The 144179-nt window shown below is 52.7% G+C and overlaps 1 protein-coding gene and 1 long non-coding RNA gene across 3 annotated transcripts in view; both read left to right on the forward strand.

Moving 5' to 3' along the window:
• LOC147109992 (uncharacterized) overlaps positions 1 to 1332 on the forward strand; it is a 7546-nt gene extending 6214 nt beyond the window's left edge. Inside the window, exon 3 of the long non-coding RNA XR_015080447.1 lies at positions 1022 to 1332. This is a non-coding gene — a long non-coding RNA (uncharacterized LOC147109992). The remainder of the gene's footprint in view (positions 1 to 1021) is intronic.
• Positions 1333 to 22150: 20818 nt separating this feature from the next.
• On the forward strand, positions 22151 to 72144 carry LOC147109993 (uncharacterized). Of its 2 annotated transcripts, none has more exons than XM_086004231.1 (4): positions 22151 to 22349; positions 36458 to 36564; positions 51805 to 51988; positions 71083 to 72144. In XM_086004231.1, the coding sequence occupies exon 4, from the start codon at positions 71137 to 71139 to the stop codon at positions 72073 to 72075; it is 939 nt and encodes a 312-aa protein (XP_085860357.1). In that variant the 5' UTR covers positions 22151 to 22349; positions 36458 to 36564; positions 51805 to 51988; positions 71083 to 71136; the 3' UTR covers positions 72076 to 72144. The 2 variants fall into 2 exon arrangements, with proteins under 2 accessions (XP_085860357.1, XP_085860358.1); XM_086004232.1 differs by having other exon boundaries at positions 22168 to 22349.
• The last annotated feature ends 72035 nt before the right edge of the window (positions 72145 to 144179 follow it).

Below are 144179 nucleotides of genomic sequence, written 5' to 3' on the forward strand. Positions count from 1 at the left end.
TGGCGGAGCAGGCTCGAGGGGCCGTATGGCGGAGAAGGCTCGAGGGGCCGTATGGCGGAGCAGGCTCGAGGGGCCGTATGGCGGAGAAGGCTCGAGGGGCCGTATGGCGGAGCAGGCTCGAGGGGCCGTATGGCGGAGAAGGCTCGAGGGGCCGTATGGCGGAGCAGGCTCGAGGGGCCGTATGGCGGAGCAGGCTCGAGGGGCCGTATGGCGGAGAAGGCTCGAGGGGCCGTATGGCGGAGCAGGCTCGAGGGGCCGTATGGCGGAGAAGGCTCGAGGGGCCGTATGGCGGAGAAGGCTCGAGGGGCCAAATGGCCGACTCCTGCTCCTAACTCATGTTCTTATTTTCTAGGAGCAGAGGGATCTGCAGATACAGACACACAAATCATTAAAAGTAGCATCGCAGGTTAATAAGGCCATAAAAAAGCAAACAAAGTACTGGGGTTAATTTCTAGAGGAATAGAATTGAAAAACAGAGAAGTTATGTTAAACTTGTATAGAACCTTGATTGGACCACACTTGGAGCACGGTGCACAGTTCTTGCCATGCACTGTGACATTCCCCATGGTCGAATACTCTGCACGTCGCGGCGCTCCCCATTGGTTGGCTGACCAAGCGGTTGCCATGCACTGTGACATTCCCCATGGTCGAATAGTCTGCCCGTCGCGGTGCTCCCCATTGGTTGGCTGACCAAGCGGTTGCCATGCACTGTGACACTCGCCATGGTCGAATAGTCCGCCCGTCGCGGCGCTCCCCATTGATTGGTTGACCCTGGCTGTGACGCCTCCCCTCCCCGCCCTCCCATGGCTGAATTCCTTTGCCCTCGGCCGCCGCTCCGCCCTCGTTCAGCGCTGGCCCTCACGCTGGCCCTCACGCTCCGCCCTCGTTCAGCGCTGGCCCTCACGCTCCGCCCTCGTTCAGCGCTGGCCCTCACGCTCCGCCCTCGTTCAGCGCTGGCCCTCACGCTCCGCCCTCGTTCAGCGCTGGCCCTCACGCTGGCCTCTGTTGCAATGTGTTGCAGGCGATTCAATGAGCAGACTAGAGAGGCCTGGAGGGACCTGATCTTCTCGTGAGGACGGTGATCTGGAGCGTTCGCTGTGACCAGACTGCTTCATGAGTGTTCAGCAAGCCGCTCGACCGCCCTGCTTTTACTAACCCTTGTATAACCCGATCCTTGGCTGTTTCCCCACTGCTGTATCTATAACATGCGGCACGATGTATATTGGTAATGTGAGAACGACAGATTCCACCTGTGACTACGACAGCACCAAGCGATTTCTGTGCTGCTTGTGACAAGAGCCAATGAAAATTAAACCCGATTAAATCCTGGAATTTGCGTTGATTTATTTAACGTGCTGTACATTACATGTTTCAATGACTTAATGCTCTCCAGAAACAACTGTAGGACCAGCACACACACATCCTTCATTAATAAAAAAAAACTTGCATTTCTCCAGCGCCTTTCACGACCACCGGACGTCCCAAAACACTTTACAGCCAGTGAAGTACTTTTGAAATGTATTCACTGTTGTAATATGGGAAATGCGGCAGTCAGTTTGCACACAGCAAGCTCCCACAAACAGCAATGTGATAATGACCAGATCATCTGTAAATCAGATAAATATTGGCCAGGACACCGGGGATAACTCCCATAGAAACATAGAAGATAGGAGCAGGAGTCGGCCATTCAGCTCCTTGAGCCTGCTCCGCCATTTAATGAGATCATGGCTGATCATCCAAATTCAGTACCCTGTCCCTGCTTTCTCCCCATACCCCTTGATCCCTTTAGCCTTAACAAATATATCCAACTCTTTCTTGAATATATTTAATGAATTGGCCTCCACCGCCCTCTGTGACAGAGAATTCCACAGGTTCACCACTCTCTGGGTGAAGAAATTCCTCCTCATTTCAGTCCTAAATGTCCTACCCCTTATCCTTAGACTATGACCCCTGGTTCTGGACTCCCCGGCCATCGGGAACATCCTTCCTGCATCTAGTCTGTCCAGGCCTGACAGAATTTTATAGGTTTCGATGAGATCCCCTCTCATTCTTCTAAACTCCAGTGAGTATAAGCCCAATCAACACAATCTCTCCTCGTACGTCATTCCTGCCATCCCAGGTATCAGCCTGGTGAATCTTCGCTGCACTCCCTCCATGGCAAGAACATCCTTCCTCAGATAAGGCGACCAAAACTGTACACAATACTCAAGGTGCGGTCTCACCAAGGCCCTGTACAACGGCAGCAAGACATCCTTGTTCCTGTACTCGAACCCTCTCGCTACGAAGGCCAACATAACATTTGCCTTCTTAACCGCCTGCTGCAACTACATGCTTATCTTCAGCGACTGGTACACAAGAACACCCAGGTCTCTTTGCACTTCCCCGTGCTCTTCTTCGAAATAAGATGGGAAATAGCCCACCTGAGAGAGAGCAGACGGGGCATCGGTTTAACGTCTCCTCCGCCAATGCAGCGCTCCCTCAGTAACGCCCCTCTGACAGTGCGGTGCTCCCCCAGTACTGCCCCTCTGACAGTGCGGCGCTCCCTCAGTACTGCCCCTCCGACAGTGCGGCGCTCCCTCAGTACTGCCCCTCTGACAGTGCGGCGCTCCCTCAGTACTGCCCCTCCCACAGTACGGCACTCCCTCAGTACTGCCCCTCCGACAGTGTGGCGCTCCCTCAGTACTGCCCCTCTGACAGTGCAGCGCTCCCTCAGTACTGCCCCTCTGACAGTGCGGCGCTCCCCCAGTACTGCCCCTCCGACAGTGCGGCGCTCCCTTAGTACTGCCCCTCCGACAGTGCGGCGCTCCCTCAGTACTGCCCCTCTGACAGTGCGGCGCTCCCTCAGTAACGCCCCTCTGACAGTGCGGTGCTCCCCCAGTACTGCCCCTCTGACAGTGTGGCGCTCCCTCAGTACTGCCCCTCCGACAGTGCGGCGCTCCCTCAGTACTGCCCCTCTGACAGTGCGGCGCTCCCTCAGTACTGCCCCTCCCACAGTACGGCACTCCCTCAGTACTGCCCCTCCGACAGTGTGGCGCTCCCTCAGTACTGCCCCTCTGACAGTGCAGCGCTCCCTCAGTACTGCCCCTCTGACAGTGCGGCGCTCCCCCAGTACTGCCCCTCCGACAGTGCGGCGCTCCCTTAGTACTGCCCCTCCGACAGTGCGGCGCTCCCTCAGTACTGCCCCTCCGACAGTGTGGCGCTCCCTCAGTACTGCCCCTCTGACAGTGCAGCGCTCTCTCTGTACTGCCCCTCTGACAGTGCGGCGCTCCCTCAGCACTGCCCCTCCGACAGTGCGGCGCTCCCTCAGTACTGCCCCTCTGACAGTGCAGCGCTCTCTCTGTACTGCCCCTCTGACAGTGTGGCGCTCCCTCAGTACTGCCCCTCCGACAGTGCAGCGCTCTCTCTGTACTGCCCCTCTGACAGTGTGGCGCTCCCTCAGTACTGCCCCTCCGACAGTGCAGCGCTCTCTCTGTACTGCCCCTCCGACAGTGTGGCGCTCCCTCAGTACTGCCCCTCCGACAGTGCAGCGCTCTCTCTGTACTGCCCCTCCGACAGTGCGGCGCTCCCTCAGTACTGCCCCTCCGACAGTGCGGCGCTCCCTCAGTACTGACCCTCCGACAGTGCGGCGCTCCCTCAGTACTGCCCCGCCGACAGTGTGGCGCTCCCTCAGTACTGCCCCTCCGACAGTGCGGTGCTCCCTCAGTACTGCCCCTCCGACAGTGCGGCGCTCCCTCAGCACTGCCCCTCCGACAGTGCGGCGCTCCCTTAGTACTGCCCCTCCGACAGTGCGGCGCTCCCTCAGTACTGCCCCTCCGACAGTGCGGCGCTCCCTCAGTACTGCCCCTCCGACAGTGTGGCGCTCCCTCAGTACTGCCCCTCCGACAGTGTGGCGCTCCCTCAGTACTGCCCCTCCGACAGTGCGGCGCTCCCTCAGTACTGCCCCTCCGACAGTGCGGCGCTCTCTCTGTACTGCCCCTCCGACAGTGCTGCGCTCCCTCAGTACTGCCCCTCCGACAGTGTGGCGCTCCCTCAGTACTGCCCCTCCGACAGTGCGGCGCTCCCTTAGTACTGCCCCTCCGACAGTGCGGCGCTCCCTCAGTACTGCCCCTCCGACAGTGTGGCGCTCCCTCAGTACTGCCCCTCCGACAGTGTGGCGCTCCCTCAGTACTGCCCCTCCGACAGTGTGGCGCTCCCTCAGTACTGCCCCTCCGACAGTGCAGCGCTCTCTCTGTACTGCCCCTCCGACAGTGCGGCGCTCCCTCAGTACTGACCCTCTGACAGTGTGGCGCTCCCTCAGTACTGCCCCTCCGACAGTGCGGCGCTCCCTCAGTACTGCCCCTCCGACAGTGCAGCGCTCTCTCTGTACTGCCCCTCCGACAGTGCGGCGCTCCCTCAGTACTGCCCCTCCGACAGTGCGGCGCTCCCTCAGTACTGCCCCTCCGACAGTGTGGCGCTCCCTTAGTACTGCCCCTCCGACAGTGTGGCGCTCCCTTAGTACTGCCCCTCCGACAGTGCGGCGCTCCCTCAGTACTGCACTGGAGTGTCAGTGTAGCTTGACTGTGCTCAAGTCCCTGGAGTGGGAGTTGAACCCACAACCTTCCTACTCAGAGGCGAGGGCGCTCCCCACTGAGCCACGGCTGACACTACAATAGATCAAAACTGGTTAAATACTTGAAGGGGTAAAATGTATGGGGAAACGGTAGTGTAGTGGTAATGTCACTGGGCTGGTAATCCAGAGGCCTGGACTAGTGATTTCAGAGATGTGAGTTTAAATCCCACCACAGCCGCTGGGAATTTAAATTCAGTTAATTAAGTTAATCTGGAATATAAAGCTAGTATCAGTAATGGTGACCTTGTGGGCGAAGCTACTAGATTGATGTAAAAACCCATCTGGTTCACTAATGTATTTTGGGAAGGAAATCTACTGCCCTTACCCGGTCTGGCCTATATGTGGCTCCAGACCCGCAGCAATGTGGTTGACTCTTAACTGGCCCTCTGAAGCTCAGTTGTAACAAACTGCTAGGTAAACCCTTCACCACACGGACTGCAGCAGTTCAAGAGGGTGGCTCGCTCACCGCCTTCTGAAGGCTCAATTAGGGATGGGCAGTAAATTCTGGCCCCCGCCAGCCAATAGGCTGATTGTGGACGGCACTGCCAATAAGCTGGCACAGGTGCGACGGGCCGAATGGCTTCCTGCTGTGCCGTATCATTCCGTGGAAGGTAACCAGGACAAAAAAAAACAGGAAATGCTGGGAACGCTCAGCAGGTCTGGGGAGAAACAGAGGCTTGGATTCTCCCATTAAAAAAAAAGGGCGTGTTTTTAAAAATTGGTTTATGGGATGTGGGTGTCGCTGGCAAGGCCAGCATTTGTTGCCCATCCCTAGTTGCCCCTTGAGAAGGTGGTGGTGAACCGCTGCAGTCCGTGTGGTGAAGGTGCTCCCACAGTGCTGTTAGGGAGGGAGTTCCAGGATTTTGACCCAGCGACGATGAAGGAACGGCCGATATATTTCCAAGTCGGGATGGTGTGTGTGACTTGGAGGGGAACTTGGAGGCAGTGGTGGTCCCATGCGCCTGCTGCCCTTGTCCTTCTAGGTGGAAGAGGTGGCGGGTTTGGGAGGTGCTGCCGAAGAAGCCTTGGCGAGTTGCTGCAGTGCGTCTTGTAGATGGTACACACTGCAGCCACGGTACGCCGGTGGTGGAGGGAGTGAATGTTTAAGGTGGTGGATGGGGTGCCAATCAAGCGGGCTGCTTTGTCCTGGATGGTGTCGAGCTTCTTGGGTACACTTCTAAGCCAGAATGGTGTGTGTAATTTGGAGGTGGCGGTGTTCCCGTGCGCCTGCTGCCCTTGTCCTTCTAGGTGGAAAAGGTCACGGGCTGTGCGAATCTTGTGAACCCAGCAGTTAAACCGAGGCAGGGACTGCTGGATCCAGGAGGTGAGTGGCTTTATACCCACCTCCTGGATCCAGGGTCCCAACCGTACCCACCCCACCACGAGGCCTCCGATCGCCACTTCACCTGGCCTCCCGACTTTCGAGGGCAACCCGCCTCCCCGAAGAAAATTCCCGCCTGGGGCTCACGGTTCAGGCCGATGACCTTTCCACCGGAACGGGGAAAAAGTTAGACAGGGCGGGGAATTCGGCGCTCGATTTCTCGGCCGCGGCGCTGCCGTTTCCGTCGTCACCACCAGAGCTAGCGCCCTCTCTTAACCTGGCACCGCTGAACCTGCCCTTCAGCAGCAGCAAGGATCCCCTCGACCAGCGAAATTTCAAGGGATCGTCAGCAATCTCGGGTTGGGCGCTGATTAATTCGACCGGCTGGGTTTAAGTTTGTAGAAGGGTTTTGGATCTTTCCAGGGTTGTTTGGGGTCGGTTCATGGCGCTGCAAGCAGAGAAGGCCTTGCTTCTGAATTCAAGGGTTCCGGTCATGACCACTTGCTCCAATCAGAGAATCATCGTCGAATCATAGAATGGTTACAGCACAAAAGGAGGCCATTCGGCCTGTCGAGCCCGAGCCAGCTCTCTGCAAGAACACTTCAGCTAGTCCCACTCCCCCGCCCTTTCCCCGTAGCCCTGCAATTTTTTTTCCTTCAGCTACTTATCCAATTCCCTTTAGAAAGCAATGATTGAGTCTGCCTCCACCACCCTCTCAGGCAGAGCATTCCAGATCCTAACCACTCGCTTGTAAAAAAGTTTTTCCTCATGTCGCCTATAGCTCTTTTGCCAATCACCTTCAATCTGTGTCCTCTGGTTCTCGACCCTTCCGCCAATGGGAACAGTTTCTCTCTCTCTGCTCTGTCCAGACCCCCTCATGATTTTGAACACCTCGATCAAATCTCCCCTCAACCTTCTCTGCTCTAAGGAGAACAACCCCAGCTTCTCCAGTCTCTCCACATCACTGAAGTCCCTCATCCCGGGAACCATCCTGGTCAATCTCCCCTTAACCTTCTCTGCTCCAAGGAGAACAATCCCAGCTTCTCCAGTCTCTCCACGTCACTGAAGTCCCTCATCCCGGGAACCATTCTCGTAAATCTTTTCTGCACCCTCTCTAAGGCCTTCACATCCTTCCTAAAGTGCGGTGCCCAGAATTGGACACAATACTCCAGTTGAGGTCGGACCAGTGTTTTATAAAGGTTCACCATAACTTCCTTGCTTTTGTACCCGGTGCCTCTATCCATGAAGCCCAGGATCCTGTGTGCTTTTGTAACCTCTCCTGGGTGCTCCAGCTGTCTTCTTCCTTGGCCTGCAGCATAGGAGAGAGATGGAGTAGAGGCAGCAAGGAAGAGGACAAGATGCTCACAGAGGAGGAGGAACAAGTGCCTCTTGCCAGGCTGTCCGTGATCACCTCATTCGACCACGGTTCTGCTGAACCCAACCCCAAATCCCTATTGTCCAGCAGTCACACACCTCACCATCCCTCTGTAACTGACCGTCGCAGCACTCTCTTGACCGCAATGCTGGAATGAAAGGCACCACAAAGCAGGCTTTCCAATCCGAACTTCATACATCAATCCATCCAAAGGTACATAACAAAGTAAACTAACCACCCTTGTGCATTCCCTTAGCGCCTGTCTTCTGTGTGGCTTTGCCTGTCGGAGTGCTGGTGGAGAATTGAGGAAGGGGATTGCGATTTTCAAAAGAGGATGTTTGATGTATATTAATGACCCGGACTTGGGTGTACGGTGCATGATTTCAAAGTTTGCAGATGACACGAAACTCGGAAATGTAGTAAACAGTGAGGAGGATAGTAACAGATTTCAGGGGGACAGAGACAGACTGGCGAAATGGGCAGACACATGGCAGATGCAGTTTAACACAGAGAAGTGTGAAGCGCTGCTATTTGGTAGGAAGAATGAGGAGAGGCAATATAAACTAAAGGGTGCAATTCTAAAGGGGGTGCAGGAACAGAGAGACCCGGGGGTATATGGGCACAAATCGTTGAAGGTGGCAGGGCAGGTTGAGAAAGCGGTTAAAAAAGCACACGGGATCCTGGGCTTCATAAATAGAGTATAAAAGCAAGGAAGTTATGATGACCCTTTATAAAACACTGGTTCGGCCTTAACTGGAGTATTGTGTCCAATTCTGGGCAACGCACTTTAGTAAGGATGTGAAGGCCTTAGAGAGGGTGCAGAGGAGATTTACCAGAATGGTTCCAGGGATGTGGGACTTCAGTTGCATAGAGAGATTGGAGAAGCTGGGGTTGTTCTCCTTAGAGCAGAGAAGGTTAAGAGGAGATTTAATTGAGGCGTTCAAAGTCATAAGGGGTTTTGATAGAGTAAATGAGGAGAGACTGTTCCCATTGGCGGAGGGGTCGAGAACCAGGGGACACAGATTTAAGGTGATTGGCAGAAGATCCAAAGGCGACATGATTTTTTACTCAGCGAGTTGTTGTGATCTGGAACGCGCTGCCTGAAAGGGCGGTGGGAGCAGATTCAATAGTAACTTTCAAAAGGGGAATTGGATAAATACATGAAGAGGAAAAACATTTCCAGGGCTGTGGGGAAAGAGCGAGGGGGGAGTGGAGCTAATTGGGGAGCTCTGTTAAAGAGCTGGCACAGGCACGATGGGCCGAATGGCCTCCTTCTGTGCTGTGTGATTCTCCGATTCTGTGGTTCCTCCAGCACTGGTAATTCCGGCCTGAGCCCAGCAGAGGGAGACCTTGCACTGGGATGGCAGTGTCGGCCCAGCTCTTTCTCGCTCTGCCTCCAGCCCCACCTTTATTCTCTTTCGCTTTCTCTGTCCTGACTTAAATGCAGTATAATGTGGATAAATGTGAAGTTATCCACTTCGGTGGGAAAAAGAAGGCAGAGTATTATTTAAATGGTGCTAGATTGGGAAATGTTGATGTACAGAGGGACCTGGGTGTCCTTGTACACCAGTCACTCAAAGCAAACATGCAGGTGCAGCAAGCAGTTAGGAAGGCAAACGGTATGTTGGCCTTCATTGCAAGAGGATTTGAGTACAGGAGCAAGGATCTCTTACTACAGTTATACAGGGCCTTGGTGAGACCACACCTGGAGTACTGTGTGCAGTTTTGGTCTCCTTACCTAAGGAAGGATATACTTGCCATAGAGGGAGTGCAGCGAAGGTTCACCAGACTGATTCCTGGGATGGCAGGACTGTCGTATGAGGAGAGATTGGGTCGATCAGGCCTGTATTCACTAGAGTTTAGAAGAATGAGAGGGGATCTCGTGGAAACGTATAAAATTCTGACCGGGCTAGACAGACTGGATGCAGGGAGGATGTTTCCCCTGGCTGGGGGGTCGAGAAGGAGGGGTCACAGACTCAGGATACGGGGTAGGACATTTAGGACTGAGATGAGGAGGGTGGTGAACCTGTGGAATTTTCTACCATAGAAGGCTGTGGAGGCCAAGTCACTGAATATATTTAAGAAGGAGATCGATAGATTTCTAGACATAAAAGGCATCAAGGGGTATGGGGAGAGAGCAGGAATATGGTATTGAGATAGAGGATCAGCCACGATCCTATTGAATGGTGGAGCAGGCTCCAAGGGCCGAATGGCCGACTCCTGCTCCTATTTCTCTATGTTTCTATGTTTATGTTAGACGGTGGGCCTCCCCCAATCTTTGATCCAGAGATTACGGGATTTGGGAAGACACGAGACTCTTCCATTGGAGCAAGACTGTGAACGGAAGACTGCCATGCAATCGCTGGGATGAGAAACCCTCTCTCAACCTTTCCCCGCACTGTGGGACTGACTCTACAAGAAGAAAGGAGGGACATGAATTTATACAGGGTCTTCCACCAGCAGCGCTTCACAGCCAAAGAAGTACAGTTTTGGAATTGTAGTCAGTGTTAGATAAGAACATAAAAAATAGGAGCAGGAGTCAGCCTTTCGACCCCTCGAGCCTGCTCCGCCACTCAATGAGACCATGGCTGATCATCGACCTCAACTCCACTTTCTCGCCTGATCCCCAATGTGATGAAATATGTCATTCATCAGACTCTGTAGTTAACTACATATATTGTATTGCCTGCTCCGGTGCTTTACCTTGTATTGTGTATAGTGGACCGCCCCCTTTGTGTGTCGGCTCCGCCCATACCTGGCCCTACTTAAGACAAGCCCAGGCTTGTCTTGCAGCAGAACAGCAGCATGCTAGGTGAAGCCACAGGCATCTTTTCTTTGCTAATAAAAGCCTTGTTTTATTCAGTTAACTTTGAGTCTTGAAGTCATTGAGGCGCATCAATTTTATTAGCAAACTTTAACGATGGATCAACTTTTGAAACCGGGACGCTTGGATTTGGACCCGCATGCTTCGGATGCATCGGCACGGTTTGGACACTGGTTCCAGTGCTTGGAATTCCTTATGGCCAACTCCGAAGCCGTCACAGCCCCTACAGCCACCGGAGATGTGAAACTCGGGATCCTGCAGAATCGGGTAAGCCACCGGGTTTTTCCACTCATCCAAGGCGCAGCCACCTACCTGGATGCCTGCAACATTCTAAAGGCCAACTATCAGCGGCCTACCAACGAGGTGTACGCCAGGCACCTGCTTGCTACCTGCACACAGCGACCCGGAGAGTCGCTAGAGGACTTTCTAGTCACCCTAAAAGTGCTTGGCAAAGACTGCAAATGCAAAGACGCGAAAGCCACGGTATACACAGACGAGCTTATTCGGGATGCCTTTATCGCAGGCCTTAGCTCTAATTACATCCGGCAGAGACTGCTAGAGAAAACGGGCCTAGATCTGACACAGGCTGTGGACACAGCGCGATCGCTGGATGTGGCTCAGAAGAACTCTGACTCCTACTCGTCAGGCCGCGCGGCCCACGCCGCCTCTGCTTCCCCGCCCGGTAGCCCAACACCGTCGGGGCCCTGCTCTCCCCCCAGAAACCCTACGACCGCCGCGACGCATCGGGGCCCCAAATGCTACTTCTGCGGGCAGCCGAAGCACACCAGGAACCTGTGCCCGGCGAAAGGCACCACCTGCTGTAAGTGCGGTAAGAAGGGGCACTTTGGGAAGGTGTGCAGAGGGAACCCCACAGGCAAAACCGCCACCGCCGCGTGCGCGCCGTGGGAGCGGCCATCTTGGACGCCATCTTGTCCGACCTCGTGGGGTCCGCCATCTCGCGAGCAGACATCGTGGACGCCATCTTACCCGGCCTCGTGTGGCCCACCATCTTGTCCCGATCAGGGCCCTACAGTGGCGTCGATCACAGTGGACCAGTCCAGACCGCACCCACTATCCAAATCGATGGTGGACATCGAGGTAAACGGGTGCAAGGTTAAATGTTTAATTGACAGCGGGAGCACGGAGAGCTTCATTCACCCTGATCTGGTACAACAACTCTCTCTAACTATAGTCCCTACTCAGGGCAGGATCTCTATGGCCGACAAAACCCAGATATCGACTATTGCGGGTTACTGCGCGGTACGATTGTCCGTTAAAGGCACTGTATATAATAATTTTAAACTGTTAATTATGAAGGATTTATGTGAGAGCGTGATCTTGGGCCTGAATTTTCAGTGCCACCACCAAAGCATCACGCTCAATTTCGGTGGGACCCAGCCACCCCTCACAGTGTGCGGTCTGGCTACCCTGAAGGTAAAGCCGCCTTCGCTATTCGCGAACCTTACCCCTAACTGCCGGCCAATAGCGACCAAAAGCAGGAGGTACAGCTGGGAGGACAGGCGGTTTATCACGACCGAGGTAGACAGGCTCCTGAGGGAGCGCATTATTGAACGCAGCAACAGCCCGTGGCGCGCCCAAGTGGTGGTGGTGAGGGGTAGCGAGAAGAAGCGGATGGTGATTGACTATAGTCAAACAGTCAACATCTATACCCAACTAGACGCCTACCCGCTACCCCGCATATCCGAGATGGTGAACCAAATCGCCCAATACCGGGTGTTCTCCACCATCGACCTCAAGTCAGCGTATCACCAGCTCCCTATCAGACCAGAGGGCCATTCGTACACCGCCTTCGAGGCAAACGGATGCCTCTACCAGTTCCTCAGAGTCCCCTTTGGGGTGAAGAATGGGGTCTCGGTCTTTCAGAGGGAGATGGACCGCATGGTCGATGACCACCACTTGCAGGCAACCTTCCCCTATCTCGACAACGTCACCATCTGCGGCCACAACCAACAGGACCACGACTCAAACCTCGCGAGGTTTCTGAAAACCGCACGAAAACTCAACCTCAACTACAACGAGGACAAGTGCGTTTTCAACACCACGCGCCTCTGCATACTAGGCAGCGTGGTGGAGAATGGGGAAATCGGACCAGACCCCAACCGATTGCGCCTCCTACGGGAGCTGCCCCTGCCCAACACTCCCAAAGCCCTGAAAAGGTGCCTGGGGTTATTCTCGTATTATGCCCAATGGGTCCCCAACTACTCCGATAAAGCCCGCCCCCTCTTGAAAGCATCCTCTTTCCCACTCTCTGCTGAGGCCCATGCTGCCTTCAAAAGCATTAAGCAGGATATTGAGCGGGCCACGCTACAGGCAGTGGACGAGAACACTCCCTTTCAAGTGGAAAGTGATGCGTCTGACTTTGCCCTGGCGGCCACCCTCAACCAGGCGGGGCGGCCCGTAGCTTTCTTCTCGAGGACCCTCCAGGGGCCCGAGATCAGACACTCCTCCGTGGAAAAGGAGGCCCAAGCCATCGTGGAGGCAGTGCGCCACTGGTGGCACTACCTAGCCGGCAAACGCTTCACCCTACTTACCGACCAGCGGTCGGTAGCGTTTATGTTCAATAATAAACAGAGGGGGAAGATTAAAAATGATAAGATTCTTAGGTGGCGGATCGAGCTCTCCACCTTCGAGTACGACATCATATACCGGCCGGGGGCCCTTAACGAATTCCCCGACGCCCTCTCACGAGGGATGTGTGCCAACGCCACCGGGGATCGGCTACAGACCCTCCACAACGACCTCTGCCACCCAGGGGTCACACGGTTGTTCCACTTCATAAAGTCCCGCAACTTACCCTACTCGATTGAGGAAGTTCGATCCCTGACCAGGAACTGCCGCACTTGCGCTGAGTGCAAGCCTCGGTTCTACCGCCCTGATAGAGCCCACCTAATCAAAGCAACACGGCCCTTCGAGCGGCTTAGCTTAGATTTCAAGGGCCCCCTCCCGTCCGTCGACCGCAATGTTTACTTCCCGAACATTGTGGACGAATACTCCCGTTTCCCATTCGCCTTCCCCTGCCCAGACATGACCAGCGCCACGGTCATTAAATGCCTCAACAGCCTGTTCTGCCTGTTCGGGATGCCAAGCTATATCCACACGGATAGGGGGGCGTCCTTCATGAGTGAAGAGCTACGCCAGTACATGCTGTCCAAGGGGATTGCCACGAGCCGTACCACCAGCTACATCCCCCGAGGTAACGGTCAGGTGGAGCGAGAGAACGGGACAGTATGGAGGGCAGTCACCCTAACTCTAAGGACCAAGGGCCTCCCTATCTCCCGCTGGCAGGAAGTCCTCCCAGATGTGCTCCACTCAATACGGTCACTATTGTGTACTGCCACTAATGCCACGCCTCATGAGCTAATGTTTGTGTTTCCCCGGAAATCCACCTCAGGCGTATCCATACCGTCATGGCTCTCCACCCCAGGTCCGGTACTTTTGCGGAAGCATGTGAGGGGCCACAAGACGGACCCTCTCGTGGAGCCAGTGCACCTGCTCCACGCCAACCCACAATATGCGTATGTCCGGCACGTCGACGGACGGGAGGACACTGTGTCCATAAAAGACCTCGCCCCAGCCGGTAACAACAGCAACAACGACAACGACTACAACAACAACAACAACAACCACAACAACCACAACAACTATTACCCACCCACTCCACCCACTATTCTTTCATCACCCCCGGAAGAACACCAGCCAACGGTACCCCCACCACCTACTCCTTCAACAACCCCGGTGGCGCCCCCGGCAGAGACCCAGGAGACCACCCGGGACACCCAGCCGGCACCCGCGGCACCGCAACCATTACGTCGGTCACAGAGGACTATCACACCCCCGGACAGACTAAATCTGTAGAAGGGGTGAATGTGATGAAATATGTCATTCATCAGACTCTGTAGTTAACTACATATATTGTATTGCCTGCTCCGGTGCTTTACCTTGTATTGTGTATAGTGGACCGCCCCCTTTGTGTGTCGGCTCCGCCCATACCTGGCCCTACTTAAGACAAGCCCAGGCTTGTCTTGCAGCAGAACAGCAGCATGCTAGGTGAAGCCACAGGCATCTTTTCTTTGCTAATAAAAGCCTTGTTTTATTCAGTTAACTTTGAGTCTTGAAGTCATTGAGGCGCATCACCCATATTGCTCGATTCTCCTAGAGTCCCCGAGAAACTCCAGTATGATTTGGACAGGCTGGGTGATTGGGCAGAAGCATGGCAGATGCAATATAACGTGGATAAATGCGAGGTTATCCACTTTGGTGTCAAAAACAGGAAGGCAGATTATTATCTGAATGGCAGTGGATTGGGAGAAGGGGGAGTGCAACGAGACCTGGGCATCCTTGTGCACCAGTCACTGAAGGTAAGCATGCAGGTGCAGCAGGCGGTTAAGAAGGCAAATGGTATGTTGGCCTTCGTAGCGAGAGGGTTTGAGTACAGGAACAAGGATGTCTTGCTGCAGTTGTACAGGGCCTTGGTGAGACCACACCTTGAGTATTGTGTGCAGTTTTGGTCGCCTTATCTGAGGAAGGATGTTCTTGCCATGGAGCGAGTGCAGCGAAGATTCACCAGGCTGATACCTGGGATGGCAGGAATGATGTATGAGGAGAGATTGGATCGATTGGGCTTATACTCGCTAGAGTTTAGAAGAATGAGAAGGGATCTCATTGAAATTTATAAAATTCTAACAGGACTAGACAGACTAGATGCAGGAAGGATGTTCCCGATGGCAGGGGAGTCCAGAACCAGGGGTCACAGTCTAAGGATAAGAGGTAAGCCATTTAGGACTGAGATGAGGAGGAATTTCTTCACCCAGAGAGCGGTGAACCTGTGGAATTCTCTACCACAGAAGGCAGTAGAGGCCAATTCATTAAATATATTCAAGAAGGAGTTGGATATATTTCTTAAGGCTAAAGGGATCAAGGGATATGGGGAGAAAGCAGGGACCGGGTACTGAGTTTGGATGATCAGCCATGATCTCATTGAATGGCGGAGCAGGCTCGAGGGGCTGAATGGCCGACTCCTGCTCCTATCTTCGATGTTTCTATGTAAGTTCTGGGGCCCGCACCTCAGGAAGGATATATTGGCCTCGGAGGGAGAGCAGTGCAGGTTCTCCAGAATGATATCCGGGGCTAAAGGGGTTAAATTATGAGGACAGGTTTGCACAGTCTAGGCTTGTATTCGCTTGAGTTTAGAAGATTAAGTGGCGATCTAATCGAGGTGTTTAAGATGATTAAAGGAGTCAACAGGGTAGAGAGAGAGAAACTATTTCCTCTGGTGGGGGGAGTCCAGAACAAGGGGGCAGAACCTTAAAATTAGAGCCAGGCCGTTCAGGGGTGATGTCAGGAAGCACTTCTTACATAGAAACATAGAAGATAGGAGCAGGAGTAGGCCATTCGGCCCTTCGAGCCTGCTCCGCCATTTAACGAGATCATGGCTGATCAGCCAAACCCTAGCACCCGGTCCCTACACCGACAGCCATCCCACCCAAGCCCTATCCCTGTAACACCCACGTATTTAATCCCCCCTAACACTAAGGGTCAATTTTTATCATGGCCAATCAACCTAACCTGCACATCTTTGGACTGTGGGAGGAAACCAGAGCACCCGGAGAAAACCCACGCAAACACGGGGAGAATGTGCAAACTCCACACAGATAGTCACCCGAGGCCGGATTCGAACCCGGGTCCCTAGCGCTGTGAGGCAACAGTGCTAACCACTATGCCACCGTGCTGCCGTCTGCACACAAAGGGTGCTGGAAACCTGGAACTGGCCAGAATTGGAGGAGCGCAGAGATCTCGGAGGGTTGCGGGGCTGGAGGAGGTTACACAGATAGAGAGGAGGGGATGGGGAGCGAGGAGGCCGTGGAGGCATTTGAAAACAAGGATGAGAAGCTTAAAACGAGGTCGGGGGGGGGGTGGGTGGGGGCGTTGCCAGACCGGGGGCGCAGTGCAGGTCAGTGAACGGGGAGGATAAGGCAGAGAATTGCTGAGCTCAGGGGGCCTAGGCAGTTCGAGTTACCTCCCTGCTCCCCCTCACCACTCCCTGGAAGGCCAAGATCAGCCGGGGCCGAGAGCTGCCTTCATTCTGAAAGAGATTATAATACTTAGAGAAACTATTTGCAGATATCTACTTCAAGTCACGCGATGCGACTAAACAAGTAGGTGGGTCCCAGTCCCACACTATGTCCTGCAATCAGCCTTGCGCCAACAGTATTTAAGGTTGCCCATTTAGTGGGCTGGGCAGGTTAAGGCCCAATGAGGCCAAATGGAGCCTGTTTTTATTTGCTAAATATAAGTGCAGTCTGTGTCACTCTGCCCCGTACGTCGGCTAGCAATTAGCAAAGCACTGGAGAGGTACCACCAACGCTGCCTCCGCAAGATCCTGCAAATCCATTGGCAGGATAGGCGCACCAACGTCAGTTAGGAAGGCAAATGGTATGTTGGCCTTCATTGTAAGAGGATTTGAGTACAGGAGTAAGGATGTCTTGCTACAGTTATACAGGGCCTTGGTGAGACCACACCTGGAGTACTGTGTGCAGTTTTGGTCTCCTTACCTAAGGAAGGATAAACTTGCAATAGAGGGAGTTCAGTGAAGGTTCACCAGACTGATTCCTGGGATGGCAGGGCTTTCATATGAGGAGAGATTGGGTCGGCTAGGCCTGTATTCGCTAGAGTTTAGGAGAATGAGAGGGGATCTCATTGAAACGTATAAAATTCTGACAGCGCTAGACAGACTGGATGCAGGGAGGGTGTTTCCCCTGGCTGGGGGGGTCGAGAACGAGGGGTCACAGTCTCAGGATACGGGGTAGGACATTTAGGACTGAGATGAGGAGAAATTTCTTCACTCAGAGGGTGGTGAACCTGTGGAATTCTCTACCACAGAAGGCTGTGGAGGCCAAGTCACTGAATACTGTATATTTAAGAAGGAGATCGATAGATTTCTAGACACTAAAGGCATCAAGGGGTATGGGGAGAGAGTGGGAATATGGTATTGAGATAGAGGATCAGCCATGGTTATATTGAATGGTGGAGCAGGCTCAAAGGGCCGAATGGCCGACTCCTGCTCCTATTTTTCTATGTTTCGATGTTTCTCTGTTCTTGCTCAGGCCAACATCCCCAGCATCGAAGCTTTGACCGCGCTCGATCAGCTACGATGGACGGGTCACATTGTCCGCATGCCCGATATGAGACTCCCAAAACAAGCGCTCTACTCGGAGCTCCGGCACAGCAAGAGAGCCTCAGGTGGGCAGAGGAAACGCTTCAAGGACACCCTCAAAGCCTCCTTGAAAAAGTGCAACATCCCCACCGACACCTGGGAATCCCTGGCCCCAAGACCGCACAAAGTGGAGGAGAAACATCTGGGAAGGCGCTGAACACCTGGAGTCTCTTCGCCGGGAGCAAGCGGAAGCCAAGCGCAGGCAGCGCAAGGAGCGCACGTCAACCTAAGCACCCCACCCACCCGCCCCTTCAACCACCGTCTGCCCCACCTGTGACAGAGACTGTAGGTCCCGCACTGGACTCATCAGTCACCTGAGAACTCATTTTTAGTGTGGAGGCAAGTCATCCTCGGTTCCGAGGGGCTGCCTAAGAGAGAGAGAGCGTCTGGTCGATGGGCAGTGATTGGACACTGCTCTTGTGTCTCCAGACTTGGTTTTAACCATATCAAGAGCAAACTGGATGAGTTTTCCCACTTCAAGCATCACTCCCATAGGCCGGGAACACATGCTGGGAAATCCGTCACTGTCCTCTCGTGGTTTGAAAATCGCACGATTGGGGGAGAATTTCTCGAGCGATAGAATTGAAAAGTAGGGAAGTTATGCTAAACCTGTATCGAACCTTGGTTAGACCACACTTGGAGCACTGTGTACAGTTCTGGTCACCATATTATAAAAAGGATATAGAGGCACTGGAGAGGGTGCAGAGAAGATTTACAAGGATGATACCAGAAATGCAAGGGTACACCTATCAGGAAAGGATGAACAGGCTGGGTCTCTTTCCTCTTGAAAAGAGAAGGCTGAGGGGTGACCTAATAGAGGTCTTTAAAATGATGAAAGGTTTTGATAGAGTGGATACAGAGAGAATGTTTCCACTTGTGGGGAAGAGCATAACTAGAGGCCATCAATAGAAGATAGTCACCAAGAAATCCAATAGGGAATTCAGGAGAAACTTCTTTACCCAGAGAGTGGTGAGAATGTGGAACTCGCTACCACAGGGAGAGGTCGAGGCGAATAGTATCGATGCATTTAAGGGGAGGCTGGACAAGTATATGAGGGAGAAGGGAATAGAGGGTTACGCTGATAGAGTTAGATGAGGAAAGACGGGAGGAGGCTCGAGTGGAGCATAAACACCGGCATGGACTGGTTGGGCCGAATGGCCTGTTTCTGTGCGGTATATCCGATGCAATCCTGGGTAATTTGAACCTGAGATGAGCTTCCAACCCCAATATCCGCACCATCATTGAGACCACCCACTTCCACCTCCGTAACATCGCCCGTCTCCGCCCCTGCCTCAGCTCATCCGCTGCTGAAACCCTCATCCATACCCTTGTCACCTCCAGACTCCGACTATTCCAAACCACTCCTGGCTGGCCTCCCATCATCCACCCTATGAAATCTTGAGCTTCTCCAAACCTCCCCGTATTCCTAACTCGCACCAAGTCCCGTTCACCCAACACCCCTGTGCTCGCTCACCTACAGTGGCTCCAGGCCTGGCAACGCCTCGATTTGAAAATTCTCATCCTTGTGTTCAAATCCTTCCTCGCCCCTTCCTATCTCTGTAACCTCCTCCAGCCCCTACAACCCTCCCGATCTCTGTAACCTCCTCCAGGCCCTACAACCCTCCCTATCTCTGTAACTTCCTCCAGCCCCAACAACCCTCCCTATCTCTGTAACCTCCTCCAGCACCTACAACCCTCCCTATCTCTGTAACCGCCTCCAGCCCCCTACAACCCTCCCTATCTCTGTAACCTCCTCCAGCCCCTACAACCCTCCCTATCTCTGTAACCTCCTCCAGCCCCTACAACTCTCCCTATCTCTGTAACCTCCTCCAGCACCTACAACCCTCCCTATCTCTGTAACCTCCTCCAGCCCCCTACAACCCTCCCTATCTCTGTAACCTCCTCCAGCCTCTACAACCCTCCCTTTCTCTGTAGCCACCTCCAGCCCCTACAACCCTCCATATCTCTGTAACCTCCTCCAGCCCATCAACCCTCCCTATCTCTGTAACCTCCTCCAGCCCCTACAAGCCTCCCTATCACTGTAACCTCCTCCAGCCCTACAACCCTCCCTATCTCTGTAACCTCCTCCAGCCACTACAACCCTCCCTATCTCTGTAACCTCCTCCAGCCCCTACAACCCTCCCTATGTCTGTAACCTCCTCCAGCCCCTACAACCCTCCCTATCTCTGTAACCTCCTCCAGCCCCTACAACCCTCCCTATCTCTGTAACCTCCTCCAGCCCCTACAATCCTCCCTATCTCTGTAACCTCCTCCATCCCTTACACCCTCCCTATCTCTGTAACCTCCTCCAGCCCCTACAACCCTCCCTATCTCTGTAACCTCCTCCAGACCCTACAACCCTCCCTATCTCTGTAACCTCCTCCAGCCCCTACAACCCTCCCTATCTCTGTAACCTCCTCCAGCCCCTACAACCCTCTCTATCTCTGTAACCTCCTCCAGCCCCCTACAACCCTCCCTATCCCTGTAACCTCCTCCAGCCCCTACAGCCCTCCCTATCTCTGTAACCTCCTCCAGCCCCTACAACCCTCCCTATCTCTGTAACCTCCTCCAGCCCCTACAACCCTCCCAATCTCTGTAACCTCCTCCAGCCCCTACAACCCTCCCTATCTCTGTAACCTCCTCCAGCCCCTACAACACTTCCTATCTCTGTAACCACCTCCAGCCCCTACAACCCTCCCTATCTCTGTAACTCCCTCCAGCCCCCTACAACCCTCCCTATCTCTGTAACCTCCTCCAGCCCCTACAACCCTCCCTATCTCTGTAACCTCCTCCAAACCCTACAACTCTCCCGATCTCTGTAACCTCCTCCAACCCCTACAACCCTCCCGATCTCTGGAACCCCCTCCAGCCCCCTACAACCCTCCCTATGTCTGTAACCCCCTCCAGCCCTACAATCCTCCCTATCTATGTAACCGCCTCCAGCCCCTACAACCCTCCCTGTCTCTGTAACCTCCTCCAGCCCCTGCAACCCTCCCTATCTCTGTAACCTCCTCCAGCCCCCTACAACCCTCCCTCTCTCTGTAACCTCCTCCAGCCCCTACAACCCTCCCTATCTCTGTAACCTCCTCCAGCCCCTACAACCCTCCCAATCTCTGTAACCTCCTCCAGCCCCTACAACCCTCCCTATCTCTGTAACCTCCTCCAGCCCCTACAACCCTTCCTATCTCTGTAACCACCTCCAGCCCCTACAACCCTCCCTATCTCTGTAACTCCCTCCAGCCCCCTACAACCCTCCCTATCTCTTTAACCTCCTCCAGCCCCTACAACCCTCCCTGTCTCTGTAACCTCCTCCAAACCCTACAACTTTCCTGATCTCTGTAACCTCCTCCAACCCCTACAGCCCTCCCGATCTCTGGAACCCCCTCCAGCCCCCTACAACCCTCCCTATCTCTGTAACCCCCTCCAGCCCTACAATCCTCCCTATCTATGTAACCGCCTCCAGCCCCTACAACCCTCCCTGTCTCTGTAAACTCCTCCAGCCCCTGCAACCCTCCCTATCTCTGTAACCTCCTCCAGCCCCCTACAACCCTCCCTCTCTCTGTAACCACCTCCAGCCCCTACAACCCTCCCTATCTCTGTAACCTCCTCCAGCCCCTACAACCCTCCCTATCTCTGTAACCTCCTCCAGCCCCTACAACCCTCCCTATCTCTGTAACCTCCTCCAGCCCTACAACCCTTCCTATCTCTGTAACCCCCTCCAGCCCCTACAACCCTCCCTATCTCTGTAACCCCCTCCAGCCCCTACAACCCTCCCTATCTCTGTAACCACCTCCAGCCCCTACACCCCTCCCTATCTCTGTAACCCCCTCCAGCCCCAACAACCCTCCCTATCTCTGTAACCTCCTCCAGCCCTACCTATCTCTGTAACCCCCTCCAGCCCCTACAACCCTCCCTATCTCTGTAACCACCTCCAGCCCCTACACCCCTCCCTATCTCTGTAACCCCCTCCAGTCCCTACAACCCTCCCTATCTCTGTAACCTCCTCCAGCCCCTACAACCCTTCCTATGTCTGTAACCTCCTCCAGCCCCTAAAACCCTCCCTATCTCTGTAACCTCCTCCAGCCCCTACAACCCTCCCTATCTCTGTAACCTCCTCCAGCCCCCTACAACCCTCCCTCTCTCTGTAACCTCCTCCATCCCCTACAACCCTCCCTATCTCTGTAACCTCCTCCAGCCCCTGCAACCCTCCGTGATCTCTACGCTCCTCCAATTCCGGCCTCTTGAACATCCCCCGATTTCCATCGCTCCACCATTGGCGGCCGTGCCTTCAGCCGCCTGGGCCCCGAGCTCTGGAATTCCCTCCCTAAACCTCTCCGCCTCTCTCTCCTCCTTTAGGACCCTCCTTAAAAACCGACCTCTTTGACCAAGCTTTTGGTCGCCTGTCCTAATATCCCCTTATGTGGGTCAAATTTTGTTTGATATTCGCTCCTGTGAAGCGACCTTGGGCCATTTTACTCGGTTAAAGGCGCTATATCAATGCCTTGTTGTTGCTGCTGCACTGTTTGCAGCCCCGTGCAGAGACGCGCTGATCCGCGCCTATAAGCAGCACCCGTGGACCCAAGCTTCGACTAGTCACAGAAGAAACGGTTATCCCAGCGAGTCCCCGCAGGCTCGTGGATTCTCAAGGGCAAGGGTATAATTCAACTTCAAACAGAGAGATTGGAAATTATCTCTCATCACATCAGCATTAAGGTCGAGACAGACTGAGGGGTGGTGGGGGTGGGGGGCGGGTGGGGTTCTAAGGGACTGTGCCAAATAAGGCAAGGGCATTAATTTCTTAGCCTGCAATTACTCGTGAGACACACTGCAGGCCATGTGATCAGCAGCCATTCAGTAACCTGCTGCCTGTTATTTAGCATTTATGTGATTGAAATAATTGCTACTGGGGATGAGGCGAGTGAAGAATATAAAGCGGGTAAGAACAGCCGGAATCAGACAGTGACTGGGAGCCAGGACGGGAATAACGTGAGTTAAATCTCCTCTCTGTATCTGCCTCCTGAATCGCGCCAATGTTTTCTCCTTCGCTAGCCTATCGCCACACGTCTTTGCTTTCCTATCACTCTGCATCTGCTGTTTGTCTTTCCAAACGGTCGAGGGACTCCAGTTAGACCTGGGGAGACGGGAGAAGACTGGGGTTGTTCTCCTGAAGGCAGAAAGGAAAATAAATTGCTCCCGCGCCCTTCACGACCACCGGACGTCTCAAAGCGCTTCACAGCCAATGAGGTACTTTTTTGAAGTGTGGTCACTGTTGTAATGTGGGAAACGTGGCAGCCGATTTGCACACAGCAAGCTCCCACAGACAGCAAAGTGATAGTGACCCAGATCATCTGTTTTTGTTATATTGGTTGAGGGAGAAATATTGGCCCCAGGACACCGGGGAGAACTTCCCCTGCTCTTCTTCCAAATAGTGGCCATGAGAGCAGACGGGGGCCTCGGTTTAACATCTCATCCGAAAGACGGCACCTCCGACAGTGCAGCACTCCCTCAGTACTGCCCCTCCGACAGTGCGGCGCTCCCTCAGTACTACCCCTCTGACAGTGCGGCGCTCCCTCAGTACTACCCCTCTGACAGTGCGGCGCTCCCTCAGTAATGCCCTTCCGACAGTGCGGCGCTCCCTCAGTACTGACCCTCCGACATTGCGGCGCTCCCTCAGTACTGACCCTCCGACAGTGCGGCACTCCCTCAGTACTGCCCCTCCGACAGTGCGATGCTCCCTCAGTACTGCCCCTCTGACAGTGCGGCGCTCCCTCAGTACTGCCCCTCCGACAGTGCGGCGCTCCCTCAGTACTGACCCTCCCACAGTGCGGCGCTCCCTCAGTACTGACCCTCTGACAGTGCGGCGCTCCCTCAGTACTGCCCCTCCGACAGTGCGGCGCTCCCTCAGTACTACCCCTCTGACAGTGCGGCGCTCCCTCAGTAATGCCCTTCCGACAGTGCGGCGCTCCCTCAGTACTGACACTCCGACAGTGCGGCGCTCCCTCAGTACTGACCCTCCGACAGTGCGGCGCTCCCTCAGTACTGCCCCTCTGACAGTGCGGCGCTCCCTCAGTACTGCCCCTCTGACAGCGCGGTGCTCCCTCAGTACTGACCCTCTGACAGTGCGGCGCTCCCTCAGTAATGCCCTTCCGACAGTGCGGCGCTCCCTCAGTACTGCCCCTCCGACAGTGCGGCGCTCCCTCCGTACTGACCCTCCGACAGTGCGGCGCTCCCTCAGTACTGCCCCTCCGACAGTGCGGCGCTCCCTCAGTACTGCCCCTCCGACAGTGCGGCGCTCCCTCAGTACTACCCCTCCGACAGTGCGGCGTTCCCTCAGTACTGCCCCTCCGACAGTGCGGCGCTCCCTCAGCACTGCCCCTCCGACAGTGCGGTGCTCCCTCAGTACTGACCCTCCGACAGTGCGGTGCTCCCTCAGTACTGACCCTCCGACAGTGCGGCGCTCCCTCCGTACTGACCCTCCGACAGTGCGGTGCTCCCTCAGTACTGACCCTCCGACAGTGCAGCGCTCCCTCAGTACTGCCCCTCCGACAGTGCGGCGCTCCCTCAGTACTGCCCCTCCGACAGTGCGGTGCTCCCTCAGTACTGACCCTCCGACAGTGCAGCGCTCCCTCAGTACTGCCCCTCCGACAGTGCGGCGCTCCCTCAGTACTCCCCCTCTGACAGTACGGCGCTCCCTCAGTACTGCCCCTCCGACAGTGCGGCGCTCCCTCAGTACTGACCCTCCGACAGTGCGGCGCTCCCTCAGTACTCCCCCTCTGACAGTACGGCGCTCCCTCAGTACTGTCCCTCCGACATTGCGGCGCTTCCTCAGTACTGCCCCTCCGACAGTGCGGCGCTCCCTCAGGGGCACCGGGTTCCAGGTCATCACCACTCGCTGCGTAAAAAAGTTTTTCCTCACATCCCCCCTGTATCTCTTGCCCAAAACCTTAAATCTGTGTCCCCTAGTCCTTGTACCATCAACTAGTGGGAACAGCCTTTCCCCGTCTAGCCTATCCAAACCCGTCAAAATCGTGTACACCTCGATCAAATCACCCCTCAACCTCATTTGCTCTAATGAAAACAAATCCAGCTTCTCCAACCTGTCCTTGTAGCTAAGATCCCCCATCCCCGGAACCATTCTGGTAAATCTCCTCTGCACCCTCTCAAGGGCCTTCACATCCTTCCTAAAGTGTGGTGACTGGAACTGGACACGATACTAGATAGAGTAGATCGGGAGAAACTGTTTCCAGTGGCAGGAGGGTCGGTAACCAGTGGACACAGATAGAAGATAATCGGCAAAAGAGCCAGAGGGGGAGATGAGGAGAATTGTTTTTACGTAGCGAGTTGTTGTGATCTGGAACGCGCTGCCTGAAAGGGCGGTGGAAGCAGATTCAATAGTAACTTTCAAAAGGGCATTTGGATAAATATTTGAAGGGGAAATTCACAGGGCTGTGGGGAAAGAGCGAGGGGGGAGTGGGACTAATTGGAGAGCTCATTCAAAGGGCCGGCACAGGCACATTGGGCCAAATGGCCTCCTTCTGTGCGGTGTGATTCACACTAACCTTATTTGCTGAGCAAAGTGAAGCAGTTTATCACTGGCCACCGACAGCTCGGGCTGTGAGACTCGAGTCCTTCCTGCAACCTTCTCCGTCTGAGGGATTAGGGCTTCCCTCCTGTCTCTTCCGTGTCAGCCATGGCTCAGAGGGTTTAGCCTGCTCTCTCGCTTCTGAATCAGAAGGTCATGGGTTCGGGCCTTCTCCTCCGGAGACTTAAGCCCATAATCATGGCCAACAGTCCCAGCACCAGCACTGAAGAGGCGCTGCGCTGTCGGAGGGGCCGTCTTTCAGATGGGACGTTAAACCAAGGCCCCCCCGTCTGCCCTCTCGGGTGGACGTAAAAGGTCCCTCAGCCACTATTTGGAAGAAGAGCAGGCGAGCAGGGAGGAGAGGTGTCCCCGGGGCCGATATTTATCACTCGGCCAACATCACTAAAAAAAACAGATGATCCGGTCATTATCACGGAGCTGTTTGTGGGATCTTGCTGTGCGCAATATTGGCTGCCTCGTTTCCTACACTACAACAGTGACCACACTTCAAAAAAAGTCCTTCATTGGGTGTGCGGCGCTTTGGGACGTCCTGAGGTGGTGGAAGGCGCTATAGAAATGCAATTAAACCTCCTCCGCTCGCTCGCGATTTTGGAAGAAATCCCAGCGGAAATGTCCAGGGATGGGCTTATCGTTGGGGGTAGAATTCACCTGGGGAGGCACCGCAATACTGAGGGGTATCTATCTCACTCTCTGCCTATCCCCGTCTCTCTGTATCTCCTATCTCTCCCTGTCCCCCTCTCTCTATAACTCCTATCTCTTCCTATCTCTGGGGTAAGAGTGGGCAAGAACATGGCAAATGGAATACAATGTGGGGAAGTGTGAAGTTATCCACGTTGGTAGGAAAAACAAAACAGCAGAATATTTTTTGAATGGTGAGAGACTGGGAAATGTTTGCACTCAGAGGGACCTTGTACATGAATCAAAGGGTGTCCTTGTACACGAATCACAGAAAGTTAACATGCAGGTACAGCGGGCAATTAGGAAAGCAAATGGTATTTTAGATTTTGTTACAAATGGATTAGAGTATAAGATTAAAGAAGTCTTACTGCAATTATATAGGGCCCTGGTGAGACCACACCTGGAGTATTGTGGACAGTTTTGGTCTCCTTACCTAAGGAAGGATATACTTGCCATAGAAGGAGTGCAACGAAGGTTCACCAGACTGGTTCCTGGGATGGGGGGATTGTCCTATGAGGAGAGATTGAGTAGACTAAGCCTATATTCTCTAGAATTTAGAAGAATGAGAGGCGATCTCATTGAAACATATAAAATTCTTACAGGGCTTGACAGGGCAGATGCAGGGAGGATGTTTCCCCTGGCTGGGGAGTCTAGAACCAGGGGTCACAGCCTCAGAATAAGGGTTCGGCCATTCAGGACTGAGATGAGGAGAAATTTCTTCACTCAGAGGGTGGTGAATCTTTGGAATTCTCCACCCCAGAGGGCTCAGTCGTTGAGTATATTCAAGCCAGAGATCGATAGATTTTTGGGAAGGAAGGGAATTAAGGGATATGGGGACAGTGCGGGAAGGTGGAGATGAGGTAGAAGATCACCCATGATGTTGTTGAATGGCGGAGCAGGCTCGAAGGGAAAAATGGCCTACTCCTGCTCTTATTTCTTATATCATTATGTTCTATTCCCCTCTCTCTATATCTCCTATCTCACTATCACCCTCCCTCTATACCTCCAATCTCTCTCTCTCCCTATCCCCCTCTCTCTCTATACTTCCAATCTCTCTCTCTCCCTATCTCCCTCTCTCTATACATCCAATCTCTCTCTCTCCCTATCTCCCTCTCTCTATATCTCCAATCTCTCTCTCCCTATCTCCCTCTCTCTATATCTCCAATCTCTCTCTCCCTATCTCCCACTCTCTATATCTCCAATCTCTCTCTCCCTATCCGCATCTCTCTATATCTCCAATCTCTCTCTCTCCGTCTCTCCATATCTTCAATCTCTCTCTCTGCCTAGCCCCCTCTCTCTATATCTCCAATCTCTCTCTCCCTATCTCCCACTCTCTATATCTCCAATCTCTCTCTCCCTATCCGCATCTCTCTATATCTCCAATCTCTCTCTCTCCGTCTCTCCATATCTTCAATCTCTCTCTATCTGCCTGGCCCCCTCTCTCTATATCTCCAATCTCTCTCAACCTCTCTCTATATCTCCAATCTGTCTCTCTCCCTATTTCCCTCTCTCTATATCTCCAATTTCTCTCTCCCTATCTCCCTCTCTCTATATCTCCAATCTCTCTCTCTCTCTCCCTATCCCCCTCTCTCTCTATCTCCAATCACTCTCTCCCTTTCTCCCTCTCTCTCTATCTCCAATCTCTCTCTCCCTCTCTCCCTCTCTCCCTCTCTCTATATCTCCAATCTCTCTCTCCCTATCTCCCTCTCTCTCTATCTCCAATCTCTCTCTCCCTATCTCCCTCTCTCTATATCTCCAATCTCTCTCTCCCTATCTCCCTCTCTCTCTATCTCCAATCCCTCTCTCCCTATCCCGCTCACTCTATATCTCCAATCTCTCTCTCTCTATCCCCCTCTCTCTCTATCTCCAATCACTCTCTCCCTATTTCCCTCTCTCTCTATCTCCAATCTCTCTCTCCCTCTCTCTATATCTCCAATCTCTCCCTCTCTCCCTCTCTCGATATCTCCAATCTCTCTCTCCCTCTCTCCCTCTCTCTCTATCTCCAATCTCTCTCTCCCTATCTCCCACTCTCTATATCTCCAATCTCTCTCTCCCTATCCCCCTCTCTATATATCTCCAATCTCTCTCTCCCTATCCCCCTCTCTCTATATCTCCAATCTCTCTCTCCCTATCCCCCTCTCTCTATATCTCCAATCTCTCTCTCCCTATCTCCCTCTCTCTATATCTCCAATCTCTCTCTCCCTATCTCCCTCTCTCTCTATCTCCAATCTCTCTCTCCCTATCCCCCTCTCTCTATATCTCCAATCTCTCTCTCCCTATCTCCCTCTCTCTCTATCTCCAATCTCTCTCTCCCTATCCCCCTCTCTCTCTATCTCCAATCTCTCTCTCCCTCTCTCCCTCTCTCCCTCTCTCTATATCTCCAATCTCTCCCTCTCTCCCTCTCTCTATATCTCCAATCTCTCTCTCCCTCTCTCCCTCTCTCTCTATCTCCAATGTCTCTCTCCCTATCTCCCACTCTCTATATCTCCAATCTCTCTCTCCCTATCCCCCTCTCTCTATATCTCCAATCTCTCTCTCCCTATCCCCCTCTCTCTATATCTCCAATCTCTCTCTCCCTATCTCCCTCTCTCTCTATCTCCAATCTCTCTCTCCCTATTTCCCTCTCTCTATATCTCCAACCTCTCTCTCCCTATCTCCCTCTCTCTATATCTCCAATCTCTGTCTCCCTATCTCCCTCTCTCTATATCTCCAATCTCTCTCTCCCTATCTCCCTCTCTCTATATCTCCAATCTCTGTCTCCCTATCCCCCTCTCTCTATATCTCCAATCTCTCTCTCCCTATCTCCCTCTCTCTATATCTCCAATCTCTCTCTCCCTATCTCCCTCTCTCTATCTCCAATCTCTCTCTCCCTATCTCCCTGTCTCTATATCTCCAATCTCTCTCTCCCTATCTCCCTCTCTCTATATCTCCAATCTCTCTCTCCCTATCTCCCTCTCTCTATATCTCCAATCTCTCTCTTCCTATCCCCCTCTCTCTATATCTCCAATCTCTCTCTCCCTATCTCCCTCTCTCTATATCTCCAATCTCTCTCTCCCTATCTCCCTCTATCGATATCTCCAATCTCTCTCTCTCCCTATCTCCCTCTCTCTATATCTCCAATCTCTCTCTTCCTATCCCCCTCTCTCTATATCTCCAATCTCTCTCTCCCTCTCTCCCTCTCTCTATATCTCCAATCTCTCTCTCCCTATATCCCTCTCTCTATATCTCCAATCTCTCTCTCCCTATCTGCCTCTCTCTATATCTCCAATCTCTCTCTTCCTATCCCCCTCTCTCTATATCTCCAACCTCTCTCTCCCTATCTCCCTCTCTCTCTATCTCCAATCTCTCTCTCCCTATCTCCTTCTCTCTATATCTCCAAACTCTCTCTCCCTATCTCCCTCTCTCTCTATCTCCAATCTCTCTCTCTCCCTATCTCCCTCTCTCTCTATCTCCAATCTCTCTCTCCCTATCTCCCCCTCTCTCTATCTCCAATCTCTCTCTCCCTATCTCCCTCTCTCTATATCTCCAATCTCTCTCTCCCTATTTCCCTCTCTCTATATCTCCAATCTCTCTCTCCCTATCCCCCTCTCTCTATATCTCCAATCTCTCTCTCCCTATCTCCCTCTCTCTATCTCCAATCTCTCTCTCCCTATCTCCCTCTCTCTCTATCTCCAATCTCTCTCTCTCCCTCTCTCTATATCTCCAATCTCTCTCTCCCTATCTCCCTCTCTATATATCTCCAATCTCTCTCTCCCTATCTCCCTCTCTCTATATCTCCAATCTCTCTCTCCCTATCCCCCTCTCTCTCTATCTCCAATCTCTCTCTCCCTATCTCCCCCTCTCTCTATCTCCAATTTCTCTTCCTATCCCCCTCTCTCTATATCTCCAATCTCTCTCTCCCTATCTCCGCCTCTCTCTATCTCCAATCTCTCTCTCCCTATCTCCCTCTCTCTATACCTCCAATCTCTCTCTCCCTATCTCCCCCTCTCTCTATCTCCAATCTCTCTCTCCCTATCTCCCTCTCTCTATATCTCCAATCTCTCTCTCCCTATCTCCCTCTCTCTCTGTCTCCAATCTCTCTCTCCCTATCCCCCTCTCTCTATATCTCCAATCTCTCTCTCCCTATCTCCCTCTCTCTATATCTCCAATCTCTCTCTCCCTATCTCCCTCTCTCTATATCTCCAATCTCTCTCTCCCTATCTCCCTCTCTCTATATCTCCAATCTCTCTCTCCCTCTCTCCCTCTCTCGCTATCTCCAATCTCTCTCTCCCTATCTCCCTCTCTCTATATCTCCAATCTCTCTCTCCCTATCTCCCTCTCTCTATATCCCCAATCTCTCTCTCCCTATCTCCCTCTCTCTATATCTCCAATCTCTCTCTCCCTATCCCCCTCTCTCTATATCTCCAATCTCTCTCTCCCTATCTCCCTCTCTCTATATCTCCAATCTTCCTCTCCCTATCTCCCTCTCTCTATATCTCCAATCTCTCTCTCCCTATCTCCCTCTCTCTATATCTCCAATCTCTCTCTCCCTATCCCCCTCTCTCTATATCTCCAATCTCTCTCTCCCTATCTCCCTCTCTCTATATCTCCAATCTCCCTCTCCCTATCTCCCTCTCTCTATATCTCCAATCCCTCTCTCCCTATCCCCCTCTCTCTATATCTCCAATCTCTCTCTCCCTATCTCCCTCTCTCTATATCTCCAATCTCCCTCTCCCTATCTCCCTCTCTCTATATCTCCAATCTCTCTCTCCCTATCTCCCTCTCTCTATATCTCCAATCTCTCTCTACCTATCTCCCTCTCTCTCTATCTCCAATCTCTCTCTCCCTATCTTCCTCTGTCTATATCGCCAATCTCCCTCTCCCTATCTCCCTCTCTCTATATCTCCAATCGGTCTCTCCCTATCTCCCTCTCTCTATATCTCCAATCCCTCTCTCCCTGTCTCCCTCTCTCTCTATCTCCAATCTCTCTCTCCCTATCTCCCTCTCTCTATATCTCCAATCTCTCTCTCCCTATCCCCCTCTCTCTATATCTCCAATCTCTCTCTCTCCCTATCTCCCTCTCTCTATATCTCCAATCTCTCTCTCTCCCTATCCCCCTCTCTCTATATCTCCAATCTCTCTCTCCCTATCTCCCTCTCTCTCTATCTCCAATCTCTCTCTCCCTATCTCCCTCTGTCTATATCTCCAATCTCTCTCTCCCTATCCCCCTCTCTCTATATCTCCAATCTCTCTCTCTCCCTATCTCCCTCTCTCTATATCTCCAATCTCTCTCTCCCTATCAGTTCAGTTCAGTTCAGTTCAAATGCTTTATTGGCATGAAAGTTTACAGAGAACCATATTGCCAAAGCTTACATAGCAAAAAGGTACAGTTTTCCAACATTCTGTAGGTGTCAATCGATTTGACATTTGTTGGGTATATACAATATTACTTTTAAACAATATTAATTTTAAACAGTCTTTCTACTTCATTTGGTACGTTCAATATTAATTTTAAACAGTCTTACTTTTAAACAGTCCTCAGGTTGTGACATGTTGTTACATATTTAGCCCCAAGGTATGGTCTGTCTCCTTCTCCTAGGACTAATCTCAATTTTGACAGATCATCCAATTCCTTGAAATCTGGGGTTGTTTGGCTTAGCTTGTTGAATAATATGTTTCTTGATGTGTTGAATTTTTCGCATTTTAGGAGGAAATGCATTTCTGTTTCAACCTCGCCAGCCAGACATTGATCGCATATTCTATTCTCTCTAGGCTGCCAGGATTTCTTGTATCTGCCTTTTTCAATTTCCAGTTGGTGGTCGCTTAGTCTGTACCTGGTGAGGGTCTGTCTCTGTTTTGTGTCTCTGATGGTCGTGAGGTAGTCTGCCAGTTTATATTCTCTTTTTAGGGCCCGGTAACATTCTAATCTGCTTTGGTTTTCGGTTATTTTGTTCCAATGTTCCAGGTAGGTTTCTTTGCATTGTTTAATGATTTGGTTCACTCGGATTGGTGTTTGGACGGCTGTGTTGGTCTGGGGCTGGTCAGGGTCCGGCTGAGTACTTAGTTTCAGTAGCAGCTGACTCAGGGGACTCTTTTCTGGGTTTAGCTCTTGGGTCTGAAAGGCTTTGAAATGAAGGGTGTCTGGGGAGCTAGATTTGAGGTGATTTAGGAAGTTTAGTGCTCGTTTTTGGATGTTTATTATCAGTGGGTATCTGCCTAGTTCGGCTCTGCATGCATTTGTTGCCGTTTTTCTTTGGGTGCGAAGGATGCTTCGGCAGAATTCTGCATGTAGGGCTTCTATTGTGTGTTTTTCCCATTTAGTGTAGCTTTGGTGATTTAGCGGGCCCCATACTTCACTACCGTACAGTGCAATGGGCAGGATTATGCTGTCAAAAATTTTGAGCCAGATTTTGATTGGGATTTGGATGTTGTAGAATTTTCTTTTTATTGCATATAGGGCTCTTCGGGCTTTTTCTTTTAGTGCATTCACTGCTATGCTGAAGCTCCCTGATGCTGTAATAGTTAGACCAAGGTAGGTGTAGCTCATAGTGTGTTCTATAGTGGTATCCAGGGTAAACTATCTCCCTCTCTCTCTATCTCCAATCTCTTTCTCCCTATTCCCCTCTCTCTTTATCTCCAATCTCTCTCTCCCTATCCCCCTCTCTCTATATCTCCAATCTCTCTCTCCCTATCCCCCCCTCTATATATCTCCAATCTCTCTCTCTCCCTATCCCCCTCTCTCTATATCTCCAATCTCTCTCTCCCTATCTCCCTCTCTCTCTATCTCCAATCTCTCTCTCCCTATCTCCCTCTCTCTATATCTCCAATCTCTCTCTCCCTATCTCCCTCTCTCTCTATCTCCAATCTCTCTCTCTCCCTATCTCCCTCTCTCTATATCTCCAATCTCTCTCTCCCTATCTCCCTCTCTCCCTATCTCCAATCTCTCTCTCTCCCTATCCCCCTCTCTCTATATCTCCAATCTCTCTCTCCCTATCTCTCTCTCTCTCTATCTCCAATCTCTCTATCTCCCCCTCTCTCTATCTCCAATCTCTCTCTCCCTATCTCCCTCTCTCTATATCTTCAATCTCTCTCTCCCTATATTCCTCTCTCTCTATCTCCAATCTCTCTCTCCCTATCCCCCTCTCTCTATATCCCCAATCTCTCTCTCCCTATCTCCCCCACTCTCTATATCTCCAATCTCTCTCTCTCCCTATCTCCCCCTCTCTCTATCTCCAATCTCTCTCTCCCTATCTCCCTCTCTCTATATCTCCAGTCTCTCTCCCTATCTCCCTCTCTCTATATCCCCAATCTCTCTCTCCCTATCCCCCTCTCTCTATATCTCCAATCTCTCTCTCTCCCTATCTCCCTCTCTCTCTATCTCCAATCTCTCTCTCCCTATATCCCTCTCTCTATATCTCCAATCTCTCTCTCCCTATATCCCTCTCTCTATATCTCCAATCTCTCTCTCCCTATATCCCTCTCTCTATATCTCCAATCTCTCTCTCCCTATCTCCCTCTCTCTCTATATCTCCAATCTCTCTCTCCCTATCTCCCTCTCTCTATATATGTCCAATCTCTCTCTCCCTATCTCAATTCAATTTCAATTTTCAATTCAATTCAAATGCTTTATTGGCATGAAAGTTTACAGGGAACCATATTGCCAAAGCTTACATAACAAAAAGTACAGTTTTCCAACATTCTGTAGGTGTCAAACAATTTTGACCTTCGTTGGTTACAGACGATATTAATTTAAACAGTCGTTGACCCTCGTTGGGTACATTCAGTATTAATTTTTAAACAGTCGTTGGGTACATTCGGTATTGATTTAAACATTCTTAATGTTTATATATGCTATGGGTGTGCTCGTTAGTCCCTCACTGTTCCTCAGGTTGTGACATGTTGTTACATATCGGGCACCAAGGTATGGTCTGTCTCCTTCTCCCAGGGCTAATCTTAATTTTGACAGGTCATCCAATTCTTTGAAATCTGGGGTTGTTTGGCTGAGCTTGTCAAAATCTATGTTTCTTGTTTTGTTGAATTTTTCGCATTTTAGGAGGAAGTGCATCTCTGTCTCAACCTCGCCGGCCAGACATTGATCACATATTCTATTCTCTCTAGGCTGCCAGGATTTCTTGTATCTTCCTTTTTCAATTGCCAGTTGGTGGTCGCTTAGTCTGTACCTGGTGAGGGTCTGTCTCTGTTTTGTGTCTCTGATGGTCGAGAGATAGTCTGCCAGTTTATATTCTCTTTTTGGGGCCCGATAACATTCTAATCTGCTTTGGCTTTTGGTTATTTTGTTCCAATGTTCCAGGTAGGTTTCTTTGCATTGTTTAATGATTTGGTTTACTCGGATTGGTGTTTGGAGGGCAGTGTTGGTCTGGGACTGGTCAGGGTCCGGCTGAGTAGGAGTACTTAATTTCAGTAGCAGCTGACTCAGGGGACTCATTTCTGGGTTCAGCTCTTGGGTCTGGAGGGCTTTAAAATGAAGGGTGTCTGGGGAACTAGATTTGAGGTGATTTAGAAAGTTTAGTGCTCGTTTTTGGATGTTTATTATCAGTGGGTATCTGCCTAGTTCGGCTCTACATGCATTTGTTGGTGTTTTCCTTTGGGTGCGAAGAATGCTTTGGCAAAATTCTGCATGTAGGGCTTCTATTGTGTGTTTTTCCCATTTAGTGTAGCTATGGTGAATGAGTGGGCCCCATACTTCACTACCGTACAGCGCAATCGGCAGGATTATGCTGTCAAATATTTTGAGCCAGATTTTGATTGGAATTTGGATGCTGTAGAATTTTCTTTTTATTGCATATAGGGCTCTTCGGGCTTTTTCTTTTAGTGCACTCACTGCTATGCTGAAGCTCCCTGATGCTGTGATGGTTAGACCAAGGTAAGTGTAGCTCATAGTGTGTCCTATGATGGTATCACTGAGAGTAAACTGGTATTTGTTTTCCTGACATCTGGGCCTTTTCTCCCTATCTCCCTCTCTCTATCTCCAATCTCTCTCTCTCTATCTCCCTCTCTCTATATCTCCAAACTCTCTCTCCCTATCCCCCTCTCTCTATATCTCCAAACTCTCTCTCCCTATCCCCCTCTCTCTATATCTCCAATCTCTCTCTCCCTATCTCCCTCTCTCTATATCTCCAATCTCTCTCTCCCTATCTCCCTCTCTCTCTATCTCCAATCTCTCTCTCCCTATCTCCCTCTCTCTCTATATCTCCAAACTCTCTCTCCCTATCTCCCTCTCTCTATATCTCCAATCTCTCTCTCCCTATCTCCCTCTCTCTATATCTCCAAACTCTCTCTCCCTATCTCCCTCTCTCTATATCTCCAATCTCTCTCCCTATCTCCCTCTCTCTATATCTCCAATCTCTCTCTCCCTATCTCCCCCTCTCTCTATCTCCAATCTCTCTCTCTCCCTCTCTCTATATCTCCAATCTCTCTCTCCCTATCTCCCTCTCTCTATATCTCCAATCTCTCTCTCCCTATCTCCCTCTCTCTATATCTCCAAACTCTCTCTCCCTATCTCCCTCTCTCTCTATCTCCAATCTCTCTCCCTATCTCCCTCTCTCTATATCTCCAATCTCTCTCTCCCTATCCCCCTCTCTCTATATCTCCAACCTCTCTCTCCCTATCTCCCTCTCTCTCTATCTCCAATCTCTCTCTCCCTATCCCCCTCTCTCTATATCTCCAATCTCTCTCTCCCTATCTCCCCCTCTCTCTATCTCCAATCTCTCTCTCCCTATCTCCCTCTCTCTATATCTCCAATCTCTCTCTCCCTATCTCCCTCTCTCTATATCTCCAATCTCTCTCTCCCTATCTCCCTCACTCTATATCTCCAATCTCTCTCTCCCTATCCCCCTCTCTCTATATCTCCAATCTCTCTCTCTCTCTATCTCCCTATCTCCAATCTCTCTCTCTCCCTATCCCCCTCTCTCTATATCTCCAATCTCTCTCTCTCCCTATCTCCCTCTCTCTATATCTCCAATCTCCCTCTCTCCCTATCTCCCTCTCTCTATATCTCCAATCTCCCTCTCTCCCTATCTCCCTCTCTCTATATCTCCAATCTCTCTCTCTCCCTATCCCCCTCTCTCTATATCTCCAATCTCTCTCTCTCCCTATCTCCCTCTCTCTATATCTCCAATCTCTCTCTCTGCCCAGCCCCCTCTCTCTATATTTCCAATCTCTCTCTCTGCCTAGCCCCCTCTCTCTATATCTCCAATCTCTCTCTCTCTCTCTCCTTATCTCCCTCTCTCTATATCTCCAATCTCTCTCTCTGCCTAGCCCCCTCTCTCTATATCTCCAATCTCTCTCTCTGCCTAGCCCCCTCTCTCTATAACTCCCACTAAACGCTCCACCCGATATTCAATCCTGTTGATTTCTACGGGGCCCCGCCTGTAACGGGTGCCTGATGTAATGCTGCTCTTTTTGCGGCCGTGACGAATTTCTAGCCCGGTGCGAGTGACGCGCACGAATCCCTGGTCCCCGGTGTGCGAGGGCAGAGTTCATTATTCGCAGGGTGTGGGTCAGGGGGCAAGTTTCCCGCTGTCGCCGCCACACGTGGCTAACGGGTATCGGAACACCGGGTGCAGAGCAATGCACAGTGGGCCCAGGACTCCCTCCCTGGAGCTCCGAAACGGAACCTTTACCCGTAACGCTTGTTTTACGGAGAGGGACGTCGTACAACTGCACCGTAACTCCCTACGACACAACTGGAGAGTAAGAGCGGGCAGGACTCACTTCCGTTCTGTAGCTCGCCCCCCCCCTCCCCGACAGTTATATGGCGTATGGAGGGCTTCTCACTCGAACCAGTACTGTAACATCCCTGTCCTGCTTTCAGATACAGTTTCAGACTCATCTCAGAGCAAGCGGATCAACGTTCCAGGATCATGAAGCTCTCCCTCGTCACCGTTGCTGCTTGTGTGGTCTTGTTGGCTGCTTTTGCAGGTGAGCAGAAAGGTGGAGAGAGAGAGGGAGAAAGGGGGAGAGAGAGAGATAGACAGGAGATATGGAGAGAAGGAGAGAGGGAGATTGGAGATATAAAGAGAGGGAGATAGGGAGAGAGAGAGATTGGAGATAGAGAGAGAGGGAGATAGGGAGAGAGAGAGATTGGAGATATAGAGACAGGGAGATAGGGAGAGAGATTGGAGATATAGGGCGAGAGAGATTGGAGATAGAGAGAGAGGGAGATAGGGAGAGAGAGAGATTGGAGATAGAGAGAGAGGGAGATAGGGAGAGAGAGAGAGGGAGATAGGGAGAGAGAGAGAGGGAGATAGGGAGAGAGAGAGATTGGAGATAGAGAGAGAGGGAGATAGGGAGAGAGAGAGATTGGAGATATAGAGAGAGGGAGATAGGGAGAGAGAGATTGGAGATAGAGAGAGAGGGAGATAGGGAGAGAGAGATTGGAGATATAGAGAGAGGGAGATAGGGAGAGAGAGAGATTGGAGATAGAGAGAGAGGGAGATAGGGAGAGAGAGAGAGGGAGATAGGGAGAGAGAGAGAGGGAGATAGGGAGAGAGAGAGATTGGAGATAGAGAGAGAGGGAGATAGGGAGAGAGAGAGATTGGAGATAGAGAGAGAGGGAGATAGGGAGAGAGAGATTGGAGATATAGAGAGAGGGGGATAGGGAGAGAGAGAGATTGGAGATATAGAGAGAGGGAGATAGGGAGAGAGAGATTGGAGATGTAGAGAGAGGGAGATAGGGAGAGAGAGAGATTGGAGATATGGAGAGAGGGAAATAGGGAGAGAGAGATTGGAGATATAGAGAGAGGGAGATAGGGAGAGAGAGAGATTGGAGATATAGAGAGGGAGACAGAGGGAGAAAGAGATTGGAGATATAGAGAGAGGGAGATAGGGAGAGAGAGATTGGAGATATAGAGAGAGGGATATAGGGAGAGAGAGATTGGAGATATAGAGAGAGGGGGATTGGGAGAGGTTGGAGATATAGAGAGAGGGAGATAGGGAGAGAGATTGGAGATAGAGAGAGAGGGAGATAGGGAGAGAGAGATTGGAGATAGAGAGAGAGGGAGATAGAGAGAGAGTGATTGGAGAGAGAGTGGGGAAGGGAGAGAGAGAATGGAGATATAGAGAGGGGAAGGGAGAGAGATGGGACATATATATAGAGAGAGGGATTGAGAGAGATATAAAGAGCGAAAGGGTTAGGGAGAGAGCTAAGTAGAGTAGGTCTGGAGAGGGAGGAGAGAGGAGAGGGGGTAGGTAGATAGAAAGAGGCGATATAGAGAGAGGTAATTAGGGAATTAAAGGGCTAGGGAGAGAGAGATACGTAGAGGAAAGATGAGGAGAGATGAGATATAGAGAGAGAGAGAGAATGAAAGAGATAGGAAGAGAGAGCTAAGTGGAGGAAATATGAAGAGAGAGAAGGAGAGAAAGGTAATACAGAGAGAAGGAGATTTGGAGAGAGCGATAGGGAGAGGGAGATACAGAAAGATACATAGAGAGAAGAAGATATGGAGTGAAATAGGGAAAGTAACAGGAACAGAGGGAGAGAAAAATAAATAGGGAGAAAGAGACACAATTAGAGAGATAGAGGAAGAGAGGTAGATTAATAGATAAAGAGATGGATAGAGGGATAGATACATAGATAGATAGAGATTTATAAATAAAGAGATATAGGTAGAGAGACAGAGAGATAGAGAGAGAGATAGTTAGAGAGATAGAGAGAGAGATAGAGATAGATAGATAGAGAGATAGATAGAGAGAGAGATAGAGAGAGAGATAGAGAGAGAGAGAGATAGAGAGATAGTTAGAGAGATAGAGAGACAGATACATAGACAGATAGAGAGAGAGATAGAGAGATAGTTAGAGAGATAGAGAGACAGATACATAGACAGATAGATAGATGGGATAAGGGGATTGTCCTATAAGGAGGGATTGAGAAAACTAGGCCGATATTCCCTAGAGTTTAGAAGAATAAGAGGTGATCTAATTGAAATATATAAGTTTCTGAAGGGGATTAACAGGGTAGATGCTGAGAGGTTGTTTCCCCCTGGCTGGAGAGTCTAGAACTAGGGGTCACAGTCTCAGGATAAGGGGTCAGTCATTTAGGACTGAGATGAGGAGGAATTTCCTCACTCAGAGGGTGGTGAATCTCTGGATTCTCTGCCACAGAGGGCTGAGGAGGCTCAGTCATTGAGTATAATGAAGGCTGAGATTGATAGATTTTTGGACTCTCGGGGCATCAAGGAATATGGGGGTTGTGCGGGAAAGTGTAGATGAGATAGAAGATCAGCCATGATCTTATTGAATGGCGGAGCAGGCTCGAGGGACCGTATGGCCGATTCTGGCTCAGGCCCCAGTACTGTTACAGGGCCCCAGGGCCCAGCACTGTTACAGGGCCTCAGGTCTCAGCACTGTTACAGGGCCTCAGGCCTCAGCACTGTTACAGGGCCCCAGGCCTCAGCACTGTTACAGGGCCTCAGGCCTCAGCACTGTTACAGGGCCTCAGGCCTCGGCACTGTTACAGGGCCTCAGGCCTCAGCACTGTTACAGGGCCTCAGGCCCCAGCACTGTTACAGGGCCCCAGGGCCCAGCACTGTTACAGGGCCTCAGGCCTCAGCACTGTTACAGGGCCCCAGGCCTTAGCACTGTTACAGGGCCTCAGGCCTCAGCACTGTTACAGGGCCTCAGGCCTCAGCACTGTTACAGGGTCCAGGCCTCAGCACTGTTACAGGGCCCCAGGCCTTAGCACTGTTACAGGGCCTCAGGCCTCAGCACTGTTACAGGGCCCAGGCCCCAGCACTGTTACAGGTCCCAGGCCTCAGCACTGTTACAGGGCCCCAGGGCCCAGCACTGTTACAGGGCCTCAGGCCCCAGCACTGTTACAGGGCCCCAGGGCCCAGCACTGTTACAGGGCCTCAGGCCTCAGCACTGTTACAGGGCCCCAGGCCCCAGCACTGTTAAAGGGCCCCAGGCCCCAGCACTGTTACAGGGCCTCAGCACTGTTACAGGGCCCAGGCCCCAGCACTGTTACAGGGCCCCAGCACTGTTACAGGGCCCCAGGCCCCAGCACTGTTACAGGGCCCCAGAGCCCCAGCACTGTTACAGGGCCCAGGCCCCAGCACTGTTACAGGGCCCCAGAGCCCCAGCACTGTTACAGGGCCCCAGAGCCCCAGCACTGTTAAAGGGCCTCAGCACTGTTACAGGGCCCAGGCCCCAGCACTGTTAAAGGGCCCCAGGCCCCAGCACTGTTACAGGGCCTCAGCACTGTTACAGGGCCCAGGCCCCAGCACTGTTAAAGGGCCCCAGGCCTCAGCACTGTTACAGGGCCCCAGAGCCCCAGCACTGTTACAGGGCCCCAGAGCCCCAGCACTGTTACAGGGCCCCAGAGCCCCAGCACAGTTACAGGGCCCCAGAGCCCCAGCACTGTTACAGGGCCTCAGGCCTCAGCACTGTTACAGGCCCTAAGGACACAGGCCTCGAAGTGAAACATGGTCTCAACATCAGCAGACAGATTCGAGCCCCAAAGAATCTTGTAATCCGTAAAACGAACAGGGATCAAAGAACTTGGAAGTCCCGGGAGTGTCCAAGGTCAGGGAGTTTGAAGGAATTGAAAGGATTAAAGCTCCCACAGGAAGCAGCCAGAGGCTCTAATTACCATCAGCATTTATTGATGTTTAGAATTCCCTGCGCTGAGATCTGTCACTAATTATAGAGTGGGTGGAATTCAAACTGAAACTGTTTATACAGACTATCACAGGCCAGACCAGTGTGTGTGGTTTCCAAATGAAAAATCTTCGACCAGTTCAAACAAGTTCCTGTCAAGCAAATCATTCATCGCTCTGTGAAATTAGACTTCAGAGAGATATGAGATCCCACTGATGAGGAATGAGAGAGATTCTGACTTCAGAAACTCACAGTCCCATCAAACACTCCCAGGGCAGGTACAGCATGGGTTAGAAACAGAGTAAACCTCCCTCTGCACTGTCCCGTCAAACACTCCCAGGGCAGGTACAGCATGGGTTAGATACAGAGTAAAGTTCCCTCTACACTGTCCCATCAAACACTCCCAGGGCAGGTACAGCATGGGTTAGATACAGAGTAAAGCTCCCTCTACACTGTCCCATCAAACACTCCCAGTGCAGGTACAGCACGGGTTAGATACAAAGTAAAGCTCCCTCTACACTGTCTCATCAAACACTCCCAGGCAGGTACAGCACGGGTTAGATACAGAGTAAAGCTCCCTCTACACTGTCTCATCAAACACTCCCAGTGCAGGAACAGCACAGGGTTAGATACAGAGTAAAGCTCCCTCTACACTGTCTCATCAAACACACCCAGGGCAGGTAGAGCACGGGTTAGATACAGAGTAAAGCTCCCTCTACACTGTCCCATCAAACACACCCAGGGCAGGTACAGCATGGGTTAGATACAGAGCAAAGCTCCCTCTACACTGTCCCATCAAAAACTCCCAGGGCAGGTACAGCACGGGGTTATATACAGAGTAAAGCTCCCTCGACACTATCCCCATCAAACACTCCCAGGGCAGGTACAGCACGGTGTTAGATACAGAGTAAAGCTCCGTCTACACTGTCCCATCAAACACTCCCAGGGCAGGTACAGCACGGGTTAGATACAGAGTAAAGCTCCCTCTACACTGTCTCATCAAACGCACCCAGGGCAGGTACAGCACGGGTTAGATACAGAGTAAAGCTCCCTCTACACTGTCCCATCAAAGACACCCAGGGCAGGTACAGCATGGGTTAGATACAGAGTAAAGCTCCCTCTGCACTGTCCCATCAAACACTCCCAGGGCAGGTACAGCACGGTGTTAGATACAGAGTAAAGCTCACTCTACACTGTCCCATCAAACACTCCCAGGGCAGGTACAGCACGGGGTTAGATACAGAGTAAAGCTCACTCTACACTATCCCAATCAAACACTCCCAGGGCAGGTACAGCACGGTATTAGATACAGAGTAAAGCTCCCTCTACACTGTCCCATCAAACACTCCCAGGGCAGGTACAGCACGGGTTAGATACAGAGCAAAGCTCCCTCTACACTGTCCCATCATACACTCCCAGGGCAGGTACAGCACGGGTTAGATACAGATTAAAGATCCCTCTAAACTGTCCCATCAAACACTACCAGGGCAGGGACAGCACGGGGTTAGATACAGAGTAAAGCTCCCTCTACACTGTCCCATCAAACACTCCCAGGGCAGGTACAGCACGGGATAGATACAGGGTAAAGCTCCCTCTACACTGTCCCATCAAACACTCCCAGGGCAGGTACAGCACGGCTTAGATACAGAGTAAAGATCCCTCTACACTGTCCCATCAAACAGTCCCAGGGCAGGTACAGCATGGGGTTAGGTACAGAGTAAAGCTCCCTCTACACTGTCCCATCAAACACTCCCAGGGCAGGTACAGCACGGGTTAGATACAGAGTAAAGCTCCCTCGACACTGTCCCATCAAACACTCCCAGGGCAGGTACAGCACGGGTTAGAAACAGAGTAAAGCTCCCTCTACATGTCCCATCAAACACTCCCAGGGCAGGTACAGCACGGGATAGATACAGAGTAAAGCTCCCTCTACACTGTTCCATCAAACACTCCCAGGACAGGTACAGCACGGGGTTAGATACAGAGTAAAGCTCCCTCTACACTGTCCCATCACACACTCCCAGGGCAGGGACAGCACGGGTTAGATACAGAGTAAAGCTCCCTCTACACTGTCCCATCAAACACTCCCAGGGCAGGAACAACACGGGTTAGATACAGAGTAAAGCTCCCTCTACACTGTCCCATCAAACACTCCCAGGGCAGGTACAGCACGGGATAGATACAGAGTAAAGCTCCCTCTACACTGTCCCATCAAACACTCCCAGGGCAGATACAGCACGGGTTAGATACAGAGTAAAGCTCCCTCTAAACTGTCCCATCAAACACTCACAGGGCAGGAACAACACGGGTTAGATACAGAGTAAAGCTCCCTCTACACTCTCCCATCAAACACTCCCAGGGCAGGAACAACACGGGTTAGATACAGAGTAAAGCTCCCTCTACACTCTCCCATCAAACACTCCCAGGGCAGGTACAGCACGGGTTAGATACAGAGTAAAGCTCCCTCTACACTGTCCCATCAAACACTCCCAGGGCAGGTACAGCACGGGTTAGATACAGAGTAAAGCTCCCTCTACACTGTCCTATCAAACACTCCCAGGGGAGGTACAGCACGGGGTTAGATACAGAGTAAAGCTCACTCTACACTGTCCCATCAAACACTCCGAGGGCAGGTACAGCACGCGGTTAGATACAGAGTAAAGCTCCCTCTACACTGTCCCATCAAACACTCCCAGGGCAGGAACAACACGGGTTAGATACAGAGTAAAGCTCCCTCTACACTGTCCCATCAAACACTCCCAGGGTAGGTACAGCACGGGTTAGATACAGAGTAAAGCTCCCTCTACACTGTCCCATCAAACACTCCCAGGGCAGGAACAACACGGGTTAGATGCAGAGTAAAGCTCCCTCTACACTGTCCCATCAACACTCCCAGGGCAGGTACAGCACGGGTTAGATACAGGGTAAAGCTCCCTCTACACTGTCCCATCAAACACTCCCAGGGCAGGTACAGCACGGGTTAGATACAGAGTAAAGATCCCTCTACACTGTCCCATCAAACAGTCCCAGGGCAGGTACAGCATGGGGTTTGGTACAGAGTAAAGCTCCCTCTACACTGTCCCATCAAACACTCCCAGGGCAGGTACAGCACGGGTTAGATACAGAGTAAAGCTCCCTCGACACTGTCCCATCAAACACTCCCAGGGCAGGTACAGCACGGGTTAGAAACAGAGTAAAGCTCCCTCTGCATGTCCCATCAAACACTCCCAGGGCAGGTACAGCACGGGTTAGATACAGAGTAAAGCTCCCTCTACACTGTCCCATCAAACACTCCCAGGGCAGGTACAGCACGGGATAGATACAGAGTAAAGCTCCCTCTACACTGTTCCATCAAACACTCCCAGGACAGGTACAGCACGGGGTTAGATACAGAGTAAAGCTCCCTCTACACTGTCCCATCACACACTCCCAGGGCAGGGACAGCACGGGTTAGATACAGAGTAAAGCTCCCTCGACACTGTCCCATCAAACACTCCCAGGGCAGGAACAACACGGGTTAGATACAGAGTAAAGCTCCCTCTACACTTTCCCATCAAACACTCCCAGGGCAGGTACAGCACGGGATAGATACAGAGTAAAGCTCCCTCTACACTGTCCCATCAAACACTCCCAGGGCAGATACAGCACGGGTTAGCTACAGAGTAAAGCTCCCTCTACACTGTCTCATCAAACACTCCCAGGGCAGGAACAACACGGGTTAGATACAGAGTAAAGCTCCCTCTACACTGTCCCATCAAACACTCCCAGGGCAGGTACAGCACGGGTTAGATACAGAGTAAAGCTCCCTCTACACTGTCCCATCAAACACTCCCAGGGCAGGAACAACACGGGTTAGATACAGAGTAAAGCTCCCTCTACACTGTCCCATCAAACACTCCCAGGGCAGGTACAGCACGGGGTTAGATACAGAGTAAAGCTCCCTCTACACTGTCCCATCAAACACTCCCAGGGCAGGTACAGCACGGATTAGATACAGAGTAAAGCTCCCTCTACACTGTCCCATCAAACACTCCCAGGGCAGGTACAGCATGGGGTTAGATACAGAGTTAAGCTCCCTCTACACTGTCTCATCAAACACACCCGGGGCAGGTAGAGCACGGGTTAGATACAGAGTAAAGCTCCCTCTACACTGTCCCATCAAACACACCCAGGGCAGGTACAGCATGGGTTAGATACAGAGTAAAGCTCCCTCAACACTATCCCCATCAAACACTCCCAGGGCAGGTACAGCACGGTGTTTGATACAGAGTAAAGCTCCGTCTACACTGTCCCATCAAACACTCCCAGGGCAGGTACAGCACGGGTTAGATACAGAGTAAAGCTCCCGCTACACTGTCTCATCAAACACTCCCAGTGCAGGAACAGCACAGGGTTAGATACAGAGTAAAGCTCCCTCTACACTGTCTCATCAAACGCACCCAGGGCAGGTACAGCACGGGTTAGATACAGAGTAAAGCTCCCTCTACACTGTCCCATCAAACACACCCAGGGCAGGTACAGCATGGGTTAGATACAGAGTAAAGCTCCCTCTGCACTGTCCCATCAAACACTCCCAGGGCAAGTACAGCATGGGTTAGAAACAGAGTAAAGCTCACTCTACACTATCCCAATCAAACACTCCCAGGGCAGGTACAGCACGGTGTTAGATACAGAGTAAAGCTCCCTCTGCACTGTCCCTTCATACACTCCCAGGGCAGGTACAGCACGGGTTGGATACAGATTAAAGATCCCTCTAAACTGTCCCATCAAACACTACCAGGGCAGGTAGAGCACGGGGTTAGATACAGAGTAAAGCTCCCTCTACACTGTCCCATCAAACACTCCCAGGGCAGGTACAGCACGGGTTAGATACAGGGTAAAGCTCCCTCTACACTGTCCCATCAAACACTCCCAGGGCAGGTACAGCACGGGTTAGATACAGAGTAAAGATCCCTCTACACTGTCCCATCAAACAGTCCCAGGGCAGGTACAGCATGGGGTTAGGTACAGAGTAAAGCTCCCTCTACACTGTCCCATCAAACACTCCCAGGGCAGGTACAGCACGGGTTAGATACAGAGTAAAGCTCCCTCGACACTGTCCCATCAAACACTCCCAGGGCAGGTACAGCACGGGGTTAGATACTGAGTAAAGCTCCCTCTACACTGTCCCATCGAACACTCCCAGGGCAGGTACAGCACGGGTTAGATACAGAGTAAAGCTCCCTCTAAACTGTCCCATCAAACACTCCCAGGGCAGGTACAGCACGGGATAGATACAGAGTAAAGCTCCCTCTACACTGTTCCATCAAACACTCCCAGGACAGGTACAGCACGGGGTTAGATACAGAGTAAAGCTCCCTCTACACTGTCCCATCACACACTCCCAGGGCAGGGACAGCACGGGTTAGATACAGAGTAAAGCTCCCTCTATACTGTCCCATCACACACTCCCAGGGCAGGGACAGCACGGGTTAGATACAGAGTAAAGCTCCCTCTACACTGTCCCATCAAACACTCCCAGGGCAGGTACAGCACGGGATAGATACAGAGTAAAGCTCCCTCTACACTGTTCCATCAAACACTCCCAGGACAGGTACAGCACGGGGTTAGATACAGAGTAAAGCTCCCTCTACACTGTCCCATCACACACTCCCAGGGCAGGGACAGCACGGGTTAGATACAGAGTAAAGCTCCCTCTACACTGTCCCATCAAACACTCCTAGGGCAGGAACAACACGGGTTAGATACAGAGTAAAGCTCCCTCTACACTTTCCCATCAAACACTCCCAGGGCAGGTACAGCACGGGATAGATACAGAGTAAAGCTCCCTCTACACTGTCCCATCAAACACTCCCAGGGCAGATACAGCACGGGTTAGATACAGAGTAAAGCTCCCTCTACACTGTCTCATCAAACACTCCCAGGGCAGGAACAACACGGGTTAGAGACAGAGTAAAGCTCCCTCTACACTGTCCCATCAAACACTCCCAGGGCAGGTACAGCACGGGTTAGATACAGAGTAAAGCTCCCTCTACACTGTCCCATCAAACACTCCCAGGGCAGGAATAACACGGGTTAGATACAGAGTAAAGCTCCCTCTACACTGTCCCATCAAACACTCCCAGGGCAGGTACAGCACGGGGTTAGATACAGAGTAAAGCTCCCTCTACACTGTCCCATCAAACACTCCCAGGGCAGGTACAGCACGGATTAGATACAGAGTAAAGCTCCCTCTACACTGTCCCATCAAACACTCCCAGGGCAGGTACAGCATGGGGTTAGATACAGAGTTAAGCTCCCTCTACACTGTCTCATCAAACACACCCGGGGCAGGTAGAGCACGGGTTAGATACAGAGTAAAGCTCCCTCTACACTGTCCCATCAAACACACCCAGGGCAGGTACAGCATGGGTTAGATACAGAGTAAAGCTCCCTCTACACTATCCCCATCAAACACTCCCAGGGCAGGTACAGCACGGTGTTTGATACAGAGTAAAGCTCCGTCTACACTGTCCCATCAAACACTCCCAGGGCAGGTACAGCACGGGTTAGATACAGAGTAAAGCTCCCGCTACACTGTCTCATCAAACACTCCCAGTGCAGGAACAGCACAGGGTTAGATACAGAGTAAAGCTCCCTCTACACTGTCTCATCAAACGCACCCAGGGCAGGTACAGCACGGGTTAGATACAGAGTAAAGCTCCCTCTACACTGTCCCATCAAACACACCCAGGGCAGGTACAGCATGGGTTAGATACAGAGTAAAGCTCCCTCTGCACTGTCCCATCAAACACTCCCAGGGCAGGTACAGCATGGGTTAGATACAGAGTAAAGCTCACTCTACACTATCCCAATCAAACACTCCCAGGGCAGGTACAGCACGGTGTTAGATACAGAGTAAAGCTCCCTCTACACTGTCCCATCATACACTCCCAGGGCAGGTACAGCACGGGTTGGATACAGATTAAAGATCCCTCTAAACTGTCCCATCAAACACTACCAGGGCAGGTAGTGCACGGGGTTAGATACAGAGTAAAGCTCCCTCTACACTGTCCCATCAAACACTCCCAGGGCAGGTACAGCACGGGTTAGATACAGGGTAAAGCTCCCTCTACACTGTCCCATCAAACACTCCCAGGGCAGGTACAGCACGGGTTAGATACAGAGTAAAGATCCCTCTACACTGTCCCATCAAACAGTCCCAGGGCAGGTACAGCATGGGGTTAGGTACAGAGTAAAGCTCCCTCTACACTGTCCCATCAAACACTCCCAGGGCAGGTACAGCACGGGTTAGATACAGAGTAAAGCTCCCTCGACACTGTCCCATCAAACACTCCCAGGGCAGGTACAGCACGGGGTTTGATACTGAGTAAAGCTCCCTCTACACTGTCCCATCGAACACTCCCAGGGCAGGTACAGCACGGGTTAGATACAGAGTAAAGCTCCCTCTAAACTGTCCCATCAAACACTCCCAGGGCAGGTACAGCACGGGATAGATACAGAGTAAAGCTCCCTCTACACTGTTCCATCAAACACTCCCAGGACAGGTACAGCACGGGGTTAGACACAGAGTAAAGCTCCCTCTACACTGTCCCATCACACACTCCCAGGGCAGGGACAGCACGGGTTAGATACAGAGTAAAGCTCCCTCTATACTGTCCCATCAAACACTCCCAGGGCAGTAACAACACGGGTTAGATACAGACTAAAGCTCCCTCTACACGCTCCCATCAAACACTCCCAGGGCAGGTACAGCACGGGTTAGATACAGAGTAAAGCTCCCTCTACACTGTCCCATCAAACACTCCCAGGGCAGGAACAACACGGGTTAGATACAGAGTAAAGCCCCCTCTACAGTCTCCCATCAAACACTCCCAGGGCAGGTACAGCACGGGTTAGATACAGAGTAAAGCTCCCTCTACACTGTCGCATCAAACACTCCCAGGGGAGGTACAGCACGGGGTTAGATACAGAGTAAAGCTCACTCTACACTGTCCCATCAAACACTCCGAGGGCAGGTACAGCACGGGGTTAGATACAGAGTAAAACTCCCTCTACACTGTCCCAGCAAACACTCCCAGGGCAGGTACAGCACGGGGTTAGATACAGAGTAAAGCTCCCTCTACACTGCCCCATCAAACACTCCCAGGGCAGGTACAGCACGGGTTAGATACAGAGTAAAGCTCCCTCTACACTGTCCCATCAACCACTTCCAGGGCAGGTACAGCACGGGTTAGATACAGAGTAAAGTTCCCTCTACACTGTCCCATCAAACACTCCCAGGGCAGGAACAACACGGGTTAGATACAGAGTAAAGCTCCCTCTACACTGTCTCATCAAAGAGTCCCAGGGCAGGAACAACACGGGTTAGATACAGAGTAAATCTCCCTCTACACTGTATCATCAAACACTCCCAGGGCAGGTACAGCACGGGTTAGATACAGAGTAAAGCTCCCTCTACACTGTCCCATCAAACACTCCCAGGGCAGGAACAACACGGGTTAGATACAGAGTAAAGCTCCCTCTACACTTTCTACTCAAACACTCCCAGGGCACGAACAACACGGGTTAGATACAGAGTAAAGCTCCCGCTACACTGTACCATCAAACACTCCCAGGGCAGGAACAACACGGGTTAGATACAGAGTAAAGCTCCCTCTACACTGTCCCATCAAACACTCCCAGGGCAGGTACAGCACGGGGTTAGATACAGAGTAAAGCTCCCTCTACACTGTCCCATCAAACACTCCCAGGGCAGGTACAGCACGGATTAGATACAGAGTAAAGCTCCCTCTACACTGTCCCATCAAACACTCCCAGGGCAGGTACAGCATGGGGTTAGATACAGAGTAGAGCTCCCTCTACACTGTCCCATCAAACACTCCCAGGGCAGGCACAGCGTGGGTTAGATACAGAGTAAAGCTCCCTCTACACTGTCCCATCAAACACTCCCAGGGCAGGAACAACACGGGTTGGATACAGAGTAAAGCTCCCTCTACACTGTCCCATCAAACACTGCCAGGGTAGGTACAGCACGGGGTTAGATACTGAGTAAAGCTCCCTCTACACTGTCCCATCGAACACTCCCAGGGCAGCTACAGCACGGTGTTAGATACAGAGTAAAGCTCCCTCTACACTGTCCCATCAAACACTCCCAGAACAGGTACAGCACGGGTTAGATACAGAGTAAAGCTCCCTCTACACTGTCCCATCAAACACTCCCAGGGCAGGTACAGCACGGGTTATATACAGAGTAAAGCTCCCTGTACACTTTCCCATCAAACACTCCTAGGGCAGGTACAGCACGGGTTCGATACAGTGTAAATCTCCCTCTACACTGTCCTATCAAACACTCCCAGGGCAGGTGCAGCACGGGGTTAGATACAGAGTAAAGCTCCCTCGACACTGTCCCATCAAACACTCCCAGGGCAGGTGCAGCACGGGGTTAGATACAGAGTAAAGCTCCCTCGACACTGTCCCATCAAACACTCCCAGGGCAGGTACAGCATGGGGTTAGATACAGAGTAAAGCTCCCTCTACAGTGTCTCATCAAACACTCCCAGGGCAGGTACAGCATGGGTTAGATACAGAGTAAAGCTTCCTCTAAGCTGTCCCATCAAACACTCCCAGGGCAGGCACAGCACGGGTTAGATACAGAGTAAAGCTTCCTCTGAACTGTCCCATCAAACACTGCCAGGGCAGGTAAAGTACGGATTCGATACAGAGTTAAGCTCCCTCTGCACTGTCACCATCAAACACTCCCAGGGCAGGTACTGCATGGGTTAGATACAGAGTAAAGCTCCCTCTGCACTGTCCCATCTAACACTCCCAGGGCAGGTTCAGCACGGGGTTAGATACAGAGCAAAGCTCCCTCTACACGGTCCCCATCAAACATTCCCAGGGCAGGTAATGCACGGGGCTAGGTAAAGAGTAAAGCTCCTTCTACACTGACCCATCAAACAGTCCCAGGGCAGGTACAGCACGGGTTAGATACAGAGTAAAGCTCCCTCTACACTGTCCCATCAAGTACTCCCAGGGCAGGTACAGCACGGTTTAGATACAGAGTAAAGCTCCCTCTACACTGTCCCATCTAACACTCCCAGGGCAGGTACAGCACAGGTTAGATACAGAGTAAAGCTCCCTCTACACTGTCCCATCAATTACTCCCAGGGCAGGTACAGCACGGGGTTAGATACAGAGTAAAGCTCCCTCTGCACTGTCCCATCTAACACTCCCAGGGCAGCTACAGCACAGGTTAGATACAGAGTAAAGCTCCCTCTACACTGTCCCATCTAACACTCCCAGGGCAGGTACAGCACAGGTTAGATACAGAGTAAAGCTCCCTCTACACTGTCCCATCAAACACTCCCAGGGCAGGTACAGCACGGGTTAGATACAGAGTAAAGCTCACTCTACACTGGCCCGTCAAACACTCCCAGGGCAGGTAAAGCACAGGTTAGGTACAGAGTAAAGCTCCCTCTACACTTTCCCATCAAATACTCCCAGGGCAGGTGCAGCACGTGTTAGATACAGAGTAAAGCTCCCTCTACACTTTCCCATCAAACACTCCCAGGGCAGGTACAGCAAGGGTTAGATACAGAGTAAAGCTCCCTCTACACTGTCCCATCAAACTCTCCCAGGGCAGGTACAGCACGGTTTAGATACAGAGTAAAGCTCCCTCTACACTGTCCCTTCAAGTACTCCCAGGGCAGGTACAGCACGGTTTAGATACAGAGTAAAGCTCCCTCTACACTGTCCCATCAAACACTCCCAGGGCAGGTACAGCACGGTTTAGATACAGAGTAAAGCTCCCTCTACACTGTCCCATCAAACACTCCCAGGGCAGGTAAAGCACAGGTTAGATACAGAGTAAAGCTCCCTCTGCACTGTCCCATCAAGTACTCCCAGGGCAGGTACAGCACGGTTTAGATACAGAGTAAAGCTCCCTCTACACTGTCCCATCAAACACTCCCAGGGCAGGTACAGCACGGGTTAGATACAGAGCAAAGCTCATTTGGATGAGACATTATACCCGAGGCCCCCGTCTGCCCTCTCAGGTGGATGTAAAAGATCCCACGGTCACTACTGGAAGAAGAGCAGGGGGAGTTCTCCCCGGTGTCCTGGGGCCAATATTTATCCCTCAACCAACATCACTAAAACAGATTATCTGGTCATTATTACATGGCTGTCTGTGTGGGAGCTTGATGTGCACAAATTGTCTGCAGCGTTTCCTACATTACAACAGTGACTACACTTCAAAAAAGTACTTCATTGGCTGTGAAGTGTTTTGGGATGTCCTCAGGTTGTGAAAGGCTCGAAATAATACCTACCTCTTTAGACTAAGCATCTGGTCACCTGTCCTAATATCTCCTTTGTGTCTAATTTACGTTCCTGTGAAATTCCTTGGGGCAATTTTACTACGTTAAAGGCACAATATAAATGCAAGTATTTGCTGTTTGTTGTTTGAGATCACCCCCTGCCCTCCCCCCCGCCGCTAAGGGTGAGGACGGGTGAGGGGAGCGAGCATTCTGTGCGATGTAATGATCTCGCGCCTTTGATTCCCAGACAGCACTCCAGCACCCGGGCAGGAACTGAGGAATGCCACAGCCCCGACAGAAGCCTCAGGTTCTATGGTCGATCGGATCATGGCCTTCCAGGGCCACGTCAAGCAGTGGGCCAACCAACTTAGTGAGAAAACACGGTCAGCCTTCCAAAAACTACAGGTGCAGGAGGTCAACAGGGTCATGAGGTAAGCCTATCGCACTCTCACTCCATCTCCACACTCCCCCCATCGCACTCTCGCTCCATCTCCACACTCCCCCCATCGCACTCTCGCTCCATCTCCACACTCCCCCCCATCTCACTCTCGCTCCATCTCCACACTCCCCCCATCGCACTCTCGCTCCATCTCCACACTCCCCCCCATCTCACTCTCACTCCATCTCCACACTCCCCCCATCGCACTCTCGCTCCATCTCCACACTCCCCCCATCGCACTCTCGCTCCATCTCCACACTCCCCCCCATCGCACTCTCGCTCCATCTGCACACTCCCCCCATCGCACTCTCGCTCCATCTCCACACTCCCCCCATCGCACTCTCGCTCCATCTCCACACTCCCCCCATCGCACTCTCGCTCCATCTGCACACTCCCCCCATCGCACTCTCGCTCCATCTCCACACTCCCCCCATCGCACTCTCACTCCATCTCCACACTCCCCCCATCGCACTCTCGCTCCATCTCCACACTCCCCCCCATCGCACTCTCGCTCCATCTGCACACTCCCCCCATCGCACTCTCGCTCCATCTCCACACTCCCCCCATCGCACTCTCGCTCCATCTCCACACTCCCCCCATCGCACTCTCGCTCCATCTGCACACTCCCCCCATCGCACTCTCGCTCCATCTCCACACTCCCCCCATCGCACTCTCGCTCCATCTCCACACTCCCCCCCATCGCACTCTCGCTCCATCTCCACACTCCCCCCCATCTCACTCTCGCTCCCTCTACACACTCCCCCCATCGCACTCTCGCTCCATCTCCACACTCCCCCCCATCTCACTCTCGCTCCATCTCCACACTCCCCCCCATCTCACTCTCGCTCCATCTCCACACTCCCCCCCATCGCACTCTCGCTCCATCTCCACACTCCCCCCATCGCACTCTCGCTCCATCTCCACACTCCCCCCATCTCACTCTCGCTCCATCTCCACACTCCCCCCATCTCACTCTCACTCCATCTCCACACTCCCCCCATCGCACTCTCGCTCCATCTCCACACTCCCCCATCTCACTCTCGCTCCATCTCCACACTCCCCCCATCTCACTCTCGCTCCATCTCCACACTCCCCCCCATCGCACTCTCGCTCCATCTCCACACTCCCCCCCATCGCACTCTCGCTCCATCTCCACACTCCCCCCATCTCACTCTCGCTCCATCTCCACACTCCCCCCCATCGCACTCTCGCTCCATCTCCACACTCCCCCCATCGCACTCTCGCTCCATCTCCACACAACCCCCCATCTCACTCTCGCTCCATCTCCACACTCCCCCCATCTCACTCTCACTCCATCTCCACACTCCCCCCATCGCACTCTCGCTCCATCTCCACACTCCCCCATCTCACTCTCGCTCCATCTCCACACTCCCCCCCATCTCACTCTCACTCCATCTCCACACTCCCCCCATCGCACTCTCGCTCCATCTCCACACTCCCCCCATCTCACTCTCACTCCATCTCCACACTCCCCCATCTCACTCTCGCTCCATCTCCACACTCCCCCCATCGCACTCTCGCTCCATCTCCACACTCCCCCCATCGCACTCTCGCTCCATCTCCACACTCCCCCCATCTCACTCTCACTCCATCTCCACACTCCCCCCATCTCACTCTCGCTCCATCTCCACACTCCCCCCATCGCACTCTCGCTCCATCTCCACACTCCCCCCCATCTCACTCTCACTCCATCTCCACACTCCCCCATCTCACTCTCGCTCCATCTCCACACTCCCCCCCATCGCACTCTCGCTCCATCCTCCACACTCCCCCATCTCACTCTCGCTCCATCTCCACACTCCCCCCATCTCACTCTCACTCCATCTCCACACTCCCCCATCTCACTCTCGCTCCATCTCCACACTCCCCCCATCGCACTCTCGCTCCATCTCCACACTCCCCCCATCGCACTCTCGCTCCATCTCCACACTCCCCCCATCTCACTCTCACTCCATCTCCACACTCCCCCCATCTCACTCTCGCTCCATCTCCACACTCCCCCATCTCACTCTCGCTCCATCTCCACACTCCCCCCATCGCACTCTCGCTCCATCTCCACACTCCCCCCATCGCACTCTCGCTCCATCTCCACACTTCCCCCATCTCACTCTCACTCCATCTCCACACTCCCCCCATCGCACTCTCGCTCCATCTCCACACTCCCCCATCTCACTCTCGCTACATCTCCACACTCCTCCCATCTCACTCTCACTCCATCTCCACACTCCCCCCATCGCACTCTCGCTCCATCACACACTCCCCCCCATCTCACTCTCACTCCATCTCCACACTCCCCCATCTCACTCTCGCTCCATCTCCACACTCCCCCCATCGCACTCTCGCTCCATCTCCACACTCCCCCATCGCACTCTCGCTCCATCTCCACACTCCCCCCATCTCACTCTCACTCCATCTCCACACTCCCCCCCATCTCACTCTCGCTCCATCTCCACACTCCCCCCATCGCACTCTCGCTCCATCTCCACACTCCCCCCCCATCTCACTCTCACTCCATCTCCACACTCCCCCATCTCACTCTCGCTCCATCTCCACACTCCCCCCCATCGCACTCTCGCTCCATCTCCACACTCCCCCATCTCACTCTCGCTCCATCTCCACACTCCCCCATCTCACTCTCACTCCATCTCCACACTCCCCCATCTCACTCTCGCTCCATCTCCACACTCCCCCCATCGCACTCTCGCTCCATCTCCACACTCCCCCCATCGCACTCTCGCTCCATCTCCACACTCCCCCCATCTCACTCTCACTCCATCTCCACACTCCCCCCATCTCACTCTCGCTCCATCTCCACACTCCCCCCATCGCACTCTCGCTCCATCTCCACACTCCCCCCCATCTCACTCTCACTCCATCTCCACACTCCCCCATCTCACTCTCGCTCCATCTCCACACTCCCCCATCGCACTCTCGCTCCATCTCCACAGTACCCCCCATCTCACTCTCACTCCATCTCCACACTCCCCCCATCTCACTCTCGCTCCATCTCCACACTCCCCCATCCTCACTCTCGCTCCATCTCCACACTCCCCCCCATCTCACTCTCGCTCCATCTCCACACTCCCCCCATCGCACTCTCGCTCCATCTCCACACTCCCCCCATCTCACTCTCACTCCATCTCCACACTCCCCCCATCTCACTCTCGCTCCATCTCCACACTCCCCCCATCGCACTCTCGCTCCATCTCCACACTCCCCCCCATCTCACTCTCGCTCCATCTCCACACTCCCCCCATCGCACTCTCGCTCCATCTCCACACTCCCCCCATCGCACTCTCGCTCCATCTCCACACTCCCCCCATCGCACTCTCGCTCCATCTCCACACTCCCCCCATCTCACTCTCACTCCATCTCCACACTCCCCCCATCGCACTCTCGCTCCTCTACACACTCCCCCCATCTCACTCTCGCTCCCTCTACACACTCCCCCCATCTCACTCTCGCTCCCTCTACACACTCCCCCCATCGCACTCTCGCTCCATCTCCACACTCCCCCCATCTCACTCTCGCTCCATCTCCACACTCCCCCCATCGCACTCTCGCTCCCTCTACACACTCCCCCCATCTCACTCTCGCTCCCTCTACACACTCCCCCCATCGCACTCTCACTCCATCTCCACACTCCCCCCCCATCTCACTCTCGCTCCATCTCCACACTCCCCCCATCTCACTCTCGCTCCATCTCCACACTCCTCCCATCGCACTCTCGCTCCATCTCCACACTCCCCCATCTCACTCTCGCTCCATCTCCACACTCCCCCCATCGCACTCTCGCTCCATCTCCACACTCCCCCCATCTCACTCTCGCTCCCTCTACACACTCCCCCCATCGCACTCTCACTCCATCTCCACACTCCCCCCCCCATCTCACTCTCGCTCCATCTCCACACTCCCCCCATCTCACTCTCGCTCCATCTCCACACTCCCCCCATCTCACTCTCGCTCCATCTCCACACTCCCCCCCATCTCACTCTCGCTCCCTCTACACACTCCCCCCATCTCACTCTCGCTCCATCTCCACACTACCCACCATCTCACTCTCACTCCATCTCCACACTCCCCCCCCATCTCACTCTCGCTCCCTCTACACACTCCCCCCATCTCACTCTCACTCCATCTCCACACTCCCCCCCATCTCACTCTCGCTCCCTCTACACACTCCCCCCATCTCACTCTCGCTCCATCTCCACACTACCCACCATCTCACTCTCGCTCCCTCTACACACTCCCCCCATCTCACTCTCACTCCATCTCCACACTCCCCCCATCTCACTCTCACTCCATCTCCACACTCCCCCCATCTCACTCTCGCTCCATCTCCACACTACCCACCATCTCACTCTCGCTCCCTCTACACACTCCCCCCATCTCACTCTCGCTCCATCTCCACACTCCCCCATCTCACTCTCACTCCATCTCCACACTCCCCCATCGCACTCTCGCTCCATCTCCACACTCACCCCCATCTCACTCTCGCTCCCTCTACACACTCCCCCCATCTCACTCTCACTCCATCTCCACACTCCCCCCATCTCACTCTCGCTCCCTCTACACACTCCCCCCATCTCACTCTCACTCCATCTCCACACTCCCCCATCTCACTCTCACTCCATCTCCACACTCCCCCATCGCACTCTCGCTCCATCTCCACACTCCCCCCCCATCTCACTCTCGCTCCCTCTACACACTCCCCCCATCTCACTCTCACTCCATCTCCACACTCCCCCCATCTCACTCTCGCTCCATCTCCACACTCCCCCCATCGCACTCTCGCTCCATCTCCACACTCCCCCCCATCTCACTCTCACTCCATCTCCACACTCCCCCATCTCACTCTCGCTCCATCTCCACACTCCCCCCCATCGCACTCTCGCTCCATCTCCACACTCCCCCATCTCACTCTCGCTCCATCTCCACACTCCCCCCATCTCACTCTCACTCCATCTCCACACTCCCCCATCTCACTCTCGCTCCATCTCCACACTCCCCCCATCGCACTCTCGCTCCATCTCCACACTCCCCCCATCGCACTCTCGCTCCATCTCCACACTCCCCCCATCTCACTCTCACTCCATCTCCACACTCCCCCATCTCACTCTCGCTCCATCTCCACACTCCCCCCATCTCACTCTCGCTCCATCTCCACACTCCCCCCATCGCACTCTCGCTCCATCTCCACACTCCCCCCATCGCACTCTCGCTCCATCTCCACACTTCCCCATCTCACTCTCACTCCATCTCCACACTCCCCCCATCGCACTCTCGCTCCATCTCCACACTCCCCCATCTCACTCTCGCTACATCTCCACACTCCTCCCATCTCACTCTCACTCCATCTCCACACTCCCCCCATCGCACTCTCGCTCCATCACACACTCCCCCCCATCTCACTCTCACTCCATCTCCACACTCCCCCATCTCACTCTCGCTCCATCTCCACACTCCCCCCATCGCACTCTCGCTCCATCTCCACACTCCCCCATCGCACTCTCGCTCCATCTCCACACTCCCCCCATCCATCTCCACCACTCCCCATCTCACTCTCACTCATCTCCACACTCCCCCCACTCACTCTCCGCTCCCTTCTCCACCCCCCCCCAACCGCCTCTCTCGCTCCATCTCCACACTCCCCCCATCTCACTCTCACTCCATCTCCACACTCCCCCATCTCACTCTCGCTCCATCTCCACACTCCCCCCATCGCACTCTCGCTCCATCTCCACACACTCCCCCCATCTCCACACTCCCCATCTCACTCACTCCATCTCCACACTCCCCCATCTCACTCTCGCTCCATCTCCACACTCCCCCCATCGCACTCTCGCTCCATCTCCACACTCCCCCCATCTCACTCTCGCTCCATCTCCACACTCCCCCCATCTCACTCTCACTCCATCTCCACACTCCCCCATCTCACTCTCGCTCCATCTCCACACTCCCCCCATCGCACTCTCGCTCCATCTCCACACTCCCCCCATCTCACTCTCGCTCCATCTCCACACTCCCCCCATCTCACTCTCTCTCCATCTCCACACTCCCCCATCGCACTCTCGCTCCATCTCCACACTCCCCCCATCTCACTCTCGCTCCATCTCCACACTCCCCCCATCTCACTCTCGCTCCATCTCCACACTCCCCCATCTCACTCTCGCTCCATCTCCACACTCCCCCCATCTCACTCTCGCTCCATCTCCACACTCCCCCCATCGCACTCTCGCTCCATCTCCACACTCCCCCCATCTCACTCTCACTCCATCTCCACACTCCCCCCATCTCACTCTCGCTCCATCTCCACACTCCCCCATCGCACTCTCGCTCCATCTCCACACTCCCCCCCATCTCACTCTCGCTCCATCTCCACACTCCCCCCATCGCACTCTCGCTCCATCTCCACACTCCCCCCATCTCACTCTCGCTCCATCTCCACACTCCCCCCATCTCACTCTCGCTCCATCTCCACACTCCCCCCCATCTCACTCTCACTCCATCTCCACACTCCCCCCATCGCACTCTCGCTCCCTCTCCACACTCCCCCCATCTCACTCTCGCTCCCTCTACCACACTCCCCCCATCTCACTCTCGCTCCCTCTCCACACTCCCCCATCGCACTCTCGCTCCATCTCCACACTCCCCCCCATCTCACTCTCGCTCCATCTCCACACTCCCCCCATCGCACTCTCGCTCCTCTACACACTCCCCCCATCTCACTCTCGCTCCCTCTACACACTCCCCCCATCGCACTCTCACTCCATCTCCACACTCCCCCCCCATCTCACTCTCGCTCCATCTCCACACTCCCCCCATCTCACTCTCGCTCCATCTCCACACTCCTCCCATCGCACTCTCGCTCTCCAATTCTCCACACTCCCCCATCTCACTCTCGCTCCATCTCCACACTCCCCCCTCGCACTCATCGCTACCATCTCCACACTCCCCCCATCTCACTCTCGCTCCCTCTACACACTCCCCCCATCGCACTCTCACTCCATCTCCACACTCCCCCCCCCATCTCACTCTCGCTCCATCTCCACACTCCCCCATCTCACTCTCGCTCCATCTCCACACTCCCCCATCGCACTCTCGCTCCATCTCCACACTCCCCCCATCTCACTCTCGCTCCATCTCCACACTCCCCCCCATCTCACTCTCGCTCCCTCTACACACTCCCCCCATCTCACTCTCGCTCCATCTCCACACTACCCACCATCTCACTCTCACTCCATCTCCACACTCCCCCCCCATCTCACTCTCGCTCCCTCTACACACTCCCCCCATCTCACTCTCACTCCATCTCCACACTCCCCCCCATCTCACTCTCGCTCCCTCTACACACTCCCCCCATCTCACTCTCGCTCCATCTCCACACTACCCACCATCTCACTCTCGCTCCCTCTACACACTCCCCCCATCTCACTCTCACTCCATCTCCACACTCCCCCCATCTCACTCTCACTCCATCTCCACACTCCCCCCATCTCACTCTCGCTCCATCTCCACACTACCCCCATCTCACTCTCGCTCCCTCTACACACTCCCCCCATCTCACTCTCGCTCCATCTCCACACTCCCCCATCTCACTCTCACTCCATCTCCACACTCCCCCATCGCACTCTCGCTCCATCTCCACACTCACCCCCATCTCACTCTCGCTCCCTCTACACACTCCCCCCATCTCACTCTCACTCCATCTCCACACTCCCCCCATCTCACTCTCGCTCCCTCTACACACTCCCCCCATCTCACTCTCACTCCATCTCCACACTCCCCCATCTCACTCTCACTACCATCTCCACACTCCCCCATCGCACTCTCGCTCCATCTCCACACTCCCCCCCCATCTCACTCTCGCTCCCTCTACACACTCCCCCCATCTCACTCTCACTCCATCTCCACACTCCCCCCATCTCACTCTCGCTCCATCTCCACACTCCCCCCATCTCACTCTCGCTCCCTCTACACACTCCCCCATCGCACTCTCGCTCCATCTCCACACTCCCCCCCATCTCACTCTCGCTCCCTCTACACACTCCCCCCATCTCACTCTCACTCCATCTCCACACTCCCCCCCATCTCACTCTCGCTCCCTCTACACACTCCCCCCATCGCACTCTCGTTCCATCTCCACACTCCCCCCATCTCACTCTCGCTCCCTCTACACACTCCCCCCATCTCACTCTCACTCCATCTCCACACTCCCCCATCTCAATCTCGCTCCCTCTACACACTCCCCCCATCCCACTCTCTCTACATCTCCGCACTCCCCCCATCCCACTCTCTCTCCATCTCCACACTTCCCCCATCCCACTCTCTCTCCATCTTCACACTCCCCCATCCCACTATCTTTACATCTACACACTCCCCCATCCCACTCTCGCTCCATCTCCACACTCCCCCATCTCACTCTCGCTCCATCTCCCACTCCCCCATCCCACTCTCTCTCTATCTCCACACTCCCCCATCCCACTCTCTCTCTATCTCCACACTCCCCCATCCCACTCTCTCTACCTCCACACTCCTCCCGTCCCACTCTCTCTCCATCTCCACACTCCCCCCATCCCACTCTCTCTATCTCCACACTCCCCCCCATCCCGCTCTCTCTCCATCTCCACACTTCCCCCATCCCACTCTCTCTCCATCTCCACACTCCCCCCATCCCACTATCTTTACATCTCCACACTCCCCCATCCCACTCTCGCTCTATCTCCACACTCCCCCATCTCACTCTCGCTCCATCTCCACACTCCCCCCATCCCACTCTCTCTCTATCTCCACACTCCCCCGTTCCACTCTCTCTCTATCTCCACACTCCCCCATCCCACTCTCTCTATCTCCACACTCCTCCCGTCCCACTCTCTCTCCATCTCCACACTCCCCCCATCCCACTCTCTCTATCTCCACACTCCCCCCATCCCACTCTCTCTCCATCTCCACACTCCCCCATCCCACTCTCTCTACATATCCGCACTCCCCCATCCCACTCTCTCTACATCTCCACACTCCCCCATCCCACTCTCTCTCTATCTCCACACTCCCCCCATCTCACTCTCTCTACATCTCCACGCTCCCCCCATCCCACTCTCTCTCTATCTCCACACTCCCCCCATCCCACTCTCTCTCTATCTCCACACTCTCCCCATCCCACTCTCTCTCCATCTCCACACACCCCCCATCCCACTCTCTCTCTATCTCCACACTCCCCCATCCCACTCTCTCTCTACCTCCACACTCCCCCCATCCCACTCTCTCTCTATCTCCACACTCCCCCATCCCACTCTCTATCTCCACACTCCCCCCATCCCACTCTCTATCTCCACACTCCCCCATCCCACTCTCTCTCTATCTCCACGCTCCCCCCATCCCACTCTCTCTCCATTTCCACACTCCCCCCATCCCACTCACTCTCTATCTCCACACTCCCCCATCCCACTCTCTATCTCCACACTCCCCCCATCCCACACTCTCCATCTCCACACTCCCCCCATTCCTCTCTCTCTATCTCCACACTCCCCCCATCCCACTCTCTCTCCATCTCCACACTCCCCCCATCCCACTATCTTTACATCTACACACTCCCCCATCCCACTCTCGCTCGATCTCCACACTCCCCCATCTCACTCTCGCTCCATCTCCACACTCCCCCCATCCCACTCTCTCTCTATCTCCACACTCCTCCCGTCCCACTCTCTCTCTATCTCCACACTCCCCCATCCCACTCTCTCTCTATCTCCACACTCCTCCCGTCCCACTCTCTCTCCATCTCCACACTCCCCCCATCCCACTCTCTCTATCTCCACACTCCCCCCATCCCACTCTCTCTCCATCTCCACACTCCCCCCATCCCACTATCTTTACATCTCCACACTCCCTCATCCCACTCTCGCTCCATCTCCACACTCCCCCATCCCACTCTCTCTCCATCTCCACACACACCCCATCCCACTCTCTCTCTATCTCCACACTCCCCCATCCCACTCTCTCTCTACCTCCACACTCCCCCCATCCCACTCTCTCTCTATCTCCACACTCCCCCATCCCACTCTCTATCTCCACACTCCCCCATCCCACTCTCTCTCTATCTCCACGCTCCCCCCATCCCACTCTCTCTCCATTTCCACACTCCCCCCATCCCACTCTCTCTATCTCCACACTCCCCCCATCCCACTCTCTCTCCATCTCCACACTCCCCCCATCCCACTATCTTTACATCTCCACACTCCCTCATCCCACTCTCGCTCCATCTCCACACTCCCCCATCCCACTCTCTCTCCATCTCCACACACACCCCATCCCACTCTCTCTCTATCTCCACACTCCCCCATCCCACTCTCTCTCTACCTCCACACTCCCCCCATCCCACTCTCTCTCTATCTCCACACTCCCCCATCCCACTCTCTATCTCCACACTCCCCCATCCCACTCTCTCTCTATCTCCACGCTCCCCCCATCCCACTCTCTCTCCATTTCCACACTCCCCCCATCCCACTCACTCTTTAGCTCCACACTCCCCCATCCCACTCTCTCTCTATCCCCACACTCCCCCCATCCCACACTCTCCATCTCCACACTCCCCCCATCCCACTCTCTCTATCTCCACACTCCCCCCATCCCACTCTCTCTCCATCTCCACACTCCCCCCATCCCACTCTCTCCATCTCCGCACTCCCCCCATCCCACAATCTCTCTATGTCCACACTCCCCCATCCCACTCTCTCTCCATCTCCACACCCCCATCCCACTCTCTCTCCATCTCCACACTCCCCCATCCCACTCTCTCTCTATCTCCACACTCCCCCCATCCCACTCTCTCTATCTCCACACTCCCCCCATCCCACTCTCACTCCATCTCCACACTCCCCCCATCCCACTCTCTCTCCATCTCCCCACTCCCCCATCCCACTCTCTCCATCTCCACACTCCCCCCATCCCACTCTCTCTCCATCTCCACACTCCCCCCATCCCACTCTATCTACATCTCCGCACTCCACCCATCCCACTCTCTCTCTATCTCCACACTCCCCCCATCCCACTCTCTCTATCTCCACACTCCCCCATCCCACTCTCTCTCTATCTCCACACTCCCCCCATCCCACTCTCTCCATCTTCGCACTCCCCCCATCCCACTATCTCTCTATCTCCACACTCCCCCCATCCCACTCTCTCTCCATCTCCACACTCCCCCCATCCCACTCTCTCCATCTCCACACTCCCCCATCCCACTCTCTCTATCTCCACACTCCCCCCATCCCACTCTCACTCCATCTCCACACTCCCCCCATCCCACTCTCTCTCCATCTCCACACTCCCCCCATCCCACTCAATTCGCAATTCACAATTCAAATCGCTTTATTGGCATGATAAGTTACATCTTATGTTGCCAAAGCATCAAAATACATTTATGGTTTAGCACACAAACGCAGTTCTATTCATACAGTGAATAAACAGGTATATCCCTGAGTGTATAAATATACATTCGCATTGTTTATATTTATACTTTTCTTAGTTTACTGGTTGTCCCTCTGTTCATGGCAAGCTGTAACATAGTGTGCCGCCAGTGTTATACAGCTTCTCTCCTCTCCCAGTAGGAATGGGAGTTTTTGGTTGTCATTCAGATTTCTGAAATCAGGGCATATTTGTGACAATTTTTGGTAGAAATTCTCCCTGATGCCCTGATATTTTCCACAAGCTGTGAGGAGGTGCATCTCTGTCTCCACCACTCCCTGACTGCAGTGAGAGCATATCCTGTCCTCTCTTGGCAGCCTGGTCTGCCTGTGTCTGCCTTTTTCGATCGCGAGGCTATGTTCGCTAAGTCTGTACCTTGTCAAGGTTCTTCTCAGTTTGTTATCCTTTACCATGGTCAGGTAATCAGCTATGTTGTATTGTCTGTTTAGGGCCAAGTAGCAATTGAGTTTGCTTTGGGTTTTTGTTGTTTCTGCCCAATATGTCAGATATTTTTCCTTTTGCGTAGCGACGATTGTGTTGGGGTCGAATTCTTTGTGTTACCCTGTCACTGTCCTGGGGGCTGGTTATTGTTAGTATTGTTAGTAGTTACTTCACTGAGTCCCAGGACTAGTTGACTGAGGGTATTCTTCTTTAGGGTCAGCTCTTGGGCATTTCAGGGAGTCGGAGTGATAGCATGGGGGGATTGCTCAGTTGTAGGGTGATTCCAAATTTGGGGTGGCTCTTTTTGGGATAGGGGTGGATTATTAATGGATATTGGCCTAGTCCCATCCCACTCTCTCTCCATCTCCGCACTCCCCCCATCCCACTCTCTCTCTATCTCCACACTCCCCACATCCCACTCTCTCTCTATCTCCACACTCCCCCCATCCCACTCTCTCTCTATCTCCACACTCCCCCCATCCCACTCTCTCTCTATCTCCACACTCCCCCATCCCACTCTCTCTATCTCCACAGTCCCCCCATCCCACTCTCTCTCCATCTCCACACTCCCCCCATCCCACTCTCTCTCTATCTCCGCACTCCCCCCATCCCACTCTCTCTCTACATCTCCACACTCCCCCATCCCACTCTCTCTCTATCTCCACACTCCCCCCATCCCACTCTCTCTATCTCCACACTCCCCCATCCCACTCTCTCTCTCCATCTCCGCACTCCCCCCATCCCACTCTCTCTCCATCTCCACACTCCCCCATCCCACTCTCTCTCTATCTCCACACTCCCCCCATCCCACTCTCTCTCTATCTCCACACTCCCCCATCCCACTCTCTCTCCTTCTCCACACTCCCCCCATCCCACTCTCTCTCTCTCTATCTCCACACTACCCCATTCCACTCTCTCTCTATCTCCACACTCCCCCCATCCCACTCTCTCTCTATCTCCACACTCCCCCATCCCACTCTCTCTCTATCTCCACACTCCCCCATCCCACTCTCTCTCTATCTCCACACTCCCCCCATCCCACTCTCTCTATCTCCACACTCCCACCATCCCACTCTCTCTCTATCTCCACACTCCCCCATCCCACTCTCTCTCTATCTCCACACTCCCCCCATCCCACTCGCTCTCTATCTCCACACTCCCCCCATCCCACTCGCTCTCTATCTCCACACTCCCCCATCCCACTCTCTCTCTATCTCCACACTCCCCCCATCCCACTCTCTCTCTATCTCCACACTCCTCCCATCCCACTCTCTCTTTATCGTCACACTCCCCCATCCCGCTCTCTCTCTATCTCCACAACTCCCCCATCCAACTCTCTCTATCTCCACACTCCCCCATCCCACTCTCTCTCTATCTCCACACTCCCCCCATCCCACTCTCTCTCTATCTCCACACTCCCCCCATCCCACTCTCTCTCTATCTCCACACTCCCCCCATCCCACTCTCTCTCTATCTCCACACTCCCCCCATCCCACTCTCTCTCTATCTCCACACTCCCCCCATCCCACTCTCTCTCCATCTCCACACTCCTCCCATCCCACTCTCTCTCTATCTCCACACTCCCCCCATCCCACTCTCTCTCTATCTCCACACTCCTCCCATCCCACTCTCACTCCATCTCCACACTCCACCCATCCCACTCTCTCTCCATCTCCACACTCCCCCATCCCACTCTCTCTCTATCTCCACACTCCTCCCATCCCACTCTCACTCCATCTCCACACTCCACCCATCCCACTCTCTCTCCATCTCCACACTCCCCCCATCCCACTCTCTCTATCTCCACACTCTCCCCATCCCACCCTCTCTCTATCTCCACACTCCCCCCATCCCACTCTCTCTCTATCTCCACACTCCCCCATCCCACTCTCTCTCTATCTCCACACTCCCCCCATACCACTCTCTCTCTATCTCCACACTCCCCCATCCCACTCTCGCTCTATCTCCACACTCCCCCCATCCCACTCTCTCTCTACCTCCACACTCCCCCATCCCACTCTCTCTCTATCTCCACACTCCCCCATCCCACCCTCTCTCTATCTCCACACTCCCCCCATCCCACCCTCTCTCTATCTCCACACTCCCCCCATCACATTCTCTCTCTATCTCCACACTCCCCCATCACACTCTCTCTCTATCTCCACACTCCCCCCATCCCACTCTCTCTATCTCCACATTCCCCCATCCCACTCTCTCTCCATCTCCACACTCCTCCCATCCCACTCTCTCTATCTCCACACTCCCCCCATCCCACTCTCTCTCTATCTCCACACTCCCCCCATCCCACTCTCTCTATCTCCACACTCCCCCCATCCCACTCTTCTCTATCTCCACACTCCCCCCATCCCACTCTCTCTCTCCACACTCCCCCATCCCAATCTCTCTCTATCTCCACACTCCCCCATCCCACTCTCTCCCTATCTCCACACTCCCCCCATCCCGCTCTCTCTCTATCTCCACACTCCCCATCCCACTCTCTCTACATCTCCCCACTCCCCCATCCCACTCTCTCTACATCTCCACACTCCCCCCATCCCACTCTCTCTCTATCTCCACGCTCCCCCATCCCACTCTCTCTCTATCTCCACACTCCCCCCATCCCACTCTCTCCCTATCTCCACACTCCCCCCATCCCGCTCTCTCTCTATCTCCACACTCCCCCATCCCACTCTCTCTACATCTCCCCACTCCCCCATCCCACTCTCTCTACATCTCCACACTCCCCCATCCCACTCTCTCCATCTCCACACTCCCCCCATCCCACTCTCTCTCTATCTCCACACGCCCCCCATCCCACTCTCTCTACATCTCCGCACTCCCCCATCCCACTCTCTCTCTATCTCCACACTCCCACCATCCCACTCTCTCTCTATCTCCACACTCCCCCCATCCCACTCTCTCTCTATCTCCACACTCCCCCCATCCCACTCTCTCTCTATCTCCACACGCCCCCATCCCACTCTCTCTCTATCTCCACACTCCCCCATCCCACTCCCCACTCTATCTCTATCTCCACACTACCCATCACTCTCTCTCCATCTCCACACCACCCATCCCACTCTCTCTATCTCCACGATCCCCATCCTCACTCTCTCTATCTCCACACTTCACCATCCCAATCTCTCTATCTCACACTCCCCCAATCCACACTCATCTCTATCTCCACACTCCACCATCCCACTCCCTCTATCTCCACACTCCCCCATTCCACTCTCCTCTCTCTCCACAAACCCCCACATCCCACTCTCCTCTATTATCCACACTCCCCCCATCCAACTCTCTCCATCTCACACTCCCCCATCCCACTCTCTCCATCTCCACACTCCCCATCCCACATCTCTCCTATCACCACACTCCCCCATCCCACTCTCTCTCACTCCACACTCCCCCCATCCCACTCTCTCTCTATCACCACACTCCCATCCCACTCTCTCTCTATCTCCACACTCCCCCCATCCCACTCTCTCTCTATCTCCACACTCCCCCATCCCACTCTATCTATATCTCCACACTCCCCCCATCCCACTCTCTCTCCATCTCCACCACTCACCTCATCCCACTCTCTCCATCTCCACACCCCACTCCCCACCACTCTCTCTCTATCTCCACACTCCCCACCCACTCTCTCTCTATCTACACACTCCCCCATCCCACTCTCTCTCTATCTCCACACTCCCCCCATCCCACTCTCTCTCTATCTCCACACTCCCCCATCCCACTCTCTCTCTATCTCCACACACCCCCCATCCCACTCTCTCTCTATCTCCACACTCCCCCATCCCACTCTCTCCATCTCCACACTCCCCCCATCCCACTCTCTCTCTATCTCCACACTCCCCCCATCCCACTCGCTCTCTATCTCCACACTCCCCCATCCCACTCTCTCTCTATCTCCACACTCCCCCTATCCACTCTCTCCTATCACCACACTCCCCCCATCCCACTCTCTCTACATCTCTGCACTCCCCCCATCCCAATCCTCACTATCTCCACACTCCCCCCATCCCACTCTCTCTCCATCTCCACACTCACCCCCATCCCACTCTCTCTCTATCTCCACGCTCCACCCATCCCACTCTCTCTCTATCTCCACACTCCTCCCATCCCACTCTCTCTCTCTATACCACACTCCCCCATCCCACTCTCTCTCTATCTCCACGCTCCCCCCATCCCACTCTCTCTCTATCTCCACAATCCTCCCATCCCCTCTCTCTCTCTATCTCCACACTCCCCCATCCCACTCTCACTCTATCTCCACACTCCCCCATCCCACTCTCTCTCTATCTCCACACTCCCCCATCCCACTCTCTCTCTATCTCCACACTCCCCCATCCCACTCTCTCTTTCTCCACACTCCCCCATCCCACTCTCTCTCTATCTCCACACTCCCCCATCCCACTCTCTCTCTATCTCCACACTCCCCCCATCCCACTCTCTCTCTATCTCTACACTCCCCCCATCCCACTCTCTCTCCATGTCCACACTCCCCCCATCCCACTCTCTCCATCTCCACACTCCCCCATCCCACTCTCTCTATCTCCACACTCCCCCCATCCCACTCTCTCTCTATCTCCACACTCTCCCCATCCCACTCTCTCTCTATCTCCGCACTCCCCCCATCCCACTCTCTCTCTATCTCCAGACTCCCCCATCCCACTCTCTCTATCTCCACACTCCCCCCATTCCACTCTCTCTCCATCTCCACTCCCCCCATCCCACTCTCTCTCCATCTCCACACTCCCCCCATCCCACTCTCTCTCTATCTCCACACTCCCCCATCCACTCTCTCTCCATCTCCACACTCCCCCATCCCACTCTCTCTCTATCTCCACACTCCCCCATCCACTCTCTCTCTATCTCCACACTCCCCCATCCCACTCTCTCTATCTCCACACTCCCCCCATCCCACTCTCTCTCTCCATCTCCACACTCCCCCATCCCACTCTCTCTCTATCTCCACACTCCCCCCATCCCACTCTCTCTCTCTATCTCACACTCCCCCATCCCACTCTCTCTCTATCTCCGCACTCCCCCATCTCACTCTCTCTCTCTCTCCACACTCCCCCCATCCCACTCTCTCTCCATCTCCACACTCCCCCCATCCCACTCTCTCTCTATATCCACACTACCCCCATCCCACTCTCTCTATCTCCACACTCCCCCCATCCCACTCTCTCTCTATATCCACACTCCCCCCATCCCACTCTCTCTCTATCTCCACACTCCCCATCCCACTCTCTCTCTATCTCCACACACCCCATCCCACTCTTTCTCCATCTCCACACTCCCCCCATCCCACTCTCTCTCTCTCTATCTCCACACTCCCCCATCCCACTCTCTCTCTATCTCCACGCTCCCCCATCCCACTCTCTCTCTATCTCCACACTCCCCCATCCCACTCTCTCTCTATCTCCACACTCCCCCCCTCCCACTCTCTCTCTATCTCCACACTCCCCCCATCCCACTCTCTCTCTATCTCCACACTCCCCCCATCCCACTCTCTCTCTATCTCCACACTCCCCATCCCACTCTCTCTCCATCTCCACACTCCCCCATCCCACTCTCTCTCTCTCTATCTCCACACTCCCCCATCCCACTCTCTCTCTCTCTATCTCCACACTCCCCCCATCCCACTCTCTCTCTCTCTATCTCCACACTCCCCCATCCCACTCTCTCTCTCTCTATCTCCACACTCCCCCATCCCACTCTCTCTCTCTCTATCTCCACACTCCCCCCATCCCACTCTCTCTATCTCCACACTCCCCCCATCCCACTCTCTCTCTATCTCCACACTCCCCCATCCCACTCTCTCTGTCTCCACACTCCCCCCATCCCACTCTCTCTATATCCACACTCCCCCATCCCACTCTCTCTCTATCTCCACACTACCCCATCCCACTCTCTCTATCTCCACACTCCCCCATCCCACTCTCTCTCTATCTCCACACTCCCCCATCCCACTCTCTCTCTATCTCCACACTCCCCCCATCCCACTCTCTCTCTCTCTGTCTCCACACTCCCCCATCCCACTCTCTCTCTATCTCCACACTACCCCCATCCCACTCTCTCTCTCCATCTCCACATTCCCCCCATCACACTCTCTCTCTATCTCCACACTACCCCATCCCACTCTCTTTCTCTATCTCCACACTCCCCCCGTCCCACTCTCTCTATCTCTACCAACCTCACCCCATGCCATCTGTTGGTCTGGCGGAATCTATCCCTTCGCTCAGGATCATTCCGGGGATTGTCACGCTACATTTCTGTTGGGCTGAATGGCCTGTTTCTGTGCTGTAAACACTGTGTAAACCCATCCGCATGATTCGCCGTGATATGGAGACACACTCTCGCCCTGTAGAGACACGCCCCACTTACCTAAACCCCGAGAGTTTAGGCACAGGTTGGCGTAGCGACGGGATTGCCTCGGAGATCAACTGGCCAAACCTATGAGGTCGACCAGCATGGAGCTCAGGTTGGCTGCCATCTGCTTATCCAGATTAGGCCCACAATACCTGTTAAGGCCCTGAGGGACCTTTGGAATTCTCTCCCCCAGAGGGCTGTGGAGGCTCAATTGTTGAGTATATTCAAGACTGCGATCGATAGATTTTTGGACTCTCGGGCAATCGAGGGATATGGCGATCGGGCGAGAAAGTGGAGTCGAGTTCGAAGATCAGCCATGATCTTATTGAATGGCGGAGCATGCTCGAGGGGCCGAATGGCCGACTCCTGCTCCTATTTCTTATGTTGCAGGTTGCACAGACTAGACTTGTCCTCCCTCAAGGTTAGAAGATTAAGGGGTGATCTAATCGAGGTGTTTGAGATGATTAAAGGAGTCGATAGGGTAGAGAGAGAGAAACTATTTCCTCTGGTGGGGGGAGTCCGGAACAAGGGGGCAGAACCTTAACATTAGAGCCAGGCCGTTCAGGGGTGATGTCAGGAAGCACTTCTTCACACAAAGGGTGGTGGAAATCTGGAACTCTCCCCCCAAACAGGCTGTCGAGGCTCGGGGGGGTCAATTGGAGCTTTCAAAACTGAGATTGATCAATCACGATCTCATTGAATGGTGGAACAGGCTCGAGGAGCTGAATGGCCTCTTTCTATTTCTAATGTTCCTCTCATTGCTTCTCTGACACTGTGTTGCAGCACCTGGTTCACAGATCTCGGTAAGAAGATTGGAGGTTTCGGGAAGAAGGCGAAATGAAGGCTTGGAACCGGTCGCGCGCACCCCCGCCCCCACCCCCGTCGCACGTCCCCTTCCCCCTCCCCCGGCATCGCCAGTTCCTCCCCCTCGACCCTGTCCCACCGCGCGCGCCCGGCCATCCCCTTGTCCCCTTCCCCCGCCCCCAACCCCTCCCCCGGCATCGCCAGTTCCTCCCTCGCACCCCTACTCCGCCGTGCGCGCCCCTCTCCCTCCCCGCACCTCCGCCGTGCGCGCCCCTCTCACTCCCCGCACCTCCGCCGTGCGCGCCCCTCTCCCTCCCCGCACCTCCGCACCACGCCCCCCTCCCCCTCCCTACACCTCCGCCCTGCGCCCCCCTCCTCCTCCCTGCTCCTCCACCACGCGCCCCCCTCCCCCTCCCTACTCCTCCGCCCCGCGCTCCCCTCCTCCTCCCCACTCCTTCGGCCAGCGCTCCCCTCCTCCTCCCTACTCCTCCGCCCCGCGCTCCCCTCCTCCTCCCTGCTCCTCCACCCAGTGCTCCCTTCCTCATCCCCGCTCCTCCACCACGTGCCCCCCTCCTCCTCCCCGCTCCTCCAGCCCGCGCCCCCCTCCCCCACCCCGCTCCTCCGCCACGCGCCCCCCTCCTCTTCCCCACTCCTCCGCCGCACGCTCTCCTCCCCCTCCCCCTCCCCGCACCTCCGCCGCATGCGCCCCTTCCCCGCCCCCTCCTCCCCACCCGCCCGCCCGTCCAAGCCCGTCACCAGCGGCGCGCGGAGACCGCCTTCCCTGGCGGAGAGGGCACCCCGCGTCTGGCACCCCTCGAGAGCCCGGATCCGTCTGGACCGCAAGACCTCCTTCCACCTGGTACGCCTGCCCCCGCGCGCACAGGTAACAGCTGCGGGACATCGTCCGTATGTTTAAGTAACGCTTTGCTCACACGGAGAGGACAACCGGCGCTCCGTCACGCCCAGCTGTAGCTCTTACCGCCTCGCTCCATGAAACGTCTTGTATGTTTTTCCTGAAATATCAGACAATAAAGGATTCAAAACCCCAATACCAGCTCTCTCGTGCATTTGTGTCAAAGCTTCAATTTCTAATTCCCGCAGTTCAGCTGCGCTTGGTCCATTGACCAGAAACTTAACTGGACCAGCCACATAAATACTGTGGCCACAAGAGCAGGTCAGAGGCTGGGTATTCTGCGGCGAGTGTCTCACCTCCTGACTCCCCAAAGCCTCTCCACCATCTACAAGGCACAAGTCAGGAGTGTGATGGAATATTCTCCACTCGCCTGGATGAGTGCAGCTCACAACAACACTCAAGAAGCTCGACACCATCCAGGACAAAGCAGCCCGCTTGATCGGCACCCCATCCACCACCTTAAACATTCACTCCCTCCACCACCGGCGCACCGTGGCTGCAGTGTGTACCATCTACAAGATGCACTGCAGCAACTCGCCAAGGCTTCTTCGGCAGCACCTCCCAAACCCGCAACCTCTTCCACCTAGAAGGACAAGGGCAGCAGGCGCATTGGAACACCACCACCTCCAAGTTCCCCTCCGAGTCACACACACCATCCTGACATGGAAATATATCGGCCGTTCCTTCATCGTCGCTGGGTCAAAATCCTGGAACTCCCTCCCTAACAGCACTGTGGGAGCACCTTCACCACACGGACTGCAGCGGTTCAAGAAGGCGGCTCACCACCACCTTCTCGAGGGTGATTTGGGATGGGCAGGAACGAGTATAAAACAATGTTAATTTTTTAAGGAAGGTTGTTTGATTTTATTTTGGTTTAATTAACACTATTGTCCACAAATCTTTGGCGTTCCTGTGGTCGAGTTAATGGCAGGACTTTAACTCCCTCTGACCGCAAAGTCATTGTTAAAAACAAAATTCAAGCTCGGTATCTGCGACATCGTAAACAGGTCGAATAGGATCCATCTATTTTCGTTAGTTGGGGATTTCCGCTGGTTGGGGATTCCAGGACGAGGGGGCATGGTCTAAAAATTAGAGCCAGACCTTTCAGGAGCGAAGTTAGGAAAAACTAAAATGAAAGAAAGGCCTTCATCTACAGCCAATGAAGTACTTTTGAAGTGTAGTCACTGTTGTAAGTGGGAAATGCGGCAACCAATTTGCGCACAGCAAGCTCCCACTAACAGCAATGTGATAATGACCAGGTCATCTGTTTTTGTTATGTAGATTGAGGGATAAATATTGACCCAGGACACTGGGGATAACTCTCCTGCTGCTCATCTCCAAAATAGTGCCATGGGGTCCTTTACGTCCACCTGAGAGGGCAGACGGGGCCTTGGTTTAACGTCTCATCTGAAAGACGGCACTTCTGACAGTGTGGTTCTCCCTCAGTACTGCGCCTCCGACAGTGCGGCGCTCTCTCAGTACTGCCCCTCCGACAGTGCGGCGCTCCCTCAGTACTGCCCCTCCGACAGTGCGGCGCTCCCTCAGTACAGCCCCTCCGACAGTGCGGCGCTCCCTCAGTACTGCCCCTCCGACAGTGCGGCGCTCCCTCAGTACTGCCCCTCCAACAGTGCGGCACTCCCTCAGTACTGGCCCTCCGACAGTGCGACGCTCCCTCAGTACTGCACCTCCGACAGGGCGGCCCTCCCTCAGTACTGCCCCTCCGACAGTGCGGCGCCCCTTCAGTACTGCCCCTCCAACAGTGCGGCGCTCCCTCAGTACTGGCCCTCCGACAGTGTGGCGCTCCCTCAGTACTGCACCTCCGACAGGGCGGCCCTCCCTCAGTACTGCCCCTCCGACAGTGCGGCGCCCCTTCAGTACTGCCCCTCCGACAGTGCAGCGCTCCCTCAGTAACGCCCCTCCGACAGTGCGGCGCTCCCTCAGTACTGCCCCTCCGACAGTGCGGCGCTCCTTCAGTACTGCCCCTCCGACAGTGCGGTGCTCCCTGGGTACTGCCCCTCCAACAGTGCGGCGCTCCCTGAGTACTGCCCCTCCGACAGTGCGGTGCTCCCTCAGTGCTGCCCCTCCGACAGTGCGGTGCTCCCTCAGTATTGGCACTGGGAGTGTCGGCCTGGATTATGTCGTTAAGTCTCTGGTGTGGGACTTGAACTTACGACCTTCTGACTCAGCGGCGCGAGAGCTACCCATTGAGCGACGGTTTGGGCACATTCAACATCGGCCAGGCTAGATTTTGAATAATAATTGACTTGGATATGAAAGCGAGGTCAAGTGGGGCGGGATGCTGGGTGACTGGGCTCCTCAGGACTGGCATCTGCTGGAACTTGCGTCCCGCCCATTGCCCACATTCTCCTGTCGCATCTGCAGATCACAGGAGCAAAATGGTTGCGATGGGACAGCGCACAGCTTGATCTGCTGTTTGTCCCATCCCTGCCCTCCCTTATTGAGATGATCCTTGTGTGTTAAAGGCAACCCTAATAAAACTTGAGGTCATCCAAAGCTTGCCTGCCTTTGTCCTAAATCGCACCGAGTCCCGTTCACCCATCACCCCTGTGCTCGCCGACCTACATTGACTCCCGGTCGCCCCGTCCAATCTCTGCAACCTCCTCCAGCCCCTACAACCCTCCCTATCTCTGTAACCTCCTCCAGCCCCGACAACACTCCCTATCTCTGTAACCTCCGCCAGCCCCTACAACCCTCCCTATCTCTGTAACCTCCTCCAGCCCCTACAACCCTCCCTATCTCTGTAACCTCCTCCAGCCCCTACAACCCTCCCTATCACTGTAACCTCCTCCAGCCCCTACAACCCTCCCTATCTCTGTAACCTCCTCCAGCCTCTACACCCCTCCCTATCTCTGCAACCTCCTCCAGCCCCTACAACCGTCCCTATCTCTGTAACCTGCTCCAGCCCCTACAACACTTCCTATCTCTGTAACCTCCTCCAGCCCCTACAACCCTCCCTATCTCTGCAACCTCCTCCAGCCCCTACAACACTCCCTATCTCTGTAACCTCCTCCAGCCCCTACAACCCTCCCTATCTCTGCAACCTCCTCCAGCCCCTACAACCCTCCCTATCTCTGTAACCTCCTCCGGCCCCTACAACCCTCCCTATCTCTGTAACCTCCTCCAGCCCCTACAACACTCCCTATCTCTGTAACCTCCTCCAGCCCCTACAACCCTCCCTATCTCTGCAACCTCCTCCAGCCCCTACAACCCTCCCTATCTGTGTAACCTCCTCCAGCCCCCTACACCCCTCCCTATCTCTGTAACCTCCTCCAGCCCCTACAACTCTCCCTATCTCTGTAACCTCCTACAGCCCCTGCAACCCTGCCTAACTCTGTAACCACCTCCAGCCCCCTACAACCCTCCCTATCTCTGTAACCTCCTCCAGCCCCTACAACCCTCCCTATCTCTGTAACCTCCTCCAGCCCCTACAACCCTCCCTATCTCTGTAACCTCCTCCAGCCCCTACAACCCTCCCTATCTCTGTAACCTCCTCCAGCCCCTACAACCCTCCCTATCTCTGTAACCTCCTCCAGCCCCTACCACCCTCCGTATCTCTGTAACCTACTCCAGCGCTCTACAACCCTCCCTATCTCTGTAACCTCCTCCAGCCCCTACAACGCTCCATATCTCTGTAACCTCCTCCAGCCCCTACAGCCCTCCCTATCTCTGTAACCTCCTCCAGCCGCTACAACCCGCCCGATCTCTGCAACCTCCTCCAGCCGCTATACTCCTCCCTATCTCCGTAACCTCCTCCAGCCCCTACAACGCTTCCTATCTCTGCAACCTCCTCCAGGCCTGCAACCCTTCGAGATCTCTGCACTCCTCCAATTCTGGACTCTCGCGCACCCGCCCGATTTCCATCGCTCCACCATTGCCGGCCGTGCCTTCAGCCGCCTGGGCCCCGAGCTCTGGAATTCCCTCCCTAAACCTCTCCCGCCTCTCTCTCCTCCTTTAAGACGCTACTTAAAACCGACCTCTTTGACCCAGCTTTTGGTCACCTGCCCTAATTTCTCATTCTGTGGCTCGGTGTCAAATTTTGTTTGATAATCGCTCCTGTGAAGCCCCTTGGGACATTTTACTATATTAAGGCCTAGAAATTAAGTATTGCCATGTTTGGGGCGCTACAGCCAGGCGTTCGCTAAATTTAGCGCCCCGCGCAACTTAGCGCCACCTTCGCCGAAATTGAGTTGCATTGCCCCAAGAGGTTGCCGCTGCGCTAAAGCAGGCGATGCACGACTATCATAAGGCGCTAAGCTGGCGAGCCGAGGCGCTAACACCGAGGGCTGGTGCAGCGCAGGTGCGGCGAGTTTCTGAATGAAGGCAGACACGCTGGCGCTGGTCAGCTCTTAAAGGGGGACGGTCGACTTGTTTGGCTGCCATGCCCTGCACACTGCAGCCCTGAAGCAAGGCCTGACCATTGCTGGTTCATCAGTTCTACGCCCTGGACCATGGGGAAGCCCGCTATTCTTACAAATCCCATTGCATGCTCTTGCTGCTTGTCCAGGGTCATGGGGAAGGAGATGTACTGACATCTCCTTCTGAAAAGGGCATTGGTCACCTGGCGGATGCAGCAATGTACCGCAAACTGGGAGATGTTGGCAATGTCCCCAGTAGCGGATTGGAAGGAACCGGTGGCATAGAAGTTGAGAGCCACTGTCACCTTCACTGCCACCGACAGAGACGTCCTGCTCCTCAGCTGTGGCTGCAGATCTCTGCGAAGCAGGTGGCAGATCTCAGTGACCACCTCCCTTCTGAATCGCAGCCTCCGAACACACTGCTCCTCAGACATGTTCAGATATGAGAACTGCTGGCGGTATACCCTGGGTGGGTAAGGCCTCCATTGCCAATGCCTGTTGGCCCTTCTCCATCTGGCCATGACTGGCACTCTCTCACGGTGTCTCTGAGCCCTTTGATTGCAATGCAGAAAGCCAACGTTTCCACCCATTGCAGCCCCCATTATATGTGGCGACTCAAGGCTATGGCACTGAAAGTGAAATCCAAGTGCAAAGCTCTGGCCTGAAGCCAGAAGTACCTGTGCAAGCGCTGAGTCAAAGCAGAAAGCTCTCTGCCTTTGTCTCTCTCCAAATATCCGTCTCTCACACAGAAGGATTGGCACAAAATGGCTGCCACTTATAATGCAGGAGGAGTCCCCTTTAAATAGCGCCCCCCGCGCCCCGCAGCGACTGGGAACCATTCCCCTCTACCAGTCACTGGGGGCGCCAGGCGCACAGAAGGGCGGCGCCAATGAATTTCCGGTTCGGGGCACACCAAGGGCATTGCATCATGAAATGACGTCACGATCTGCGCGCGCAGCTGAGCGGGCGCTGCGGTTCTGCGCCGCCGCTAACTCTTGAGTGAAGTTCGCGAGAGGCGCAAATCGCGCCGCGCCCGGGCGCTAGCCACTTAGCGCCCCACTTCTCCTCCTCCTAAGGTGCTAGCGGCTGGCGCTAACAACTGAATTTCTAGGCCTAAAGGTGCAATATAAATGAAAGTTGTTGCTGTTGTTGTTATTGTGGATGGACCAGAAAACAAAGCAACTGTGGAGACAGATACATAGATCAGGTCAATAGCAAGGTCATAATGAGCGAGGGGAATAATGTTTACAACACAGGAGGAGGCCATTCAGCCCGTTGTGTTCATTCTAGCTCTTTGGCTCAACAATCAAAAACTATTCCCACTGCCCCGCTCTCTCCGCACAGCCCTGTATCAATCCCAAACTAATCCCACTGCCCCGCTCTCTCCCCACAGCCCTGTATCAATCCCAAACTAATCCCACTGCCCCGCTCTCTCCCCACAGCCCTGTATCAATCCCAAACTAATCCCACTGCCCCGCTCTCTGCCCACAGCCCTGTATCAATCCCAAACTAATCCCACTGCCCCGCTCTCTGCCCACAGCCCTGTATCAATCCCAAACTAATCCCACTGCCCCGCTCTCTGCCCACAGCCCTGTATCAATCCCAAACTAATCCCACTGCCCTGCTCTCTGCCCACAGCCCTGTATCAATCCCAAACTAATCCCACTGCCCCGCTCTCTTCCCATAGCCCTGTATCAATCCCACACTAATCTCACTGCCCCGCTCTCCCCCCATAGCCCTGTATCAATCCCACACTAATCCCACTGCCCCGCTCTCACCCCATAGCCCTGTATCAATCCCAAACTAATCCCACTGCCCCGCTCTCTCCGCACAGCCCTGTATCAATCCCACACTAATCCCACTGCCCCGCTCTCACCCCATAGCCCTGTATCAATCCCAAACTAATCCCACTGCCCCGCTCTCTGCCCACAGCCCTGTATCAATCCCAAACTAATCCCACTGCCCCGCTCTCTTCCCATAGCACTGTATCTGTAATGTATTTACCTTTAAGGGGGGAACTACTTTCTACAGCTCATGTATACTGTAGTACCGGCAGTGGCCACACCTGTATATAACGCTGAGTAGTAATCTGTTGTTTCAGTTGCCGTTTGAACCACGTTGAGTAAACACCTGTTGTAGTGTCCGCGCATCAATAATACACGGACTGCAGGAGAACAATAATAACAGGTATTTACTGAACAGAGGGTAAGCTTAAAAACTGAAGTACAGAAGCCTGCTATGGCTTTATATACAGGTGTGCTCACTGCCGGTACTGCAGTATAAAATTAGTTCTCTCTTAAAGGTACATACACAACACCTGTTGTACCGTTCTCTGCAGTCCTTTTCTTATTATTACACGGACGTAACAGTGGCAACGAGCAAGTTCGAACCTACCTGCAACACTGCATCATCTCCCAGGGATTCGCTTCTGGAGAACAGTGGAAGAAGGTCGAGTCCAGAAGCACGGGCATCGACCACGGGCCACCACCCAGTCTTCCAGCGGAGATTTGAGCATCGCAGGGGAGGCTGTCGAGAGCCAGGCTTGGCTTTCCAGTCACGGTGGTCCAGCGAAATGGGCTGGCAACAGGTACTGCGCAGACCCTTCCCGGACAGCGACGGGCTAGAGAGAGGCGAGAGAGAGCAGAGCGCAGCCGGTGTTCAAAGGCCGAGCAGCGTCGACGGGGGAGAGAGAGAGGGCAGAGCGCACAGGGCGCAGCCGGCGTTCAGGACCGAGCGGCGTCAACGGGGGAGAGAGGCGAGAGAGAGCAGAGCGCAGCCGGTGTTCAAGGGCCGAGCAGCGTCAACGGGGGAGAGAGGCGCGCAGGAAAACACGAGGTGCTGCCATTGCCATGAGGACCGCAGAGAGTGGCGTTGGCAGCAGTGCAGGAGCAGCGCACGAAACCCACAGGGCATCACCATTTGCCACGAGGACCGCCGAGAGCGGCGTTGGCAGCAGCGCAGGAGACACCATTTTAAGCCGCAGCGGGGAAGAAAGGAAAGGGCGGGAGACGCCATTTTAAGCCAGTCTAACCACACCCAAAAATGCCGAAGAGTGGCAGTATCACAGCGTTCGACAATAAAGTCGAAGATTGGACGACATATGTCGAACGCATAGAAGTATACTGCAAGGCGAATTAAGTGCAAGATGACAAGAAAGTGCTGGTATTGTTGAATTCAATGGGTGCAAAAACGTATGGCTTACTACGAAACCTAGTAACCCCAGAGAAGCCAGTAGAAAATGATTTTGAAAACATAGTGTCAATCCTACAGGACCACTTAAACCCCACACCGCTGCTGATAGCAGGAAGATTCAAGTTTCACAAACGGAACCAGCATAAGAATGAAAGCAATGCTGATTATTTAACAGAACTGCGCAAACTATCGAAACACTGCCAGTTTGGAGCGGGACTGGCAGATACCTTAAGGGACAAGTTTGTGTGTGGGCTTCAAAGTGAAGGAACCCAGAAACGGCTTTTATCTGAAAAGGACCTTACGCTGGAAAAGGCTTTCAGCATTGCGGTATCATATGAAGCAGCAGCACGGGGCGCTGCAGAGATACAACAGAGACCGCAAGAATATGGCACAAACGAAATGTCATATGGAACAGAGAAGTGCTATCGCTGCGGCAGAACAACACATGACCAGAATGATTTCTGGTTCAAAGACAAAGTGTGCAGACAGTGTGGAAAAGTAGGACACATAGCACGAGTCTGCAGGTCAGGAAAGAAAACCAGCAATAAGAAACCGACCAAAGGGAAGTACAAGAAGGTACATAAGGTAACGGAGAATAGTTCAGACGAACAAAAGAGTGATAACAACTCCGAAAGCAGGGAACTGAGTTGTCTGAAACTAAATAATGTGTTCACAATGGAGGATCACCGAACCATTTGGGTCACTCTCAAGATAGCAGGAGTCCAGGTAAAGATGGAATTGGACACAGGATCAGCTCTAACATTCATAAACCGACGGGACTACGAGCGGCTATTCTCACACATACCCTTGAGAGACACAAAAATTATTTTGAAGACATACACGGGGCAAAAAGTCTACCCCAAAGGAAAAATAAGGGTGACCGTTATATATAACGGTAAGGAAACACCAAAACTAGACCTGTATGTATTGCAAGATGGAGGGCCACCGTTACTGGGATGTGAATGGATCCGGAAAATACAACTGGATTGGTATTCCATACAGGCACTGACTGTGGCTGACAAAAAGGATGACGACGTCACACCTGGGCGACTGTCAAAGATCCTAACTGATGCGAAAGAAGTGTTCCAGCAAGGACTCGGAACACTAAAAGGCATGACAGCGACGATTAAAATTGAAGAAAACGCAAGCCCAAAATTTTTTAAGGCCAAACCGGTACTTTCTGCGATCCGCCCAGCCGTCGAAGCAGAGCTGGAGAGTCTGGAACGTTCAGGTGTACTGTCCAAGGTAGACTGGAGCGAGTGGGCTACACCCATCGTCACTGTGATGAAAAAGTCGTTGAGCAGCACGCCTGGGGAACCAAGGAAGGTTCGCATCTGTGGGGACTTTAAGGTAACAGTGAACCTGATCCTTCACACCGTACAATATCCACTTCCGTGGATTGAAGATATTTTCGCCTCGCTATCTGGAGGGAAACGCTTCACTAAGATTGATCTGGCCCAGGCGTATCTGCAAATGGAGGTAGAAGAAGCATCAAAAAAATACCTCACAATCAACACCCATAAAGGTCTCTACCAATACAACCGGCTGGTATTCGGGGTAGCATCAGCTCCGGCTATTTGGCAGAGGGCAATGGAACAAGTCCTGCAAGGGATCCCAGGGACCCAGTGTTATTTGGACGACATCCTGGTCACGGGCGAAAATGACAGTGATCACCTTGCCAACCTGGAGCAGGTGCTCACTAGATTGCAGGAATATGGGCTCCGAGCTAACCGCCCCAAATGCGAGTTTTTTAGAAAACAAATCTCGTATTGTGGCCACGTTATCGATAAAGAGGGGTTACATAAGTCCCCAGAGAAGGTTGAGGCAGTAGTCAAGGCTCCAGCACCGGAAAATGTGTCACAACTGAGGTCGTTCCTCGGGCTGGTAAACTACTACCATAAGTTCTTGCCAAATTTGTCTACAATATTACACCCACTGAACACCCTACTGCAAACTGGGGTGCCATGGAAGTGGAGTGACGAATGTAGACAAGCTTTCCAGAAGAGCAAAGCACTAATCACATCGAAAGAGGTATTGACCCATTACAACGCAGCGTTACCAATTCGGTTGGCTTGTGATGCGTCACCCTACGGCATTGGAGCGGTGCTGTCACACAAATTCTCGGACGGCTCAGAGAGGCCAGTAGCCTTTGCGTCACGATCACTAACCTCAGCTGAGCGTAACTACGCCCAGATTGACAGGGAGGCCCTCAGCCTAGTGTGGGGAGTAAAAAAGTTCAATCACTATCTGCATGGGCAGAAATTCACATTGCTGACTGCTCACTAACCTCTTGTCTCCATTTTTAATCTGAAGAAGGGCGTTCCGGTGATGACTGCGCAACGATACAAAGATGGTCACTTTTTCTAGGGGCGCACCACTATGAGATTGAAGAAAAGGGCACGAAACAGCATGGAAATGCTGATGGGCTATCACGCCTGCCACTGCCTACTGCGGAGGAAGCACCAGCAGTGGATCCTGTCGAAATATTCCATTCGACTATAGTTGAATACCTACCGGTAACTAACGCTTCTATTGAAAAGGAAACCCAAAATGACCTGACACTGTCTCAGGTATATGATTTGACGGTGAAGGGATGGCCAGTATATGGCGACTCACTGTTGCCAACATTCTCGACAAGGAGAGAACAGCTGTCAGTGTGCCGGGGGACCTTGATGTGTGGATCCCGAGTGATAATTCCACCCAAGTTAAGGGAGAGAGTGCTCAATGAGCTTCATGAGGGTCATCTGGGAGGGGTAAAAATGAAAAGCCCAGGGCTTATGTGTGGTGGCCGGGAATCGATAAACAAATCGAGGACCTGACCAATAGCTGCTCAGAATGCCAGAAAGTCCAAAATGCACCACCACAGGCCCCTCTACACCCATGGGAGTGGCCCTCATCTCCATGGCAACGGGTGCATATTGATTTTGCTGGTCCATTTTGCTGGTCCATTCATGGACTCAATGTTTTTAATAGCCGTGGATGCGCACTCGAAATGGCCTGAGGTCATCAAAATGTCCTCCACCGCCACGGAGAAAACTATTGCAGTCCTACGGACCATTTTTGCCAGGAATGGCTTGCCAGAACAGATTTGTTCCAACAACGGACCACAGTTTGTGTCCGAAGAGTTCCGGAGGTTCTTGAAAAAGAATGGGGTAAGGCATTACACATCCGCCCCGTATCATCCAGCCACAAATGGATTGGCTGAGAGGTTCGTACAAACCTTTAAGAAGGCAATAAAGGCTATGTACAATGACAACATTCCGCTGCAGCATAAGGTGGACAATTTCCTATTCGCCTACCGGAATGCGACACATGCAGTCACCAACCAGGCCCCAGCCATGATGTGCTTTAACCGAAGGTTAAGATCTCGCCTGGATTTGCTCAGACCAAACGTACGAAGAGATGTTGAGAGGAAGCAATTCCAGCACATCCATGAGAAGCCAACAAGGAGCTTCAATGTAGGGCAACCTGTCTTGGTCCGCGACTACCGAACAGAAAAATGGCAGCCAGGAACGATATGCACACGGCAGGGCCCACTAATGTACACAGTGGACGTTGGGGAGAGCATCGTGAGACACCATGCTGACCAGATCCTAGAATCACAGGAACAAGTCAACCTCATGCCTCGCCCATATGTACCTGGTGATGAACCCGACGTACAGGTAGCATCTACCCCAGAAACAGTAGTATCGGAAGCTGATGAACCAACCGACGACAGGGGGCCAGAATCGCCTCCGCACCAAGAGCAAGACACTCGGGAAAGGCGCTATCCAGAAAGGATCAGGAAGCCTCCTCGAAGGTTGAATTTATAAATAGACTATCTTCAGCTAATGTTGCATTTTAAAAGTATTAATTGTAATTAGTTTGATATTTAATTGTTAAATGTGTGTTATGGTACTGTTAATCTAAAAGGGGAGGAATTGTAATGTATGTACCTTTAAGGAGGGAACTACTTTCTACAGCTCATGTATACTGTAGTACCGGCAGTGACCACACCTGTATATAAAATTGAGTAATAATCTGTTGTTTCAGTTGCAGTTTGAACCATGTTGTACCGTTCATTGCAGTCCTTTTCTTATTATTACACAGACGTAACAGTATCAATCCCAAACTAATCCCACTGCCCCGCTCTCTACCCACAGCCCTGTATCAATCCCAAACTAATCCCACTGCCCCGATCTCTTCCCATAGCCCTGGATCAATCCCAAACTAATCCCACTGCCCTGCTCTCCCCCCATAGCCCTGTATCAATCCCAAACTAATCACACTGCCCAGCTCTTTTCCCATAGCCCTGTATCAAACCCAAACTAATCCCACTGCCCCGCTCTCTTCCCATAGCACTGTATCAATCCCAAACTAATCCCACTGCCCCGCTCTCTGCCCACAGCTCTGTATCAATCCCAAACTAATCCCACTGCCCTGCTCTCTCCCCATAGCCCTGTATCAATCCCAAACTAATCCCACTGCCCTGCTCTCTCCCCATAGCCCTGTATCAATCCCCAAACTAATCGCACTGCCCCGCTCATTCCCCATAGCCCGGTATCAATCCCAAACTAATCGCACTGCCCTGCTCTCTCCCCATAGCCCTGTATTAATCCCAAAACAATCAATAATCCCACTGCCCCACTCTCTCCCCATTGCCCTGTATCATTCCTAAACGAATCCCACTGCCCCGCTCTCTCCCCATAGCCCTGTATCAATCCCAAACTAATCCCAGTGCCCCGCTCTCTCCCCATAACTTTGTATCAATCCCAAACTAATCCCAGTGCTCCGCTCTGTCCCCCTTGCCCTGTATGAATCCCAAACTTATCCCACTGCCCCGCTCTCTCCCCATAGCCCTGTATTAATCCCAAACAAATCCCACTGCCCTGCTCTCTCCCCATAGCCCTTTATCAATCTGATGCGCTATCAATTACTCATAAAAGACTGAGAGTTAGAAGAGTAACCAAAGGCTTTTATTAACAACAGAATGGAGGTCTGCCTCGAGTGGTCGACCGGTCCAGAAATACAAAGGGCTGGGGAGCAGTCACCTTTATACTAGGACCTGTGGGAGGAGTCAGCCGAGGCATGTCCAGGCACGTACACAGTGGAATACAAACAGGACAAACAGGAATACAAACAGTGGTTTACCACACAATCCCAAACTAATCCCACTGGCCTGCTCTCTCCCCATAGCCCTGCATCAATCCCAAACTAATCCCACTGCCCCCTCTCTGCCCATAGCCCTGTATCAATCCCAAAATAATCCCACTGCCCCGCTTTCTCCCCATAGCCCTGTATCAATCCCATAATAATCCCACTGCCCTGCTCTCTCCCCATAGCCCTGTATCAATCCCAGAGTAATCAGACTGCCCCGCTCTCTCCCCATAGCCCTGTATCAATCCCAAACTAATCCCACTGCCCCTTCTCTGCCCATAGCCCTGTATCAATCCCAAAATAATCCCACTGCCCCACTTTCTCCCCATAGCCCTGTATCAATCCCATAATAATCCCACTGCCCTGCTCTCTCCCCATAGCCCTGTATCAATCCCAAAGTAATCACACTGCCCCGCTCTCTCCCAATAGCCCTGTATCAATCCCCAAACTATTCCCACTGCCCCGCTCTCTCCCCATAGCCCTGTATCAATCCCAAACTAATCCCACTGCGCCGCTCTCTCCCCATAGCCCTTTATCAATACCAAAGTAATCACACTGCCCTGCTCTCTCCCCATAGCCCTGTATCAATCCCAAACTAATCCCACTGCCCCGCTCTCTCCCCATAGCCCTGTATCAATCCCAAACTAATCCCACTGCCCCGCTCTCTCCCCATAGCCCTGTATCAATCCCCAAACTAATCCCACTGCCCCGCTATCTCCCCATAGCCCTGTATCAATCCCAAATTAATCCCACTGCCCTGCTCTCTCCCCATAGCCCTGTATCTCAATCCCAAACTAATCCCACTGTCCTGCTCTCTCCCCATAGCCCTGTATCAATCCCAAACTAATCCCACTGCCCCCTCTCTGCCCATAGCACTGTATCAATCCCAAAATAATCCCACTGCCCCGCTCTCTCCCCATAGCCCTGTATCAATCCCAAAGTAATCACACTGCCCCGCTCTCTCCCCATAGCCCTGTATCAATCCCCAAACGAATCTCACTGTCCCCTCTCTGCCCATAGCCCTGTATTAAACCCAAACTAATCCCACTGCCCCGCTCCCTCCCCATTCCCCTGTATCAATCCCAAACTAATCCCACTGCCCCGTTCTCTCCCCACAGCCCTGTATCAATCCCAAACTAATCCCACTGCCCCGCTCTCTTCCCATAGCACTGTATCAATCCCAAACTAATCCCACTGCCCCGCTCTCTCCCCATAGCCCTGTATCAATCCCAAACTAATCCCACTGCCCCGCTCTCTCCCCATAGCCCTGTATCAATCCCCAAACTAATCCCACTGCCCCGCTCATTCCCCATAGCCCGGTATCAATCCCAAACTAATCGCACTGCCCCACTCTCTCCCCATAGCCCTGTATCAATCCCAAAATAATCAATAATCACACTGCCCCGCTCTCTCCCCATTGCCCTGTATCATTCCCAAACGAATTCCACTGCCCCGCTCTCTCCCCATAGCCCTGTATCAATCCCAAACTAATCGCACTGCCCCGCTCTCTCCCCATAGCCCTGTATCAATCCCAAACTAATCCCACTGCCCCGCTCTCTCCCCATAACTTTGTATCAATCCCAAACTAATCCCAGTGCTCCGCTCTGTCCCCCTTGCCCTGTATGAATCCCAAACTTATCCCACTGCCCCGCTCTCTCCCCATAGCCCTGTATTAATCCCAAACAAGCCCCACTGCCCCGCTCTCTCCCCATAGCCCTGTATCAATCCCAAACTAATCCCATTGCCCCGCTCTCTCCCCATAACCCTTTATCAATCCCAACCTAATCCCACTGCCCCCTCTCTGCCCATAGCCCTGTATCAATCCCAAAATAATCCCACTGCCCCGCTCTCTCCCCATAGCCCTGTATCAATCCCAAAGTAATCACACTGCCCCGCTCTCTCCCCACAGCCCAGTATCAATCCCCAAACTAATCCCACTGCCCCGCTCTCTCCCCATAGCCCTGTATTAATCCCAAGCTAATCCCACTGCCCCGCTCTCTCCCCATAGCCCTGTATCAATCCCAAACTATTCCCACTGCCCCGCACTCTGTCTATTCCCCTGTATCTATCCCCAAACTAATCCCACTGCCCCGCTCTCTGCCCAAAGCCCTGTATCAATCCCAAACTAATCCCACTGCCCCGCTCTCTCCCCATAGCCCTGTATCAATCCCCAAACTAATCCCACTGTCCCGCTCTCTCCCCATAGTCCTGTATCAATCCCAAACTAATCCCACTGCCCCGCGCCCTCCCCATAGCCCTGTATCAATCCCCAAACTAATCCCACTGCCCCGCTCTCACCCCATAGCCCTGTATCAATCCCAAACTAATCCCACTGCCCCGCTCTCTCCCCACAGCCCTGTTGTTAAATCCGTGAATCTTGATGTATGGTGTCCTTCAAGAAATAGACAGAGACTGCAGAGGAACAATCAACAGGTGTTTACTGGATGAGGGTTACTCTAAAACTAACAGTACAGATCCCTACTCAGGGTTTATATACAGGTGTGGTCACTGCCAGTAATACAGTATACAGGAGCTGTAAAAAGTAGTTCTCCCCTTAAAGTTACATACACTACAATTCCTCCCCTTTTAGATTAACAGTACCATAACATTCATTTAACAATTAACACTTTTAACATGCAACATTAACTGAAAAAGATCCATTTATAAATTCAGTCTTTGGGGCGGCTTCCTGATCCTTTCTGGATAGCGCCTTTCCTGAGTGTCTTGCTCTTGGTGCAGAGGCGATTCTGGCCCCCTGTCGTCGGTTGGTTCATCAGCTTCCGATGCTACTGTTTCTGGGGTAGATGCTACCTGTATATCGGGTTCATCACCAGGTATGCGAGACATGGGGTTGACTCGTTCCTGTGACTCTAGGATCTGGTCGACATGGCATCTCACAATGTTCTCCCTGTAATGATATCAGCAAATAGTAATGTTATTTGCCTGTTTGATTATCCTGCCTTACCAGCACAGTTGCCTGATTGATTGCTTGTGCCTGACCAGCAGAGGTCATGTGACCGAGACAAGCAAGGCAGTTTAGTTTGGTTTAGTTTCAGTTTCGTTCTAGATGCATCACAAGCTTGTTGTCTCCTGTAAATGCTGTATAAAGAGTTGAACAGACTTTAGATTAAAACTCATTCTCTTTCATAAATGTCTCATCATTGAACCCACAAAGAAATCAATACATGGTGTCAGAAGTGATTAAAAGAGCTGAAGAGAAAAAATCTGAAGTTAAATCAGCTCTCCACAAATTAGCAAGCCAAAAGAGAACATCGTTGCTTACCATCGGAGAATAGCTAACGAAGTGAAAAAATGGAAGGTTTACACCCACTGGCGACGCTTCAGTTGACAGGTAATGTGGCTGAAAATTGGAGGAGATTCAAACAACGTGTGGAATTGTATTTATCAGCAATCGGAGCTGACGATAAAAGTAATAAAAAGAAATCGTCACTGTTCTTACATGTCGTGGGTGATGAAGCGCTGGAGGTGTATAATAACTTCACATTCGCTGCTAATGGAGACAAAATGAAGCTAGATAAAATAATGGAACAGTTTGAGGCCGACTGCATACCTAAACGTAACGTGACGCTTGAGAGGCACAGATTTTTCACATGTGTTCAGAAAATGGGTGAGACTATTGATCAGTATGTGACTGAACTGAGAAACAGAAGCAAATCGTGTGAATTTGGGGGACTGACAGACTCACTGATAAAAGGCAGACTGGTGTGTGGTATCCAGATAATGGTCTAAGGGAAAGACTGCTAAGAGAGCAAGATCTAGACCTGGGAAAAGCCATAGCACTGTGTAGGGCGACAGAAACTGTGAAGTTGCAGGCAAAGGAGCTGTTCAGTGACAATAGCTGCAACGTGGATGTAGTGAGAATGAACGGACATGAACCGTTTAACAAAAAGAGCGCCAATGTGAAAAAAGAGGCGTGGCCAGCGAACGAAAATGAAAGGGACAATCGAAAGTCATGTAGTCGATGCGGTACACAGCATCCACCAAGAAAGTGTCCAGCATATGGTAAAACATGCAATAGTTGCAACAAGAACAACCATTATGCCCGTTGCTGCAAGAACCAAGTGCAACAAAGCAAGGTCCATGCAGTAGATGAAAGCGACAGAGAGGAGTTCAATGTAGATGTTGTGTCTGAAAACAAAAAAGAAGAAAGAGACTGGATGTTGACACTAAAAGTGAATGACATACATATTCCATTTAAATTGGATACTGGAGCACAAGTTAATGTGATATCAGAGACTGATTTTAAGAAAATTAGACTCAAACCAAAGATACATGGAATAAAAGTGAAAGTGACAGGATACTCAGGTACTGAAATACCAGTGAAAGGAAGATGCATTGTCAAAGTAACACACAAGGACAGAGAGCACACGCTAGCATTAATCGTGGTGCCAAAGGATGTGCAAGCCATACTAGGTTTAAAAGCCTGTGAGAGACTGAACCTGGTAAAGAGAGTCCTCGTTGTGGAAAGCGAAGGAGAGACAGTCTATGATGAACTCATGAAAGAGTACAAAGACCTATTTAAGGGTCTAGGCTGCATTCCAGGAGAACACATGATCAGAGTGGATAAAAGTATGACACCGGTCATACATCCATGCAGAAAAGTTCCGTTTGCTCTTCAAAAGCAACTGAAGGCAGAGTTGGACAGGATGGAAAGCCTGAATGTGATTCAGAAGATAGATGAGCCAACGGAGTGGGTGAGTTCCCTCGTCGTAGTGGACAAAAAGAATGGAAAGCTCAGAATTTGCCTGGATCCAAGAGATCTAAACAAAGCAATAAAGAGCGAGCACTTCAAGCTTCCTACACGTGAGGAAATCATGGCACAGTTTGCAAATGCAAAGTATTTCAGCAAGTTAGATGCATCATCAGGATTTTGGCAGATGAAATTGGACGAAGCAAGTTCAAGACTGTGCACGTTCAACAGTCCATTTGGCAGATACAGATTCCTAAGGTTACCATTTGGCATTGCCTCAGCTCCTGAAGTGTATCACAAAACAATTCATATGATCTATGAGCACCTGGAGGGAGTTGATACATCAATGGATGACATCATAATATGGGGAACCACGAGAGCTGAGCATGACGAGAGACTGAAAAAAGTGCTGGAAGCAACAAGGAAAACAAACCTGAAGCTGAATAGAGAGAAATGCCAGCTCGGGGTGACAGAACTGACATTCGTGGGAGATATCCTTAGAGTGAGGGCATCAGACCAGATCCCAGAAAGGTGTCCGCCATTGAGAATATGCCAAAGCCACAATGCAAAAAGGACGTGCAGAGGTTTAATGGAATGATCAATTACATGGGTAAATTCATATCCAACCTCTCAGAAAAGATGGCGCCGCTGAGAAGACTAACTGAAAAGAACATAGAATGGGAATGGAATCATGAGCATGAGAAGTCATGGAGCGATCTAAAGAAACTGCTCACAGAGGAACCAGTTCTGAGGTTTTATGACCCAGCGAGACCCATCAAGATATCATCAGATGCATCACAGAGTGGGCACGGTGCCGTTCTTCTGCAACAATATGACTACTGGCAACCTATTGCATATGCATCGCGCTCAATGACAGACGCGGAGACGCGATATGCTCAAATAGAAAAGGAGCTGCTCAGCATCACATACGCCTGTGAAAGATTTCACCAGTTTGTGGCAGGACAAGCAATCAGTGTAGAGGCTGACCATAAGCCCTTGATTGCATTGTTCCAAAAGCCACTAAATAACTGTCTGCTTAGAATACAAAGAATGATGATCAGGCTGCAACGCTATACACTGAATGTTGCGTACACACCGGGAAAGCTGATGTATACAGCAGACATGTTGTCCAGAGCTGTAGACCCAAGTGAGCCTGCAAACACCACAATGGATGAAAAAGTGAACGCCTACGTGGACATGATCACAAGTGCACTGCCCATAGCAGATGCAAAAATGGAGCTCATAAAGACTGAGACAAACAAAGATGAAACAATGAGACGACTGAGGAAAAGCATCTTGGATGGATGGCCCAACATGAAGCAAGACTGCTCACCTGACATAGCAGAGTACTGGAACTGCAGGGGGGAACTATCACTGGTTGAAGACATCATCTACAAAGGAAGTAAAATAGTTATCCCAAAGAGTCTGAGAAAAGAGATGTTAAAAAAGATCCATGGAGGACATCTGGGAATCGAAAAGTGTAAGAAAAGTGCACGAGAGGTGATGTACTGGCCACGAATCAACCAAGATGTGACAAATGAGGTGTCAAACTGCACAATATGCCTGAAATATCGAGCAAGCAATCCGGTAGAACCACTGCAGCCACACCCAGCACCAGACAGACCTTACCAGAAGGTAGGCGCTGACCTATTTGTATGTCAAGGGAAGGACTATCTTGTAGTCACAGACTATTACTCCCTGTATCCAGAGGTTTGTAGACTGCACACCACCACTGCAGATGCTGTGATAACATGTATGAAAGCCATATTCTCCAGACATGGCGTGGCAAGCGAGGTCTTCACAGACAACGGACCCCAGTTTTACAATGCAAGTTTCCGACACTTTGCCAAAGAGTCGGACTTTGTCCACACAACGTCAAGTCCTCACTATCCACAGTCCAATGGACTAGTGGAAAAATCGGTCCAGACAGTGAAAAGACTGATGAACAAGGCAAAAGACAGTGGAACTGACTTCTACCAAAGCATGCTTGTATACCGCACAACGCCGCTCGAGTGTGGTAAGTCACCAGCCCAACTCCTGATGGGACGTCGGCTAAGGTCAAACCTACCCATCCCGGAGAACCTCCTGAAAACAAAAGAGGGGGAGAAAGTGAGGAAGTTCAAAGAACAACAGAAAGAAAAGCAAAAGTACTACTATGACAGAGGAACACAAAACCTACCTGAACTCCACACTGGTGACCAAGTAAGGTTGAAAGACAAAACAAACACATGGACTCAGAAGGGAACTGTCCTGAGTGAAGTTCAACCAAGATCATACACCATTCAAACAGATGAGGGTGCTGTTCTGAGAAGAAATCGTCGAGATCTTCTCATGGGACCAGCCACAGCAGGTCAAGAGACTGATACTGTTGAACAACCTGATCACACAGCTGAGAACCAATCATCTGAGGCAACAACTCAGATTCAAGGACAATCAATCAGAAAATCCTCAAGACACATGAAGCCTCCTGAGAGACTCATTGAGCAAATTTAAGGACTATTGTTATAGAAGGAAGTAATGTTATCTTATTCTTTCTTCAAGTTCTAGTGTATTGACATATTTCATGTGAACACACAAAGCAAGGTTAAAAAACCTTGATCATGATAATGATAATGTAAGTTCATTCAGTGTTACAGTTAAAATGCAGATGAATACAAAGAAAACATGTTGTTAGTTAAAAGTAAAATACTTTTGTTTTAAGAAAAGGAGATGTAATGATATCAGCAAATAGTGATGTTATTTGCCTGTTTGATTATCATGCCTTACCAGCATGTTTGCATGTATTGATTGCTTGTGCCTGACCAGCAGAGGGCATGTGACCGAGACAAGCAAGGCAGTTTAGTTTGGTTTAGTTTCAGTTTCGTTCTAGATGCATCACAAGCTTTTTGTCTCCTGTAAATGCTGTATAAAGAGTTGAACAGACTTTAGATTAAACTCATTCTCTTTCATAAATGTCTCATCATTGAACCCACAAAGAAATCAATACACTCCCCAACATCCACTGTGTACATTAGTGGCCCCTGCCATGTGCATATCGTTCCTGGTTGCCATTTCTCTGTTCGGTAGTCGCGAGCCAAGACTGGTTGCCCTACATTGAAGCTCCTTGTCGGCTTCTCATTGATGTGCTGGAATTGCTTATTCTCAACATCTCTTCGTACATTTGGTCTGAGCAAATCCAGATGAGATCTCAACCTTCGGTTAAAGAACATCATGGCCGGGGTCTGGTTGGTGACTGCATGTGTCGCATTTCTGTAGGCTAACAGGAAATTGTCCACCTTATGCTGCAGTGGAATGTCGTCATCGCACATGGCCCTTACTGCCTTTTTAAAGGTTTGTACGAACCTCTCAGCCAATCCATTTGTGGCTGGATGATATGGGGCAGATGTGTAATGCCTTACCCCATTCCTTTTCATAAATTTCCGAAACTCTTCGGACACAAACTGTGGTCCGTTATCAGAGCAAATCTGCTCTGGCAAGCCGTTCCTGGCAAATATGGTCTGTAGGACTGCAATCGTTTTCTCCGTGGTGGTGGAGGACATTTTGATCACCTCAGGCCATTTCGAGTGCGCATCCATGGCTATTAAAAACATTGAGTCCATGAATGGACCAGCAAAATCAATATGCACCTGTTGCCATGGCGAGGAGGGCCACTCCCATGGGTGTAGAGGGGCATGTGGTGGTGCATTTTGGACCTTCTGGCATCCTGAGCAGCTCTTTGTCAGGTCCTCGATTTGCTGATCGATCCCCGGCCACCACACATAAGCGCTAGCAAGGCTTTTCATTTTCACCCCTCCCAGATGGCCTTCGTGAAGCTCATTGAGCATTCTCTCCCTTAACTTGGGTGGAATTACCACTCGGGATCCACACATCAAGGTCCCCTGGCATACTGACAGCTGTTCTCTTCTGGATGAGAATGCTGGCAACAGTGAGTCGCCATGGAGTCACCATGTGTTGGCCACCCCTTCACCGTCAAGTCATATACCCGAGACAGTGTCAGGTCATTTTGGGTCTCCTTCTCTATATCCGCGTTAGTTACTGGCAAGCGTTCAATTATAGTCGAATAAAATATTTCGACAGGGTCCACTGCTGGTACTTCCTCCGCCGTAGGCAGTGGCAGGTGTGATAGCCCATCAGCGTTTCCATGCTGTTTCGTGCCCTTATACTCTATTTCATATTGGTTCGCCCCTAGAAAAAGGGACCATCTTTGTAGCCGTTGCGCAGTCATCACCAGAACGCCCTTCTTTGGATTAAAGATGGAGACAAGTGGTTGGTGGTCAGTCAGCAAGGCGAATTTCTGCCCGTGCAGATAGTGGTTGAACTTTTTCACTCCTCACACTAGGCTGAGGGCCTCCCTGTCAATCTGGGCGTAGTTACGCTCGGCTGAGGTTAGTGACCGAGACGCAAAGGCTACTGGCCTCTCCGAGCCATCCGGGAATTTGTGCGACAGCACCGCTCCAATACCATAGGGTGATGCATCACACGCCAACCGAATTGGTAGTGCTGGGTTGAAATGAGCCAACACCTCTTTTGTTGTGATCAGTTCTTTGCACTTCTGGGAAGCTCGTTTACATTCATCATTCCACTTCCATGGTACCCCCGTTTGCAGTAGGGTGTTCAGTGGGTGTAGTACTGTAGACAAATTCGGCAAGAACTTATGGTAGTAGTTCACCAGCCCGAGGAACGACCTCAGTTGTGACACATTTTCCGGTGCTGGAGCCTTGACTGCTGCCTCAATCTTTTCAGGGGACCTATGTAACCCCTCTTCATCAATAACGTGGCCACAATACGAGATCTGCTTCTGGAAAAACTCGCATTTGTGGCGATTAGCTCGGAGCCCATATTCCTTCAATCTAGTGAGCACCTGCTCCAGGTTGGCGAGGTGATCACTGTCATTTTTGCCCGTGACCAGGATGTCGTCCAAATAACACTGGGTCCCTGGAATCCCTTGCAGGACTTGATCCATTGCCCTTTGCCAAACAGCCGGAGCTGATGCTACCCCGAACACCAGCCAGTTGTATTGGTAGAGACCTTTATGAGTGTTGATCGTGAGGTACTGTTTCGAGGCTTCTTCTACCTCCATTTGCAGGTACGCCTGGGCCAGATCAATCTTAGTGAAGCGTTTTCCTCCAGATAGCGAGGCGAAAATATCTTCAATCCGTGGAGGCGGATATTGTACAGTGTGAAGGACTGGGTTCACTGTCACCTTAAAGTCCCCACAGATGCGAACCTTCTTTGGTTCCCCAGGCGTATTACTCAATGACCTCTTCATTACAGGAACGATGGGTGTAGCCCACTCGCTCCAGTCCACTTTGGACTGTACTCCAGAATGTTCCAAACCTTCCAGCTCTGCTTCGACAGCTGGGCGGATCGCATAAGGCACCGGTCTGGCCTTAAAAAACTTTGGGCTTGCATTTTCCTCTATTTTGATCGTCGCTGTTATGCCTTTTAGTGTTCCGAGTCCCTCCTGGAACACTTCTTGTGCGTCAGTTAGCATTTTTGACAGTCGACCAGGTGTGTCGTCGTCATCCTTTTTGGCATCTACAGTCAATGCTTGTATGGAATGCCAATCTAGCTGTATCTTCCGGATCCATTCACGTCCTAGTAGTGGTGGTCCTCCATCTGGCAATACATATAGGTCCATTTTTGGTGTTTCCTTGCCGTTATGTATAACGTTCACCCTTATTTTTCCTTTGGGGTAGACTTTTTGCCCCGTGTACGTCTTCAAGACAATCTCTGTATCTCTCAAAGTTATATGTGAGAATAGCCGCTTGTAGTCCCTTCGGTTTATGACTGTTAGGGCTGATCCTGCGTCCAATTCCATTTTCACTTGGACTCCGTCTATCTTGAGCGTGACCCAGATAGTTTGGTGATCCTCCATTTTGATTACATTATGTAGTTTCAGACAACCCAGCTCCGTGCTTCCGGAGTCTGTATCACTTTTCTGTTCATCTGAACTACTCTCCATCACCTTATGTACCTTTTTGTACTTCTCCTTTCCCGACCTGCAGACTCTTGCTATGTGTCCTACTTTTCCACACTGTCTGCACACTTGGTCCTTGAACCAACAATCCTTCTGGTCGTGTGTTGTTCTGCCGCAGCAATAACACTTCACTGCTCCATATGACATTTCATTTGTGCCATATTCTTGCGGTCTCCGTTGTATCTCTGCAGCGCCCCATGCGGCTGCTTCATGTGATACTGCCATGCTGAAAGCCTTGTCCAGCGTAACATCCTTTTCTGATAGAAGCCATTTCTGTGTTCCTTCACTTTGAAGCCCACACACAAACTTGTCCCTTAAAGTATCTGCTAGTCCCGTTCCAAACTGGCAGTGTTTCGATAGCTTGCGCAGTTCTGTTAAATACTCAGCATTACTTTCGTCTTTATGCTAGTTCCTTTTGTGAAACTTAAATCTTTCTGCTATCAGCAGTGGTGTGGGGTTTAAGTGGTCCTGTAGGATTGCCACTATGCTTTCAAAATCCTTTTCCACCGGCTTCTCTGGGGTTAGTAGGTTTCGCAGTAAGCCATACGTTTTTGCACCCATGGAATTCAACAATACCAGTGCTTTCCTGGCATCTGGCACTTCATTCGCCTTGCAGTACACTTCTATGCGTTCTACATATGTCGCCCAGTCTTCGACTTCATTGTCGAACGCTATGACACTGCCACTCTTCGGCATCCCTGTGTGTGGTTAGACTGGCTAAAAATGGCGTCTCCCGCGCTCTCCCTTCTTCTCCGCTGTGGCTCAAAATGTCATCTCCCGCGCTCTCCCTTCTTCTCCGCTGCGGCTCAAAAATGGCGTCTCCCACGCTCTCCCTTCTTCTCCGCTGCGGCTCAAATGGCGTCTCCCACGCTTTCCTTTCTTACCCCGCGGACGCTACTCAGCCCTTGAACACCGGCCGCGCTCTGCGCATTTTCCTGTGCGCCTCTCTCGTTGACGCCGCTCGGTCCTGAACCCCGGCTGCGCCCTGTGCGCTTTACCCTCTCTCTCTGCTCCCATCGACGCTGCTCGGCCTTTTCCTGTGCCATTGGTCGGCCCTAGCCGCTGCTGTGCGGGAAAGGTCTGCGCCATACCTGTTGCCAGCCCGCCTCGCTGGAGTCTCCGCCGGATGGTCGACGACCGTGCCTCTGGAGTTGGCCTTCCTATGCAGAGTTGCAGGTAGGTTCGAATCGCCTCGTCGCCAATGTTAAATCCGTGAATCTTGATGTATGGTGTCCTTCAAGAAATAGACAGAGACTGCAGAGGAACAATCAACAGGTGTTTACTGGATGAGGGTTACTCTAAAACTAACAGTACAGATCCCTACTCAGGGTTTATATACAGGTGTGGTCACTGCCGGTACTATAGTATACAGGAGCTGTAAAAAGTAGTTCTCCCCTTAAAGGTACATACACTACACCTATATCAATCCCAAACTAATCCCACTGCCCCACTCTTTCCCCACAGCCCTGTATCAATCCCCAAACTAATCCCACTGCCCCGCTCTCTCCCCATTGTAATATATGTACCTTTAAGGGGGGAACTACTTTTTACAGCTCATGTATACTGTAGTACCGGCAGTGACCACACCTGTATATAGCATTGAGTAGTAATCTGTACATATCAGTTGCAGTCTGAGCCACGTTGAGTAAACACCTATTGTACCGTTCTCCGCAGTCTGTGTCTTCTTATACACGGACGTAACATTGACGACGAGGCAGGTTCGAACCTACCCGCAACTCTGCATCACCTCCCGGGGATTCGTTCCTGGAGATCAGTGGATTGGAGGTCAAGGCCAGAGACTCGGCCGTTGACCACGGGCAACCGCCCAGTCATCCAGCAGAGACTCGAGAATTGCGGGGGAGGCTGTCGAGAGCCAGGATTGGCTTTCCAGTCGAGGTGGTCCAGCGAAACGGGCTGGCAACAGGTAGTGCGCAGATCCTTCCCGGACAGCGGCGGGCTAGAGCCCGACCGAGCGGCACAGCAAAGGGCCGAGCAGCGTCGACGGGGGAGAGAGAGAGAGGGCAGAGCGCACAGGGCGCAGCCGGTGTTCAGGGGCCGAGCAGCGTCGGAGAGAGGGAGAGAGAGACGCGCAGAAACCCGCGAGGCGCCGCCATTGCCACGAGAACCGCCGGGAGCAGCGTCGGCAGCAGCGGGGGAGGAAGGAAAGCACGGGAGACACCATTTTAAGCCATTGGGAGACGCCATTTTAAACCACACCCAAAATGCCAAAGAGTGGCAGTATCTCCACATTTGACAATGAAGTTGAAGATTGGACTACATATGTCGAACGAATAGAGGTGTACTGCAAGGCAAATGGGGTGTCAGATGACAAGGAAGCGTCGGTATTGTTAAATTTAATGGGTGCTAAGATGTATGGTTTATTACAAAATCTAGTAACCCCAACGAAGCCAATGGAAAAGAGTTTTGAAGACATAGTAACGATACTAAAGGAACATTTATACCCCACACCGCTGCTGATAGCAGAAAGATTCAAGTTTCACAAACGGAACCAGCATAAGGATGAAAGCAATGCTGATTATTTAACAGAACTGCGCAAACTATCGAAACACTGCCAGTTTGGAGCGGGACTGACAGATGCCTTAAGGGACAAGTTTGTGTGTGGGCTTCAAAGTGAAGGAACCCAGAAACGGCTTTTATCTGAAAAGTACCTTACGCTAGAAAAGGCTTTCAGCATTGCGGTATCATATGAAGCAGCAGCACGGGGCGCTGCAGAGATACAACAGAGACCGCAAGAATATGGCACAAACGAAATGTCATATGGAACAGAGAAGTGCTATCGCTGCGGCAGAACAACACACGACCAGAATGATTGCTGGTTCAAAGACAAAGTGTGCAGACAGTGTGGAAAAGTAGGACACATAGCACGAGTCTGCAGGTCGGGAAAGAAAACCAGCAATAAGAAACCTACCAAAGGAAAGTACCAGAAGGTACATACGATGATGGAGAATAGTTCAGACAAACAAAAGAGTGATAACGACTCCGAAAGCAGGGAACTGAGTTGTCTGAAACTACATAATGTGATCACAATGGAGGATCACCGAACCATTTGGGTCACTCTCAAGATAGCAGGAGTCCAGGTAAAGATGGAATTGGACACAGGATCAGCCCTAACAGTCATAAACCAACGGGACTATGAGCAGCTATTCTCACACATACCCTTGAGAGACACAAAAATTATTTTGAAGACCTACAGGGGGCAAAAAGTCTACCCCAAAGGAAAAATATATATAACGGTAAGGAAACACCAAAACTAGACCTGTATGTATTGCAAGATGGAGGGCCACCATTACTGGGACGTGAATGGATCCGGAAAATACAACTGGATTGGCATTCCATACAGGCACTGACTGTGGCTGACAAAAAGGATGACGACGTCACACCTGGGCGACTGTCAAAGATCCTAACTGACGCGAAAGAAGTGTTCCAGCAAGGACTCGGAACACTAAAAGGCAGGGCAGCGACGATTAAAATGGAAGAAAACGCAAGCCCCAAATTTTTTAAGGCCAGACCGGTACCTTCTGCGATCCGCCCAGCCGTCGAAGCAGAGCTGGAGAGTCTGGAAAGTTCAGGTGTACTGTCCAAGGTAGACTGGAGTGAGTGGGCTACACCCATCGTCCCTGTGATGAAAAAGTCGTTGAGCAGCACGCCTGGGGAACCAAAGAAGGTTCGCATCTATGGAGACTTTAAGGTAACAGTGAACAGGGTCCTTCACACCGTACAATATCCACTTCCGCGGATTGAAGATATTTTCGCTTCGCTATCTGGAGGGAAACGCTTCACTAAGATTGATCTGGCCCAGGCATATCTGCAAATGGAGGTAGAAGAAGCATCAAAAAAATACCTCACAATCAACACCCATAAAGGTCTCTACCAATACAACCGCTGGTATTCGGGGTAGCATCAGCTCCGGCTATTTGGCAGAGGGCAATGGAACAAGTCCTGCAAGGGATCCCAGGGACCCAGTGTTATTTGGACGACATCCTGGTCACGGGCGAAAATGACAGTGATCACCTTGCCAACCTGGAGCAGGTGCTCACTAGATTGCAGGAATATGGGCTCCGAGCTAACCGCCCCAAATGCGAGTTTTTTAGAAAACAAATCTCGTATTGTGGCCACGTTATCGATAAAGAGGGGTTACATAAGTCCCCAGAGAAGGTTGAGGCAGTAGTCAAGGCTCCAGCACCGGAAAATGTGTCACAACTGAGGTCGTTCCTCGGGCTGGTAAACTACTACCATAAGTTCTTGCCAAATTTGTCTACAATATTACACCCACTGAACACCCTACTGCAAACTGGGGTGCCATGGAAGTGGAGTGACGAATGTAGACGAGCTTTCCAGAAGAGCAAAACACTAATCACATCGAAAGAGGTATTGGTCCATTACAACCCAGCATTACCAATTTGGTTGGCATGTGATGCGTCACCCTACGGCATTGGAGCGGTGCTGTCGCACAAATTCTCGGACGGCTCAGAGAGGCCAATAGCCTTTGCGTCACGATCATTAACCTCAGCCGAGCGTAACTACGCCCAGATTGACAGGGAAGCCCTCAGCCTAGTGTGGGGAGTGAAAAAGTTCAATCACTATCTGCACGGGCAGAAATTCACCTTGCTGACTGATCACCAGCCTCTTGTCTCCATTTTTAATCCGAAGAAGGGCGTTCTGGTGATGACTGCGCAACGACTACAAAGATGGTCACTTTTTCTAGGGGCACACCACTATGAGATTAAATATAAGGGCACGAAACAGCATGGAAATGCTGATGGGCTATCATGCCTGCCACTGCCTACTGCGGAGGAAGCACCAGCAGTGGATCCTGTCGAAATATTCCATTCGACTATAGTTGAATACCTACCGGTAACTAACACTTATATCGAAAAGGAAACCCAAAATGACCCGACACTGTCTCAGGTATATGATTTGACGCTGAAGGGATGGCCAGCACATGGCGACTCACTGTTGCCAGCATTCTCGACAAGGAGAGAACAGCTGTCAGTGTGCCGGGGGACCTTGATGTGTGGATCCCGAGTGGTAATTCCACCCAAATTAAGGGATAGAGTGCTCAATGAGCTTCATGAGGGTCATCTGGGAGGGGTAAAAATGAAAAGCCTTGCCAGGGCTTATGTGTGGTGGCCGGGAATCGATAAACAAATCGAGGACCTGACAAAGAGCAGCTCAGGATGCCAGAAAGACCAAAATGCACCACCACAGGCCCCTCTACACCCATGGGAGTGGCCCTCATCTCCATGGCAACGGGTGCATATTGATTTTGCTGGTCCATTCATGGACTCAATGTTTTTAATAGCCGTGGATGCGCACTCGAAATGGCCTGAGGTCATCAAAATGTCCTCCACCAACACGGAGAAAACTATTGCAGTCCTACGGACCATTTTTGGAAGGAATGGCTTGCCAGAACAGATTTGCTCCAACAACGGACCACAGTTTGTGTCCGAAGAGTTCCGGAGGTTCTTGAAAAAGAATGGGGTAAGGCATTACACATCCGCCCCGCATCATCCAGCCACAAATGGATTGGCTGAGAGGTTCGTACAAACCTTTAAGAAGGCAATAAAGGATATGTACAATGACAACATTCCGCTGCATCACAAGGTAGACAATTTCCTGTTCGCCTACCGGAATGCGACACATGCAGTCACCAACCAGGCCCCAGCCATGATGTTCTTTAACCGAAGGTTAAGATCTCGCCTGGATTTGCTCAGACCAAACATACGAAGAGATGCTGTGAGTAAGCAATTCCAGCACATCCATGAGAAGCCAACAAGGAGCTTCAATGTAGGGCAACCAGTCTTGGCCCGTGACTACCAAACAGAAAAATGGCAGCCAGGAACGATATGCACACGGCAGGGCCCACTAATGTACACAGTGGACGTTGGGGAGAGCATCGTGAGACACCATGCTGACCAGATCCTAGAGTCACAGGAACAAGTCAACCCCATGCCTCACCCATACGTACCTGGTGATGAGCCTGACGTACAGGTAGCATCTACCCCAGAAACAGTAGCATCGGAAGCTGATGAACCAACCGGCGACAGGGGGCCAGAATCGCCTCCGCACCAAGACCAAGACACTCGGGAAAGGCGCTATCCAGAAAGGATCAGGAAGCCTCCCCAAAGACTGAATTTATAAATAGACTATTTTCAGCTAATGTTGCATGTTAAAAGTGTTAATTGTAATTAGTTTGATATTTAATTGTTAAATGTGTGTTATGGTACTGTTAATCTAAAAGGGGAGGAATTGTAATGTATGTACCTTTAAGGGGGGAACTACTTTTTACAGCTCATGTATACTGTAGTACTGGCAGTGACCACACCTGTATATAATGCTTAGTAGTAATCTGTACAGATCAGTTGCAGTCTGAGCCACGTTGAGTAAACACCTATTGTACCGTTCTCCGCAGTCTGTGTCTTCTTATACACGGACGTAACACCCATAGCCCTGTATCAATCCCAAACTAATCCCACTGCCCCGCTCTCACCCCATAGCCCTGTATCAATCCCAAACTAATCCCACTGCCCCGCTCTCTCCCCACAGCCCTGTATCAATCCCAAACTAATCCCACTGCCCTGCTCTCACCCCATAGCCCTGTATCAATCCCCAAACTAATCCCACTGCCCCGCTCTCTCCCCATAGCCCTGTATCAATCCCAAACTAATCCCACTGCCCCGCTCTCCCCCATAGCCCTGTATCAATCGCAAACTAATCCCACTGCCCCACTCTCTCCCCACAGCCCTGTATCAATCTCCAAACTAATCCCACTGCCCCGCTCTCACCCCAAAACCCTGGATCAATCCCAAACTAATCCCACTGCCCCGCTCTCACCCCATAGCCCTGTATCAATCCCAAACTAATCCCACTGCCCCTCTCTCACCCCATAGCCCTGTATCAATCCCAAACTAATCCCACTGCCCCGCTCTCACCCCATAGCCCTGTATCAATCCCCAAACTAATCCCACTGCCCCGCTCTCTCCCCATAGCCCTGTATCAATCCCAAACTAATCCCACTGCCCCGCTCTCACCCCATAGCCCTGTATCAATCCCAAACTAATCCCACTGAGCCGCTCTCTCCCCATAACCCTGTATGAATCCCAAACTAATCCCACTGGCCCGCTCACTTCAGGTCCCTGTATGTTCCTCTGTTTCCAAGGGTTATCGAGTTTTCCCTGGAGGAGTCGCTGTCTCAGCCAGATCTAGTGGCAATGCATTTGACGGCTCCAAATTTCTGTGCAAACAAATTTCTCCTTATCTGATAATGATTGTTTTTATGAGTAAACCTCTCACCACTAGCTGTCCCACCTGAGGATACAGTCTTTCCTGAATCACTTCAACAACACTCCTGCAGGAGAAGGAGCTGTACTTATATAGCGCGTGTTATATCTCCCAGACACAGCTCAATTCACTTCACATAACAAGGGATCACTATGACATGCAGTCACTTTGTTTTGCAGCCAAGCATCATAGACAGCTTGCACACAGCATGCTCGCAAAAACAGCAAAGTGGTCATGACCGGATAATCCGTTTTATTAGTGATGTTGACTGTGCGGCGCTCCCTCAGTACTGCCCCTCCGACAGTGCGACGCTCCCTCAGTACTGCCCCTCCGATGGTGCGGCGCTCCCTCAGTACTGCCCCTCCGACAGTGTGGCGCTCCCTCAGTACTGCCCCTCCAACAGTGCTGCGCTCCCTCAGTACTGCCACTCCAACAGTGCGGCGCTACCTCAGTACCGCCCCTCCGACAGTGCGGCGCTCCCTAAGTACTGCCCCTCCAACAGTGCGGTGCTCCCTCAGTACCGCCCCTCCGACAGTGCGGTGCTCCCTCAGTACTGCCCCTCCGACAGTGCAGAGCGCCCTCAGGACTACAACGAAGTGTCGGCCTTTACCCTGGATTGGGACTTAAACCCACGACCTTCTGACTCAGAGGCGAGTGTGCCACCATTGAGCCCAGTCCCAGAATCGATCCCTAGTAACAAGATTTCCTTCGCAACCCCTTCCCTCTTCAGTCTAACATGCACTCCTGGCCGGCCTCCCACATTCCACCCTCCGTAAACTTGAGCTCATCCAAACCTCGGCTGCCCCGTGTCCTAACTGACACCGAGTCCCGTTCACCCATCGCCCCCTGTGCTCACTGCCCCGTGTCCTAACTCGCACCGAGTCCCGTTCACCCATCGCCCCCTGTGCTCACTGCCCCGTGTCCTAACTCGCACCGAGTCCCATTCACCCATCGCCCCGGTGCTCACTGCCCCGTGTCCTAACTCGCACCGAGTCCCGTTCACCCAGCTCCCCTGTGCTCAATGCCCCGTGTCCTAACTCACACCCAGTCCCGTTCATCCATCGCCCCCTGTGCTCACTGCCCCGTGTCCTAACTCGCACCGAGTCCCGTTCATCCATCGCCCCCTGTGCTCACTGCCCCGTGTCCTAACTCGCACCGAGTCCCGTTCACCCATCGCCCCTGTGCTCACTGCCCCGTGTCCTAACTCGCACCGAGTCCCGTTCACCCATCGCCCCCTGTGCTCACTGCCCCGTGTCCTAACTCGCACCGAGTCCCGTTCACCCATCGCCCCCTGTGCTCACTGCCCCGTGTCCTAACTCGCACCGAGTCCCGTTCACCCATCGCCCCCTGTGCTCACTGACCGACATTGGCTCCCGGTCCGGCAACACCTCGATTTCAAAATTCTCATCCTTGTTTTTAAGTCTCTTCATCACCTCATTCCTCCCTATCTCTGTAACCTCCTCCAGCCCCTACAACCCTCCCTATCTCTGTAACCTCCTCCAGCCCCTACAACACTCCCTATCTCTGTAACCTCCTTAAGCCCCGACAACCCTCCCTATCTCTGTAACCCACTCCAGCCCCTACAACCCTCCCTATCTCTGTAACCTCCTCCAGCCCCTACAACACTCCCTGTCTCTGTAACCTCCTCCAGCCCTACAACCCTCCATATCTCTGTAACCTCCTCCAGCCCCTACAACACTCCCTAACTCTGTAAACTCCTCCAGCCCCGACAACCCTCCCTATCTCTGTAACCTCCTCCAGCCCCGACAACCCTCTCTATCTCTGTAACCTCCTCCAGCCCTACAACCCTCCCTATCTCTGTAACCTGCTCCAGCCCCTACTGTGGTGTATGTAACCGTTCCACCTTTAAGAGAATTATTTCAAGAGTTGCACTACTTTATCTTGGCTGCTGTATACTGTAATACCGGTGGTGACCACACCGGTATATAAGTGCTGTGTAATGATTTCTGGGCAGTTCAGCCCGGACCTTCGACTAGTAAAGACCTGTTAAAAGTTACTCTTGTGGTCTGTGTAGTAATTCTCATTATAACACACAGACTTAACACCTACAACCCTCCCTATCTCTGTAACCTCCTCCAGCCCCTACAACCCTCCCTATCTCTGTAACCTCCTCTAGCCCCTACAACCCTCACTATCTCTGTAACCTCCTCCAGACCCAACAACACTCCCTATCTCTGTAACCTCCTCCAGCCCTACAACCCTCCCTATCTCTGTAACCTCCTCCAGCCCCCTACAACCCTCCCTATCTCTGTAACCTCCTCCAGCCCCTACAACACTCCCTAACTCTGTAAACTCCTCCAGTCCCTACAAACCTCCCTATCTCTGTAACCTCCTCCAGCAGCTACAACCCTCCCTATCTCTGTAACCTCCTCCAGCCCCTACAACCCTCCCTATCTCTGTAACCTCCTCCAGCCCCTACAACCCTCCCTATCTCTGTAACCTCTTCCAGCCCCTACAACCCTCCCTATCTCTGTAATCTCCTCCAGCCCCCTTCAACCCCTCCCTATCTCTGTAACCACATCCAGCCCCTACACCCCGCATTATCTCTGTAACCTCCTCCAGCCCTATAACCCTCCCTATCTCTGTAACCCCCTCCAGCCCCTACAACCCTCCCTATACCTGTAACATCCTCCAGCTCCCTGCAACCCTCCCTATCTCTGTAACCTCCTCCAGCCCCTACAACCCTCCCTATCTCTGTAACCTCCTCCAGCCACTACAACCCTCCCTATCTCTGTAACCTCCTCCAGCCCCTACAACCCTCCCTATCTCTGTAACCTCCTCCAGCCCCTACAACCATCCCTATCTCTGTAACCTCCTCCAGGCCCACTACACTCCCTATCTCTGTAACCTCCACCAGACCCACAACACTCCCTATCTCTGTAACCTCCTCCAGCCCCTACAACCCTCCCTATCTCTGTAACCTCCTCCAGCCCCTACAAACCTCGCTATCTCTGTAACCTCCTCCAGCCCCTACAAAACTCCCTATCTCTGTAACCTCCTCCAGCCCCTACAAACCTCGCTATCTCTGTAACCTCCTCCAGCCCTTACAACCCTCCCTATCTCTGTAACCTCCTCCAGCCCCTACAAACCTCGCTATCTCTGTAACCTCCTCCAGCCCCTACAACCCTCCCTGTCTCTGTAACCTCCTCCATCCCCGACAACCCTCCCTATCTCTGTGACCTCCTCCAGCCCCTACAACACTCCCTATCTCTGTAACCTCCTCCAGCCCCACAACACTCCCTATCTCTGTAACCTCCTCGAGCCCCTACAACACTCCCTATCTCTGTAACCTCCTCCAGCCCCTACAACCCTCCCTATCTCTGTAAACTCCTCCAGCCCCTACAACCCTCCCTATCTCTGCAACCTCCTCCAGCCCCTACAACCCTCCCTATCTCTGTAACCTCTTCCAGCCCCTACAACCCTCCCTATCTCTGTAATCTCCTCCAGCCCCCTACAACCCTTCCCTATCTCTGTAACCACATCCAGCCCCTACACCCCTCATTATCTCTGTAACCTCCTCCAGCCCCTATAACCTCCCTATCTCTGTAACACCCTCCAGCCCCTACAACCCTCCCTATACCTGTAACATCCTCCAGCCCCCTGCAACCCTCCCTATCTCTGTAACCTCCTCCAGGCTCTACAACCCTCCCTATCTCTGTAACCTCCTCCAGCCACTACAACCCTCCCTATCTCTGTAACCTCCTCCAGCCCCTACAACCCTCCCTATCTCTGTAACCTCCTCCAGCCCCACTACACTCCCTATCTCTGTAACCACCTCCAGTCCCACAACACTCCCTATCTCTGTAACCTCCTCCAGCCCCTACAACCCTCCCTATCTCTGTAACCCCCTCCAGCCCCTACAACCCTCCCTATCACTGTAAACTCCTCCAGCCCCTACAACCCTCCCTATCTCTGTAACCTCCTCCAGCCCCGACAACCCTCTCTATCTCTGTAACCTCCTCCAGCCCTACAACCCTCCCTATCTCTGTAACCTGCTCCAGCCCCTACTGTGGTGTATGTAACCGTTCCACCTTTAAGAGAATTATTTCAAGAGTTGCACTACTTTATCTTGGCTGCTGTATACTGTAATACCGGTGGTGACCACACCGGTATATAAGTGCTGTGTAATGATTTCTGGGCAGTTCAGCCCGGACCTTCGACTAGTAAAGACCTGTTAAAAGTTACTCTTGTGGTCTGTGTAGTAATTCTCATTATAACACACAGACTTAACACCTACAACCCTCCCTATCTCTGTAACCTCCTCCAGCCCCTACAACCCTCCCTATCTCTGTAACCTCCTCTAGCCCCTACAACCCTCACTATCTCTGTAACCTCCTCCAGACCCAACAACACTCCCTATCTCTGTAACCTCCTCCAGCCCTACAACCCTCCCTATCTCTGTAACCTCCTCCAGCCCCCTACAACCCTCCCTATCTCTGTAACCTCCTCCAGCCCCTACAACACTCCCTAACTCTGTAAACTCCTCCAGTCCCTACAAACCTCCCTATCTCTGTAACCTCCTCCAGCAGCTACAACCCTCCCTATCTCTGTAACCTCCTCCAGCCCCTACAACCCTCCCTATCTCTGTAACCTCCTCCAGCCCCTACAACCCTCCCTATCTCTGTAACCTCTTCCAGCCCCTACAACCCTCCCTATCTCTGTAATCTCCTCCAGCCCCCTACAACCCCTCCCTATCTCTGTAACCACATCCAGCCCCTACACCCCGCATTATCTCTGTAACCTCCTCCAGCCCTATAACCCTCCCTATCTCTGTAACCCCCTCCAGCCCCTACAAACCTCCCTATACCTGTAACATCCTCCAGCTCCCTGCAACCCTCCCTATCTCTGTAACCTCCTCCAGCCCCTACAACCCTCCCTATCTCTGTAACCTCCTCCAGCCACTACAACCCTCCCTATCTCTGTAACCTCCTCCAGCCCCTACAACCCTCCCTATCTCTGTAACCTCCTCCAGCCCCTACAACCATCCCTATCTCTGTAACCTCCTCCAGGCCCACTACACTCCCTATCTCTGTAACCTCCACCAGACCCACAACACTCCCTATCTCTGTAACCTCCTCCAGCCCCTACAACCCTCCCTATCTCTGTAACCTCCTCCAGCCCCTACAAACCTCGCTATCTCTGTAACCTCCTCCAGCCCCTACAAAACTCCCTATCTCTGTAACCTCCTCCAGCCCCTACAAACCTCGCTATCTCTGTAACCTCCTCCAGCCCTTACAACCCTCCCTATCTCTGTAACCTCCTCCAGCCCCTACAAACCTCGCTATCTCTGTAACCTCCTCCAGCCCCTACAACCCTCCCTGTCTCTGTAACCTCCTCCATCCCCGACAACCCTCCCTATCTCTGTGACCTCCTCCAGCCCCTACAACACTCCCTATCTCTGTAACCTCCTCCAGCCCCACAACACTCCCTATCTCTGTAACCTCCTCGAGCCCCTACAACACTCCCTATCTCTGTAACCTCCTCCAGCCCCTACAACCCTCCCTATCTCTGTAAACTCCTCCAGCCCCTACAACCCTCCCTATCTCTGCAACCTCCTCCAGCCCCTACAACCCTCCCTATCTCTGTAACCTCTTCCAGCCCCTACAACCCTCCCTATCTCTGTAATCTCCTCCAGCCCCCTACAACCCTTCCCTATCTCTGTAACCACATCCAGCCCCTACACCCCTCATTATCTCTGTAACCTCCTCCAGCCCCTATAACCTCCCTATCTCTGTAACCCCCTCCAGCCCCTACAACCCTCCCTATACCTGTAACATCCTCCAGCCCCCTGCAACCCTCCCTATCTCTGTAACCTCCTCCAGGCTCTACAACCCTCCCTATCTCTGTAACCTCCTCCAGCCACTACAACCCTCCCTATCTCTGTAACCTCCTCCAGCCCCTACAACCCTCCCTATCTCTGTAACCTCCTCCAGCCCCTACAACCATCCCTATCTCTGTAACCTCCTCCAGCCCCACTACACTCCCTATCTCTGTAACCACCTCCAGTCCCACAACACTCCCTATCTCTGTAACCTCCTCCAGCCCCTACAACCCTCCCTATCTCTGTAACCCCCTCCAGCCCCTACAACCCTCCCTATCACTGTAAACTCCTCCAGCCCCTACAACCCTCCCTATCTCTGTAACCTCCTCCAGCCCCTACAAACCTCGCTATCTCTGTAACCTCCTCCAGCCCCTACAACCCTCCCTATCTCTGTAACCTCCTCCAGCCCCTACAAACCTCGCTATCTCTGTAACCTCCTCCAGCCCCTACAACCCTCCCTATCTCTGTAACCTCCTCCAGCCCCTACAAACCTCGCTATCTCTGTAGCCTCCTCCAGCCCCCACAACCTCCCTATCTCTGTAACCTCCTCCATCCCCGACAACCCTCCCTATCTCTGTGACCTCCTCCAGCCCCTACAACACACCCTATCTCTGTAACCTCCTCGAGCCCCTACAACACTCCCTATCTCTGTAACCTCCTCCAGCCCCTACAACCCTCCCTATCTCTGTAAACTCCTCCAACCCCTACAACCCTCCCTATCTCTGTAACCTCCTCCAGCCCCACAACACTCCCTATCTCTGTAACCTCCTCCAGCCCCTACAACCCTCCCTATCTCTGTAACCTCCTCCAGCCCCTACAACCCTCCCTATCTCTGTAACCTCCTCCAGCCCCTACAACCCTCACTATCTCTGTAACCTCCTCCAGTCCCTACAATCCTCCCTATCTCTGTAACCACCTACAACCCTCCCTATCTCTGTAACCTCCTCCAGCACCTACAACCCTCCCTATCTCTGTAACCTCCTCCAGCCCCTACAACACTCCCTATCTCTGTAACCTCCTCCCGCCCCTACAACCCTCCCTATCTCTGTAACCTCCTCCAGCCCCTACAACCCTCCGTATCTCTGTAAGCTCCTCCAGCCCCTACAACCCTCCCTATCTCTGTAACCTCCTCCAGCCTCTACAACCCTCCCTATCTCTGTAACTCCCTCCAGCCGCCTACTACCCTCCCTATCTCTGTAACCTCCTCCAGCCCCGACAACCCTCCCTATCTCTGTAACCTCCTCCAGCCACCTACAGCCCTCCCTCTCTCTGTAACCTCCTCCAGCCCCTACAACCCTCCCTATCTCTGTAACCTCCTCCAGCCCCCTACTACCCTCCCTATCTCTGTAACCTCCTCCAGCCCCTACAATCCTCCCTATCTCTGTAACCACCTACAACCCTCCCTATCTCTGTACCCTCCTCCAGACCGTACAACCCTCCCTATCTCTGTAACCTCCTCCAGCCCCTACTGATGTGCCTCAATAAATCCGAGACTCAATGTTAGCGAAACAAAACAAGGCTTTTATTGACTTAGAAGGTAACACACATAGGAGAATGTATCTTCCATCCAGAGGTCTGCCGTACTGGATGTGCTGCAGGCTGGGCCAGCTTACATAGGAGCCAGGTATGGGCGGAGCCCTACACACAGTACAAAAAATGGAAATGAAACTGAAACCAACCACAGTCACAGGCAGAGAAATACTGATGAGTGATGAATGGAATATTTCATCACATTCACCCCTTGTATAGATTTAGTCTGTTCGGGGGTTTGATAGTCCTCTGCGACCGACGTGGCTGTTGTGGTGACGCGGGTGTCGGCTGGGTGTCCCCGGTGGCCTCCTGGGACTCTGCCGGGGGTGCCGCCAGGGTTGTTGAAGGGGTAGTTGGTGGGGGTACCATTGGTCGATGTTCTTCCGGGGGTGATGAAAGAGTAGTGGGTGGGTAAGAGTTGCTGTGGTCGCTGTTGCTGCTGTTGTCGTGGTTGTTGTCGTTACCGGCTGGGGCGACGTCTTTTATGGACACGGTGTCCTCCCTTCCGTCGGCGTGCCGGACATACGTGTATTGGGGGTTGGCGTGGAGTAGGTGCACTGACTCCATGAGAGGGTCCGTCTTGTGGCCCCTCACATGCCTTCGCACGAATACCGGACCTGGGGTGGAGAGCCATGACGGCATGGATACGCCTGAGGTGGATTTCCGGGGAAAGACAAACATTCGCTCGTGAGGCGTGGCATTAGTGGCAGTACACAATAGCGACCGTATCGAATGGAGCACATCTGGGAGGACTTCCTGCCAGCGGGTGATAGGGAGGCCTTTGGTCCTTAGAGCTAGAGTGACTGCTTTCCAGTGGCGCACTGCCTCCACGATGGCTTGGGCCTCCTTTTCTACGGAGGAGTGTCTGATCTCGGGCCCTTGGAGGGTCCTCGAGAAGAAAGCTACGGGCCGCCCCGCCTGGTTGAGGGTGGCCGCCAAGGCAAAGTCAGACGCATCACTTTCCACTTGAAAGGGAGTGTTCTCGTCCACTGCCTGTAGCGTGGCCCGCTCAATATCCTGCTTAATGCTTTTGAAGGCGGCATGGGCCTCAGCAGAGAGCGGAAAAGAGGATGCTTTCAAGAGGGGGCGGGCTTTGTCAGAGTCGTTGGGGACCCATTGGGAATGATAAGAAAATAACCCCAGGCACCTTTTCAGGGCTTTGGGAGTGTTGGGCAGGGGCAGCTCCCGTAGGGGGCGCAATCGGTTGGGGTCTGGTCCGATTTCCCCATTCTCCACCACGCTGCCTAGTATGCAGAGGCGCGTGGTGTTGTAAACGCACTTGTCCTCGTTGTAGGTGAGGTTGAGTTTTTGTGCGGTTTTCAGGAACCTCTCGAGGTTCGAGTCGTGATCCTGCTGGTTGTGACCGCAGATGGTGACGTTGTCGAGGTAGGGAAAGGTTGCCTGCAAGTGGTGGTCATCGACCATGCGGTCCATCTCCCTCTGGAAGACCGAGACCCCATTCGTCACCCCAAAGGGGACTCTGAGGAATTGGTAGAGGCGTCCGTTCGCCTCGAAGGCGGTGTACGGGCGGTCCTCTGGTCTGATAGGGAGCTGGTGGTACGCTGACTTGAGGTCGATGGTGGAGAACACCCGGTATTGGGCGATTTGGTTCACCATTTCTGATATGCAGGGTAGCGGGTAGGCGTCTAGTTGGGTGTACCTGTTGATCGTTTGGCTGTAGTCGATCACCATCCGTTTCTTCTCGCTACCCCTTACCGCCACCACTTGGGCGCGCCACGGGCTATTGCTGCGTTCAATAATGCACTCTTTCAGGAGCCTGTCTACCTCGGTCGCGATAAACCGCCTGTCCTCCCAGCTGTACCTCCTGCTTTTGGTCGCTATTGGCCGGCAGTTAGGGGTAAGGTTCGCGAATAGCGAAGGCGGCTTTACCTTCAGGGTAGCCAGACCGCACACTGTGAGGGGCGGCTGGGACCCACCGTAATTGACCGTGATGCTTTGGTGGTAGCACTGGAAATCCAGGCCCAAGATCACGCTCGCACATAGATTCTTCATGATTAATACTTTAAAATTATCGTATACAGTTCCGTTAACGGACAATTGTACCGTGCAGTAACCCATAATGGTCGATGTCTGGGTTTTATCAGCCATAGAGATGGTACCCCGAGTAGGGACCACCTTTAGGGAGAATTGTTGTACCAGTTCAGGGTGGATAAAACTCTCCGTGCTTCCACTGTCAATTAAACATTTAACCCTGCACCCGTTTACCTCGATGTCCACCATTGATTTGGATAGCGGGTGCGGCCTGGTCTGGTCCACTGTGACCGATGCCACTGTAGGGCCCTGATCAATACAAGATGGCGTCCACGCTGTCTGCTCACAAGATGGCGGACCCCACGAGGTCGGGCAAGATGGCGTCCAAGATGGCCGCTCCCACGGCGCACACGCGGCGGTGGCGGGTTTTCCGGCGGGGTTCCCTCTGCACACCTTCCCGAAGTGCCCCTTCTTACCTCACTTAAAGCAGGTGGTGCCTTTCGCCGGGCATAGGTTTCTGGTGTGCTTCGGCTGCCCGCAGAAGTAGCAGTTGGGTCCCCGACGCGTCGCGGCTGTCGTAGGGCTTCTGGGGGGAGAGCGGGGCCCCGACGGTGTCGGGCTGCCGGGCGGGGAAGATGCCTTCCAAGATGGCGGCGCCCTTGGTGCACACGTGGCGGCGTGGACGGCGCGGGCTGAAGAGTAGGCGTCCGAGTTTCTCTGGGCCACATCCAGGGATCGTGCTGTGTCCGCAGCCTGTTTCAGGTCCAATCCCGTTTTTTCCAGCAGTCTCTGCCGGATGCAAGTGGAGCTGAGGCCTGTGATAAAGGCATCGCGAACAAGCTCGTCAGTGTACACTGCGACTTTTACATCTTGGCACTTGCAGTCTTTGCCAAGCGTTTTCAGGGTGCCTAGGAACTCCTCCACCGATTCCCCAGGTCGCTGTGCGCGTGTAGCGAGCAGATGCCAAGCATACACCTCATTCGTAGGCTGCTGGTAATGCGCCTTTAAGATGTCGCAGGCGGCCGGGTACGTGTCGGCATCTTGGATAAGGGGGTAAACCCGGTGGCTTACCCAATTCCGCAGAATTCCGAGTTTCATACTCACGGCGTCCGTAGCGTCTTTGACGGCTGCGGAATTGTCCAGGAAGAATTCCATACACATAAACCAGGGTCCGAAGCGTGCCGATGCGTCCGAAGCATGCTGGTCCAAATCCAAACGTTCGGGTTTCAAGAGTTGATCCATTGTGTTGAAAATTAAGTCAATAAAATTGATGTGCCTCAATAAATCCGAGACTCGATGTTAGCGAAACAAAACAAGGTTTTATCGACTGAGAAGGTAACACACAGAGGAGAATGTATCTTCCATCCAGAGGTCTGCCGTACTGGATGTGCTGCAGGCTGGGCCAGCTTACATAGGAGCCAGGTATGGGCGGAGCCCGACACACAGTACAATACAATGGAAATGAAACTGAAACCAACCACAGTCACAGGCAGAGAAATACTGATGACTGATGAATGGAATATTTCATCACACCTACAACCCTCCTGATCTCTGTAACCTCCTCCAGCCCCTACAACCGTCCCTATCTCTGTAACCTCCTCCAGCCCCTACAACACTCCCTATCTCTGTAACCTCCTCCAGCCCCACAACACTCCCTATCTCTGTAACCTCCTCCAGCCCCACAACATTCCCTATCTCTGTAACCTCCTCCAGCCCCTACAACCCTCCCTATCTCTGTAACCTCCTCCAGCCACTACAACCCTCCCTATCTCTGTAACCTCCTCCAGCCCCTACAACCCTCCCTAACTCTGTAACCTCCTCCAGCCCTACAACACTCCCTATCACTTAACCTCCGCCAGCCCCACAACACTCCCTATCTCTGTAACCTCCTCCAGCCCCACAACACTCCCTATCTCTGTAACCTCCTCCAGACCCACAACAATCCCTATCTTTGTAACCTCCTCCAGCCCCTACAACCCTCCCTATATCTGTAACCCCCTCCAGCCCCCTACAACCCTCCCTATCACTGTAAACTCCTCCAGCCCCTACAACACTCCCTATCTCTGGAACCTCCTCCAGCCCCTACAAACCTCCCTATCTCTGTAACCTCCTCCAGCCCCTACAACCCTCCCTATCTCTGTAACCTCCTCCAGCCCCGACAACCCTCCCTATCTCTGTAAACACCTCCAGCCCCTACAACACACCCTATTTCTGTAACCTCCTCCAGCCCCACAACAATCCCTATCTCTGTAACCTCCTCGAGCCCCTACAATACTCCCTATCTCTGTAACCTCCTCCAGCCCCTACAACCCTCCCTCTCTCTGTAAGCTCCTCCAACCCCTACAGCCCTCCCTATCTCTGTAACCTCCTCCAGCCCCTACAACCCTCCCTATCTCTGTAACCTCCTCCAGCCCCTAAAACCCTCCCTATCTCTGTAACCTCCTCCAGCCCCGACAACCCTCCTTATCTCTGGAACCTCCTCCAGCCCCTACAACCCTCCCTATCTCTGTAACCTCCTCCAGCCTCTACAACCCTCCCTATCTCTGTAACCACCTCCAGCCCCTACAACCCTCCTTATCTCTGTGACCTCCTCCAGCCCCTACAACCCTCCCTATCTCTGTAACCTCCTCCAGCCTCTACAACCCTCCCTATCTCTGTAACCTCCTCCAGCCCCTACAACCATCTCTATCTCTGTAACCTCCTCCAGCCCCACTACACTCCCTATCTCTGTAACCTCCTCCAGACCCACAACAGTCCCTACCTCTGTAACCTCCTCCAGCCCCTACAAGCCTCCCTATCTCTGTACAATACAATACAATACAAATCGCTTTATTGGCATGATAAGGTACATCTTATGTTGCCAAAGCATCAAAATAGATTTATGGTTGAACACATAAACGCGGTTCCATTCATACAGTGTATAAACAGGTATATCCCTGAGTTTATAAATATTTTTTCGCCTTGTTTATATATATTCTTGTCTTAGTTTACTGGTTGTCCCTCTGTTCATGGCAAGCTGTAACATAGTGTGCCGCCAGTGTTACACAGCTTCTCTCCTCCCCCAGTAGGAATGGGAGTTTTTGGTTGTCAGTCAGATTTCTGAATTCAGGGCATATTTGTGAGAATTTTTGATAGAAATTCTCTCTGATGCCCTGATATTTTCCACAGGCTGTAAGGAAGTGCATCTCTGTCTCAACTACTCCCTGACTGCAGTGAGAGCATATCCTGTCTTCTCTTGGCAGCCTGGTCTGCCTGTGTCTGCCTTTTTCGATCGCTAGGCTATGTTCGCTAAGTCTGTACCTTGTCAAGGTTCTTCTCAGTTTGTTATCCTTTACCATGGTCAGGTAATCAGCTATGTTGTATTGTCTGTTTAGGGCCAAGTAGCAATTGAGTTTGCTTTGGGTTTTTGTTGTTTCTGCCCAATATGACAGATATTTTTCCTTTTGCTTAGCGACGATTGTGTTGGGTCGAATTCTTTGTGTTACCCTGTCACTGTCCTGGGGCTGGTTATTGTTAGTATTGTTATTAGTTACTTTATTGAGTCCCAGGACTAGTTGACTGAGGGTATTCTTCTTTATGGTCAGCTCTTGGCATTTCAGGGCGTCGTAGTGATAGCATTGGGGGTTGCTCATTTGTAGGTGATTCCAAAATTCCAAAACCCTATCTCTGTAACCCCCTCCAGCCCCTACAACCCTTCCTATCACTGTAAACTACTCCAGCCCCTACAACCCTCCCTATCTCTGTAACCTCCTCCAGCCCCTACAAACCTCGCTATCTCTGTAACCTCCTCCAACCCCTACAACCCTCCCTATCTCTGTAACCTCCACCATCCCCGACAACCCTCCCTATCTCTGTAACCTCCTCCAGCCACTACAACACTCCCGATCTCTGTAACCTCCTCCAGCCCCACAACACTCCCTATCTCTGTAACCTCCTCCAGCCTCTACAACACTCCCTATCTCTGTAACCTCCTCCAGCCCCTACAACCCTCCCTATCTCTGTAACCTCCTCCAAACCCTACAACCCTCCCTATCTCTGTAACCTCCTCCAGCCCCACAACACTCCCTATCTCTGTAACCTCCTCCAGCCCCTTAAACCCTCCCTATCTCTGTAACGTCCTCCAGCCCCTACAACACTCCCTATCTCAGTAACCTCCTCCAGCCACTACAACCCTCCCTATCACTGTAACCTCCTCCAGCCCCTACAACCCTCACTATCTCTGTAACCTCCTCCGGTCCCTACAATCCTCCCTATCTCTGTAACCACCTACAACCCTCCCTATCTCTGTAACCTCCTCCAGCACCTACAACCCTCCCTATCTCTGCAACCTCCTCCAGCCCCTACAACACTCCCTATCTCTGTAACCTCCTCCAGCCCCTACAACCCTCCCTATCTCTGTAACCTCCTCCAGCCCCTACAACCCTCCCTATCTCAGTAAGCTCCTCCAGCCCCTACAACCCTCCCTATCTCTGTAACATTCTCCAGCCCCGACAACCCTCCCTATCTCTGTAACTCCCTCCAGCCGCCTACTACCCTCCCTATCTCTGTAACCTCCTCCAGCCCCGACAACCCTCCCTATCTCTGTAACCTCCTCCAGCCACCTACAGCCCTCCCTATCTCTGTAACCTCCGCCAGCCCCCTACAACCCTCCCTATCTCTGTAACCTCCTCCAGCCCCTACAATCCTCCCTATCTCTGTAACCACCTACAACCCTCCCTATCTCTGTAACCACCTCCAGACCGTACAACCCTCCCTATCTCTGTAACCTCCTCCAGCCCCTACAACCCTCCGGATCTCTGTAACCTCCTCCAACCCCTACAACCCTCCCTATCTCTGTAACCTCCTCCAGCCCCACAACACTCCCTATCTCTGTAACCTCCTCCAGCCCCGCAACACTCCCTATCTCTATAACCTCCTCCATCCCCTACAACCCTCCCTATCTCTGTAAACTCCACCAGCCCCTACAACCCTCCCTATCTCTGAAACCTCCTCCAGCCCCTACAACCCTCCCTATCTCTGTAACCTCCTCCAGCCCCTACAACCCTCCCTATCTCTGTAACCTCCTCCAGCCCCTACAACCCTCCCTATCTCTGTAACCTCCTCCAGCCACTACAACCCTCCCTATCTCTGTAACCTCCTCCTGCCCCTACAACCCTCCCTATCTCTGTAACCTCCTCCAGTCCCTACAATCCTCCCTATCTCTGTAACCACCTGCAACCCTCCCTATCTTTGTAACCTCCTCCAGCACCTACAACCCTCCCTATCTCTGTAACCTCCTCCAGCCCCTACAACCCTCCCTATCTCTGTAACCTCCTCCAGCCCCTACAACCATCCCTATCTCTGTAACCTCCTCCAGCCCCTACAACCCTCCCTATCTCTGTAACTCCCTCCAGCCCCCTACTACCCTCCCTATCTCTGTAACCTCCTCCAGCCCCGACAACCCTCCCTATCTCTGTAACCTCCTCCAGCCCCCTACAGCCCTCCCTATCTCTGTAACCTCTTCCAGCCCCTACAACCCTCCCTATCTCTTTAACCTCCTCCAGCCCCCTACAACCCTCCCTATCTCTGTAACCTCCTCCAGCCCCTACAATCCTCCCTATCTCTGTAACCACCTACAACCCTCCCTATCTCTGTAACTCCCTCCAGCCCCCTACTACCCTCCCTATCTCTGTAACCTCCTCCAGCCCCGACAACCCGGCACGGTGGCATAGTGGTTAGCACTGTTGCCTCACAGCGCCAGGGACCCGGGTTCAAATCCGGCCTCAGGTGACTGTCTGTGTGGAGTTTGCACATTCTCCCCGTGTTTGCGTGGGTTTCCTCCGGGTGCTCCGGTTTCCTCCCACAGTCCAAAGATGTGCGGGTTAGGTTGATTGGCCATGATAAAAAAAAATTGGCCCTTAGTGTTAGGGGGGATTAAATACGTGGGGTTACGGGGATAGGGCTTGGGTGGGATGGCTGTCGGTGTAGGGACCGGGTGCTAGGGTTTGGATGATCAGCCATGATCTCGTTGAATGGCGGAGCAGGCTCGAAGGGCCGAATGGCCTACTCCTGCTCCTATCTTCTATGTAACTTCCTCCAGCCCCTACAACCCTCCCTATGTCTGTAACTCCCTCCAGCCCCCTACTACCCTCCCTATCTCTGTAACCTCCTCCAGCCCCGACAACCCTCCCTATCTCTGTAACCTCCTCCAGCCCCCTACAGCCCTCCCTATCTCTGTAACCTCCTCCGGCCCTTACAAACTTCCCGATCTCTGTAACCTCCTCCAGCCCCTACAACCCTCCCTATCTCTGTAACATCCTCCAGCCCCACAACACTCCCTATCTCTGTAACCTCCTCCAGCCCCACAACAATCCCTATCTCTGTAACCTCCTCCAGCCCCTACAACCCTCCCTATCTCTGTAACCTCCTCCAGCCCCGACAACCCTCCCTATCTCTGTAACATCCTCCAGCCCCACAACACTCCCTATCTCTGTAACCTCCTCCAGCCCCACAACAATCCCTATCTCTGTAACCTCCTCCAGCCCCTACAAAACTCCCTATCTCTGTAACATCCTCCAGCCCCACAACACTCCCTATCTCTGTAACCTCCTCCAGCCCCACAACAATCCCTATCTCTGTAACCTCCTCCAGCCCCTACAAAACTCCCTATCTCTGTAACCTCCTCCAGCCCCACAACAATCCCTATCTCTGTAACCTCCTCGAGCCCCTACAATACTCCCTATCTCTGTAACCTCCTCCAGCCCCTACAACCCTCCCTCTCTCTGTAAGCTCCTCCAAACCCTACAGCCCTCCCTATCTCTGTAACCTCCTCCAGCCCCACAACATTCCCTATCTCTGTAACGTCCTCCAGCCCCTACAACCCTCCCTATCTCTGTAACCTCCTCCAGCCCCTACAACCCTCCCTATCTCTGTAACCTCCTCCAGCCACTACAACCCTCCCTATCTCTGTAACCTCCTCCAGCCCCTACAACCCTCCCTATCTCTGTAACCTCCTCCAGCCCCTACAACCCTCCCTATCTCTGTAAACTCCTCCAGCCCCTTCAACCCTCCCTATACCTGTAACATCCTCCAGCCCCCTGCAACCCTCCCTTTCTCTGTAACCTCCTCCAGCGCCTGCAACCCTCCCTATCTCTGTAACCTCCTCCAGCCACTACAACCCTTCCTATCTCTGCAAACTCCTCCAGCCCCTACAACCCTCCCTATCTCTGTAACCTCCTCCAGCCCCTACAACCATCTCTATCTCTGTAACCTCCTCCAGCCCCACTACACTCCCTATCTCTGTAACCTCCTCCAGACCCACAACAGTCCCTATCTCTGTAACCGCCTCCAGCCCCTACAACCCTCCCTATCTCTGTAACCCCCTCCAGCCCCTACAACCCTCCCTATCACTGTAAACTACTCCAGCCCCTACAACCCTCCCTATCTCTGTAACCTCCTCCAGCCCCTACAAACTTCGCTATCTCTGTAACCTCCTCCAGCCCCTACAACCCTCCCTATCTCTGTAACCTCCACCATCCCCGACAACCCTCCCTATCTCTGTAACCTCCTCCAGCCCCTACAACACTCCCGATCTCTATAACCTCCTCCAGCCCCACAACACTCCCTATCTCTGTAACCTCCTCCAGCCACTACAACCCTCCCTATCACTGTAACCTCCTCCAGCCCCTACAAACCTCACTATCTCTGTAACCTCCTCCGGTCCCTACAATCCTCCCTATCTCTGTAACCACCTACAACCCTCCCTATCTCTGTAACCTCCTCCAGCACCTACAACCCTCCCTATCTCTGTAACCTCCTCCAGCCCCTACAACACTCCCTATCTCTGTAACCTCCTCCAGCCCCTACAACCCTCCCTATCTCTGTAACCTCCTCCAGCCCCTACAACCCTCCCTATCTCTGTAAGCTCCTCCAGCCCCTACAACCCTCCCTATCTCTGTAACCTTCTCCAGCCCCTACAACCCTCCCTATCTCTGTAACTCCCTCCAGCCGCCTGCAACCCTCCCTATCTCTGTAACCTCCTCCAGCCCCGACAACCCTCCCTATCTCTGTAACCTCCTCCAGCCACCTACAGCCCTCCCTATCTCTGTAACCTCCTCCAGCCCCTACAACCCTCCCTATCTCTGTAACCTCCGCCAGCCCCCTACAACCCTCCCTATCTCTGTAACCTCCTCCAGCCCCTACAATCCTCCCTATCTCTGTAACCACCTACAACCCTCCCTATCTCTGTAACCTCCTCCAGACCGTACAACCCTCCCTATCTCTGTAACCTCCTCCAGCCCCTACAACCCTCCGGATCTCTGTAACCTCCTCCAACCCATACAACCCTCACTATCTCTGTAACCTCCTCCAGCCACTACAACCCTCCCTATCTCTGTAACCTCCTCCAGCCCCACAACACTCCCTATCTCTGTAACCTCCTCCAGCCCCACAACACTCCCTATCTCTATAACCTCCTCCAGCCCCTACAACCCTCCCTATCTCTGTAACCTCCTCCAGCCCCTACAACCCTCCCTATCTCTGAAACCTCCTCCAGCCCCTACAACCCTCCCTATCTCTGTAACCTCCTCCAGCCCCTACAACCCTCCCTATCTCTGTAACCTCCTCCAGCCCCTACAACCCTCCCTATCTCTGTAACGTCCTCCAGCCACTACAACCCTCCCTATCTCTGTAACCTCCTCCAGCCCCTACAACCCTCCCTATCTCTGTAACCTCCTCCAGCCCCTACAATCCTCCCTATCTCTGTTACCACCTACAACCCTCCCTATCTCTGTAACCTCCTCCAGCACCTACAACCCTCCCTATCTCTGTAACCTCCTCCAGCCCCTACAACCCTCCCTATCTCTGTAACCTCCTCCAGCCCCTACAACCATCCCTATCTCTGTAACCTCCTCCAGCCCCTACAACCCTCCCTATCTCTGTAACTCCCTCCAGCCCCCTACTACCCTCCCTATCTCTGTAACCTCCTCCAGCCCCGACAACCCTCCCTATCTCTGTAACCTCCTCCAGCCCCCTACAGCCCTCCCTATCTCTGTAACCTCTTCCAGCCCCTACAACCCTCCCTATCTCTGTAACCTCCTCCAGCCCCCTACAACCCTCCCTATCTCTGTAACCTCCTCCAGCCCCTACAATCCTCCCTATCTCTGTAACCACCTACAACCCTCCCTATCTCTGTAACCTCCTCCAGACCGTACAACCCTCCCTATCTCTGTAACCTCCTCCAGCCCCTACAACCCTCCCGATCTCTGTAACCTCCTCCAGCCCCTACAACCCTCCCTATCTCTGTAACATCCTCCAGCCCCTACAACCCTCCCTATCTCTGTAACTCCCTCCAGCCCCCTGCTACCCTCCCTATCTCTGTAACCTCCTCCAGCCCCGACAACCCTCCCTATATCTGTAACCTCCTCCAGCCCCCTACAGCCCACCCTATCTCTGTAACCTCCTCCAGCCCCTACAACCCTCCCGATCTCTGTAACCTCCTCCAGCCCCTACAACCCTCCCTATCTCTGTAACATCCTCCAGCCCCACAACACTCCCTATCTCTGTAACCTCCTCCAGCCCCACAACACTCCCTATCTCTGTAACCTCCTCCAGCCCCTACAACCCTCCCTATCTCTGTAACCTCCTCCAGCCCCTACAACCCTCCCTATCTCTGTAACCTCCTCCAGCCCCTACAACCCTCCCTATATCTGTAACCTCCTCCAGCCCCAACAACCCTCCCTATCTGTGTAAACTCCTCCAGCCCCTACAACCCTCCCTATCTCTGTAACCTCCTCCAACCCCTACAACCCTCCCTATCTCTGTAACCTCTTCCAGCCCCTACAACCCTCCCTATCTCTGTAAACTCCTCCAGCCCCTACAAACCTCCCTATCTCTGTTACCTCCTCCAGCCCCTACAACCCTCCCTATCTCTGTAACCTCCTCCAGCCCCTACAACCCTCCCTATCTCTGTAACCTCCTCCAGCCCCAACAACCCTCCCTATCTCTGTAACCTCCTCGAGCCCCTACAACCCTCCCAGATCTCTGTGCTTCTCCAATTCCGGCCTCTTGAGCATCCCCCGATTTCCATCGCTCCAACATTGGCTGCCGTGCCTTCAGCCACCTGGGCCCTGAGCTCTGGAATTCCCTCCCTCAACCTCTCCGCCTCTCTCTCTCCTCCTTTCAGACCCTCCTTAAAACTGACCTCTTTGACCGAGCTTTTGGTCGCCCGTCCTAATATCTCCTGATGTGGCTCGGGGTCAAATTCTTTGATAATCGCTCCTGTGAAGCGCCCTGGGACGTTTTACTACATTAAAGGCGCTGGATAAACGGACACCTGGGAATCCCTGGCCCAAGACCGCACAAAGTGGAGGAGAAGCATCCGGAAAGGCGCCGAACACCTCGAGTCTCTTCGCCGGGAGCAAGCAGAAGTCAAACGCAAGGAGTGCACGTCAACCCAAGCACCCCACCCACCCGCCCCTTCAACCACCGTCTGCCCCACCTGTGACAGAGACTGTAGGTCCCGCATTGGACTCATCAGTCACCTGAGAACTCATTTTTAGTGAGGAAGCAAGTCATCCTCGGTTCCAAGGGACTCCCTAAGAAGAAGAAGAGAGGGAGATATAAATGTGAATTGTTGCTGAACGTGTTGTTAAAGAATGAATTTAGACTGCGGTCGTGTCACATTCAGTGAGGGGCGAGTCCAGTTTTAAGGTGCGTGTGGATTCACTGAAGGGAGCTGGTCGGGTTCCAGACATCCTGGGACAGTGTCAGGGACTGTGCCCAAAAACTTTCAGGACCGTCTCCGCGAGATCCCCCCGCCCTGATCCACTGACAGGGAAACTGTGTGCCAACAGCCTTCATTTATATAGCGCCTTTCACGTAGTAAAACGTCCCAGGGTGCTTCACAGGAGAGTAAATCAGACAAAATTTGACACCGGGGGACGCATAAGGAGTTATTCGGGACAGGTGGCCGTAGGCTTGGTCAAAGAGGACGGTTTTAAGGAGCGTCTTAAAGGAGGAGAGAGAGAGGTGGAGAGGTTTAGGGAGGGAATTCCAGAGCTCAGGGCCCAGGCAGCTGAAGGCACGGCCGCCAATGGTGGAGCGATGGAAATTGGGGGATGCTCAAGAGGCCGGAATTGGAGGAGCGCAGAGATCTGGGAGATTTGTAGGGGCTGGAGGAGGTTACAGAGATGGGGAGGGTTGTAGGGGCTGGAGGAGGTTACAGAGATAGGGAGGTTTGTAGGGGCTGGAGGAGGTTACAGAGATCTGGGAGATTTGTAGGGGCTGGAGGAGGTTACAGAGATGGGGAGGGTTGTAGGGGCTGGAGGAGGTTACAGAGATAGGGAGGGTTGTAGGGGCTGGAGGAGGTTACAGAGATAGGGAGGGTTGTAGGGGCTGGAGGAGGTTACAGAGATAGGGAGGGTTGTAGGGGCTGGAGGAGGTTACAGAGATAGGGAGGGTTGTAGGGCTGGAGGAGGTTACAGAGATAGGGAGGTTTGTCGGGGCTGCAGGAGGCTACAGAGATAGGGAGGGGTTGTAGGGGCTGGAGGAGGTTACAGAGATAGGGAGGGTTGTAGGGGCTGGAGGAGGTTACAGAGATAGGGAGGGTTGTAGGTGCTGGAGGAGGTTACAGAGATAGGGAGGGTTGTAGGTGGCTGGAGGTGGCTACAGAGATAGGGAGGGTTGTAGGGCTGGAGGAGGTTACAGAGATAGGGAGGTTTGTAGGGGCTGGAGGAGGTTACAGAGATAGGGACGGTTGTAGGGGCTGGAGGAGGTTACAGAGATAGGGAAGGTTGTAGGGGCTGTAGGATGTTACAAAGATAAGGAGGTTTGTAGTGGCTGGAGGAGGTTACAGAGATAGGGAGGGTTGTAGGGGCTGGAGGAGGTTAGAGAGATAGGGAGGGTTGTAGGGGCTGGAGGAGGTTACAGAGATAGGGAGGGTTGTAGGGGCTGGAGGAGGTTACAGAGATAGGGCGGGTTGTAGGGGCTGGAGGAGATTACAGAGATAGGGAGGGCTGTAGGGGCTGGAGGAGGTTACAGAGATAGGGAGGGTTGTAGGGGCTGGAGGAGGTTACATAGATAGGGAGGGTTGTAGGGGCTGGAGGAGTTTACAGAGATAGGGACGGTTGTTCGGGCTGGAGGGGGTTACAGAGATACGGAGTGTTGTCGGGGCTGGAGGGGGTTACAGAGCTACGGAGGGTTGTAGGGGCTGGAGGAGGATAGAGATCGGGAGGAATGAGGCGATGAAGGGACATATAAATAAGGATTAGAATTCTAAAATCAATGCTTTGCTGGACCTGGTTCCAATGTGGGTCAGCGAGCAACAGGGGCTGATGGGTGAACGGGACTGGGAGCGAGTTAGGACACGGGCAGCAGAGTGTTTTTTAATAAAATGCCTGAAGAAATATTTCTAGGAGTTCCAAACTTCTACCACCCTTTGTGTGTAGAAGTGTTTCCTAACTTCACTCCTGACAGGTCTGGCTCTAATTTTTAGACTCTGCCCCCTAGTCCGAGACTCCCCAACCAGCGGAAATAGTTTCTCTCTCTCTACCCCATCAGTTCCCCTTAATACCTTGAAAACTTTGATCAGATTGCCCCTTAACCTTCTCAATTGCAGGGAATACAATCCTAGTTTGTGTAATCTCTCCTCGTAACTTACCCTTGGAGTCCGGGTGTGATTCTGGTAAACCTACGCTGCACCACCTCCAAGGCCAGTATATCCTTCCTAAGGTGTGGTGCCCAGAACTGCTCCCAGTGCTCCAGGTGTGGTATATCCAGGGCTTGGCGTAGCTTGCATACCTCTGAGTAGTGCTATTGCCAGGGCTGTGCACAGGTCGTTGAATCTTGCGGCCGTATCCAATGACTGGGCCGCCTGATGGTCACCCAGCGAAACCGTCAACTTACAAGCCGCCAGAGGGAGCCCAGAGCAAGCTGGTCAGTACAACAACAACAACTTGCATTTATATCGCGCCTTTAACATTGTACAATGACCCAAGGCGCTTCACAGGAGCGTAAATCTGATAATTGACACCGAGCCATTGACACCTAAGAACATAGGAAATAGGAGTTGGCCATTCGGCCCCTCGAGCCTGCTCCGCCATTCAATAAGATCATGGCTGATCTTCTACCTCATCTCCACCTTCCTGCACTATCCCCATATACTGTACCTTGATTCCCTTAAAATCCAACAATCTATCGATCTCTATCTTGAATATACTCAACGACTGAGCCTCCACAGCCCTCTGGGGTAGAGAATTCCACAGATTCACCACCCTCTGAGTGAAGAAATTCCTCCTCATCTCAGTCCGAAATGGCCGACCCCTTATACTGAGGCTGGGACCCCTGGTTCTAGACACTCCAGCCAGGGGGAAACAACCTCAATGCATTTACCCTGTCAAGCCCTGTAAGAATGTTGTATGTTTCAATGAGATCATCTTTCATTCTTCTAAACTCTAGAGAGTATAGGCCCAGTCTACTCAATCTCACCTCATAGGACAATCCCCCTGGCGTAATAAAACTCACTATGCCCTTGGTTTGAGTATAATGCAAGGCTTTAATCAACTTGTTTCAGAACATCGAGGTCTAGTTGTACTTCACTAGTTCCTGGTCTTACAAAATGTCCCTGGGAAACTGGGCCCACGCCCGAGTATTTATACTACTAGGACGGCGCCACCAGCTGGCCATCCAGTGTTATTCCTTGGTCAAAGAGGTCAGTTTTAAGGAGTGTCTTAAAGGAGGAGAGAGAGGCGGAGAGGTTTAGGGAGGGAATTCCAGAGCTTAGGGCCCAGGCGGCTGAAGGCACGGCCGCCAATGGTGGAGCGATGGAAATCGGGGGATGCACAAGAGGCCAGAAATGGGGGATCGCAGAGATCTGTGAGAGTTGTAGGGGCTGGAGGAGGTTACGGAGATAGGGAGGGTTGTAGGGGCTGGAGGGGGTTACAGAGATAGGGAGTGCTGTAGGGGCTGGAGGAGGTTACAGAGATAGGGAGGGTTGTAGGGGGCTGGAGGAGGTTACAGAGTTAGGGAGGGTTGTAGGGGCTGGAGTGGGTTACAGAGATAGGGAGGTTTGTAGGGGCTGGAGGAGGTTACAGAGATAGGGAGGGTTGTAGGTGCTGGAGGAGTTTACAGAGATAGAGAGGGTTGTAGGGGCTGGAGGAGGTTACAGAGATAGGGAGGTTTGTAGGGGCTGGAGGAGGTTACAGAGATAGAGAGTGTTATAGGGGGCTGGAGGAGGTTACAGAGATAGGAAGGGTTGTAGTGGCAGGAGGAGGTTACAGAGATAGGGAGGGTTGTAGGGGCTGGAGGAGGTTACAGAGATAGGGAGGGTTGCAGGGGCTGGAGGAGGTTACAGAGATAGGGAGGGTTGTAGCGGCTGGAGGAGGTTACAGAGATAGGGAGGGTTGTAGGGGCTGGAGGAGGTTACAGAGATAGGGAGGGTTGTAGGGGCTGGAGGAGTTTACAGAGATAGGGAGGGTTGTAGGGGCTGGAGGGGGTTACAGAGATAGGTAGGGCTGTAGGGGCTGGAGGAGGTTACAGAGATAGGGAGGGTTGTAGGGGCTGGAGGAGGTTACAGAGTTAGGGAGGGTTGTAGGGGCTGGAGTGGGTTACAGAGATAGGGAGGGTTGTAGGGGCTGGAGGAGGTTACAGACATAGGAAGGGTTGTAGTGGCTTGAGGAGGTTACAGAGCTAGGGAGGGTTGTAGGGGCTGGAGGAGGTTACAGAGATAGAGAGGGTTGTAGGGGGCTGGAGGAGGTTACAGGCATAGGAAGGGTTGTAGTGGCTGGAGGAGGTTACAGAGATAGGGAGGGTTGTAGGGGCTGGAGGAGTTTACAGAGATAGGGAGGGTTGTAGGGGCTGGAGGAGGTTACAGAGATAGAGAGGGTTGTAAGGGGCTGGAGGAGGTTACAGAGATAGGGAGGGTTGTAGGGGCTGGAGGAGGTTACAGAGATAGGGAGGGTTGTAGGGGCTGGAGGAGGTTACAGAGATCGGGAGTGTTGTAGGGGCTGGAGGAGGTTACAGAGATAGGGAGGGTTGTAGGGGCTGGAGGAGGTTACAGAGATAGGGAGGGTTGTAGGGGCTGGATGGGGTTACAGAGATAGGGAGGGCTGTAAGGGCTGGAGGAGGTTACAGAGATAGGGAGGGTTGTAGGATGTTGGAGGAGGTTACAGATTTAGGGAGGGTTGGAGGGGCTGGAGTGGGTTACAGAGATAGGGAGGGTTGTAGGGGCTGGAGGAGGTTACAGCGATAGGGAGGGTTGTAGGGGCTGGAGGAGTTTACAGAGATAGAGAGGGTTGTAGGGGCTGGAGGAGTTTACAGATTTAGGGAGGGTTGTAGGGGCTGAAGGAGGTTAGAGAGATAGGGAGGGTTGTAGGGGCTGGAGGAGGTTACAGAGATAGGGAGGGTTGTAGGGGCTGGAGGAGGTTACAGAGATAGGGAGGGTTGTAGGGGGCTGCAGGAGGATACAGAGATAGGGAGGGTTGTAGAGGCTGGAGGAGGTTACAGAGATAGGGAGGGTTGTAGGGCTGGAGGAGGTTACAGAGATAGGGAGGGTTGTAGGGCTGGAGGAGGTTACAGAGATAGGGAGGGTTGTAGGGGCTGGAGGAGGTTACAGAGATAGGGAGGGTTGTAGGGTCTGGAGGAGTTTATAGAGATAGGGAGGGTTGTAGGGGCTGGAGGAGGTTACAGAGATAGGGAGGGTTGTAGGGGCTGGAGGAGGTTACAGAGATAGGGAGGGTTGTAGGGCTGGAGGAGGTTACAGAGATAGGGAGGGTTGTAGGGGCTGGAGGAGGTTACAGAGATAGGGAGGGTTGTAGGGGCTGGAGGAGGTTACAGAGACAGGGAGGGCTGTAGAGGCTGGAGGAGGTTACAGAGATAGGGAGGGTTGTAGGGGCTGGAGGAGGTTACAGAGATAGGGAGGGTTGTAGGGGCTGGAGGAGGTTACAGAGATAGGGAGGGTTGTAGGGGGCTGGAGGAGGTTACAGAGATAGGGAGGGTTGTAGGGGCTGGAGGAGGTTACAGAGATAGGGAGGGGGGCGGCGAGGAGCCGTGGAGGGATTTGAACACTACCTGGATTTAACCAGAGCAGTCAGCATGCTGGGTGTATTTGGAAATGCCGATTTGTGCATGGCTCCCCAGTGATCACTACAGACTTTAATCACTAAGAGAAGGCCGTACTGAGTTTGAACTCAGCGCACATTTATAACATGACATTAGACTGTTGGCACAGAAAATTAGAGACTAACTCCTGCTTGCACAGACAGCTATTCAGACAGCGCCGTAACACATCTCCCAGAGAGATCACTAAACCCATCGTACTCATTCAACCACTTTGAAGAACAGGGACTGTGTCAAACAGACTGCCACCAAACAGCAGAGAGCAAAGCACAGATAATCTGTCCCTGGGTGAGGCAATGTTGTCCAGAGACACCCCAGCTCTTCTTCAAATAGTGCTGTGGGGAAGGGGGGATTCCCTCTGGTCTCTGTGTGTTAGTGACAGGGGAAGGGGGGATTCCCTCTGGTCTCTGTGTATTAGTGACAGGGGAAGGGGGGATTCCCTCTGGTCTCTGTGTGTTAGTGACAGGGGAAGGGGGGATTCCCTCTGGTCTCTGTGTGTTAGTGACAGGGGAAGGGAGGATTCCCTCTGGTCTCTGTGTGTCAGTGACGGGGAAAGGGGGGACTCCCTCTGGTCTCTGTGTGTCAGTGACAGGGGAAGGGGGGATTCCCTCTGGTCTCTGTGTGTCAGTGACGGGGGAAGGGGGGATTCCCTCTGGTCTCTGTGTGTTAGTGACGGGGGAAGGGGTGATTCCCTCTGGTCTCTGTGTGTCAGTAACAGGGGAAGGGGGGATTCCCTCTGGTCTCTGTGTGTCAGTGACGGGGGAAGGGGGGATTCCCTCTGGTCTCTGTGTGTCAGTGACGGGGGAAGGGGGGATTCCCTCTGGTCTCTGTGTATTAGTGACAGGGGAAGGGGGGATTCCCTCTGGTCTCTGTGTGTTAGTGACAGGGGAAGGGGGGATTCCCTCTGGTCTCTGTGTGTCAGTGACGGGGAAAGGGGGGACTCCCTCTGGTCTCTGTGTGTCAGTGACAGGGGAAGGGGTGATTCCCTCTGGTCTCTGTGTGTCAGTGACGGGGGAAGGGGGGATTCCCTCTGGTCTCTGTGTGTTAGTGACGGGGGAAGGGGGGATTCCCTCTGGTCGCTGTGTGTCAGTGACGGGGGAAGGGGGGATTCCCTCTGGTCGCTGTGTGTCAGTGACGGGGGAAGGGGGGATTCCCTCTGGTCTCTGTGTGTCAGTGATGGGGGAAGGGGGGATTCCCTCTGGTCTCTGTGTGTTAGTGACAGGGGAAGGGGGGATTCCCTCTGGTCTCTGTGTGTCAGTGACGGGGGAAGGGGGGACTCCCTCTGGTTTCTGTGTGTCAGTGACAGGGGAAGGGGGGATTCCCTCTGGTCTCTGTGTGTCAGTGACGGGGAAGGGGGGATTCCCTCTGGTCTCTGTGTGTCAGTAACAGGGGAAGGGGGGATTCCCTCTGGTCTCTGTGTGTTAGTGACAGGGGAAGGGGGGATTCCCTCTGGTCTCTGTGTGTCAGTAACAGGGGAAGGGGGGATTCCCTCTGGTCTCTGTGTGTCAGTAACAGGGGAAGGGGGGATTCCCTCTGGTCTCTGTGTGTCAGTAACAGGGGAAGGGGGGATTCCCTCTGGTCTCTGTGTGTTAGTGACAGGGGAAGGGGGGATTCCCTCTGGTCTCTGTGTGTCAGTGACGGGGGAATTCCCTCTGGTCTCTGTGTGTTAGTGACAGGGGAAGGGGGGATTCCCTCTGGTCTCTGTGTGTCAGTGACGGGGGAATTCCCTCTGGTCTCTGTGTGTCAGTAACAGGGGAAGGGGGGATTCCCTCTGGTCTCTGTGTGTTAGTGACAGGGGAAGGGGGGATTCCCTCTGGCCTCTGTGTGTCAGTAACAGGGGAAGGGGGGATTCCCTCTGGTCTCTGTGTTTTAGTGACGGGGGAAGGGGTGATTCCCTCTGGTCTCTGCGTGTCAGTAACAGGGGAAGGGGGGATTCCCTCTGGTCTCTGTGTGTCAGTGACAGGGGAAGGGGGGATTCCCTCTCGTCTCTGTGTGTCAGTGACAGGGGAAGGGGGGATTCCCTCTGGTCTCTGTGTGTCAGTGACAGGGGAAGGGGGGATTACCTCTGGTCTCTGTGTGATAGTGACAGGGGAAAGGGGGGATTCCCTCAGGTCTCTTTGTGTTAGTGACATGGAAACGTGGGATTCCCTCTGTCGCTGTGTGTTAGTGACATGGGAAGGGGGGATTCCCTCTGTCTCTCTGCATCGACCCGATCGAATCCCCAGGAGCAGCTCCCCTCTCTGCTCCTGGCCTGTATCCAGTGAGTTGTGCTGGAGAGTCGGGACGTGCGGAATGCAAGTGAGGAGTGAATCGGACGGGGTGGAGGCGGGGGGCCGTGGGTGGAGCGTTCACAGACCGCTGGACTGTAACCCAGCATGCGCTCTCCCTCCGAGGGGTTAAGGGGCAGGATTTGGAACATTACACTTGCCCCTTGCTTTCCCTGTGTAACATTGCACACAAACTGTGCCCCAGGAAATCCGGAGTCACTCTTCCGTTGCTGATTGCCGGTGATTACTGAGTCTAACAAAATAGCAAAATACTGCGGATGCTTAGATCCTCCCACCGGAGGTGCTAATGATGGGAATTTTGCCCTCTTTGTAACTAGAAACATAGAAAAATAGGAGCAGGAGTAGGCCATTCGGCCCTTCGAGCCTGCTCCGCCACTCAATATGATCATGGCTGATCCTCTATCTCAATACCATATTCCCGCTCTCTCCCCATACCCACTTGATGCCTTTTGTGTCTAGAAATCTATCGATCTCCTTCTTAAATATATTCAGTGACTTGGCCTCCACAGCCTTCTGTGGTAGAGAATTCCACAGGTTCACCACCCTCCGAGTGAAGAAATTTCTCCTCATCTCAGTCCTAAATGTCCTACCCCGTATCCTGAGACTGTGACCCCTGGTTCTAGACCCCCCAGCCAGGGGAAACATCCTCCCGGCATCCAGTCTGTCTAGCCCGGTCAGAATTTTATACATTTCAATGAGATCCCCTCTCATTCTTCTAAACTCCAGTGAATACAGGCCTAGTCCACCCAATCTCTCCTCATACGACAGTCCTGCCATCCCAGGAACCAGTCTGGTGAACCTTTGCTGCACTCCCTCTATGGCAAGTGTAAATGTGCTCGGACAAACACACACACACACACACACACAGTTACACAGGGGTCCAGTAGCATAGTGGCTATGGTAATCCAGAGGCCTTGTCTAATCATCCGGAGACATGAGCTCACACTGTGAAGAACATGGGAACAGGAGGAGGCCATTCGGCCCCTCAAGACTGTTCCACCATTACATAGGTTTACATTGGATATACGGCACAGAAACAGGACATTCAGCCCAACCAGTCCATGCCGGTGTTTATGCTCCACTCGAGCCTCCTCCCGTCTTTCCTCATCTCAATCTATCAGCGTAACCCTCTATTCCCTTCTCCCTCAGATGCTTGTCCAGCCTCCCCTTAAATGCATCTATACTATTCACTTCACCAACTCCCTGTGGTAGCGAGTTCCACATTCTCACCACTCTCTGCGCACTGTCGGAGGGGCAGTACTGAGGGAGCGCTGCACTGTCGGAGGGACAGTACTGAGGGAGCGCCTAACTGTCGGAGGGATGGTACTGAGGGAGTGCCGCACTGTAGGAGGGGCAGTACTGAGGGAGCGCTGCACTGTCGGAGGGGCAGTACTGAGGGAGCGCCGCACTGTCAGAGGGGCAGTACTGAGGGTGCGCCGCACTGTCGGAGGGACGGTACTGAGTGTGCGCTGCACTGTAGGAGGGGCAGTACTGAGGGAGCGCTGCACTGTCGGAGGGGCAGTACTGAGGGAGCACCGCACTGTCGGAGGGGCAGTACTCAGGGAGCGCGCACTGTTGGAGGGGCAGTACTGAGGGAGAGCCGCACTTTCGGAGGGGCTGTATTGAGGGAGCGCCGCACTGTCGGAGGGGCAGTACTGAGGGAGCACCGCATTTTGAGAGGGGCAGTACTGAAGGAGCGCTGCACTGTCGGAGGGGCAGTACTGAGGGAGCGCCGCACTGTCGGATGGGCATTACTGAGTGAGCCGCCGCACTGTCGGAGGGACGGTACTGAGGGAGCGCCGCACTGTTGGAGGGGCAGTACTGAGGGAGCGCTGCACTGTCGGAGGGGCAGTACTGAGGGAGCACCGCACTGTCGGAGGGGCAGTACTGCGGGAGCGCCGCACTGTCGGAGGGATGGTACTGAGGGAGCGCCGCACTGTTGGAGGGGCAGTACTGAGGGAGCGCTGCACTGTCGGAGGGGCAGTACTGAGGGAGCACTGCACTGTCGGAGGGGCAGTACTGAGGGAGCGCCGCACTGTCGGAGGGACGGTACTGAGGGAGCGCCGCACTGTCGGAGGGGCAGTACTGAGGGAGCGCTGCACTTTCGGAGGGGCAGTTCTGAGGGAGCGCTGCACTGTCGGAGGGGCAGTTCTGAGGGAGCGCTGCACTGTCGGAGGGTCAGTACTGAGGGAGCGCCGCACTGTCGGAGGGGCAGTACTGAGGGAGAGCCGCACTGTCGGAGGGGCAGTACTGAGGGAGCGCTGCACTGTCGGTGGGGCAGTACTGAGGGAGCGCTGCACTGTCAGAGGTGCCGTCTTTCGGAAGAGACATTAAACCGAGGCCCCGTCTGCCCTCTCAGGTGGACGTAAACGATCCCATGGCACTATTTCGAAGAAGAGCTGGGGAGTTCTCCCCAGTTTCCTGGCCAATACTTATCCCTCAACCAACATAACAAAAAACAGTTTATCTGGTGATTATCACTTTGCTGTGTGTGGGAGCTTGGTGTGCGCAGATTGGCTGCCGTGTTTCCTACATTACAACAGTGACCACACTTTAGAAGTACTTCATTGGCTGTAATGTGCTTTGAGACGTCCGGTGGTCATGAAAGGCGCTGGAGAAATGCTAGTCTTCTTTCTAAAGAAGTTTCTCCTGAATTCCCGATTGGATTTCTTGGTGACTATCTTCTATTGACGGCCTCTAGTTATGCTCTTCCCCACAAGTGGAAACATTCTCTCTGTATCCACTCTATCAAAACCTTTCATCATTTTACAGACCTCTATTAGGTCACCCCTCAGCCTTCTCTTTTCAAGAGGAAAGAGACCCAGCCTGTTATAGAGTCATAGAGTCATAGAGTAATACAGCACGGATAGAGGCCCTTCGGCCCATCGTGTCCGCGCCGGCCATCAAGCCCTGCCTAATCTAATCCCATATTCCAGCATTTGGCCCGTAGCCTTGTATGCTGTGGCATTTCAAGTGCACATCCAAATGCTTCTTAAATGTTGTGAGGGTTTCTGCCTCCACAACCCTTTCAGGCAGTGAGTTCCAGACTCCAACCACCCTCTGGGTGAAAAAGTTCTTTCTCAAATCCCCTCTAAACCTCCCGCCCTTTACCTTGAATCTATGCCCCCTAGTTATTGACCCCTCTACTAAGGGAAAAAAGCTCCTCAGCATCCATCCTATCTATGCCCCTCATAATTTTGTACACCTCAATCATGTCCCCCCTCAGCCTCCTCAGCTCCAAGGAAAACAAACCCAATCTGCCCAGTCTCTCTTCATAGCCGAAGCGCTCCAGCCCTGGTAACATCCTGGTGAACCTCCTCTGCACCCTCTCTAACGCGATCACATCCTTCCTGTAGTGTGGCGACCAGAACTGCACACAGTATTCCAGCTGTGGCCTAACCAGTGTTTTATACAGCTCCATCATAACCTCCTTGCTCCTTATATTCAATGCCTCGGCTAATGAAGGCAAGTATCCCATATGCCTTTTTTACCACCTTATCCACCTGTTCCGCCGCCTTCAGGGATCTGTGTACTTGCACACCCAGATCCCTCTGACCCTCCGTCTTGCCTAGGGTCTTTCCATTCATTGTGTATTCCTTTGCCTTGTTAGTCCCCCCAAAGTGCATCACCTCGCACTTTTCCGGGTTAAATTCCATTTGCCACTGTTCCGCCCATCTGACCAACCCATCTATATCGTCCTGCAGACTGAGGCTACCCTCCTCGCTATTTACCACCCTACCAATTTTTGTATCATCCGCGAACTTACTGATCATACCCTTTACATTCATATCCAAGTCATTAATGTAGACCACAAACAGCAAGGGACCCAGCACCGATCCCTGTGGTACCCCACTGGCCACAGGCTTCCAGTCACAAAAACAAACTTCGACCATCACCCTCTGCCTTCTGCCACTAAGCCAGTTTTGTATCCAATGTGCCAAGGCACCCTGGATTCCATGGGCTCTTACCTTCTTGACCAGTCTCCTGTGCGGGACTTTATCGAAGGCCTTACTGAAATCCATGTATACCACATCCACTGCGTTACCCTCATCCACACACCTAGTCACCCCCTCAAAAAATTCAATCAAATTAGTCAGACATGATCTTCCCTTGACAAAGCCATGTTGACTATCCCTGATTAATCCTTGCCTCTCCAAGTGGAGACAAATTTTGTCCCTCAGGATTTTTTCCAATAATTTACCTACCACTGATGTTAGGCTCACTGGCCTGTAGTTCCCCGGTTTTTCCCTACTACCCTTCTTGAATAATGGTACTACATTAGCGGTTCTCCAGTCCTCTGGCACATCCCCTGTGGCCAGAGAGGTCCTGAATATATGTGTTAGAGCCCCCGCAATCTCCTCCTTTGCCTCACACAGCAGCCTGGGATACATTTCATCCGGGCCTGGGGATTTATCCATTTTTAGGCCAGCTAAAACTGCCAATACCTCCTCCCTCTCGATGTTAATATGTTCGAGCATATCACAGTCCCCCCGCCCTATTTCTATGTCTACATCGTCCTTCTCCATAGTGAAAACAGATGCAAAAAATTCATTTAGAACCCCTCCTACATCTTCCGGCTCCACACACAGATTGCCACTTTTGTCCCTAATGGGCCCTATTTTTTCCCTAGTTATCCTCTTACCCTTAATATACTTATAAAACATCTTCGGATTTTCCTTTATTTTGCTCGCCATTGTTATTTCATGGCCCCTCCTTGATCTCCTAATTTCTTTTTTAAGTATCCCCCTGCACTTTTTGTACTCCTCTAGGGCTTCCTCCGTCTTTAGCCTTTTGTATCTACCAAAAGCCCTCCTTTTTTTCCTAATCCATTCTCGTATATCCCCTGACATCCAAGGTTCCCTGTGGTTTTTGGAACCACCCTTGACCTTTACGGGAACATGTTGCCATTGTATGATCTCAATCTCCCTTCTGAAAGCCTCCCATTGCTCCGATGCGGATTTTCCTACAAGTAGCTGATCCCAGTCCATTTTGGCCAGATCCTGCCTTATCCTATTAAAATCGGCCTTCCCCCAATTTAGAACCTTTATTTCCGGCCCATCCCTGTCCTTTTCCATGACCACCTTAAATCTTACCATATTATGGTCACTATCACCAAAGTGCTCCCCTACTAGCACTTTTTCCACTTGGCCGGCCACATTCCCTAGAATTAGGTCCAGTACCGCCCCCTCTCTTGTAGGACTTTCTACATGCTGGCTCAAAAAGCTCTCCTGGATGCACTTTAAAAATTCTACACCCTCTGAGCCTTTCACACTCTGACTATCCCAGTTAATATTGGGGAAGTTGAAATCCCCCATTATTATTACCCTATTATTTGCACATTTCTCTGAGATTTGCCTACATATCTGTTCCTCTATCTCCCCCTGACTGTTTGGAGGCCTATAGTACACTCCCAGCAAAGTGCTTGCCCCCTTTTTGTTTTTAAGCTCCACCCATATGGCCTCATTAGAGGACCCTGCTAATATATCATCCCTCCTTACTGCAGTAATTGACTCCTTAATTAATATTGCGACACCCCCTCCTCTTATACCTCCCCCTCTGTCTCGCCTGAAGATTCTGTACCCTGGAATATTGAGCTGCCAATCTTGCCCTTCCCTCAACCATGTCTCCGTGATGGCAACAATATCATACTCCCATGTGTTTATCAACACCTTCAGTTCATCCACCTTATTTGCAAGACTCCTTGCATTAAAATAGATGCCATCCAGCCTTGCCCTTATATATTTGCCCTGTCTACCAAGCTGACTTGTTTTTTTCTCTATAATTGGCAGCACATCCCCCCCTATTTCAGCTCCCCTCTGTATCCCATCCCACTGCCAAGTTAGTTTAAACCCCCCCCAACAGTGCTAGCAAACCTCCCCGCAAGGATATTTGTCCCGCTCTGGTTCAGGTGCAACCCGTCCGACTTGTACAAGTCCCACCTTTCCCAGAAGCAGGCCCAGTGATCCAGGAAAGTAAAACCCTCCCCCCTACACCAACTCTTTAGCCACGCATTCATCTGCTCTATCCTCCCATTCCTATACTTACTAGAACGTGGCACTGGGAGTAATCCAGAGATTACAACCTTTGAGGTCCTGCTCTTTAATCATGCTTTCCTGATAGGTGTACCCTCGCATTTCTGGTATCATCCTTGTAAACCTGCAATAAAAAGCTAGCATCAGTAATGGTGAGCATGAAACTACCGGATTGTCATGAAAACCCATCTGGTTCACTAATGCCCTTTAGGGAAGGGAAATCTACCACCCTTACCCGGTCTGGCCTATATGTGACTCCAGTCCCTCTGCCCTCTGAAATGGCCACGAGCAAGCCCCTCCAGTTGTATTCAAAGAAGGCGACTCCACACCACCTTCTCGAGGGCAATTAGGCGATAAAAACCGGCCTGGCCAGCGACGCCCGCATCCTGGGACTGAATAAAACAAAAACTCATTGACACCAGTCGCACAACACCCTGACTGTTCCCTCACTGGCTGCTAATTAACAACAGACTAAACAATTCCAGGATATATGAAAAAAACAACATTGGCCCTGGTTTGTCTTCAGAACCATAATTAACTGTTAACATCAGAAAGGCAGATGTTCAAAGGCTGCAGCTAATGAGAGAGGCAGATCAAATAGTTTAAGACGGGGAAAATCCTCTTCATCCTCCTGTAGGAATGTGTAAGGGAGCCGATCGGTGATTTCAACACAACTTGCTGCCTCACTGATGGAAAATCTGACTGTGGTTCGGGCCTAGTCCCAGGCGCACTGACAATTCCAGGTCGCCTGGAGGCCAGGTCTCAAGATACAGCCAACCGTGTACTGAAACACCTGGGTACGTTCCAGCAAAGCACTGGGGGCCAAGGCTCAGTGGGTAGCGCTCTCGCCTCTGAGTCAGAAGGTCGTGGGTTCGAGCCCTCTACTCCAGAGACTCGAGACCGAAATCTAGGCCGATACTCCCAGTGCTAGTACTGTCGGATGGGGCATTACTGAGGGAGCGCCGCACTGTCGGAGGGGCATTACTGAGGGAGCACCGCACTGTCGGAGGGGCATTACTGAGGGAGCGCCGCACTGTCGGAGGGGCAGTACTGAGGGAGCGCCGCACTGTGGGAGGGGCATTACTGAGGGAGCGCCGCGCTGTCGGAGGGGCAGTGCTGAGGGCGCGCCGCACTGTCGGAGGGGCAGTACAGAGGGAGCGCCGCACTGTCGGAGGGGCATTACTGAGGGAGCGCCGCACTGTCGGAGGGGCAGTGCTGAGGGAGCGCCGCACTGTCGGAGGGGCAGTACTGAAGGAGCGCCGCACTGTCGGAGGGGCAGTGCTGAGGGAGCGCCGCACTGTCGGAGGTGCAGTACTGAGGGAGCGCCGCACTGTCGGAGGGGCAGTACTGAGGGAGCGCCGCACTGTCGGAGGGGCAGTACTGAGGGAGCGCCGCACTGCCGGAGGGGCAGTGCTGAGGGAGCACCGCACTGTTGGAGGGGCAGTACTGAGGGAGCGCTGCACTGTCGGAGGGACAGTACTGAGGGAGCAGCGCACTGTCGGAGGGACAGTACTGAGGGAGCAGCGCACTGTCGGAGGAGCAGTACTGAGGGAGCGCCGCACTGTCGGAGGGACAGTACTGGGGGAGTACTGTCGGAGGGGCAGTACTGAGGGAGCGCCACACTGTCGGAGGGACAGTACTGAGGGAGCGCTGCACTGTCGGAGGAGCAGTACTGAGGGAGCGCCGCGCTGTCGGAGGGGCAGTACTGAGGGAGCGCCGCACTGTCGGAGGGGCAGTACTGAGGGAGCGCCGCACTGTCGGAGGGGCAGTACTGAGGGAGCGCCGCATTGTCGGAGGTGCAGTACTGAGGGAGCGCCGCACTGTCGGAGGGGCAGTACTGAGGGAGCGCCGCACTGTCGGAGGGGCAGTACTGAGGGAGCACCGCACTGTCGGAGGGGCAGTACTGAGGGAGCGCCGCACTGTCGGAGGGGCAGTACTGAGGGAGCGCCGCACTGTCGGAGGGGCAGTACTGAGGGAGCGCCGCACTGTCGGAGGGGCAGTACTGAGGGAGCGCCGCACTGTCGGAGGGGCAGTACTGAGGGAGCGCCGCACTGTCGGAGGGGCAGTACTGAGGGAGCACCGCACTATATAAATACAATTCTGTTTGTCTTTCTTTCCTTCCTTCCTTCCTTCCTTCCTTCCTTCCTTCCTTCCTTCCTTCCTTCCTTCCTTCCTTCCTTTCTTCATTCCTTCCTTCCTTCCCACCCTCTCCATGCAGCACGGTGGCATAGTGGTTAGCACTGTTGCCTCACAGCGCCAGGGACCCGGGTTCGAATCCGGCCTCGGGTGACTGTCTGTGTGGAGTTTGCACATTCTCCCCGTGTTTGCGTGGGTTTCCTCCGGGTGCTCCGGTTTCCTCCCACAGTCCAAAGATGTGCGGGTTAGGGTGATTGGCTATGATAAATTGACCCTTAGTGTTAGGGGGATTAAATACGTTACGGGGATAGGGTGGGTTATGTGTCGGTGCAGGCTCGATGGGCCGAAATGGCCTCTATCTGCACTGTGGGGTTTCTGTGTTCTGTGTGTGTGTGTGTAGGTTCATTCTGCACAAACCCAGAGAGTTTCAGTAGACGTTGGCAGAGTCACGGTAGACAACAGTGCGAATTATCCCACCGCTGGACTCACTCTTACCCCTAGGAGTGTTATCTGGAGCTGAGGGGGAGGGGCGGGCATCGAGGAGGGGAGAGCGGGACAGTCCCAGCCCGAGTGACCAATCCAGACACCAAGATCCCATCGGTGACCAGGCCGGTTGGCCAATGACCAACAGCGCCCTGGGAGTACTGTGGCGGGGCCTAGTTCAGGTACCGGATTACTAAGCCTATCTCAGAACTGGTTTGGTTCTAAACACCCAGTTCAAGGAGTTGTCACTTTCCTGCGAACTCAGTCCCAAGAAGGACCCCAAAACTAAAGCAAAATGCTGCCGTAAATCTAAAATAAAAACAGAAAAAGATGGTAGCACTCGGCAGGCCAGGCAGCATCCGTGGAGAGAGAAACAGCGTTAACGTTTCAGGTCTGTGACCCTTCGTCAGAACTGGAAAAAGCTGGAGATGGAACAGGGTTTTAAGCAATTGTAAGGGCCGGGAAAGTGGGGGAGGGGAGGAAAGAACAAAAGGGAAGATCTGTGATAGGGTGGAAGGCAGGAGAGATTCAATGACAAAAGGGATGATGGTGCGAGGGAAAGGAGATGGTAATGGGACAAGTTAAGAAACAAAAGATGGCTCTAGATGAGGTGTAAATGGCAGAATGATCGACAGCTGCCATGTGAATAAATGGGGGTAGGGGTTATGGTCTGAAATTGTTGAACTGAAACTTGAGTCCGGAAGGCTGTGAAGTGCCTGATTGAAAGATGAGGTGCTGTTCCTCGAGCTTACGTTGAGTTTCATTGGAACAGTGTAAGAGGCCGAGGACAGTGAGGTCAGAGTGGGAGCGGGGCGGAGAATTAAAGACCGCGTTTAGCCTCCCAAATCCTGCGGGAAACGGTCATGGACAGGCCCCGGTTTCAGATGCCTCGATTTAAATCTAACCCATCTAATCAGGGCTAAAGTGTCCTCAGCCTACCCGTTATTCAACACTGTTTACACTGGGCTCTGTTTCGTGCAGGGGCTCTTCTACCTCATCTCCAATTTCCCGCACTATCCCCATGTCCCTTGATTCCACTAAAGTCCAAAAATCTATCGATCTCAGCCTTGAATATACTCAACGACTGAGCCTCCACAGCCCTCTGGGGTAGAAAATTCCAAAGATTCACCGCCCTCTGAGTGAAGAAATTCATCCTCATCTCAGTCCTCAATGGCCGAGCCCTTATTCTGAGACTGAGACCCCTGGTTCTAGATTCCCCAGCCAGGGGGAAACATCCTCTCAGCATCTACCCTGTCAATCCCTGTAAGAATTTTGTATGTTTCGATGAGATCACCTTGTATTGATTTCTTTGTGGGTTCAATGACGAGACATTTATGAAAGAGAATGTCTTTTAATCTAAAGTCTGTTCAACTCTTGTTAACAGCATTTACAGGAGACACGATGCTAGTGATGCATCTAGAATGAAACTGAAACTAAACTGAACTGCCTTGCTTGTCTCGGTCACATGCCCTCTGCTGGTCAGGCACAAGCAATCAATACATGCAAACATGCTGTTAAGGCATCATAATCGAACAGGCAAATACCATCTCTATTTGCTGATATCATTACATCTCCTTTTCTTAAAACAAAAGTATTTTACTTTTAACTAACAACATGTTTTCTTTGTATTAATCTGCATTTTAACTGTAACACTTAATGAACTTACATTATCATTATCATGATCAAGGTTTTTTAACCTTGCTTTGTGTGTTCACATGAAATATGTCAATACACTAGAACTTGAAGAAAGAATAAGATAACATTACTTCCTTCTATAACAATAGTCCTTAAATTTGCTCAATGAGTCTCTCAGGAGGCTTCACGTGTCGTGAGGATTTTCTGATTGATTGTCCTTGAATCTGTGTTGTTGCCTCAGATGATTGGTTCTCAGCTGTGTGATCAGGTTGTTCAACAGTATCAGTCTTCTGACTTGCTGTGGCTGGTCCCATGAGAAGATCTTGACGATTTCTTCGCAGAACAGCACCCTCATCTGTCTGAATGGTGTATGATCTTGGTTGAACTTCACTCAGGACAGTTCCCTCCTGAGTCCATATGCTTGTTTTGTCTTTGAACTTTACTTGGTCACCAGTGTGGAGTTCAGGTAGGTTTTGTGTTCCTCTGTCATAGTAGCACTTTTGCTTTTCTTTCTGTTGTTCTTTGAAATTCCTCACTTTCTCCCACTCTTTTGTTTTCAGGAGGTTCTCCAGGATGGGTAGGTTTGACCTTAGCATAAGTCCCATAAGGAGTTGGGCTGGTGACATACCACACTCAAGCGGCGTTGTGCGGTATACAAGCATGCTCTGGTAGAAGTCAGTTCCACTGTCTTTTGCCTTGTACATCAGTCTTTTCACTGTGTTTGCGGGCTCTCCTAGGCCAACAGCTCTGGACAACGTGTCTGCTGTATACATCAGCTTACCCGGTGTGTACGCAACATTCAGTTCATCATAGACTGTCTCTCCTTCACTTTCCACAACGAGGACTCTCTTTACCAGGTTCAGCCTCTCACAGGCTTTTAAACTTAGTATGGCTTGCACATCCTTTGGCACCATGATTAATGCTAGCGTGTGCTCTCTGTCCTTGTGTGTTACTTTGACAATGCATCTTCCTTTCACTGGTATATCAGTACCTGAGTATCCTGTCACTTTCACTTTGATTCCATGTATCTTTGGTCTGGGTCTAATTTTCTTAAAATCAGTCTCTGATATCACATTAACTTGTGCTCCAGTATCCAATTTAAATGGAATGTGTATGTCATTCACTTTTAGTGTCAACATCCAGTATCTTTTTTCTTCTTTTTTGTTTTCAGACACAACATCTACATAGAACTCCTCTATCTCGCTTTCATCTACTGTATGGACCTTACTTTGTTGCGCTTGGTTCTTACAGCAACGGGCATAATGGTTGTTTTTGTTGCAACTATTGCATGTTTTACCATATGCTGGACACTTTTTTGGTGGATGCTGTGTACCGCATCGACTACATGACTTTCGATTGTCCCTTTCATTTTCGTTCGCTGGCCACGCCTCTTTTTTCACATTGGTGCTCTTTTTGTTAAACGGTTTGTGTCCGTTCATTCTCACTGCATCCACGTTGCAACTATTGTCACTGAACAGCTCCTTTGCCTGCAACTTCACAGTCTCTGTAGCCCTACACAGTGCTATGGCTTTTCCCAGGTCTAGATTTTGCTCTCTTAGCAGTCTTTCCCTTAGACCATTATCTGGAATACCACACATCAGTCTGTCTTTTATCAGCGAGTCTGTCAGTCCCCCAAATTCACACGATTTGCTTCTGTTTCTCAGTTCAGTCACATACTGATCAATAGTCTCACCCGTTTTCTGTACACATGTGAAAAATCTGTGCCTCTCAAACATCACGTTACGTTTAGGTATGCAGTAGGCCTCAAACTGTTCCATTATTTTATCTAACTTCATTTTGTCCCCATCAGCAGCGAATGTGAAGTTATTATACACCTCCAGCGCTTCATCACCCATGACATGTAAGAACAGTGACGCTTTCATTTTATCACCTTTCTCGTCAGCTCCGATTGCTGATAAATACAACCCCAAACGTTGTTTGAACCTCCTCCAATTTTCAGCCACATTACCTGTCAACTGAAGTGTCGCCGGTGGGTGTAATCCTTCCATTTTTTCACTTCGTTAGCTATTCTCTAATGATAAGTAACGATGTTCTCTTTTGGCTTGCTAATCTGTGGAGAGCTGATTTAACTTCAGATTTTTTCTCTTCATCTCTTTCAATCACTTCTGACACCATGTATTGATTTCTTTGTGGGTTCAATGACGAGACATTTATGAAAGAGAATGTCTTTTAATCTAAAGTCTGTTCAACTCTTGTTAACAGCATTTACAGGAGACACGATGCTAGTGATGCATCTAGAACGAAACTGAAACTAAACTGAACTGCCTTGCTTGTCTCGGTCACATGCCCTCTGCTAGTCAGGCACAAGCAATCAATACATGCAAACATGCTGTTAAGGCATCATAATCGAACAGGCAAATACCATCTCTATTTGCTGATATCATTACACACCTCTCATTCTTCTAAACTCGAGAGAATATAGGCTTAGTCCACTCAATCTCTCCTCATAGGACAATCCCCCCATCCCAGGAACCAGTCTGGTGAACCTTCGTTGCACTCCCTCTATGGCAAGTATATCCTTCCTTAGGTAAGGAGACCAAAACAGTCCACAATACTCCAGGTGTGGTCTCACCAGGGCCCTATATAATTGCAGTAAGACATCTTGGCCTAGAAATTGAGTTTGCGCTGCGCCAGGGCTTTAGCACCGGAAGTTATCGCCGGCGCTAAAGCCCTTTGCGTGCGCCAAAAATTCAGTAGCGCCGTGCCCAAACGGCTGCCGGCGCTACTGAAGGGTTTTAGCGCCTGAAAACTGGCGCAACGCGCTGCATTGCGGCGCTATTCCGGCGCTGCGGCGCCCGCTGCGGTGCGGCAGGCTCGGGAAGTGCAGGCCTCCTCCTTCCGTTAAGGAGGAGCTGCCTGCACCCGGCCGCGGCCCGCGCAAATCTCATCAAAAATGAGCCCGGTACCTCGGACAAGTGCCGGGCTTGCATCTGTTCCGGGGGGGGTGGTGGGGAGAAGTCCGGGGAGGGAGCTGCGGGCAGGCGGCCGGCGGGAAAGCGGCCAGCCGCCGCGCCTCCTTAAAGCGCCGGCGCAGACTCCGGCAACACTCGTTTGCCGGAGTCTTAGTTGCGGCTGCCACTGGCGAGGCGGCCGCAACTGAATTTCGGCTTGGGGCCGGGTTACCACGGCAACCGGGACGCTGCGCACACCGATGACGTCATCGGTGCCGGCGCAGCGCTACCGGTCTACCGCCGCGGAAGGGCGCCAGGCAATTTAGGAACCGGCGCCAATTGCAGCGCTAGGCCCTCTAGCGCCGCAAAATCGGTGCTAAGGGCACTGAATTTCTAGGCCCTTTACTCTTATACTCAAATCCTCTTGTAATAAAGGCCAACATACCATTTGCTTTCCCGATTGGTTGCTGTACCTGCATGTTAACATTCAGTGATTCGTGTACAAGGACACCCAGGTCCCCCTG

This window comes from Somniosus microcephalus, chromosome 12 (assembly GCF_052327205.1).
Source record: "Somniosus microcephalus isolate GS21.2 chromosome 12, FLI_Smic_1.0, whole genome shotgun sequence".
NCBI classification, from domain to species: Eukaryota; Metazoa; Chordata; class Chondrichthyes; order Squaliformes; family Somniosidae; genus Somniosus; species Somniosus microcephalus.

Bases quoted from the DNA above. Each gene is read 5' to 3' on its own strand.
- LOC147109993 (XM_086004231.1), top strand. From the start codon at position 71,137: ATGAAGGCTTGGAACCGGTCGCGCGCACCCCCGCCCCCACCCCCGTCG.